The sequence below is a fragment of the Aulostomus chinensis genome, chromosome 3 (genome assembly GCF_037954235.1).
Source record: "Aulostomus chinensis isolate RoL2024-O1b breed Wild chromosome 3, RoL_Achi_v1.0, whole genome shotgun sequence".
Classification (NCBI taxonomy): Eukaryota; Metazoa; Chordata; class Actinopteri; order Syngnathiformes; family Aulostomidae; genus Aulostomus; species Aulostomus chinensis.
In genome coordinates, this window is record NC_141322.1 from 29,344,364 (window position 1) to 29,481,645 (window position 137,282).

Genomic DNA, 137,282 nt, shown 5'->3' on the forward strand with positions numbered 1-137,282 from the left:
CGCCCTGAGAACTGAAAAGAAAGCTCTCATGGATAAACTGCACCGCCTTGAGTCTGAGTTGAGCAGGTACACGCGCGCGCACACACACACACACACAAAGGCTCAAACACTCACACACGTAAGAAATCTTTCTCGTGATGTTGAGTTCTCTCCTGCAGCTATGGATTCCCCCCCCCCCCCCCCCCCACGGCAAAAAAGTCTTGATGTGAAAGAACCGTTCTAAATCTTTTTTTTTAACACACAATCTGAATGCTATCCGAGCAAGCTAGCGTTTCATATTTCGCTCCCTAAACCAAAAGGGGCCACGTATTGCCAGAATGTTGGGGTTTCCACTCTGATTGTTAGAAACAATGAAGTTTAGCATCAGCCCATGCTGCTATTTGCTGAAGGTCAATTTATGCTCTCTTTTAACAGCCACATGGTCTCGAGGTTGGTGATAAGATAGGAAACACAAAGAATGTCCCCTGTAGGGTAACTGGCCTGTGGGTGGCACAGGACAAGACTCACTCTGCAGCTCGAAACACACTCACTGACACTGGCAGCTGTGTGAGAAGCGGCACACAGGCAGTGTGTCAGGTGAACGCAGCTCTCAGGATCAGCTTTGCTATTCCCACTCATTAATCAGCATTCATAGGATGCGTGAAGGGGTGGCAGATCTGGTGGAAACAGCTCTTTGACTCGAAGAATCTCAGGTGGGTCTGACAGATGATTTGGACCACCCTGTCAACCCTGAGTGAAGGACGGCTGACACGTGCGTTGTCAAGTCCGCAGGTCCTGACAGGTTCAAATAATTAGATTCCACCTCTTAAGAAGGACAGGAGAAAACGGGGTTTCCAGCTGAGTCAGGCAGAAAAGGATGAGCAGGTGACGGCTGACCCAAGCAGACCGGGCAGTCAGCAGGTCCACTAACTGAAGCTCCATGGCTCATTCAGTTCTGACTGTTCTCCATGGAGAGAAAACATTTTTCGCATTTAATCGAAGCTGAGACCTCAGCAGGCTTTTATGTGCTGTGCCTGTTTCTTTTAGTTTCCAATAAACTGTATTGGAAACTATGCAGTACTTCTCATTAATATCGTTGAATGCACCACTTCAATAAAACTGCCGACGTCAGAAGGCTTGTCAACTGCAGTAAAAATGTCAGTCCAGCTATTTAAAATCAAGTTTTTCAAAAAGATGGTATCTTCAGTGAAACTACGTTGTTGTGTTACACAACTGCTTCCATGAGCAGATGATGTTTCAGAGCCCAGTGAGTAGGAATTTCCCCGTGAGGTCAGAGGGGAGGCTTTCTGGTCCAACATCATGTCCCATCGCATCACAATCTTTGCTGTCAATACATTAATCCTATTATTCAACACATGCGTTCCCAGATCAGCGTAAACGTTAAAGACAGATGAAGTTGGAGTCAGCAAACGGAGCAGGAAAAACCCCGTTACAGGAGCCGGAGGTTCTCCTCGTGTGCTCATGGTTGTCTCTCCTGACCTGTCCTCACAGCAGGGTTCATCTTCTAAGTTCTACATCTTATGAGTACGCTTGGACTCAAGTGTACACCTCCTTTTCAAGCATAAAGATGTGTGTTGCATCTGTGAGCATATTCTGTGTTTTATACAACATTTCCATGGCAAAGGTTATCATTAAGTTTTGGAGATATTTGGGTTTGTTAAACATGATCACTTGTCAGACTGGCACATAACCGGGGGCAGCCTGGTGGAGAGGACAGAATAAAGTTCAGTTGGAGGAGATGGAGGTGTGTTTTTGATTTGACTTGAGGTTCCAAGAGTTTGCTTGTTTTCTACTGAAAACTGCTGACTGATGGGTTCGATGAACATTTTCCCAATTTAATCCTTCTGTGGGAAATATTCGGATTTTTAAAGATGCTTTTGTTTTGTTTGTCATTGTAACATGCTGTTGTTGAATGTGTTTTGACTGGACATGTTTGTGGGTTTGTGCAGCACCAGGGAGCAGAGTCTGGTCCTCAGCAGCAGTCTGGAGTCACTGGAGAAGAGAGAGGAGGTTCTGCAAGACAAACTTGGTTCTATGGAGAACCAACACCTGCAGGACGCAAGCAGGCTGAAGAGCCAGCTGGACCAGGCCCAGGCCCGCACACATACACTGCAGAGAGAGGTAGAACACGACGTGACCGCTTGCAGTCATAATGCTACGCAGTTGTCTGATTTCCATTGACGTATTTTGAAATATTGAATTAGAAAAGGTTGTCAGAAACAACAAAATGTGGAAAAAATGAACTTACTTTTGAAAAAAACAACAACATTCCAACAAGTCTGTTTTATTGGGTCCAAAACAGTTGATGGAAATGCACCTAATGCACATTTCCCTTCTTGCAGCATGTCCACACTTCATTTTGATTTGCTTGAAAATTGAATGGAAACACGTGTGTGTTGTATGTGCAGTATGAAGACACGCAGTCCCAGCTGAGTGACCTCCGTCAACGCTATGAGAGAACGGAACAGGAGAAGCTAAATATTCACCAGGAGCTGGAGCAGTGCAGGAGCAGCCTGAAGCTGCTGCAGGACAAAACCAGCTCTGTGAGTACACACACACTCACACACACTCAAAGACTCGAGGTTACAAAATTCCACCGACACGGACTATTAGCTTTAACTAGCGCTGTAGCTTGCCAATCTTTAGGCCATGTTAGTATCTATGAGTCCTGACCTCCTGGGTGGAGGAATTCATTCATGCTATGGACTCCAACGCTCTCATTTGCAGCGATCATTGGATGAGAGCTTCAGCTCATAATCCCTCAGTTTTTGCTGCACTGAGTGTTGCTTTCCCTGTTTACCACCCAGAAATAAGTCGGCGTTGTTAAACATCTGGTTCCCTCACCTCAGCCCGTGGGTTTTTTTTCGTGGTGGTTCATGCTAGCACAAGAAACTATAACTTGTAGTTCTACACCATCTACGTCTGTAAATGCCAAACCCAAGGAATTCAAAGTTTTGAGCTGATTTCAAATCGGTGCTCACTAGCAAGTGGCCAGACCGGACTACGGAGATGGTTGCTGACATTCAACATCTTCACGCCAAGGCAGAAGCGATGGAGGTCGTAGTGGTGATGTGGAAGGGATGCATCTGAGGTGTGCTTTGCTCATAGCCTAGCATTAGCTTTGTACCCCCACTGATTGATTGTACGCTTCAAACATCATAAAACATTGTGTTCATAAGGGAAGAAGATCTTGGGAAACATGTAAGTCTCATAGTGTTGTTAGGCTTGTTGTATGACTGAGTTTATTTTCAGCGGTAATCCAAAATCCAACATTAAATCCCATCGGTTCTTGGCCGAGGGGACTCGTGACCATGCTTCCCTCTAATCAGGTCTTTTTCTTGCAGGTGAGTAGCTGTGCTCAACCAAATAGCTTCTGAACACTGTTGGATTTTCCACTTGCATAGTCAGTCCAGGTTGCACTTCCTTCGCTGCTGTAAATGTCGGCACCAGACCAGACTGGGCTGGTGAACCCTGAATGTGAAGACTTGCGTTGATATCAGGGACCAGGATCACTTGATCAGGACAGTCCTATGAAACGTTGCTCTGTGTTTGCTCACCTTTGAATCCAGAGGGTTTGTTTTCCTGATGTTACTCTGCTGTTTGGGTTTGCCTGTGAAATTTGAATGCAGTAGCAGACTTGTTTTGGCCGATGTGGACTGTAGCTGGAATCCACCCATCACTCCCAGTCCACTGCCTGCCTCCTCACTGCTTCCTTTCTAATGTGAACACAAAGCCGTGTCATTAACCAGTGCTGTTAGAATTTGATGAGGATCAGGCCTTCAGTCCCGCTGACTAACAAAGGACTGAAAACAACAACCTCTGAGGTCACAGAATCTCGTCGTCATGATAATAATCCATCACAACAGAATGATGACCGCCTTCGCTGAGGTGATTCCAGCGCATCGCAGTAGCATGACACGTTAATCATCGTAGAAACTGTTCTTTTTTTATTGAGCTGAACTGATCATCAAGACAAACATGTTTCTCATCTGAGGTGACATCATGTGACATCACTGCCTCTCCTGATTTTTGTCTCTGCTGCCGTGAAAAGTGAAAATTGGATGTCAACAGCGAGGCAGAGCAGCCTCCTCCCTCTCTTACCCCCCTCCTCCTCCTCCTCCTCCTCCTCCTTTTCTCTCGTATCTGCCTGTCTTCAGCACTTCCTCCTCCTCGGTACTTGAACGTCAGGTTTTGTTTACCCAGAATACTGATCCAGGGTCACAGGACTCGATTGAGCAACTTCATTTTAACAGACATGTTGTTCTCTTGGTTACTGTCGGACCAAAACGTTTCCGAATCTATAGAGCCAGAGGAACTGCCAAGTCCCTTTAGCACCTGTTTTACTTGTTTCCATCTTCAGAAGCCAATTCGTCTGATGGACTCAAAAAATGAGATTTGACAACACAACTTCAGTCGCTGGAAACAAACACAGAGTTTGTGATTAGATGTCAGAGAGTCTGATGGTCAACAGACAGTCTGCTGAGATGAGCTGGTGGCAGCTGTAGATCCTCTTTTTCACGTTCGTGTGGACTCCCGCCTCGCTCGTTCACACGCTCTTGTTGTCGCTCATCTTTTTAAACGAGTCATTATCCATCAAGAAAGCTGAACTGTGTTTGCGATACTCGTACTGACGCACCGAGCGCTGAGATGGGCACTCCAAACTGGGCCTGAACAGCAGGTCCTGTTGCCCTCGCACAGCTCCTCTTGGATATATGGTGACCTGGATCGCTGATCACCTTGAAGAGCAGGTTTACTGAAGTTCCTCAGGAGCTTCTTGGTCCCCTGAAGTCTGCAAATAAGACCCGAGTCTTCTGAGATGAGTCATTCTGTAATTTTGGCCTCACCAAGTTAATCGTGGGCATGCGGGAACAATGTGATCACAAAGAAGCGCAAGCGGATGACGGAACGGGCAGGAAACAAATCTGTTGGCAGGAGAGAATGATGTCCATCACAGTTGACGTCGAGTGCCCTCGCCTCTAAGTCCAGTGTTGTTGTCTTTTTGTGGTTGAACACCTGAAAGAAGGATGTGTTCTACAGCAGGAAATACGCCAGCAAATATCACACCTTAGATAAACAAGTGGCTCAACAAGGCCACAGAGTTCGCCGCAGACGTTTCACGCCGGCATGGCGGTTAAACAGAAGTGCAAAGCTAAATGTGGTGATATGAAAATCATGCAACAAATTGGCTTTGTACTTCCAACAAATCGTAGGTGTTTGTTGGTGAAGATTATGAACAAAACACGCAGATCTCAACTTTCGTCTGCAGAAAATCAGACAGTGAGTCAACCAAAATTACACAGCAAATTCCCATTGGCTTTTGTTTGAAGGAACCATGGCAACGCAAACTTCCTGGTTCTGCCGGATCCCTGCAGCGCTCTGTCAGCTCCTGCACGTTTTTCCTCTCGTTGGTGGACTTGGACCCCGTCAGGTGCCCTCAGTTTCAGTTTGACCTCCCAGTGCGGTGTTTTTGATTTGACTGTGTGCACCCCTGTGGGTGTGTCCTCTTAGTATCAAGCGAGTAGACGCCACAGTGATGACGTCATTTGTGTATTACAATGCAGTGTTGAACGACCGCAGCAGGGTTTTCTCCCTAAATCCTGTCGGTGTTTCTTGCTCGGTTGTATTGTGTTGTGATGCCACTGTTCTCCCAGAGTTCAGCAGTTAGCTTGGTGAGTACAAAATGGTCGTGACTGACAAACATAAGAGACCACATGGAAAAGAGCCATGTTGCAGTAACCTGGAATTGCTCTTTAAAGTCCGTTATTTCCTGCCGAAGTCCTGCCAGCAGTTGATGAGCTGGAATCCAACCGAACAGACTTGGTGTTGGAGCAAAGCCGGGTGCTGCTTGGCTGTTGTGGTGATTGTGAATGTGCCTGTTGAAGGTATGATGCTGTTGCTTTGGTGAAACGCTTGACACCATACTGGACACAAGCCTGTCTTCCTCTCTCTCTCTGTCTCTCTCTCTCTCTTCCTCTAGCTGTCTGTCTCTTTCCCCCCTCCCCTCGCTGTAGCTGCTCCATCCTCCATGTTGGTTTTGGTTGATTTGCCAGCTGATTTCTTCTTATTCCTCTCCCCCCCCCCCACCCCCCCTCTAGCCATCCATATTGCAGCCTGTCCAAGCCATATTCATGGGCCTTGTCCTGGCTCTGCTCTACTGGTGTTTCGGCCAGTTGTGGTAGAAAGGTACACACCGACATGACATCATCATGTCTCTCTTTTTCTGTGCGTCTCCGTCTGTCCATCAGCTGTGGAAGGAAAGATAAGAGAGGTGAAAACGTTGTCCTGGTCTGAGATGAATTCAGGGTTTTGGGAAGATCAGGACACTCTGATAGCAAACTCCATCAAGCCTGAGGAGCAACATTTGTCCTTGCTGAGATGAGTTTGTGACCTCTTCAAGAACACTTCTAGTTCTTAAAAACATTGGAGAGGTCCAACTTTACAAGCTGGCCGAAGTAAATTCTCAAGAGCGTGGGTCTCCGTGACGAGGACGTCCAGTAGTTCCATAGTGCAGTGTAGTAGTATAAGTAGTACTCTGTAACACCTTGGGACATCAAGCTGCCGCCGTCGGGAGCGATGTTAATCTTCCTTTGCATCGTTAGTGTGTACTTTGCTCCATGCCTGTAGAAAATACATTTTTAACAAATTAAAGATTAACTTTAGTGTCCCAAGTTTAATGGATCATGATGGCGCTGCTATTACACGCGTGTCAAACCCTGAATTCAGGCGAGCAGGACACTTGTGTCACCTCTACGACTTGTCTGGGTATTATCTTCGTCATCTTCCTCATCACAGTTTCCTGTCTGCTTCCTGGTTGAGCATCTCTAACCGCATGGCTGCCGTCACCTTCACTCTGCTTCTGCTCTGCTAACACGACAGTTCCCCACCCCCACCCCCACCCCCCAGTAACGACGAAGGACACTCCAGGATAGGACACCTCAAGGCCTGCTGTTAGTTTTCTTCACTCTTCCTGTTTTCTTTTATTTTCTAGTTGAGGCAGGTAAGTGCTTCCTCTCACTCAGGTGTTCATCTCGGTAGATTAAATGAAGTCACGGTTCTGTTCACACCAGGAGTGAACGCACGGCCAGAGGGATCCCATCACAAGTGCGCAGCTACCGATGGATGCTTTTGCTCTTAGAAATGCGCCTCAGCCTCCGTCTTGAGTGAAGGGGTCCCCCCCCCCCAGACGTAAACACGTGAATGCCGACGGGTGTTTGACTGTCACCAGCGTCTCTGTCACAGGAGTCCATTTGTGTGCACGCCACTCAAACGATGCAGAGATGAAATTATATCAGCTTTGTTTTTCGCTGCCGGTTGTGCCAAAAACCCATCCGAGCGTAACGATCACGTTCATTCTGATTGAGGTCTGAAATTGAAAACAGGAAATGAAGACGGTACCGAGTTTCAGATTCTTTGTTGGCTTGTTGGAGGCGAACCGCATCCTCCAGTTAGGCTCCGTGGGTTTATCAGGCATCGGGTCGTACTGAGCTGAGTAACGCAGAACGTCAGCCGAGGAGGCGGCCCGGTGGGGTCCAGACCACCTCTGAGGGATTGGATCTGGGTTCACACCCGAGCCGTTTCTCCTCGTGTGGTCCGTCTGGACTTGTGCGGAGTGGCAGCTCAGGTTCTGTTCCAGTTAAGTTTCCACCAAGTTGGTTAAATACCCGGATGGGAAGTGGACAAGTCTGAAGCTCGGGAGTTGAGAGCGGGTCCTGTCCTCAGAGCCGTCCACCTGTGATGGGATCCCTCAGGACCGGGCAGACCCGAACCGGGTCTCAGTCAGGTGAAGGAGATTTCTGACTGAGAGTTGAGAGAAGGTGACAGTGAGCCGGGTAGCCGAGAATAGAAGACCAGCGCCGGTCAGACAGGACTCGCCCCTCCAGCCTGCCTCCCTCACTCACCCCTGGCTCTCCCTCCCTCAGTCAGAGTTCGTCATGTTTCTGGGTCCATGCTGCGTCCAGTCTGCTGCCTGATCTCATTTTTGACTTGATTTGACCTGCTTACAGGTTTGGTGGCTTCTTTTTTTTTTTTGTTCTCCATCTTTGTTTCTGTTTTTTTTTTTTTTTTGTCTTGCCTCTACGTTTAAACTCCCACATCTTTGATTAAACCCATCCGTCCGCCCTGTGTGGTGCTCGCCGCTGGCTGCTGGCCTGTTTGTTTGAGCTCATCCCACCAGTGTTTCCAGTCATTCGCTGAGGGAAACCTGGGCTGAACGTTTGTGTTTCTCTACTCAGGTAACTGCCTCGGCCCGGCTCACTCTGCTGCATCTGCTTGTTTTTTATTTTGCCCTCTGTTTTTGTTTACCTCTACCTCTCTGGTACAGAGCTGTTGAAGTCTCAAAAGATTATATATTTATTTACTTTTATTATTCTGTTTTTTAAGTCATTATCTTGTGTGCAGGGCTTGTGGGGAACATGCTAATTGACCATAAACCCACATGCAGCGCACCGGCACGCGGCAACGTTACGTCGCTCAAACGGACTCGCTAACGACGCGCGTGCCAAAGAAAGAGAGAATAAATAAATAAATGAATCATCTTTTGAATCTTCATGAACTTTCTGTCCCTCGTATCTTCATCCTCTCTCTCCTCTTCATTCTCTCTGATTTCAATCTCGATCCAACTAAAATTAAAAAAAAAAAAAAAAAACTTAAACGTGATGCAGTTGACTAACTTGATTTTCTTTGTCGCTGTTTTTCTGTGTGGCTTCCGCGTGCGTGCGTGTTTGTACGTGTGTTTGTGTGTCGTGTCTCCGGAGCAGAGCGGCTGGAGCCCCTGGATGCCGGTCATCGCGGTGATGGTCGCTGTGACAGCAGCCGTCCTCTACCCCAACCTGTCTAAGAGCAGCTCCACCTAAGACGGACAGAGGAGGGAGGGAGGGAGGGGCGGCGCCGTGAGGAGAGCATCACTGCTTTACTTGTATAAAATCTAATTGTACATAATTGTAGAGGGAATATTAAGGTTGTGGTTTCTACAGAGATTTCAGATGCGTCTTGGTTTATTCTGTTTTTTTGTGGGGGGGGGGGTCTGTGGCGGAGTTCTGTTGTTTTTAAAATCTGCTCTCTCTCAGCTTTGGTGGGGGCTTTTCAGTTTTTTGTCTCTCTGCTGATTTCTGAGTAACAGTTCATTCTTGAGCCGGCCGAGCTTCCACACCAACGTTCCCACGGTGACGCTCTGTTTCCCGCCGCGAACGAGCGGCGCGAACGCGACACTTTCCAGCAGCTGCGGTCCAGCCTGGCGGAGGTCATGACCCACAGTGACACCTCAAAGAACTCATTTGATGGAGCGAATCGGTAAAAAACAAAACAACCTTTTCACCCGAAATTGAGCTTCTGAAAACAGCGGGTTGGGAAGCTGGAATGGTAGTTTTTCTGAAGCTAACGTGAGTCGAACCTGCAGCCTGGACAAATACCAGTGAAGAGACCAGGACCTGACGCACAGCCGCCCAGCGCAGAGTCGCTTTTATTGAAACGCGCTCAAAAAAAATGTCATCTGTGCAGTCGAGTTTCAGCAAGTGGGAACCTCCCTGATCTCAGTTACCCACTGGTGCGAGTACGCGGGAGGATCTGTCGTCCTGCCGATGTTCATTCAGATTCTGACTCACGCCACCAACGAGGCTTCGTGTTTCTGCTGTCTGGATTCTCCGGGGAGCGCTCACGTTGGTTCCGCTTTGGGAAGCGCGGCTCGGCTCTGTCCTGGTTTTAGTCTTCCATGTTGGATGTCTAACATGGTGTTTTGGTTCTGTTTCGTTTGTCCGTTGGTTTTTGAGGGACTGGGGAAGGGTTTAAAACTTGAAGCCAAATTATTAAAAAAAAAACAACACAGATTTATTTTCTGTTTATCTTTTTTTTTTTGTCATTTTGAGGGCACAGAAAATGGGGCTCAAAGTGCCTCCGATGTAATGAACACCACCGTTTGTGTATGTGTTCGTGCGCATACACACACTTCCACACACATGCACATGCTGTCTCTGAGAAATGCACACACACAAACACGCACACACACACACACACACGCTCAATGTATCCGCCTGTCGGGCGGCATGTCAGTGCCGGAGGCGGAGGGAGGCTCGTCTTCGCCAACCCCAGCACTTTTCCACTGCTTCTCTTGGCCGCCTTCAGTGAGCGACGTTAGCTCGAGCCCTCGACTGAAGCTAAATGCAGCGTTATCCTAACGACTCCTGTCAGCTGGGAGGGGGGGTATTAGCCACGCTAGCAGCTCTGAGGAAGAGGGGGGTGTGAGAGGCCACCTATTTGGTTCAGATTGAAAGGAATTCAGGTTCGTGGTCCCCTGAGGACGAACCGTCACCGTCTGACCTCTTGTGTTGTGCCTTTAGCAGGTCAATACGAGCTTCTCCAGTGAAAAAGATACCTGAGCGGTTAGCATTAGCATGACTGCTGGTCCCAAGAGTGACCCTTTAGGAAATTTGAAAAACTGAAACATGCATGTAAAAACACTTTGAGGAATAACTGGACACAAAAAAAAGAATGAAACTTTATTGAGAAACATCCCTCAGTCGAATGAACCATTAAAAGGGCTCTGAAGAAGACTGGAGGTTGCGCTAATTGTTAGCGTGAGTCAGCAGTATCTTGAGGTCGTAGCATTCTGTGCTAGGCGTGGAACCACACGGCGTCTCGGAGAACGCCTGCACATCGAGGCAGCAAGGCACAAAGTTTAACAAACCTTTTTTGGAACTCTTCTCACCACTCCAAAATGGCCGCCGTGACGACGTCACCTGCTCCGCAGGTCGGGCGTCAGGCTTCCGCCGAGTTGTTTTTAAGCAAACGTTAAATAACAATTTCAAGGTGTGTGCGTGTGTGTGTCGATTCACACTCTGGACTCCCGAGTAACGTTTGTCATCGTTTGTGTACTCTGTCTTGTCTCTGTGTTTAAAAAAAAAAAAGAAGTAAAAGACAACAAATATTCCTGATGTTTAAAGAGAAACACTACAGAGAGAGAATTGTAAAATAAAATGTACTGAATGATGTGCTACTAGACCTATTTTGTTAAAATTGTTTAGAGATATGAGAGGGAGCTGTGTAGAGGATAAGATGATGTATTGAATATGCAGAGCAATGTTTGGATTAAAGTTGTAGCAAGCTGACCCACCAAACCAGCATCCGCCATCTTTACTCGCCGTCACCTGACCTGCTGGCCGTCAGGGATACGCAGGCGCCCCCTAGCGCCGCCCCTGAGAGCGCCTCCGTCTGTCCCTGGCGTTCCTGTAGCGTCGCCAGCCTGCACTGTGTTTTTCCTGTGACGTGTTTTGAGTTTTAGGTTTTTTTCTTCTTCTTTCTGTTGTCTTCGTTACTGCGGGTCGATCGTTCGCGTCGTGTTCACCTGGCGTATTGCAAATTTGCAGCGCTCCTGTCGCGTGTCGCAAGGGGTCACCGCGTGCAGTTTCCTACCTCGGCGTGTGTGGAGCTCTCAGGGCCGCCGCTGCTGCTCTGAACACGCCAAGGCTTGGAAGGTCTCGGGCCATCAGGACGTGGTCAGTCAGAACTACTGGACTTGCTTTGAAACCGGTCGGTTGGCGAACGGTGGATTTAAACATCTGCCAACGTCTCCCTGCGTAAACGACAAAGATGGAGGATCCCCAGATCAACACACCGATGTGGTCACACACTGCGTGTTTGTTTGTGTGTGTGTGTGAGATTCAAGTCAAACACACCACACATGCAGAGCCAGCGCCTGCTCCGTCAGCCAGTCAGGCCCGGACCTGTGGGACTCTGGTAGCTGACGTCACGCGCCAGTCATCCACCTTTACGAGTCCATCGCCACACGCAGAAGGAATTACGAGCCGTCACGCAGCTCGCCACCTCTGGGCAGACCCACGTGAGAGGAGCGCGTTTGTTTCAGTGCTCCCAGTGCTTTTGAAGATCCACGGGTGGAGACACGGGCTGCCCAGGCAGACCAGGTTTAGAGCTGCGAGGCCCGGCGACGAGGCCTTGGCAGACCCGTAAGAAACAATACAAATTCCGCCACGGTTCATTAAAAAGTGTAGGAATGTAAAGAGGGGAGGTGTGCACTTTGCACCTGAGCAGTGTCACTGTGCTGCACGGGGCCACTCGTGCCTTTTAGCAGTGACAACAAATAAAAACAGACAGAAAATGACGATCAGGTACGGAGTCTCGGAGCTGCCAGGGAGAGAAGATGTATCAATTTAAGTGCAGTAATTTGAGGCAGCTCGAGTGTAGACGATAGTCTCATGGTCGGCAGGAGCTGTTTTCAGAGGTGATCGAGCACCGATGTGAGAACGTAAAGCCCCCCCCCCCCCAAAAAAAGTTCAATACATTCCGATTAAAAAGGTTTGAAAAACATCAGCCTGTCTGAATCATGAGTTGGGATGCCGATGTCTTACACGCAGGCCTCTTTGACCCAACTAAAGATGGCGGCCAGCAAAGGAGCGGCTTGGACTTCCTGCGTCCGTGTGACTGGGTTTGAACCTCAGATCTTGAAAGTGGAAAGTTCAGCTCTTTGTTGTTGAGACGTTTGCGGGTCAAAGTGGAAAGTTCTCTGGAAGGTAAACACTCAGGGCTGAGACACCTGACGGCTCACCTGCGGTGTTGACCTCCGTCCAGTGGCTCAACACAATGCCAGTGTTGACTCTTCGTTTGTTGTCAACGCTGTCAGTCACGTGTTCACAAGTGTGATGAAGCTGATCGCGTCAAACCCTATCGGTCCGTGGGTTAGGGTGTCGATAAACAGATCAATAATTCAATCACGGCGGTGCTGATTCACGCAGAAGCGCCATCATCCGCAGCGAGGACGGGATGCTCCACTCTGATCCTGATTCCACGAACCAAATTCCCGGAAGGATCCTGTGTCCGTCAGGTGCCGGACCGACGTTCCGTTGAGTTGTGTGTGGGTTTATGGAGTTACACACTTTCTTGTTTTGTTTTTGTTTTTCAGTCAGAACAGTCTTGTCACACTAATGCTGACTCTGAAGTGGATCACCATAACTTCATATCTGTAAATCCCTGAGATTTCCTTCACTTTTCACAGCTGAGGGTCCTTGTTTTATTTTTTTAGAGGGTATTTTTTGGAGTTCAGGCTCCAACTTTCAGTCACACCATCATTTATTTTTTATGGGGGGGGGGGTTGCAGAGAAATTAGATATTTATGTATATATTCCATCCTTTGGTGTCCTGAGCTGGGTTATAAATAATCCCGAATGAGCTCAAATGTCACCGGATCAAAATGTCCCCCACCATTGAAGTAGCAGCCAGGTGAGTTTGATCACACCTGAAAAGACTCAAAGACACTTTAAAACAGAAATGCGTTGTGGTGTTTCCGTCTGTTGTAAAGGTGCATCAACATTTGTTCTGGAAGACGTTTTGTTTTCACGCAGATTAAACCAAGAAGATTCCAGTTGGTTGAGTCCACCTGGTCCTGTTCTCTGGCCAGCGAGTCCACAGGTGACTCTCATCTCAGCCCATCAAGTCTCTCATCTTCAAAGCTGCAGCGTCCTGAATTTATGGCTCAGCTTGACTGCCAGCACACCGTCATCAAAGCATTCGATTACATTTCAAACTTAAAATAAACTTTACTTTTTTAAACACGTTCGACTCAAGTGTTTGTGACGGAAAAGAAAAAAATAAAACAGGAAACTTCAAGACAGCGTGGGTCGAGTTGTTTCGCACCTTCGGTAATAGACGATCTTTGGGAGCGAAACTCGGCGTCATCATGGAGTTGTGCTGCCTTCATGGTCTACCAAATAATGGGGAATTTGAAGGTCGTTCTTAGACGCAGCACTCGAAAAAGTACTTGTACTAAGGTTGTTGGTTTTAACTCCCTTTGAATTGTTTATATTCACTAAATTTGTCAGATGTATCAATAGTTCTTGTGCTGTAACACTTTGTATTAAAAGTTAGGAGTCTGGAAAATGTATGCAACAATACAAGAACTAGTCCATAACCAGCCACGAAGCTGCAGCCTGATGGTTAAACTCCTACACCGGATTTAACTAGAACTGAGTTTGACCATCAGCCAAAGATTGAGAGTTACATTCAATTGCCCCTGGGTTCAGCGGAGGAATTTGGACCGGCCCAGTCCAGCTGCTTCCAGGGTTTGAGCGGCGCTACGCTAACATGCTGCTGGCTCCATATTCACCAAAACACACCAGAGATGAGTGACGATCACGTTTACCAAAGCTGCTCTGAAACATACAGAAGAAAACAAGCCCCCCCGACCAGCAGAGACGTTCTCGCACATTTAATCTTAAACTATTAAAGCTGCTGGTTTCAGTGAGCGTCTGCGTAAAAGAAGTGGGCCGGGTTTGCGGGTCAACAGGCACCTGCACTCTCTCTCGAGCCCAACGGGGGGGGGGGGTCAAGTCCAGTTCCATAAACTGCAGACAGCGAAGGTCATAATGGCTGAACTCTGTTTTAAAAATGGTCGTCCTCAAAACAATGGGGGGACAATTTAGTTTTGGTATCTACTCTGTGTATAAATCAATAATTTTATTCCTATATATTCATATTTGTTCATATCTTTGCAGCTTTTTGACAAAATTTACGTCAAAATTTGACATTTTCGGCAAGTAGGTCGCTACTAGCATGCTAGCACAGAGTTTGTTTGGGGACTGCGACAAAGACAGGACCCGGAATGCTGAAACTTTTTTCTTCGTCTGGATGTCATTAAAATGGTAACTCACACCCTAGTGCTGTCAATCACATTTATGAAGAAGAAGAAGAAGAAGCTGTAGCCTCCAGGTTTTCAAAGAGGGCCTTGAACTTGTAGGTAGCTACCGGCATGCTAGCTTAGGTTCGCTTGTTTGTTTGAGAACTGCGACAAAGCCAAGACTTGAAAAGCGGAGGCTTTTTTCTTCGTCTAAATGTCAATAAAACGGAACATTTTTGGTGGTGACTGACACCTTAGCACTGGCAAGCACATTTAAGAAGAGGAAGAAGAAGAAGAGGCCATAAAGTCTGAGTTCGTTAAACGGGGCCTGAACTTGTAGGTAGCTACTAACAGGCTAGCTTATTTTTGCTTGTTTGTTTGGGGACTGTTACAAAGCCCGGACCTTGAAAGCTGATGCTTTTTCTTTGTATAAATGTCATTAAAATCGTTCGCTATGATTTTTGTAGTTGTTTTTTGGCGGTAACTGACACCTCGGCGCTGTCGAGCACCTTTGAGAAGAAGAAGAAGACGTAGAAGAAGAAGAAGTTATAAACTCCGACTTTTCAAAGCGGGCCCTGAATGCAGCAGCAGCCAGTGAGTGTCGGCGTCGACCCGAGAAAGTTTCAGACTAAAGTCAGCCTGCTCGGAGGAAGCACCCCGGCAAGATCAGCGCGCTCCCCGGTCCACTCTCCGCCACTCTTACCGCCCGAAACAGCACAAAGAACCGAACCAGGCGACCCGTGAAAGATGCCGGTCACAGAGAAGGACCTGGCGGAGGACGCTCCGTGGAAGAAGATCCAGCAGAACACCTTCACCCGCTGGATCAACGAGCACCTGAAGTGCGTCAACAAGCGGATCATGGACCTGCAGCTGGACCTGGGCGACGGCCTGAGGCTCATCGCCCTGCTGGAGGTCCTCAGCCACAAGAAGATGTTCAGAAAGTACCACCCGAGGCCGAATTTCAGGCAGATGAAGCTGGAGAACGTGTCGGTGGCGCTGGAGTTCCTGGACAAGGAGAACATTAAACTCGTCTCCATCGGTGAGTTCACGGCGGCTCCATTCATCCGCCCGCAAGGCTCCCCAAACTTCAACCGGTGGTTCCTACGTGAGCTCACCGGCTGGTGAGGGGTCCGCGGGCGACTGGGATGGACCCCGTGTTGGCTCATTTTCTCCCGAATAAAGTTTCCCTTCACTTTTTCCCTTCCCAGCCTCAGAATGCCGCTCTGTCGAGGGACGTGACGAACTCCCATACTTAACTTAGCCTTTCTATGTTTCATCACCTTCCCGCAAGCATACACACACCGGCGTTATTTAAAACGATATCTCTGGAATCAGATGGTCTTCCTCCTTAATTCGGCATACATGCAGTACACAAATAGTCCTTAATAAAGATGGAACCCAATTAGAATTGAGTCTCTAATTAACCTCATGCTTGCGGTGCCTTTCAACCGGGGTTTTTCCTCCTGAAATCAAAGCAGCTTTCCAATTCGTCGGTTGCAGCACGTCTCAGTTTTGTGTTAAACACTTAAATTTAAAACAAAAATATAGGGTCTGGCTCACTTTCTGTTTAAATGTGAAGCAAAGTTTTCCTCCTGGGTGGAAGTTTCATATTCGCGTTGACTTTGTCACAGTTCGGGGACTTTTCCTAACTTTTCTATGAGTCAGCCACATTCACTCTTGCTGCATGTTACATTTAAGTCCCTCTTTCAGTGATGGGTTTATTAATTCTTTTTTTTTTAACGATATAATCATTCAAAAATTAGTCTCACTTTGTCAGTCCCACTGTGGGCTGATGAAAGGTTTATCTTATCTTGTATCTTGGTGGTCCTCTGAAATGATCAAATTAATGAGCACCTCCCAGGTGTGGCTGTGTCGTCCCAGCACAGCCACACGCTGGTATTCAGGATGGAACTTGACCAGATTATTGAATTGGGTTTAAAAAATCTCTCTATTCATTTTTCCGCCTTGTTTTCTTGAGATAAGGAGATACCATGCGGAGGTTTGACACTGGAATGAGCTTCAAGTAATTTCTCAGCCGTCTCTCAGGTAAATTAACGTGACTGAAGTCATTTTAGGTTTACCTGAGAGAACCCCCACCCACCCCTCGCTATTTCCACCTGACATCCATCATGTTGTCAACGGCTGCACTAAATGGACAGATTTCTGAATGGAGTTTGGCATGGTGTGTGAGCGCGTGCATGGCCCTCCCTCAGAGAGGGGACACACCTTTTGGTAATGAGCTTCAGTTTGGGTTCTTAATGGAAATATTTCATCCCCCGTCCACTGATTGCTGGAGCCGATGAGGTCCAGAGAAGGAACTCTTCCATCCTGCTTCTTGGGAACCATCTTGACGAAGCTGCTGGTCAGGTTATAACCCTGCTTCCAGCGCGTAGAGTTCTGGCTTCGATGAAATCGGTTTAGATCTCGTGAACGACACTTATTTCCACATCTGTTTGAGGCGGATGGCCGAAGTACCTCCATCTTACGTGACTCAGGGGTTTAAGGTTTTGTCAGAGTGTCTGTGGTTCTGCTGATGCGCTGTGACGGAACGTCAGAGGAAGGATGCTTCATGTCTCCGTTCTCAGTTGAACTGGAAGACACAGGAAAACGAGTCGCTGTGGCCTCAGTTGGCGCGATCAGTATTTGATTTAAACCTGTTTTTGACATATTTTGGCCTTCAGCAAAAAAAAGTTGGTGTCTTTTTAATGGGGGCCTGACATTCCAGTGTCTTTTTCCTTCTGACGCTGATAAAACTTGATAAAAACATTTCCGACATCTGAAGATACCGTTGATCGCTGATATCTGGTGCCCCAGCGTCTTTTGAATCTTTTGAATTTATTGTTTCTGACTGAATGTAATGAGAGTTCGTCAGTTAAGAGGGGAAAAACTGCAGCAGTTCTGACAATTTGTTTATTTTCTTTTTAGTTTCAGTTCTTAAACGTTTGCTGGCTGGTTTTTTCTTTTGTTGTTCAGTTTTAGGCGTGTGTGTGTGTGTGTGTGTCGAGGTCAGGCTGGTCCACAGCTGCTCCTAGTGGGTCTTATCTCTCAGTCTGGTTTTCACAAATTCAGGTTTAGCCTCGGTTCAGGGCCCGTTCAGCCTGATAGAGGGGACAGCGGGGAAAACTGGTTTTTGATAAACCGTCAGGACCGACCGACGTTTCCTAACTGGTGAGATTTGAAAACCTAACAAGTGCAAAGTTATGAAACTCCAGTTTCCCCAGCTGCCGCGGCCGGCCTCTGTGACCCCCCCCCCCCCCGAGTGTAGTCCGCATGAACCAGGCTCCCGTTACAGCAGCAGCTTTCACACTTCATCAGACGATAAACTGGGACTCGGGACTAAAGGAACCGCCGGCCCGTGTGGAACGAGCGAGGCTGCCGACGGGAGTGAGCCGAGGTCGGAGTTCGTTGGGTGATGTAAAGCTGCCTGCAGAGGTTTGATTTTCCACAGTCAAGAGGAAATGACTGGGCGGGTGGGAGACGACGCGCGCACACACACACACACACGCGCGCGCGCGCGCTCAGAGTGAGGCAGCACTGGTTTTGTTTCAACAGTCAGAGTTCTAGAAAGAAAAAGGGAAAACACAGGCTCGTTCTCCGAGGTTCTGACTTTGTCCAACTCGGAGGGTTTTATTCGTCCCTCGGGGGCTAATTTGAGGCGACCGCGTCCACCGCAGGTCCATTCAGACATTTAAGAAGCTGAGACGTATTTAACGACACTGTAAAATAAATAAATAAAATTACACTGTTGTATTGCTGGTGACTGGAGCTCTGCATCCAGCACCACAACACAAGATGGCCGTAGTCACGTGACGCATCGTGGGCGAACCCGGAGTGCTTAACCCGTTAACGCGTCCTCGCAGGAGCATTTTTTGCATGCAGAAAAAATTTGAGGCGCGTGTAAAATGCAGCGTCAGTAAGGCCACGCCCCCCTCACCTGGCTGTTCTAGAAGAGACAAATGAGACACCTGGAGCTGAAAAAATGATTCACCTGTGTGACGTCAGAGGAGAGCAGCTCCTGCTGTGAAACATCAGGCCGGAACTCAGCAGTCAGACGTTTTCAATCAGGCTTCTGTCTGGAGGCGAACGAGCATCCGTGCAACCGCAGTGACTCACGACTCCTGGAGGGTTTAGACAGGAAGTAGTTTAGCTACACAGGTTAGCGTTGGTTCGCCAGATACCTCACCTGGACGAGAGGAAGAGGCAGAGATGGAGCCAGCGTGGGAAGGAGATGTTTGCTGTTGCATCTCAATATCTCTTCTTGTACTGTGTGTGTGTGTGTGTGTGTTAATGGTTAGCCGTGATGTGGGGCCCCTTGGGGAGGCCCCCGGCTTTTGTCTGGTCACAGCGAGGCAGGCTGAGGGAAACTGATGATGTCATGACCAAACCTGCGCTGAGGGGCAGCAGCAGTCACAGAGACTTGATCCTACTGAGATGGTGAGACTGTCTGTGTGTTCTGCACCTGGATGCTTGCCAGCGTGTGTGTGTGTGTGTGTGTGTGTGTGCGTGTGTGTGTATATAAAGGGTGGAGGTGTGTTGCATCATGGCTGAGGGATTTTAGCCAGATTGTGTGTGAGGATCAGTGTTAAACAATCAATCATTCACTCGTTTATTAAATGTTGTCAGAGCTCAGCGGCTGCGTGTTTACGCACCAGGAGTGAATCACATCCTCAGTCTTTTATTTGACTTCACATGGCTGTTTTTTTTTTTTTTTTTTTTTGCTTGTTATTCGTTAATTAGTGTATCAGTCATCATCCTGTGGCTCTTGTCGCCAGCACGCGCTGTAACGCCGTGTGATCGTGACGCACGGGTCCATAGCGACAGGAATCCCATGTGAAGGCTGCTCGATGAGCTTCAACGTGCCACAGGGTTGACCGCTTCTCCTCAGTTCCTGACCGGGAAATGTCGTGCGTTCTCTGGGGGTTGCTGATGTGAAGAAAGAAAGAACGCTAACGTGTGCGGCATCTTTTACCGCCGCGTGCGTTGGCTCACGCTGCCTACCAGGTCCATGAAATCAGATGTGAACCCCAAATGACTTCCAAAATACTGGATGGTTTTATTTTATTATTTTATCATTATTTTATCTGCAGCTGCTAGTCTCTGCCTCATCTCCTGTACCCCTAGCACACAGCCTAGCACGCAGCCTAGCACGCAGCCTAGCACGCAGCCTAGCACGCAGCCTAGCATGTAGCCTGCTGGTTACTCAGTTGAATGTCTTGCTCCTGGAAGTCGTAAAAACGTTACAAATTTGTTGTCCATCTGGGGCTAAAAAATATCAAGTTTAGAATTATTCAGCCGCCCTGCAGCGTGACGCTCATGAGGGGAGGCGCCACGCCCCAATCCTGCAATCCTGATAATTCCTCTGATACAATATTGATACGCTGACACCACATTATGATATTTCTATTAAATCAGGAGTTTCTAACTTTACTTTTAGCTGTGGTTTGGTAAACATCTGGCTCTGTAGCTGCTAATTGGTCCAATTACTTTTTACTACTTCCTGCCAGCAGGTAGTGAACAGAGTTCATTTATTGTTTAAAAAAAGAAGGATTTTGAATATAAATGGTAGCACAAATCTGTGCCATGGAGCTAAATTTAACTTTTCTAGCATCATTTACCAATAAATACGAGCGCTAGCGGCCTGAAGAGCCTGCGGTTCGACTCATCTGCTGGAGTGAGCAGCAGGCCGTCGGGGAGACACACCCAGCTGCAGCAGAAACCACAAGGCTGACGTTCAAAACGAGCCGAACGCTCCGACAGCCTTTTCACTCGTTTGTGAAATTAAATCCACATATTAGAATCCGTCAGGGAGACTTTTTAACTCCGCTGTGTTCCGCTGAGAGGAACGTCGCTGAGAACAGGCCCGACAGGATCTGTAGCTTTCAGTTGTGACCCTCATCAGACTGTGTGACCTCATTTTCCTCTCCTCCTTTCTCTCTCTCTCACACACACGCACGCACGCGCGCGCAGTCGGCCTTGATTGTCTCCAGGTTGTGGTTTTCAAGAGAAACAGTTTGCAGTAGAAATGGAAGATACCATTTTTGTTTTTTTGACGATTACTGCTGATGCTGCAGAAATCTGCCCTCTCACCTTCAGGAACGCGACTCCAGCTTAAGAGAGGCGGCTAGATTAGCACCCAGCTTTGGTTGTAAACTAGAGCCGTCAAAACGAGGGTGGGGCCGGCGGTCCGCACCGCCGTCACCCATCACCGCAGAGATCTCTACCACCGCGGCGGCGTCTTCTTCAACTGAGGACTTTTGTCCCCTCAGAGTTGCTGTAAATCAGGAGTTTTGTTCGCTTCTGACTTGTAGGAGAGAGAAATGACGTTTCGCCCGCCAGCCGGAGCGTCGGCGTCACGTCAGCGTAGCGTCAGCGTGTCCCGTTTTGTTACATTCTCATTAAACCTGCTCAGTTTGGTGAACGCGGGGCGCCTGGCAACACCGGCAGCCCAGTTTCTTTCCTGTTGTCGGTGTGTGAGTGTCAATCAAGCGGCTCTGGCCTCCCGCCAAGCTTCTCAGGTGGTTGTGACTTTGATCTGCACGCCCTTCAGCACGCAGAGCGGCGGGATACGGGACCAGCAAACGTCACTCCCTGATCTGGGACAGTTGCAGTCGATGGAAACCGAATCGTATCTGCAGACTGGCGCCTCTCAACATCGCTCGCTCTGACATTTTAACTCACCGACTGGCGGGCTGATCCTGGATGTGGAACCACGCACGCACACACACACGCACGCACGTAAGCACACACATTTTTCTTGTTTTTTCTCCCGCTCTCCTCCTTTGTCTCTCAGCCACTGGTTGCCATGGCGCTGTGTGTCAACAACAGTCTCTCACCGACTCCACTCATTGATCTCTGACAGCTGATGGAAGTTTGGTGTGTGTGTGTGTGTGCGTGTGTGTGTGTGTGTGTGTGTCAGTGGCAGGTTCCTGCTTACACCTTCAATATGTTTTGTTCTCTGCTGGTTTCTGTTTTAGATTTCGTCTCATGACATCACACGTTTTATGAGCTTCACCTGCGTCTGTTGGTCGGCTGTTTGTCTCCGTCTCTCTGCCGAACTACGTAAAATCTACCTGGCAGGTTTTCACCAAACCTGGTGGAGATGTGTGGCTCCGGCCGGGGACGAGGACTCTTGTCGATCTGTAACTAAAACCTGAATCTTCTTTTCTGTCAGGTGCAGCAGCGGCTGCTCTTTCGTTAACCTGCCTGTTTGTCACCAGGCTGTTTATCTGCTATCTGAGGAGGATTTTCTTTCTTACACAAACACGTTTAGCTGGTCCTCATGGCCGTCGATGTACTGTAAACAAATGATATCATCAGGGTGCTAACGAGTCGCTTGTAAAGCTGCGTTCAGAACTCATAAAGAGGAAAACGTCATTCTTTAATGCCAAGAACCTACAAATGCCTACAAACACCCAGCAGGCTTTGCCTCCCGCGTTCAGGCCCAAAGTCTTTGACAGCAGGAAAAGATGGTCAGTCAGGTGACAGAGAGATTTGCTACGTTTTGTATGCGACACTTCAGAATACGTTGATGGAAACGTGACTTGAGCGATGGATGGGAACACGTTTCTAGAGATTAGAACGGCGAGAACTCCCTTTAAAACAAACATGTTTCGTCTCTTGGGAGCCGTCAGGACTCGAAGGGCTGCCGCGTCTGGACGTCCTGGCTGGAGTGCTTGAACTGGCTCCTCCACTCCTGCAGGAAGAGGGTTGATGGCTTGGTTTCTGGTGGCCGATTGTCTCAGCGCTTCACTGCCTCGTATTTATGGCTCTGACCTTTGCTCTCCTGTTTCTACCACAGAACCAAAACCTCCGCTCTTCTTCATCTGCATCCAAGTGAAGTTTTTTTTGTTGTTGTTTTTTTTGTGCGCTTTACTGTTTGTGCGGGAATCATCAAGTGTGTTCAGCAGCGTACCGCCGCACGCGTGGCTCCGTCAGAACCGGAGCGGCTCGGTAAACGGGCAGACGAGCTCGAAAGGAGTTAAAGATGCGTGACGTCTGGTTGTTGGGACCAAAAGCAGACGACAAGAAGATGTTTTCAGGTTTCAAACTCTGCGGAGAGAAAACAGTGTCAGGACAGGAAATGCAGATGTTCACATCTGGACGGTGGGGGGGTGGGGGGTGATTTATGGATGTGTATTGTCTAGAAACAAACTGTTGGGCGTTGGATCCTTCACAGGGCCGGACTCTGCGTTTTGTCCCACTCAGGCCACCCGTGTAGTTGTCGGAGCTCATCTGGTGCTCACTCTGTTCACCTGGAAGAAACGAGAAGCTCCAGGGTTCAACGCACGGGGTGTCGCACAAGTTGAGGGAAGACGTTACCATGGCGACGTGGTATTTCACCATAAAAAGAACTGGACTCCACTCTGGATCATATCCGAAATGATCAAGTGATGAGATTCCATCTGAAGACATCTACAACCTCAATATTGGTTGTAGCGCCACCCGGTGGTTACAGGAAGTAACCCTGATGTAACACATTAGTTTACATCAGGGTTGAAGGGTCTTGCCCGTCCTGCTGGGGTGCTCTGGGTGGCTGCCCTGCTTCCCCCCACCTCAGCACGGCCTCCATCTGGAGCTAAAACATGAAGCCACCCTGCCAGATGCCTCGTTTAGGTGTGAGTGAGGATTCTGGAAGGTTCCCTGGTGACGCGGGAGGTTGGAGGAACATCCACCAACGTCCGAGGGCAGGTTGTCCGGCACAGCTCCTCTTGACTCTTGGATGATTCACAAATCAGAGATTCCTAACTGTACAAAACACACACACACACACCTGCTGCTGGCTGCTCCACCTATCTGCTGCCTGTCAGGATTATTGTGGTCTGTTGACCTTGTGTATGTCTGACACAGATTTGTGTTGCGCCTTTCCTCTTCCTGTCCCACACTCGAAGTTTTTATTCTGTTCACTCTGAACTCTGTACTGTAGATGAGAGTGTGTGTGTGTGTGTGTGTGTGTGAGAGAGAGACACAACACACAGAGCTTCTGTGTAGAAGCAGAAAAGGTAACATGAGAGCAGTCGGGATATAGACTTACCTCTCCTGTACGCTGAAAGCTCTTTTGTCTGTTTCGACTCTAAACGCAGCAGCTTTGTGCTGGTTGTTCAATCTGACAACTCAAAGAAAGGGGGGGAAAAAAAAAGTCTCCTTAGAAACTTTGAAATTATTAGAAGTGGAGTTTCTTCATGAGGAGAAACAACAGTGGCTATGGAAAGTTGTGTTTTCAAGTTTTCAAGTTGTGTTTTCAACATGTCAGGATCGGTGGCTTTTGCTTCAGCCTCTTCTTCTCCATACGATAAATGTGTGATTTAAAGAAGAAAACAATAAGCGACTTCCTCCAAAGCCACATTGTGGCCTCTGCACACTGTAAAGGGTCAGTTCACCCAAGTCCCCTCTAAATGACCACAGATGGAAGGGACTTCCACCGTGTCTGCTGCTAGAGTGTCTCTGTCTGTGTAACGCCAGCCGCCACTGGCGGTCACGACCTTCTCCTCCGTCTCAACCTTCCTCTCATGGCCCGTCTTGACTTAGAATCAGTTTTCTAGCTTCAGATACTGCCCCCCCCCCCCCCAGTCAACCCATCAGACTCATGTCGCTGCTGCATTATTTCTTGCATTCCCGAGGTTCTGAGGTGTCTGCTGGTGCTCAACCAGCACCATGAACCTGAGTGGAAATGAGTGGGGTTTTTTTTTCCCGGCGCCCTTAGAACACAAACCTGTCGTGTCACGGTCGACATTCCTGCCGTAATGAAGCTGAATTCTCTCTGGTCTTATCACCGCTGTCGCTGCTGAAGTGTGTTTGATGTGGAAAAGGTAATTTTAGAGTTTTTTTTTCTCTGCCCCGTTTGCTCAAAGAGGCAGCAGACATGACGCAGAGTTCCCCACCGTCACGGCTCGGCGAATGTTTGGGTAATGATGATGATCAGGTAGACGGCAGGGAGAGAGACAAGAGTCCAATAACAAATAAAATCTCATCTCTCTCTCTCTCCTGCGTGCGTGCGTGCGTGCGTGCGTGTGTGTGTCACTGATAATGATGCAGCAGCGTTGCACTTGGAACAAAATTCAACCCTGGCATTTTTTCTTTGAATGCCGATCGAGTCATTTTCACTCCTCGGTTCACGAGGGAGAGAAGCACCGCGGCCTCTCCTCCCCTTCGCGCTGCAGCAGCTAGCAGTGATTCTACATCTGTTTTCAAACACGGAATTATGAAATTCAAACATTTTTCCAGCATCGGACCAAGATTTCCTTTTCTTTATTTTCTTCCCTTTTTGAAAATTGTGGTTCTTTATTCAATAATAATTGAATAATCGCTCTCTCTCTCACTCACTCCCACTCATTCATTCATTTTAGCCAGAATGTAATGACACAATGCTCATGAAGCCTCATGCTAGCTAAGTGTAGCAGCCAGAAAATGAAGCAGGACAGACGCCAACCTAGATGCTAGCTAGCATTAGCCGTGTTGCTAACGGCCAGGGGCGGCCATGACATTGTTTCCCTTTGTTCATCAAAGCTTGAATTAATCAATAAACTGAGATTTTTACTCTGAATGTTTTCTTTTAGCTCCATCCAGACTTCAAGCCCTCTTGCAATTTGGGATGGGAATCGAAAGCCGGTTCTTGTTGAGAACCGGTTCCCTGTGTTTCGGTTCCTTGGAATCATTTGCCAATTTTGCAAACCATTCCCTCATCGATTCCAGCGGGCGTGAATGATGTCATCACGCAGATTGTGTTGCTTGCAGGAGACACAGCGCCCAAGCGGCACAAACACTCAAAAGTTTGGTTACATTTCACGAGAAAGGATGACAACAGGGCAACTTGTAATACTTGCAAAGTGGATACTTCATCGAAGGGAGGAAATACTACCAGTGTGTGGGAACATTTGTACACACAGCCTGTGATGACTTTGAATGAATGCTGGGTTTTCGATCTGCTCCAGAGCGAGCCTCAACCCAGCAGCAGCGGCAACGTTGGCACGTCCTCTGCTGTTAACACTGCAGGTAGCGAACCAGCTAACACGGCCTAGCATGTTAGCGCCATGTGCCTCATTGTAAAACCTGCTGTCGCTAACTGTTAACGCTAAGTGAATGCCTTCTCTTGTGTTACATTTAGACGACCACGACGGGAGACAGTCAGACTGTTAGGTTTTTGGTTTGTTTTTTCCAAATGAGAATCGATCAAGAACCGCATCGTCAAACAGAATCGTAAAAATCCTGTCGATTCCCATCCTGAGTTGCAACACTCATGAACTTTATTGCGCCACATAAATGAGGGCTGTTTCACTCTTCAGTCCTAGCATTGGTACGGCTAAACATTAGCACTCTTTCTCTATTGTATTCATCCATGTTGTCACCGGAGTGTTTCATATTATCCTCCCTCCTTTCTCCTCTTCATCCTCCTCCTCCTCACCACATGGCCAGTCTGGTTCTGATGACATCATTGCCTGGGAACCGGCAGGATGAGGTCATGCTAGGCTAAACGATGCAGTGTGTGTCACTTTGTGTCCTGTTTATGCATGCAGATGTCATGCCAGATGTGTGTGTGTGTGTGTGTGTGTGTGTGTGTGTGTGTGTAATGACAGGGCAGCGCTGTGCTGGTTGGTGGTTCTCATGTTTTCATGGTCGAACTCGTTTAAGCTTGACCATCACCCCAGTTTGTTTTAATTGTGTTTAAATTTATTGCGTCTTTCCTGAGACGATAACACAACTAAACTCTGCTGCTGCCTCACTTGTAGCCTCAGAGCTGCATCGTTTACACGCGTGTTTACGTGCGTGTGTACGTGCGTGTGTACGTGCGTGTGTACGTGCGTGTTTACGTGCGTGTTTACGCGCTCCGACTGTCTTTCCTGCATGTTTTTGATGACAGATCATTACAAATGGCTGCAATTAATGGGTAGAGCTGCAGAATGGTGTGAAACTGGTGGGAACTGTGGTCATGATGTCACCCGATTCCTTGTGTGCATGCATGTGTGCCCTCATTTGCATGATGACACAAACAAAGCAGAGTTCTAAGAACAAGAACACCACAGGGAACTCTTTCTTTCTTTCTTGTGATCGTGTTTTTTATTTGCAGCTTAACTGGAAAAATAACTGCCTTTTGTCCAGTGGGCGCTTTTGTTCTGTTGTTTTCCCACTTGACTTCAGCGCGTCCATCATTCTGTTGGATTCTGGATGGGTTTTGACGGTTCTGCTGGAGGCAAAACCAGAGCTGGTCCCCAGCTCCATCTGTGACCTCCTGACCCCTCGGGAGCCTGGTTCTCAGGTGGCCTGGGTGTTTCTAGACGAGGGTGAACTCAGCCTTCACCTCCTGTGCCACCAGCGTTGGACGGCACTTTCTAGCATTGGACATTTTTCTAATTGTTGGTTCCTGGTGACTGAATCTGAAAGGCATGGGACCGTGTTTTCCTTCGTCTTTGATCTCTCTGTCTCTCCGTCTCTGTCGCTTCTCATCTCTGCAGCTGTGCGGGTTCAACCAGTGACCAGATAAAGGAGCCAGCCAAACACAATGACACAGACTCGGTATCTTTCTCTCCCCTCATTAACCGACTCTCAGGCATTTAAAGCCTCTGGCCTCCTGCCTCTAATCGGGGTTTTAGTGGGCTCGCCCCCTCTGAGCTGCATGACTCATGTGACTCTAATTAAGCGGCGCCGTCATTACAGCAGGGCTTCATGTGGTGATGTCATCAGTGGGTGCCACAATTTGGGAGTGCCGACATAATGGGAAAGACTGGCTGACTAAATTTTCTGGAGGCTCTGACCTCGAGGGGGGAATTAAAAAAAAAAAAAAAACGTCAGTAACTCTGAAACAATTTCAGACTCACTGGAGGTCGTGAAGGGGGAGTTCATGCGATCATGAGAAACATATTTATGTCCCTCGCAGGTGAAAAAATCTGCCTCCATCCCCACAAACCTCTAATTTAAGCAACATTTCCTTCTGAATCCCAGCACAACCCGTAAACTTGCGAGCAGATGTGGGATGGAGGAAGCAGACCCATCAACTCCCCTCTCCTTTTTTTTTTTTTTTTTTTTTTTTTTTTTTCAGCAAGTTGATGAATATTCTTCAGGGTATAAAGAGCAGGAGGGGAACTTTGATTCAATTTTTGATTCAAGAACAAACAAAGAGTGAAGTTTTGGATCAAATACATCAAGAACAGTCTGCAGTCCAGCCTGACACAGAACCCATTTTACCTGATTTAGGTTGTGCATTTGCGGTGTTGCTGAGATGTTGGGTGCCTCAGGGGGGTGGACTGGCGTCGTGGGAGGGTTCCCGGCTGATCCCCCGTCACGCCCTCGAGCTGAAGTCTGGTTGAAGTCTGAAGTCTTCGGCGTTTACGGTTCCCAGCTGGAGATTCTGTTACACCGAAGTACCGTTTTCAGCTCTTCCACCTTATGTGTCCCATTAAATCACTACGCGCGGTACTTTTCATCTTCTAGCATGTTGCTATGACGTTTGCATGTAGAAAAGACTTCTTTGGCACCGTGATGCCTGAGCAGGTGTCCCCTGGCTTCTGTGCCCGTCAAACGTTGGCCGAACATCTGCTCGTTGATCCGTTTGTGCTCCTTCAGAGGTGAAGAGTGACGACGAGTGATGAGGGCCTCAAGTTTTAAAACTTTTAAATGTTCTTACAATATAGGGTTGTTTTTTGTTTTTTTTTCTGTGGTATCTAATTTCATTTTCCCATCCTATAATAAACGAGTGATGTCATGAACCCACAAGAGTGTGTGTGCGTGTGTGTGTGTGTGTGTGTGTGTGTGTGCGCGCGCGTGTGCGTGCATGTGTGTATTTCTTTTGCTGAGTGTGTTGAGTGAAAGATTAGTGACTGACCTGACATCAGTTTGAAGAGACTACTTACTGTGTGCGTGTGTGTGTGTGTGTGTGTGTGTGTGTCCAAATTAAGTGTCCGTTGAGTAATGTCAAGTGTAGAGAGAGACTGGGGTGTGTGTGGCCTTTGTGTCTTTGCCTCTGTCCCTTGGGTGAGTGTGTGTGATGTGTTGGGGGTGGGTGTGTGTGCATGATCTCACTGTTTTGGAATCTGTTGGTGTGCAGTGGGTCAAACCTGCCACACACACACACACACACACACACACACACACACTCTGGCAGCTCCACATCCTGTTTACCAATGTTACCAGGTAGCTGCCGTCCTCTGACTTTCACCACCCTCCTGTTTCTTCATGTCGGTTGTTGGTGAGCTGATCAGTGTGATGACGCTCTGTTGCAGCTGCTTGAGTAACAACCGCTCTGCTCTGCTCTAAATGTTCTCTTCTGTTCTGATCGTTCTGTTCTGATTGTTCTGCTCTGCTCTAAATGTTCTCTTCTGATTGTTCTGCTCTGCTCTGTTCAGTTCTGCTCCGTGTGAATTGTGTAAGATCATTATTTGAAGGACACTGAGGGCGCTTTTTTGTGTGCAGGAGAAACAAAACAAAAAAATTGCTCAAAATAACTTCTGCACGTTGCTCCTGCTCCTCTTTTCTCTCCTCCTCTCTGATATTGCAGCTAGTTAAGCGGGTGGTTAGTTAATGAGTTACTGGAACCCAGCTCCAAATCAGTTAGTAGGTGTGAATATTCACACTGTGGAGATCAGAGCCGCTCCTCTGCTGTCTGCCTCTCTTTGCAGATCCCTGCACTCCAGGGTGTGTTGTGCAGATAAGAGGGCGGCTTGGTTCCAGCTAAGTTCACCTTTGAACGAACACACACACACACACACACACACACACACACCCCCAAACTCCCACACTTTCCGTTTCACCTTGTACACATGCACTCTTTCTCTTTTCTCTCTCCCGATACACACGTAATCCCTCCCAGCCCCCAACTTCTCCATTAGCGTGTTGTTGCGTTTCCCTAGCAACAGGTCAACAAGTCAGCCGGTATCAGCAGGCGCCGTGGCTGCTGAGAGGCTGGGGCGGCGGTTATCTGGCTCCGATTCGGGCTGAATTAAACAGCAGCCTTTTGTGAATGAATTTGTGTGTCGATAAATCTTTCAGTGGACGCGGCGGCCGGTTATTATAGCTTGGAGGGAGCGGGCGGGCGAGCCAAGGCAAACACTTCATACGAGCTTCTGTTGGCTGTAGCGCGTTAACGCTGAGCGCGCTAACGGCTGTGAGGTCAGACGGAGGAGCGCGGCAGCTCCAACCGGGCCCACGATGCCTCGTACTCAACAATCACCCCCGTGCGCACTAACTGATATAATAATTAATACTTGCCTATGTTAATGTTACCTGTGCAAAAAGGAGTTCATTCAATGCTCAATCAGTACACATAAATTGGGAATTTTTAAAAAGCCAACTCTTTTCTTTATTTATTTTTTAAAAATAAAAATAAAAGAAACCTTAGGAAAAGCCTCAAAATGATGTATTTACCTCACTGATTCCTTGTAATAAATAACAGTTACGATTAAGCAAAGATGGAGAGTTCCCTGTTTCTCTTTGGGTATGAAAAGAAATCCCAATTCCCAACATTTAGGCAACAAAATAACTTGATTCTTGAACGTTTGCGTACGTAAACACAGTGGGGTTGGCGTGCGGTGGTCAGTGGACTCTTGTAGATGTGCTTCTGAGTCTTTCTCTCTTGGATTGTTCTGTAGCAAAAAACAATCCAATATATCGTAAAATATCCATCAATAATTAAATAAATCCAGTGTTCATCTGCCGTGGCTGCAGCAGCTGCCAGTGTGCCTGAGCGAACACATGCACGACTTCTGTTCAGGGCCGCTTCAGATCCCCAGAGAGCTGCGGCTTTTACCGCTCAAACCCTCAGTAACACACCTGCTTGGTCTCAGACACACTTTGAGTTGGAGGACTCGGAGTTCTCCTCCCCAGAATCATCCGTTCTTTCCTTGTTCTCTCTCTCCCTCCACCATCTTCACTCTGTCTGTTTATATCCCCGTCTCTCGCTCTCTCTGTGGGAACAATAGGCTACCATGGCGATAGCCTTGTTACTCGCAAAACTGTGTCGGCAAGGACACACAAAGGGGTAAAGTACAAATACTGAACCAACGCGCTGAAGGTAGCGGCCTGCAGGCTCTCGAGTAGGACGGGAGGGACGCCACCCCCCCACAGGGGGAATCGATGTGCCACCTAGAATGTTGTTCCAAGTGTTGAAGGAGAGGCCGAAGGTTCCCAGAGCTCCTTTTTTGTTTCTTTTGGTCGGGGTTGTGGGAGGTCGTCCTCCACAGCCAGGGTCTCGTCTGTGGTGCTCAGTGTTTCATACTGTAGCGTAAACACCTGCCAAAAGAGCTCAGTATCTGGGTAGTACTGCAGACCATGAAGTAACAAAGTGGTTACAAGTGACAGTCAAAAGCAACAAAAGTAAAACCCATCAAGGTGCTCCAGAGACCTGAAACGCCTCTGACATCATCATGGGGGTGGAGGGGTGGGGGGTAGACCACTACAGCTCTAGAGTAACGGGTCACAGGCCAGAGACGCTGGGCCCCACTAACCAGCAGAGGTGGACGTGTTGGGAGTCCCGCTATCAGATTAGCAGTCATGAAGAGTTAAACGCTGAGACGTCTCATGAACGCAGCATTTTGGTTCCTCTCCGTCTCTCTCTCTCGCTCCTGCGGTACCGAAACGACCACGACGGAACCCAAACCTTCAGTCTGTTCTTCACCTGGTTTCAATAATGAAAGTGAACCCTTTAGTGTGACTGATTTACTGTTAGCCTGAGTGAGCTCAAGTGTGTGTGTGTGTGTGTGTCTGTGTGCGCGCGCGCGCTGAGCTCACTTTAACTTGGCTCCGCCCGCTTCTAGTCGCCCATCCGCACCCTGAGTGGCCCAACTGATGTGCTGAGATTGCTGTGTGTGGGTGGCGCTGCACTGACCCTCCCTCAACCTGCAGTCCAGCGTGTTATGGTTTCCTTTATGAGGACTTGAGGCGGGTGTGTCAAGAGAGCTACCCCTCACCGCAGAACACACACACCCACACAACACACACACACACACACACACACACAGGTGTGGCAGGACAACCTTGGAGAAAGAAAGGAAAGAGAAAACACTGCAGGAGTGAAAAATGGAAACTCCTAGAGAGAGAAAGAGAGTTTAGAGAAATGAGATGTAAAACAAACAGATGGAGAGAGAGTGAAAGGCTTTGAGAGACGAGAGGGGGAAAAAAACAAGGGTAAAACAGACGATAACGGTGTGTGTTGACTTTGGCTCAAAGACAAAGATGTTGCAACCTCTCCTGTGTGTTTGCATGATAAATGAGCATGTATAGCAGTTAATGGGTCACCTGTGTGTGTGTGTCTGTGTGAGAGAGAGAGAGAGGTGTAGCAGCTCCGCCTTAACCTGAGCCGCCCAGACATGTCGGGATGGCAGCTGTGCTCCCGACATGAAGCTGAGCTGGAGGATGTCCTGCAAACACGTTTACGTAACGAAGACACAAACAGGTGCTAGCCGAAGGTGTCTGTCTCTCTCTCTCTCTCTCTCGCTCTCTGAGTGATGACATCATGACTCACAGGTGCTCCTCCGATCAGCCGGGCGCGTTCATCCCGGGGAGCGGCGGCGCCCCTCCTAGCCTCAGTGTCTCTGCTAACAGGAGACGACTTTCTGAGACGTTTCACACACGCAGCCTCAGCACGTCACGAGTGAGGTGGTCGTTTCAACAAAACCCCCCCCCCCCCCCCATCGAATATCTTTCACTCTGTGTTTTGTAACTTTAGGAATAATCAGGAAGAATGAAGTTCTGGGGTTTTTTTTGTAGAGTGTAATTTTGTCATCAGACCTTGACTTATGTCCCAAATATGTCGTTATTATGAGAGGCGGAGAGATTAAAAATGACTGGAATGTTTTCTTCGCTTGACTCTGAGCTCTGTGCTGCACATTAGCTGATAGTGGTGTGTGTGTGTGTGTGTGTGTGTGTGTGTGTGTGTGTGTGTGTGGCTGGTATGAGGTACCAGCTGGTACAGTCTGGTCTGGTGGTTAATGAGGCGCATTAGCAGCACTCAGTTCTATTAAATCAGGGGTTTATATCCACAGTCAAGCTGGGGGGGTCTGAGGGGGAACTGTGGGGTGTCCAGGGGGGGGGGGGCAGTTTTGTCATTGTGCATCAATTCTTCATTCCTGAATCTGAATAAAGCGTAACCTCTTCAGCAGGAAGCCGAGTGGGTTGATCAGTTTTTTTCTCCTCTCCTCCTCATGTGGTTGTGTCACTAACGTTGTCTTTATATATTAAACCCACATTATTTATATCATTAATTATTGTTTTGGCCTGATTCTTCATATCATAACTGCCAGGTCAGGGATGGAGGACAACGTCTTCCTGGCTTCTGGTTTATCAAGGGGAGCTTTGTGAACTTTTCTGTGTTGCGATGTCGTGGTTCCTGATTTATCGTCTGAGCTGCGAGCAGGAACCCCCTGATGGCGTTGAATAGGAGTCTCACCTCAGGCTTGTCTCTCCTTCAGACTCGAAAGCCATTGTGGATGGGAACCTGAAACTGATCCTGGGTCTAGTCTGGACTCTGATCCTGCATTACTCCATCTCCATGCCCGTGTGGGAGGGCGAGGACGAAGAGGTAACATCCGGTTAATGTTTCAGCGTCTCGGCCGTGTCGAGGACGAGCGCGGAGGCGACTGACGAGCCTGTGTTTTTCTGTCCAGACAGAGTCGAAGACACCTAAGCAGCGTTTGCTGGGCTGGATCCAGAACAAAGTCCCTGATCTGCCAATCACCAACTTCAACCAGGACTGGAGAACCGGCAAGGCACTGGGAGCTCTGGTGGACAGCTGTGCACCAGGTACGTGTGTGTGTGTGTGTGTGTGTGTGTGTGTGTGTTACACAGCTGCAGAGCTGACCTCGTGTGGGGCCACAGCTGAATACTCTCAGTATTTGCTCTCATCTGGAACCGTTTTAATCTGCAGTCTAAAAAAAGCACCAAAGCCCCGCAGAAGTGATATCTTGAATCAGAGTTTCAGAGTCTGAGATTGTGGGCCTCCTCTGAGTCCAGCCTTGGATTAAAGGCCCCCCCCACCCCTTTACTTATAAATTAGTGTCTGGGTGCCTATAAAAGATAATTCTTACTCTGAGATTCTACATTTTCCATTTTGTACTTTGTCAAACTGATGGAATCTTTCTGATCGGGAGTCGGTTTGGGTTCACGTGACATATTTTTTGTTTTTTAATGAAAGAAATTGTGTCACTTCTGTTCGAGGTGAGTCTCTTACGTGTGCGTGTGTGTGTGTGTGTGTGTGTGTGTGTGTGTGTTATTCCTGCCATTTACAGGTCTGTGTCCGGACTGGGAGACCTGGGATTCAGTGAAACCAGTAGATAACGCCACCGAAGCCATGCAGCTGGCGGATGACTGGCTCGGCATCCCGCAGGTTGGTGACAGTTGACCTTCACCTAACACTTTGCTACTTCCAGCGTCGTTCTGTTCAGAATATGTCATCGTTACTGCTGAAGGAAGAAGGGAGGTAACAGCGGAGTGATTCTTATTCACGGAGGCGTGTGGAAGGGCTTTAGAGGTTGATGAAGCTGGTTAACCTCTGGTCGCTCTCTCTCTGCCAGCACTCCTCATTCATTTGACCTTTAATGGGTTTCATAAAAAATATGAAACACGTGTTGCACACCGGATGGGTGTGTTGACCAACCTTGATTGAATCAGTTCAGCACAAAAGCTTGTGTGTGTGTGTGTGTGTGTGATGTCCTTGCAGCTGCCTCATGGTGAAAGTCATCCTGCTAGTTTGTGATGGGTTCAGGGGAAGGAAGCGTTCTGGGGGCTTTTATTGGAGCAGCTGCACAGTGCTGATGTGTACACGATGTTGTTGACCGGCTCATGAGCGCAAACACCCAGGCGACAGGATCCTCCGACAGCCAAGGAGGAGCCGTGAGCCGCCGCGGGCACGCGGGTCGAGGACGTTAACGCTGGCCATGAATCTGACAGGGCAGATGAAAAGCTAGCTCTTCACCTCTTTAAGCCTTTTATATATATATATATATATATTGACCCAAACTTGTTCAAGGGTTGTATTCTCTCATTTCCTGTTGGCTGCACCCACTCAAAGTTTGTTTCTGCAGAGAATTCACGCAGCTCCTCCATGTCAGTAACGTGACACACAAACGCTAACAATCGTGCAGCTTCTGGAGACGGTGAAGCTCGGTTTCTCTTCCCCCGCTAACGTGAACTGGAGACAGGAGTCTCTTAGGTGGCTGCTGCTCTGCCGGCGCTGCTGCCAGTTTTGCATAAAGTTTGACTCTGCTACACTTCATCTTCCCTCACTGCTGCTGTGGTGTCTGAAGCCCTTCGTCATCAGCTGTCATTGAAATTGAGTGTTTAAGCCTGAAACACACCGGCTCTGTCCATGTCGTGTCACGCCAGCGGCGGGGCAGCCATTTTGTTGAAGAATCTCTGAACAAACACAACCAGCGGGAGCTGACTGGTCATAAACCAGTCTCAGGAGTCAAACGACCTGTTCTGCCTGCTTACCCATCGTTTCAGGCATGTTTTCTAATCAGAATGTGATACGAGTGATTAGGGCCGTACTTTCAGAACAGACCTGCGATGAGGAAGCCGTCATGGAGCAGCTGACGGTGTCGACATCCCCACCCTTGAAGGCTGATGGTAGCCAGTCAGCTAAAACCGAAGGACCAGTTTGTAACTGGCGCTGAACATCTTACACCCAGACTCATTTTTACCCCTGCTGCTGCAAACTGGCTGCGCCGCGCCAGCCTCCGCTCTGCCGGCACGAGAGAGCGATGACGTGAGGCGGCGGCGCATTGCACCCTCGGGGCCCGATAATCACACGGTCGGGTGTGACGTGTCATTACCTTCACGTCTCGCTGTCTGAGTATGTTTGAGGTGAGACAGGGGAACGTTGTGTGCCATGCAACCAGGTGTTTAACAGTCGCCAGGATATTAACACACACCTTGTGTTTTCACCACCGCTCAATAAAGTTAAAATTCCCTTTGCTGGCTTTTTTTTTTTTTTCCCCTGCAGAGGTCAAAGGTCGCCAGCAGCATCTCTCACAAATGCTGTTTGGTTTCCTGATTGTTCACAGGAGAGGAAGAGCTCAGAAGTTGAGTTTGTTTTTACACCTTTGTTTGAGGGAGAGGACACAGACCTCTGTCAGATGTCACGGTTAGAGAAGTATTTATATCACTTTGAGTGGACAAAGAGGTTTAGGTTGGAGGTTGTTTTGACAAGACGCTCATGACTGTTCCTCTTCAGCGACTGGACTTTGAGAAAGAGCTCACACAATCACCTCCATCGCTGCAATGAGGAAACTTTCATTCTGAGTTCTGTGTTTCAGAACATCGGCGCTTCCTGTCAGTCAGCTGACACACACCAAATGAAACGGTTCTCCTTCAAAGAAGAAGGGGGAAAAAAAAAAAAAAAAAACGAATGTCATGATCACATCCATGGAGTTTATTCAGGGAATATTTGTGGCTGGAAAAGTAGTTAATTCCAGTTGAGTTTTGACATCATAAAGTTTGTTTGTAAAGCGTCCAACGACCGAGGCAGCAGGGCACCAGTGTGACACCGCTCCGTGTCCTGGACTGACCCCAGCCATTCCCCTTCAGCTCATTTCCTCCCTTAAATCCGTCGCTCCTCTTCCTCCGCGTGACATCACACCGCAGCTCTGGTCATCCTGGCCTGTTTTCAGCCGCCGCTGTCCGCATACTTGAGTGTGCTTTTCATCTGGGTTTGTTTTTCCTGGTTTGGGTCCTTTTAGTTCTGATGAAGGGAAATCTTTAGTGCTGCGGCAAACAATGATATTATCAATAGCCCGCTGCCAACTTTGTGGCAGCCGTCTGAGGGAAGGTTCTTTGTGCATTGTGTTCACGGAGCAAAGTTCATGACGAAATGTTTTCAGTCTTGTCAAATGCCTTCAGAGGAGAGCCTGTTGCTGATGGACTGGTGTGGCAGAGGAATTTTTCACAGGCCCTTTTTAAGGAAACCTTTTCTTCTGGCTGCGTGTGCGTGGTGATACTCGATATTCTGGCTGCAACGGTGACTCTCTTACTTGATCAGAATCAAAATATTCAGGCTGAAATCTACTATTTTCTAAGCAAAAGGATGACACACTTGCTGATTTTTAGACTCTCAAATATCAGAATTTATCACGTTTTATTTTTTTTATGGACATAAAAGCAATTTGAATATGTTACTCTGGGCTAAAGGAGTTTGAAGAGCATGTTTCTGACATTTTTCAAGTGAGAAGTACACTATTAGAGGTGCAGTCAAAGACCATGTTCACACTGGCAGGTTAAATCTGAGTGTGTGTGTGTGTGTGTGTGTGTGTGTGTGTGTGTCCAGGTGATCACTCCAGAGGAGATCATCAATCCCGCTGTGGATGAGCAGTCGGTGATGACCTACCTGTCCCAGTTCCCCAAAGCCAAACTGAAACCTGGGGCTCCACTGAAACCCAAACTCAACCCCAAGAAGGCGCGAGCGTACGGCCCAGGTACGCACCAGCTCCTGAATGAGCGGCATTCTTTCCAAAAGGCCATCTGGCTGTCAGTAACTCAGGAGCTACTGGAGTGAACGTGACCTTTCCTCTCTGTGTGTGCTGCTTAATGGGAACACTGGAAACACTGGTCTGTCTTACAATGACAGGAAATAAGCAGCTGTTAATGGGAACAATGGCCTGCACTCATGTCTGAGACACACACACACACACACACACACATACACTCGTCCTCCAACTTGGACTGTAACCCAGAGGAGGAAATACCTGGAAATGTGTTCAGACCGACAAAAGTGGCACACAGCAGCCTCATTCATTCAGAGCGAGCCCTGTCGGTGGGCTTCCTGACGCACAAATAGTTGCTGGTCAAAGGCGAGGCACTGATAGACACGTGGAAAACTTCCATTTCTGCTGTAAACAATATATAAATCCCTACTACAAACAATGCATACGAAGTAACGAAGAGGGGCGGACCTGCCGTCTGTCTGGGTGAATCAAAGTGTAGCCGAAAGGAAAAGTGGCTTCTTAACACTTTCTGACCGCGTCCTCGTTAAACATTATTCAAAATAATGCTGTATAAAGTGTTTCCTCGCTTGATTCAAGAGTCGAAGGACAGGAAGGCACAGATAGTAAGACTTCCTGAGGCCACATGACTTGTCCCTCTGCAGGTATCGAACCAACAGGCAACAGGGTTCTCCGTCCTGCTGTCTTCACTGTGGACACATTCAGCGCCGGTCAGGGTCAGGTCACCGTCTATCTGGACCAACCGGACGGTACCAGAGAGGAGGTAGGCAGCTCCTCCTCCTCCTCCAGGATTATCGTCAGCTCCATGACTCGTCCAAAATAATCCTCTTCCTGTGTTGTTCAGCTGAAGGTGGAACCCAACGAGGGCAAGAAGACCTACAGCGTCTCCTACGTTCCTCAAGTTATGGGTCCTCATAAGGTGAGCCTCTGGAAATGTTGCTCTCCATAGAAAATTAGATTTTATTCTGCGATGGGAGTGAACGGAAAGACTTTTAAGGACGGGATTTAAAAGCTGCACAACTTTGCTCTTGATTTGTCATTTTTCCTGAGCCAAAACGCCAAACCCTTCACTGTGGTGGAAGGGGGGGGGTCTTTGTTTTACTCTTTCTTGTAATACGTGAAAGGTTTGTTTGATAAAACACAGGAAAACAAAATAAAAGAATTAAGCAAATCAAATAATTATGTTAAATCCTATTATTTGGTATTTCTGATATTTATTTTGTTTCGTTCGGTTCCTTTATCGTGGGCTGTAATTGATTAATGATTAATCAGGGAGCGTTTTATCACCGATGTGTAACTGCTGCTTCCGTCTCCTAGGTGACGGTGTTGTTTGCAGGCCAGCAGATTCCCAAGAGTCCGTTTGAGGTGAGCGTGGACAAGGCGCTGGGCGACGCCTCCAAGGTGACAGTGAAAGGTCCAGGAATCGAAGCTGAAGGCAACATAGCCAACAGACCCACTTACTTTGACATCTACACTGCAGGTGAGAGAAGTGACGCAGTGTGGCGTCGAACTGGCGCACCGGTGATTGTTGTCCAGAACCTTTACGGGACTTAACGTCCTCTCTGTAGGAGCCGGAACAGGAGACGTGACAGCCATGATTAGAGACCCACAAGGCCATGACAACAGCGTGGACGTGATGATGGAGGATAAGGGCGACAGCCTGTATCGCTGCACCTACCGGCCTACCCAAGCCGGCCTGCACACGGTCACTGTCACCTTCGGAGGGGTTGGGATCCCCAAGAGCCCATTCGATGTCGATGTGGGGCCCGGTGAGTTGTTTTGTCCCTAGTAAGTTGTTTCCTCTGCAACATGGCTGCCATCTCCTAACGCTGTCACCACCCTTCCGCGTGCATTCTCTCTCACCCGCCCAGCCTGTGTCCCGGGGGCGTGCAGAGCGACGGGTCGCGGTCTCCAGCCGTCTGGTATGAGGGTGAAACAGGTCGGTGACTTCAAGGTGGACACCAGGTACGCTGGCAGCGGAGACCTGAAGGTGCTCGTCAAAGGACCCAGTGAGTACAGTTCACATGTGGGTGGAGGCTTTGATTCTGCGTTTTCGGGGGATGTTTACCTGCTAATAACAACCGCCAGGCTACGCTCCGGCTTTGTTGCGTCGCTGTGAGAATGAGTTGTGTACCGGCGAAGAGCAACACCTGTAGCGCCACCTCCCTCGACTCTCACAAGGCTCTCAGAAAATATGATGAGATTTATGTGGTTACTGTGTGTGTGTGTGTGTGTGTGTGTGTGTGTGTGTGTGTGTGTGTGCGCGCGTGCGCTCAGAAGGTGGTGAGGAGCCAGTGACGCAGAAATCCGGTCAGGACCATGTGTTCTTCTATGAGTATTATCCAAAAAGTCCTGGCAAATACACCGTGTCTATCACCTGGGGGGGTCAGCACATCTCTAAAAGGTGAGCGTGTGTGTGTGCGCGTGCGGGTCTGTGTGTGTGTTTGAGAGCTTCAAGACAATACCTGACTTACTAAACAGCAACAGAACCTGTTTTTTGCCGGTCATGTACTTCAGGCTGACTTTGGGACTTTGTAAAACTGTGATGAGGACATTTGTTATTAAGTGACTCTGAAGGTGTAGCTTCTTACCTGACTGAGGTTTCTGCCGGCTCTTGTCTTTCTTTTAGTCCATTTGAGGTGTCAGTGGGTCCAGAGGCCGGACCTCAGCAGATCAGAGCCTGGGGTCCTGGCCTGGAGGGAGGCCTAGTGGGTAAACCTGCTGCCTTCGTGGTGGAGTCCATTGGTGCTGATGTTGGCGTGCTGGGTGAGTCTCCGGGTTCCTTTTTTCTTTTGTCTCCATCGTCCTCCAAACCTTCTCCTCATCGGTGCCGTGTCATCTGACCTGCTGTGTCCTCAGGTTTTGCCATTGAGGGACCTTCCCAGGCTAAAATTGAGTGCGAGGACCAGAATGATGGGTCATGTGACGTCCGTTACTGGCCGACGGAGCCCGGCGAGTACGCCGTCCACGTGACCTGCGACGAAGAGGACATCGAGCACAGCCCCTTCATGGCCTACATTCTCCCTGAAAACCACGCCAACAACCTGGAGAAGGTCAGAGCTGTTTTGGTCCAAACCCACATTCAAATAGGGGTGTTTTTAAATTAAGTACAGAATAATCTGCTGATTCATTTCACGACTCATCAATTAACGGGCTTTAAATGTAAGAAAACGGCGATAAACATCTGACAGCATATCGTCAAGGACATGATATGCTGTCATATTTTGTCTTTATCCACTGCTGGTCGCCGGGTCTCTCAAATTTAAAAGTGATCCCACAAATCATTTTACATGGAGATGACGTGTTTTGAGAGGGTTAAGCCTGCCGTTGTCCCTCAGGTCGAGGCGTACGGGCCGGGGCTGGAGAAGACCGGCTGTCTGGTCAACCAACCGGCTGAGTTCACCATCAGCAGTAAGGACGCCGGGAACGGACCTCTGAAGATCATGGCTCAGGTACGACGCTGGATCATACACGCGCAGTACAAACACACACGCCTGTAACATGGCGAGTAACACGCGCGTGGGGATTATCTCTCTCTCTCTCTCTGTGTTCGGCTCGCTCTCACACAGTTGTAACCCGAGTTTTGTGGGCGTGGCTTCACATGTTTGAAGCCTGTTGGCTCGTGCTGAGTTGGCGGGCAGAGACTCTGAGCGTCTGTTGTTGTGTTTTTGTTGTTGTTGTTTTTTCCCCTGTGGTGCTTTTTTTTGTCTAAAGTGATGAACAAATGATGAACTGAGACAAATCCAAGGACAAAAAAGCAGATGAATGTGAGAAAACAGCTACGCTTTCTAACAGTTTTAGCGTTATTATGCTCTAAATCAGAAAAAAATAACCACATAAACATCCACTTTTGGAGACGAGCTCGAGTCTGGTTTTTTTTTCCACCCCAAAGTCCAGTCGTGCACAGTCGACAAGAGAGAGATGTTTTTTGAGGGATGGAAGATTAAATCAAGATCAGGTGTACATGCTGCATCGCTGCACAGCTAGCTGGCTAAAGGGGGGGGGGGGGGGGGGGACAAAACGTTGAAGTCAAACCCTTCTTCCTGTCTTCCTGTCAGGATGCAGAGGGACTTCCTGTGGAGGTGAAGATGAGGAGTCAAGGTGAGGGGCTGTACGCCTGCTCCTACACACCCACCACCCCCCTCAAACACACCGTGGCCATCGCCTGGGCAGGAGTCAGCATCCCAAACAGCCCCTTCAGGGTAAGCAGCCACCCTCTGCCTCTCACAACAAGAAATGAGGTCTCTCCCACGTCTGAGGATCCTGTCAAGGTAGAGAGAACCGACCGGGTCCATTCAAAACATTTAGCTGAGGTGGAAACCAACAAGGTTGTCGGCTCAAAGCCGCCTGGTCCAGACGAAAGAGTCGAGATGTCGGAGTGTAGACAGGCGAGAGGAAAGATGAAGAAGCCGCTCATAATCATCACGACATACGTAGAGGAGAGGTACAGCTTCTAGTGTAGGAGACAGAGGAGATCGGAAAACAGCTGCGCCTACAATTGTTACCAAAACGAGAGAGCTTCAGGAGCAACAACCACAGCTCGGCAGGAAGCAGCAGCAGAAGATGCCCTGATAGTTTCTGAATATTACACCTGCAAATATTCGCCATTTTTGCTTGAGAAAGTACCGAAACTGCTCAAGTTGTTGCAGCTGTTCTGGATTAAATGCTAATTGGGGACTCTGGTTTCAAACAGACATGCGATTGAAAAAAGACAAATCTGTTAATTTAACTATTTAATCTAAGTGGCTTATTTCCCAACATTTCATTAATTGAAGTATTAGCTCATAAACTAAAGAGCAGCCTTAGAAACTGACTGAAAAATGCCAGTAATAATAGGCTAACTATTTTTTTTTTACCAAAGACGACTGCATCTGCTCCAAAGAAGGGCCAGCAGTGTTTGCTGGGCAGCGACCGTAGCTAGCTCGTTAGCTGTAGCAACTGTAGCTAGCTAGCTAGCTAGCTAGCAAACTACAAATACAACCTAAAAACAAACATCTATGATGGAGTGACTGAGTGTTCTTCATATGAAGGAATAAAATAACTGGTGGGCAAGTCGTTGGCCTCCTAAAAGGGTGTCATGGAGCATCAGTTTCGTTTTGTTTGAAGAGAAATTTCTGCCAAACTAGCTTGAAATCTTATTAGTGAAGGTTGTTAGCACTGATGTGATTTTGTTTTGTTTGTTTGTTTGTTTGTTTGTTTGTTTAATTATTAAGTTCCCAAAACTGCAAATGTTTTCCATAATTTTCAATACTTGAATTCAAATCAATATTCTGTTTAAATCAACTCTTAACTAATTATTGACTGAAATCGCCTGACCACTCTATGATTTAAACAGAAAAGGGTAACCACGATTTGTGTTCATCGAATCTTAATGTATTTTCATTAAATGTGGAAGTTTATTCACCATATTAACCCTCTTTACACTGTATTAACAGCTCTGAAACAACAAATGTGGTTCATGTTTTACATGAGTTTGAAAAAGGCAAAGGTTAAGTGTAATGGTGCAATTAAAGTTTTGTTTATGATGATTTATTTAACCACCGCTTGCATGAATAAATCACTTCTGCACTGTGACCACTGACCAATGCACTGTAACTAACTTGACCTTTTGTACTTTTAACACGTTTCTCTCTGCTTAATTACGCTAGAACTTCACTTATCTGAACCTTTCTGATTGAGAAAAAAGGCATTTTTTTTCTTAGAATTAAAAAAAAAACAACAACAAACAATCTCTTGCAAACAAAATAAAAAACTCTGAATGAGGCAGTAGTCCGTAACATGAACAAGACGGACTCGGTTCTATATGTTCTATATTCTGATGTTTGACATCATTGTTCTGCTTTGATACCAGAGGGACAAAAACACAATCACAAGCAAAGTTATAACACGAAAAAAACATTTTCTCTACTTGGGCAACAAATGCAAAATTCCTTTTTAAAACAAAACTGCAGCTCAGCTGCAGACAATGACCAGATAACGGTTTATTGCTCCAGTGATGGAAAACGCTCAGGAAACATGGCCTCTGGAACGACTGAGTGAATGAGCAGTGGCGCTTTGGTTCCGTTCAATAAGAATGAAGGTTCTGGTGGGTTAAACCTTGCTTAAGAACCAGGAGAGGTTCAGAGAAGTGAAGCTAAATCGATATTTCACCCAAAAAACTATTTCAGTACTCACAAACTGCTAATAGCTCGCATAGATGTCTTTTTTTCTTCTTCTTCTTCTACTTTTTTTTTTATTGCCGCAAACTGCAGACTCTAGAATGCAATAAGAGCCAGCCACGGGTATTTCGCTTGAAGCTAACGGCAACCATAACCACCGACAACAAATTACAGCAAAACTGTTTGTTGCTAACCGAAGTAGCGACAAACTGGCAGTGTTGTGGTGTGTTTTTAATTCTTTTTTTTGTGGCTAACTGGTGGATACAGGACACCGTTAGCTTAAAGCTAAATACAAGAGGCTGCCTCTTACCGCATTCTTTCGCTGTAATGCAGTTGTGAAAAAATGTCTTTTAGTTCAAAAGTAATTTGTGAGTAGTTGAACAGCAAAATACACTTTTTGGGAGAAGTATGCTTTTAAAAACACGATGCGTGTGTACATTTTAATGAAGTATTTTTAGCCGCCTCATGATTTTATCTTTGGATCATCAGTTTATCAGCTGTCTTCCCTCTCAGCTCCTGATAGTTGCACCAACAGTGGAAACAAATCTCCCAGTGGTGTTTTAGTGCTGCCCGGGAATTTATTACGAGGTTGCGAGAGCTGGCAGCAGCGTTGCTTTTGCTGTTGGTGGGAGAGGCACCAACAGTGGCGGCTGGTGGTGAGCTTGACTGGATGGGCGAACAAATTACTTAGAGCCATAAGGCAAAGTAAAGGTAACATCCTCATTCAGTCTCTCTCAATGAACAACAGCACAAGAAGGCAGCACGGTGGAGCAGTGGTCCTCACTGTGGCCCCCCAGCAAGAAGGTTGTGGGTGGAGCCCCGGCTGCAGCACGGGGTCTTTCTGGGTGGAGTCTGCATGTTCTCCCTGTTCCTGCGTGGGTTCTCTCTGGTACTCCAGCTTCCTCCACAGTCCAAAGACATCAAGAGGGACCAGGTTAATCCAGACTCTAAATTGACCGTAGGCGTGGCTGGGAGAGCCAGTGGTTGTCTGTCTCTATGTGTTGGCCCTGCCATGGACTGGTGACCTGTCCAGGGGGAAGGCTGCTGGGATAGGCTCCACCCCCACCACCCTGAACAGGAGGAGAGGGAGAAGATGGATGGACTCTGTCCCTTGAACAGTTGGGACCGGTCTTATTTGAAAAGAAGCTCACACAAAACTTAAGATTTTGTCGTTTATCCATTTGAGTAATTTGAATAACATTTGGACGATGGGGGCCCAGTCTCTTAACGCCCAGTTTTTCCTCATCGGACACAGAAGAAAACTGATTATTAAGAAGACGAGCCACCTCATTCATGTTAGCACCTGCCGATGTCAGCCCAAAAGACAAGTAAATAAATCACGTGGGGCGTGAAATGACACCTGTCAATCATTGACCCTGCGTCAGCACACTGCTGATTGGTCAGAACAGACCGGCCCGTGGACTGAATGAAGTCAGCCCAAATGGACTGTAAAGGGTGAGGGCGGGACATGTTACCTGTCAATCATTCACACCCGCAAAATAAATAAGAGCAGATCCGGTGAGCGCGGGCTGAATAAAATGAGCCCCTTTGGAGGTGCTCTCTTTTCTTTTAACTATTTGGTGCTGTTGCCACTCAAGTTTTTCTAAAACTAAACTTTAAACTTTATAACAATCTTTTAATAATAAAAATGATCACGACAATAAAAACCATAACTCTCTCATCTTGATTGCATAAAGCAGCTCAGCCCATTGATACCAGCCGTCACTGGGTACAAAGTCCAGAACAGCCTGATGGTGTAGTTGCGGAGCAGTCACAGCTGAGTGACACATCTGCTAGCAGGCTGTTTGAGGTCTGCCTGCGCGCTCTCTTCCCTTCAGTTCAGGTAAGTTAGCACTTGTCCCAGACTCTCATGCAGCCTCGGAGTTGACGTCATTGTGATGATTCACCCGACTTGTTGGGATCTGCAGCGGCAGGCAGGCAGGCTGGCGATGACTGACGGCGCCTTTCCTGCAATTTTAATGTTAACACGCCCGATGGACGGAGAGTAAATAGTCACGCCCAGCTGTGGGCAACATGGGAACGCACAGACATGACACCTTTTTATCAAGATGGGAAATAAGAGAAGGCGGCGTGGAGGCTGGAGCCACCCGGCATGTCCTGAACTAATCGCCCACCCTGGGGAACTCTGCGTTCTCGTGTTTTTTGTGGCGATTAGAATGAAAACGTTTTATTTCCCCCTCACTGGGGATGGATTGGTACACTGTTATGTTACGCTGTGAGTGGAAGATTTAGTGAACGTGGTTCACCCGAGTTAAAACCTTCCAACCTTTGTGCCTGCAGTAAAGCTGACGTCAGGCTGTGCTGCTCGGTCACGGCGGCGATCGTCACAGCAAACCAGGGCTGCGGCGTGAGGAGGAATCTAAACGGATTAGATGTTTTGTGATGGATTCATCTCAACAGCATTTATCACTTCGCTCATTTTAAAATGTCAGTTCAGAAAGATTTGGGCAAACGCCTTCATAAACTTTGGAAGTCAAAATCCTTTTTTTTTCTGAGTTTTTTTGTAAAAAAGTATTATTATTATTTATTCAGATTACCAGCACTACGTTCTTGTGGTGTACCGTGTGGTTTATTGGTTCCAGCAGGACCTCCGTGTCCCCCGAGGTGCACGGCGATCTGCACCGTTGGCTCTGAGGGTCACGTGAGATTTGGCTCAAGTTTTTTTGACTGATAAAACTTTGTGGCCGCCTCCATTTTTTTCAAGTGTTGCAACGACGGCACAAAACCGACCTGGAAGACAGCTGATAGACGTGTTGAGGAGGAGGCCGGTGGAGAAAAGCTGAGTGTTGATGCAGCTTTGCACTCCCCAGACGAACACCGGGTTTGTTTGTCAGAAGTGGTGGGGGTCTCCTGTTGACCCCGGATGCGTGTAGCATGTTCTTTTATTCCTGGAATGGTTCTGCAAAACGCTGATTGAGTGAACAGCTGACTTTTGTACCTGCACTCATCATGTTGACTGAAACGCTCCTCAATCAGAGCTCAAGTTGGAAACAAAAATTGGCTTCAAAATAAATTCTGACATGATGTTTACATTTTTTACTGTGTTGTTTGGTTTATTTTGCCTTTCGCTTTGACTTTGGCTTTGTTTTACTCTTATTTGAATATTTAATTTTTTTATTTTATTTTTTTTGAAATGCGTGACAACTTCGTAGGACCAACCGGTTTTGTAATTGCAAATAATCTAGTTAGAATCATAAAGGTGAAATTATTTTGGTTTAGCTTGGTGACCATATGTCTGTTATTTAACAAAATAAGAGGATTTTAAAAGTTATCCTCTGTCTCAAGCTGTTTGCGGCTGTGCCATCGGTGTTTCAATGTTTCATTTTGTGTGCTCCTGTTCATTTGTATCCAGCTGTTGGTGTACAGTGAATAAACACTCCACCGGATTGTAGCGGTGATAAAACGGCAGCCCCCCTGCATGTCGGTCAGTACTTATTGGAACCACTTGGAGGCGCTCTTACAGACGTTTCCTAGAAATCCATCCTCTCATCACCAGTTGGATGGAGAAAAAAAAAAACACTTTCTGTCGCAGAACTTTTGAAGATTAGTGTACAGTCTTTATTGTGCTGACGTTATCCTTGTCAAGATTTCCTTCACAGTGTCGTAAAATGAAGATGATGAGATGTGCATTGAAAACCTTAATATTTAATGTGTCAAACGTTACATTCATTTATGTAGGTTTATATTCATACATGGAAATAGACAGCAGTGAAAATATTTCAGTGAGAGGCTGAACTGATGAGCCTTTTGGTCCGATATCTGGAAAACTTTCTTTCTAAAGAGGGCGGAGGCTGGTACCTGAATACAAACTCTTGTTTTTAATCATCTGTGACCTCATCCCCTCTGGGCTGCGTAGCTGCCATTGAAACAAAAACAAAACAACAGAACTAGTGCATCATTTCAATCAAAAACTCTGAAACAGCCCAGTATGGAGCCTTGCTGCACTCCGCTTTAACCGTCAGGACAAACTGTTGCTTTGTCGTGAACTGTTAACAAAAAAGATGACCAAAACAACCATTAACTGACCCGTTTGAAGAAACAAAGTGGGTGAACTTCGGTTGATGACATTTCTCTCCTGTTGATGGTTGCAGGTGAATGTGGGTAAAGGCAGCCACCCGGATATGGTGAAGGTGTTCGGTCCTGGAGTGGAGAGGACGGGACTGAAGGCCAATGAGCCCACACACTTCACCGTGGACTGTTCTGGAGCTGGAGATGGTAACACACACACACACACACACACACACACACACACTAGCCCCCTTACACTAACATTACCCATCACAACTGACTGCCTAACCCTTTCCTAACCCCAAACCCTAAAACAGCCATTTTGGCCCCACAAAGAATGTGAGACCCCACAAATGCAGTAAAATGAGGCCCCCCTCGCTCTCTCTCTCTCTGTCACTCTCTCTCTCTCTCTCTCTCACCCACACACGCACGCGCACACACACACACGCACGCACGCAGGGTAATAATTAAGACCGTAAATCTTCACCGACAGTTTCATTTGGTGTGACAGCCGTTTCCATCTCTGTCCAAACAACCCACACAAGGACTCCAACACTACACGCCACATCTCCCCGCCATGTACAGACAAACATTCACTATTGTGTTTTGATACTCGCTCTCTCTCCCACACACACACACACACACTTCCCCCTGGTATTTATTGGTGGTGATCTCAAAGCAGAAACATCCTAACAGGAAATTCATCACTGTGACTTTTCTGTGCAGACGGGTACAGGACAGCTTTGTCTAAGTTATTCTTTATCTCCCCACCTACACCACACCAACCCAGCACAACTCCAACTGCCTCTTCCCTGCTCCGCGTGTTTGAAAACACTCTCAAACCCAGACCCCCGCACTTCAACTGGGACTTTGTGGGACCTCCGTCTGATCCACGAGCATTGAGAACTGTTTGCAACGCCCCATACGCGATCCAGACTCAACATATGTGTGTTGAAGTCTCTCCAACACAATGCACTGGGACTGTGCGGTGGTTCAACGAGACAAAAAGGAGTTTTGTGTTCTTGAAGGTTCATTTTGCAGGCGCTCTCAACAAGCCGACCCTTCTCCTTTTTAACGACCTAAATCAATAGGGGGCAGCAAGTTACCTGAAATTTGGAAACAATCCAGTGCTAACTTCCTTAGCATGGATCTGTTTACTTGTTGCACAGGCTGGTAACAGCTGAGTTTGTGGATGTTGCTGGTGCAACAATGAAACGTCAACCACAGTTACTGTTTCATGTGTACGGTCATGAATGTTACAATGTCTCCACCAACTGCAGCAACAAACTGCTTTGGCAGTTCATTTACTTTGAAAATGAAGAAATATTCAATGCCGAGGTGTTTTTCGATTTGCTCTTCTCTCTCTCCAGAGGGCGAAACGATCAGACCAGTTTCTGTTTTCTGGCGTGGTTTCCTTTCTCATTCCTCCCATAATCTGAATTCCCCGGCTGTGATTGACAGCCAGGCTCTGCTGGAGGGAAGTCAGATTTTGCTGAGTGGTGATCTTATCGTTTATATTAGCGCCTGTGACAAGGAGGAGCCCCGGGTGGCAGGGTGTTTCTGACATGATTCAGTGCATGAAAAGCGCAAAACAAAGGCGGTCTAGCGCCTCTGTCTGGAGGCGAGTGTAGTTGGACAGAAACGAGTCACAGCTGACGCGTCACAAAAAGGTTACGACGGACCTGCGTTTTGCGTCCAGTCTCTAACAAAGCGCTTGTGTGTCTCTCTTCAGGTGACGTCAGCGTGGGCATCAAGTGTGACGCCAACATGGTCGGCGACAAAGAGGCCGACGTGGACTTTGACATCATCCCCAACGCCAACGACACGTTCACAGTCAAGTACATCCCCCCTGCTGCTGGGAGACTCACAGTTAAAGTGCTGTTCACTGACAAGGTGAGCGCTCACAGATTGAATGTGTGGTGGCATTTAAAGGTCGGCGCCGCTGAATCTCTGCGTGTTTATCACTCAGGAAGTTCCACAGAGCCCCTTCAGCGTCAAAGTTGACCCCTCCCACGATGCATCGAAGGTCAAAGCAGAGGGTCCTGGGCTAGCTCGCACTGGTAAGACGCATAGATACACAAAACAAACGCCTCAAAGATTATTTTTTTTTAAATGTTTTTCAAACTACCTGTTCACGTGTGTCCAGGTGTGGAATGCGGTAAACCCACTCATTTCAAAGTGTTGATGAAGGGAGCCGGAAAAGCACCACTGGATGTTTCCTTCTCCTCTCCAGTTAAAGACTTTGACATCATCGACAACTACGACTACTCCCACACTGTCAAATACACACCTGTACAGCAGGTAAAGCACACACGCACCAGGGCTGCAGCCTTTACCTGATCCAGAGGAAGCACACGCTGCCTTGTGCTCATGTTGTAATCAGTGCGGATGCTCTGCTTCATAGCAGCTGGAAAAAATGCTGCCCCTCCAAACAGCCCTCAAACACTCAAAGGACCCTCAGAATGTTGGTAACAGTAACAGAAGAAATTGTTAAAGTGTTGGATCTTTGTCTGAAGGGGGAAAACTCAATAGTGGTGAAGTTTGGAGGAGATCCCATCGCAAAGAGCCCCTTCACGGTGGGAGTCGCCGCCCCGCTGGACCTCAGTAAGGTCACTGTGGACGACCTGAATGGAAGTAAGAAATCAGGCTTTCTCTCTGACCTTTCATTCTCCCCGTGAGGTGACTCGTCCCTACTTGAGTTTGATTGTCTTTTCAGGAGTGGAGGTCGGTCAGGAGCAGCAGTTCACCGTGGACACCAAGGGAGCGGGAGGTCAAGGTCATTTGGAAGTCGCGGTGGTGAGTGCAGAGATGATAGATGTGTGAATATTGGCAGGCGTGTACTTCATGACATTATTCCCATTTTTTTTAATGTGTATGTATTTGTGTGTGTGTGTGTGTTCCTAGCTGAGTCCCAGCCAGAGGGCGGTACCCTGTAAAGTGGAGCCTGAACCTGGAAAAGCAGATGTCAGTCTGGTCCGCTTCACCCCGGTGGAGGAGGGGCTGCACGCTGTTAATGTGACCTATGATGGACACTCGGTCCCTGGGAGCCCCTTCCCCGTGGAGGGCCAGCTGCCACCAGACCCCAGCAAGGTAACATCAGCGTCTGAACCTGAAGTGTTGGGGCTGATTCACTTCTGCTCTGTTCTGTAAAGTTTTTGTTGTTTTATAAGAATGTCTTTAATGCCGATTCTCGGTCTGAGAAAAGATTAAGAAATAAAACGTAAGGCAAGAAAATACAGAAAATGTTAAAGTTGCAGCTGAAAGAGCAGCATGGAGGCTTCATGTCCTCTTCTGCTCTCCTTCCAGGTGAAGGCATTTGGTCCAGGCCTGAAGGGAGGTTTGGTTGGGAATCCGGCAGAGTTCACCATCGACACCAAAGGTGCCGGGACCGGAGGTTTAGGGCTGACGGTGGAGGGTCCCACAGAAGCCAAGATCGAGTGTTCGGACAACGGCGATGGGACCTGCTCTGTCTCCTATCTGCCAACTGAACCTGGAGACTACCTGGTTAACATTCTGTTTGAGGAGGTCCACATCCCGGGCTCGCCATTTAGAGCCGACGTCCAGATGCCCTTTGACCCCTCCAAGGTGGTGGCATCGGGGTCTGGCCTCAAGAGAGCCAAGGTTAGAGCTGTGGGATGACCATCAAAATTTGACCCGGAATTCAAATTCTATTTATGATTATTAAAGCAGGAAATCTTTATAGACATCGCTGCTGGGATAATGTTCCTAGTTTCTGAAGCTGCTCACCTCACCACCACTCCTGGAACCACGACATCTACCCTCTACTGTGCAGAAGTGTAGTCATTTTTTTCCCTGAGTTAAAATAAAAGTTGGTGTATCTTGCCACAGGTGGGAGAGACCAGTGTGGTGAACGTGGACTGTTCTCATGCTGGGCCCGGACAACTCAGCCTGGAGGCCGTTCCAGACTCGTCCTCATCCAGTCCCCAAGGTTCTGCACCAACCAGTACCACCAACATTTATATGCAGCAGTGTTCGAGGAGTAGGACCAGTTATTTTTACTGCACGTTCTGCCACTCATGTCACTCACTCATCCAGTGGAAGTTGCTTTGGAAACCATGTTGTCTCGTCTAGTTGCAGTAACATCGTAGACTCGACACATTGCAAGTTTAAACCAACGAATCTTTGGTCTAAACTGGCCTTAAAGACCAGCTCACTCAGTGTTCAGGTCTCTGGTCATCGTGTTAAACCCAGACCTTGTGTTCCAGGAGTGAAAGCTAAAACTGAGGTGGTGGACCACAAAGACGGGACCTACACCGTCACCTACGTCCCCCTGACCTCTGGCATGTACACTCTGCTGCTGAAGTACGGAGGCAAGGCTGTCCCGGGTTTCCCCACTAAGGTGATGGTAGACCCAGCCGTTGACACCTCCAAGGTCAAGGTGTTTGGACCTGGAGTGGCAGGACAAGGTGTGGTGTGGTCTCTCGGGCTCGGCGTGTGGCTCTAAAACATCCCCTTTGCCTAATTCCTTCATCTTTTCTCTTGTTTCAACCTTCTCTTCTCTCCAGGAGTTTTCAGAGAAGCCACCACTATGTTCACGGTGGATGCGCGACCTTTGACCCGGCAAGGAGGAGACCATGTGAAAGCGGAGGTCAGGAACCCATCTGGGGCACTGACAGACTGCCTGGTCACTGACAAAGCTGACGGGACGTACAGCGTGGAGTACACTCCTTTTGAGAACGGTAACGCAGCTGCACCTGTGTGTAAAAAGTCTATTAAGATGTACTTGAACCATCTCAAGTCAAGTGGAATTACCTCAGAACACTTTACACGCACCGCAGGTCTCAGCTGGAGTCTGGATCAGTTCTGATGTCCAGTAGCCAGAGTTTTTATTTTCCCCAGCAAATTTTATGTAAACAATTCTAAATGACCGCAGCATTCAGTGTGCTGCTAATTTCACATCCACTTAAAATGCTTTTCCTGATTTTCATGCCCCTCCCCATCAATCCCATGATGCACTGCGGTGCCAAAAGACTCACTTTCCACTTGAATTTCTTATATTTTGAAATGAGTGACTGTCCATAAAGTCCATAAAGCATTAGACAACCCTGGCAGAAGGACTTGTGATTAAGTTGGTCTGATAACATTTGGAAATATAAGGAGACGCACAGTTGAATTGCTCGTCCACATTCGTTAGCAGACAGCTAAGCAGAAGTAGTCCCTCGCCTCCCTTTCTTTACTGTGAATGTGTCAGGAATTCACCGCCTGCTGCCTTTCTTGCTGTGTGATTCAGGCATCCACAACGTCCACGTTCTGTTCGACGAAACAGAGGTTCCAAAGAGCCCGTTCAAGGTTTCTGTGTCGGAGGGATGTGACCCCAGCAGGGTGGTGGCTACCGGGCCGGGGCTCCAGCAAGGCCTGACCAATAAGACCAATCACTTCAACATCGTTACCAGGTAGAGGCAGAGGGCCGATACCGGAGGAAAAAGTCTCTAACCTCTGATCAAAGGATTGCTGATTTGGGGTGTTTTGACCTTTTTTCTTTTTTTTTTTTACCAGAGGGGCAGGCATGGGTGGTCTACGCATCACCGTTGAGGGTCCATCAGAGTCAAAGATGTCTTGCAAAGACAACAAAGATGGCAGCTGCAGCGTGGAGTACGTCTCCTTCACGCCCGGCCTCTACGACGTTAATATCACCTACGGAGGAGAGCACATCCCCGGTGAGACCAGATTTTTGTTGTTGTTGTTTTTTGTTACCTTGAGCACTTTTGTTACTTTTGTTCCCTCAATCATTTGTTGGCTTCGCTTCCATTTGAGTCTGTAAACAACAAGGTTAAAAGATGCTGTTAATGCTGATAAAAGGTTTCGGTGGCTGTTTTTCGGTTTGACCTCTTGAAGACGCGGTTGAAGATACTGGCTGAAGTTGAAAAGCAGCTCAGTTTCGTTGACTCTGTGGGTGGGGAAGCTCAACGTGTTTCCCTGTGGGACTCTTTGACTCACAGCGAAGGGAAAGTAGAACGCGTGATCCGATTAGAAACGATGGCTGGTGGAAGGCCATGGCTGTCAGCTCCAGGTGTGATGGAGGGATTATTAAGAATATTGTTTCATTTCTGCTGAGTGAGTTCTCTCAATGCTACACATTGGCCCTGGAAGAGATCTCCTCTGTTAAACCAGCACCCTCTCCCGTTCTCTAGGAAGTCCATTCAAGGTGCCGGTGAAGGACGTGGTGGACTCCAGTAAGGTCAAAGTCTCTGGTCCCGGTGTGGGGTCAGGGGTCAGGGCCCACATCCCGCAGTCGTTCATGGTGGATTGCAGAAAGGCGGGCGAGGCCCCGCTGGCGGTGTCTGTCAGCGCTCCCAAAGGAGTCGCTGAGCCGGTGGAGGTGACTGACAACGGTGACGGGACTCACACGGTGTCGTACACTCCGTCTGTGGAGGGGCCGTACGCGGTGGCTGTCAAGTATGCGGAGGAGGACGTCCCCCGCAGGTAGAGAGCAGCACTGCAGCACCAACACGGGGTCATACAGCAGAATCTCCATCTCTTTTCATTGTGATTCCTTCAATATTTACTAGTTCTGCTTCATTTGGGAACCACAGGAAGTGGCTCTCACGTCTCAAACATGGAAAACTCTGTTTGTCGCTTCAGCCCCTTCAAGGTTCAGGTTTTGCCCACCCATGATGCCAGTAAGGTACGAGTCAGTGGTCCCGGGCTGACCAGCGGGTTTCCCGCCAGCTTCCCAGTCGAGTTCAACATTGACACGAAGGACGCCGGCCAGGGCCAACTGAGCGTGCTCATCACTGTTCGTAACACACACACACACACACACGCAAAACCCTACACACATGAAAGGAAATGATCGCACTTACAGGATCTTCCTCCATGTCCTCCAGGACCAGGATGGCAAACCGAAGCTGCCCAGTATCCATGACAACGGTGACGGCACATACCAGGTGTCCTACATTCCCGATCGTGCGGGCCGCTACACAATTGTCATCAAGTACGGCGGTGATGACATCCCCGCCTCACCTTACAGGGTCCGTGCCACAGCTACAGGGGACGCCAGCAAGTGCACCGTCACCGGTCCGTCACCGCTCAAACGCTGTTACAAAGAAACAAACCTGAATATTATGAAGTAAATGGATGGATAAAACTTGGTTCAACAGGTCCAGGTGTTGGCCCGACGGTGGCCATCGGCGAGGAGCTGGGCCTGGTGGTGAACACTAAGGGTGCTGGGAAGGGGAAGGTGAGCTGCGTGGTGGTACAGCCCGACGGCAGCGAGGTGGAGGCTGAGGTCCTGGAGAATGAGGACGGCACATTTGACATTTTCTACACTGCTCTGGCGCCGGGGAACTACGTCATCTACGTCCGTTTCGGAGGAGAAAACATCCCACGCAGTCCCTTCAAAGTTATGGTGAGTGGACCTGGATTAGGGATTCAGGATGGGTTCACATGGGCAGAGGTGGACTTCTGTTGCAGTTTTGAAGGGAAAAAACCTCCCAAAGAGACCCAGCCTGATGGGAGGTCTGGTTGGATTTGGTCCCACCATAGTCTGATCCATACAAATCTGGTCATCCGGTGCAGTATGAGATGTCAGATATTCTTCTTCCATCTATTGACAATGTTTTCTTCCAGCACACCAGAAGATTTGAAGTGATCGTGACCCAGAGACCAGCATTCTGACTCAAACCCGCTAACATCTCCCATCAGCACATTTCATCATCATCTTTTCACGCTTTCTTCACATGTTATGATTTGCATTCTTCACAAAAAAACAATAACCAATACAATGAAATGTGTTTAACAACGGTCATTCCAACAGCTTAAACTCAAATTTGAATGCTTGGTGGATCACCTGCAATGCCTTCATGGGCCACCAGGGGGCCGCGTGTGAAAACCCCTGCAACCCAACAATCCAACATCTACAGAGTCGGTAGTTGTGTTGTTGCCCTCATCCTGCTGAAACCAAGATGGCTGACACCCTTGGGGAGTTGTGTAACATGTGTTCATGGTTGTGCACTGACCTGCTTCACTGTGTGTGTGTGTTCTATTTGTGTTTGTTGTGCACGGAATTGAAAACCAGGCCAGCGGACTCCTGAAACTACCTGGAGCTGGAAAATCAGTCGCTGGGACATGCTGCGTTTAAGTTCCTTTCGTGTGTGTGGTAATTGTGAATGACTGAGTTTGACCTCACGAGTCTCGTCCACACCTACGTGGCAAGAAGAGCGTTTAATTTAGACTGAAAGTGATGAAATAACATGTGACCTTGTTTAAGTTACAGAGCAGGATTTATCCTCCAGGCCACAGGAGTGTGTGTGTGTGTGTGTGTGTGTGTGTGTGTGTGTGTGATAAGTTAGACGTTAACCCTTACTGTTGTGTCTTCAGGCGACTGATGAGGTACCCATCATGCAGGAGCAGACGTCACTACAGCAACAGGCCGCTCCACCAGGAGCTGGCTTCCAACCCTGGGTACCAAACACATCTACTGTACACACACACACACACTATGTAAACCTCACCATGGCACACTTTTTATTATTTGTTCATTTTTTAACACACATCTAAACACAAAGCAGTAACCACACAACTTTCACACAAAAGTACATAACACACAAATAACACATGGAATCCATGTGCACACACACGCGCACACACACACACACACACACACACACGCACTCCCCTCTGTTGCAGGTGAATGGCTGCTGGTTAGACCTGACCCCTCATTCTCTCCCTCTCTCCATTCTAAAGTGTCCTTGCTCGGCCGCTTTGCTCCGTTATGTTAATGCCTTCCTCTCTGTCTCAGCCAATGGGATCGCAGCAAACATGTAACATAAAAGAACTCCTTGTGTTTGTGTGGCAGGAGGTGTTGCTATGGTTACGGGATAAGTCTCTCTCCCTCAGGGTGTTGTTGCGGTTAGCCCCTCTGTTTCTCCCTCCTCTCCCTCGGCGCACTCTTCATCGCTGTGGCTGCATCACAGATTCAACTCTCATCATCCTCTTTGCTTACTACACTTCCCAGGATGCCACTGTGTGGGCGGGGCTGGAATGCAGCAGCAGAAGCATGTTTCTAATGCAGGTGGTAGAGAAGCAGGGACACCGTTTCACTGTTGAGTGACACGTTTCTGTCTGTCGTCCCCTCCAGGTGACATCAGACAACTACGAGCCAGTCGGCAGCAGCGTGAACGGAAGCGGCTTCAGGCCCTTTGACATGGTGATACCTTTCTCCTTCAAGAAGGGAGAAATCACTGGTGAGGGACGGAGTGATCGAATGAATGAGAGCACAATCACTGTCACTCCTCCATCCTGGGAAAATACAAAACTTTTTCTCTTCACGGAGAGTAAAAAAACAGAAGCTAATTCCGTCTGTCTTTAGGGTTTCTCTTATAGTTGAAAAGCTTCATGTTTGGAATTTCACCTGGATTGCGTCTTTCCAGGCTGAAACTTAATCAGTAATCAAACTTGCGCGCGTGTCTCTGACTCTCAGGTGAGGTGCTGATGCCTTCAGGTAAATCGGCTCAGCCGCTGATCACGGACAACCAGGACGGGACGGTCACAGTGCAGTACTCGCCCACCGAGGCCGGCCTGCACGAGATGCACATCAAATACAACGGCACACACATCCCAGGTCAGAACACACACACAAACACACACACACACACACACATATTTAATGGAGACCTCACCACTGGGGGATACAAGGTGAAACATCTGGAGTCCAGAAGGCAGAAATCAACCTACTGTCTGATGTTGTAATGAAACACGGAGTTGTGTGTGTGTGTGTGTGTGTGTGTGTGTGTGAGGACACTCAAGCAAAACAGAAATCATCATTACTGAGCAGATAAACCAGATTTGGCAGCGGGCAGGAGGCTCGGCGGTGTCCCTCCGTCTGTTCCCGGCGCTCCAGGACTCTTCAGACAGCTTCTTTTTTTTTTTTTCTTTTTGAGACGGTTGGAAGGATTCATCCTGGTAACTGTTTTCCATGTGCTGCAGAGTCTCCCCTTCAGTTCTACGTGAACCACACCAGCAGCCCCAACGTCACAGCCTACGGCCCCGGTCTGAGTTACGGGGTCGCCAACAAGACCGCCACGTTCACCGTCTACACAGAGGATGCTTCTGAAGGTACGAGCTGAGGAGGAAGGGAGCTGGTCGTTATTCGGCATGTTGAGTTTTTGGAGAGATACTTTGCTGAAATAGTGTGTTTTGCTTTTCAAGAACTCACAAATGTCTTTGAGTTGGAAAAAAAGGTGCCTGACTGCCAAGTATAACCAAGAATGTAACTCCAAAAATACTGCGTCCTCATCTGTACAGGAGGTCTGGACCTGGCCATCGAGGGCCCGTCCAAGGCGGAGATCAGCTGTGTGGACAACAAGGACGGGACGTGCAGCGTCAACTACCTGCCCACTCTGCCTGGAGACTACAACATCCTGGTCAAGTACAACGACGAACACATCGCCGGCAGTCCCTTCACCGCTAGAATCACCGGTCAGACTGCTTACACACACACACACACACACACACACACACACACACACACACTTCCCAACACAGCTGCAAAGCGTCCTGTAACAGACGTCCTCAAAGCTTCCACATGCAACAAATTGTGAAAAGCCGATAAAGGTCATGATTTCCCTTCGGTCTGAGAAGGAAAACCCTAACGCGGCGTCGACGTTCCCGTTGTTGGGTTCTGTTTCTTCTGTTTCAGAGGACAAACAGCGCCGCTCTCAGGTCAAACTGGGCTCGGCAGCAGATTTCTCCCTGGACATCATGGAGACAGACCTGAGCGTGTTGACTGCCAGCATCATGTCACCCTCCGGCCGTGACGAGCCCTGCCTGCTGAAGAGGATGGCCAACAACCACATCGGTAACACCCACACAAGATCCTCCACCCCCTCCCTTCCCCCCCTCCTCCTCCCTCTTCCTTGGCTTTTGCCCCAGGGTCAAATGATCTGGCAGGACACAGGACCGTCTTGGCTCTGAGCGGCGATGATGTCAACACAGGTCCTGGTTGTTTGTTTATGACGTTGAACGTGATGCACCAGAAAAAAGAACCAAAGGCAACTGATCCTACTTGGGCTCTTACATGTTCCCCCCCATCCTCTGCTTCCCTCGCTCCATTTTCTCCTTCTCTCCATTTCTCCTAACTTCTCCTCTCTTGTCCCCCCCCCCCTTCACCCAGGTATCTCCTTCATCCCCCGGGAGGTGGGGGAACACCGGGTCAGCATCCTGAAGAACGGCCGACACGTCGCCAACAGTCCCATCACCATCATGGTTGTTCAGTCAGAGATCGGCGACGCCAGTCGGGTCAAAGCTCACGGCGACGGTCTGGTCCAGGGAACCACCTTCACTGATGCCAGCTTTGTGGTTGACACGCGGGAGGCTGGTCAGTGTGTGTGTGTGTGTGCCTTAAATAAAATGTATTATTATTATTAAAGGCGCCTTTCAGGACACTCAAGGTCGCCGTACAAGGTTAAAAACAGGGCAAACAGTGTGTGTGTGTTATTAACATGTTGGATTCAGGAACACACGCAACATTGTCAGTGGTGGATGTGTGCAGGTTATGGCGGGCTGGCTCTGTCCATCGAAGGTCCCAGTAAGGTGGACATACAGACAGAGGACATGGAGGACGGCACGTGTGGAGTCACCTACTGTCCCACTGAACCAGGAAACTACATCGTCTCAATACGCTTCTCTGAGGAACACATTCCGGGTCAGAACCACAAAGAGAAGATTTATCACAGGACTGATTTATCATGAAATAAATAATTTAAATTGTCTTTTTCTCTCTCTCTTTTTTTTTTTTGTCTCCAGGAAGTCCGTTCACGGTGCGGGTGACAGGGGAGGGACGTATCCGGGAGAGCATCACCCGACGACAGAGAGCGGCATCTGTGGCCAGCGTGGGCAGTGTTTGTGACCTCAGTCTGAAGATACCAGGTACACACACACATGCCCGCACACACACACACACACTTTGTCGGCTCACTAATTGGCAGCGGCGGTCAGAGTACCTCGTGTGAGGAGAACACATTTCTAGTGGTTTTTGTCTCATTTTTATCATTTTATCGTCTGGAGCAGTAGCATTGCTTCAGTCGTTAAAAACCCTGGAAGCAACATTGAACGCAACACCAGGGAATCCCAGCTGTCCCTCTCCTTCATTAAACTGGTTTCTCTGGTTTCGGTCTGTGGTTTCTCTCTGCTGCTCTCTACTGACTCTGGTCTGCTTCAGGTTTGTCGTTTCCTCTTTCTCATTCTCTTCCTATGTTTCTCTCCCTCCCCGTCCATCCTTCGCTCTTTTGCTTTGACCGCTCTGCCTCCCTCCTTCCCACTTCTCCACCATTTTTCCTCTTTCTCAGTTTCTCCTCATTTTCTCCCCCTCCTCGCTTCCTGCTCCTGTCAACAATCACCCCTCTCCTCCTCATCTTCCCCTCTCCTCTTCGTCATCCTCCCCTTCCTCCAGCGAGCTGGTTCCTCCTGGTCTTGTCTCGACAGTACCTCTCTTGCGCCTCCTCTCGCTCTCGCTGCTCCCTCTGGTGGTCTGGCAGACCCGGTGACAGTGGGGCTCCTTCCTCTGCTGCTCTGCAGGATCGGAGCGCCTCTCCTCAGCGCCTTCGCCTCATCTCCGGCCTGTCTGGTCTGGTGCTGGCGGCGGGACCGCGGCCGGCGAGGGCTGTTTGGGTGGCTGATGCCCACTGCTCGCTGGGCGGCTCCAGGGTGGAGGGTGTGTTGTGGAGTCTCTGGGTTGACTGCCCATGAGCAGCACGATCACGAGCTTCTGCTGTGACTCAAGCACTGAGGTTACAATTGAATCCTGTTAGAGTGAACTCTCAGACGGTGTCCTGTCACTCCCTGCAGCGATCGACGTGAAGGACGTCACTGCCGAGGTCACGTCTCCCTCTGGGGAAAGGCAGCCTGCTGAGCTGGTCGCCGTGGGCAACGACACCTACTGTGTGCGTTTTGTACCCACGGAGATGGGCGTGCACAGCGTGAGTGTGAGGTACAGGGGCGTCCACCTGCCCGGAAGCCCCTTCCAGTTCACCGTGGGCCCGCTGGGTGAGGGAGGGGCCGCCAAGGTGAAAGCTGGAGGTCCGGGACTGGAGGGAGCCCTGGCAGGAGAGCCAGGTACACACAAACACACACACACAAAAGTCACTATTCTTATGGGTTCCTCGAATCCATGTCTACATGCATTCTCCTGTACTTGCTGCATGAGTGACCCACTTGGACACGACCACTACCACGAGATGTGGAAGGATAGACATCACTACTGCTCTCTCTCTCTGCAGCTGAGTTCAGTATCTGGACGAGAGAAGCGGGGGCCGGCGGTCTGTCCATCGCCGTGGAGGGACCCAGCAGGGCCGAGATCTCCTTTGACGACCGCAAAGATGGATCCTGCGGCGTCTCTTACGTCGCTCAGGAGCCTGGTAGAGAACAAACCCTCACACGGAGAGAGAGCGAGGGCGGCCGTTGTTAACGTCTCTCTGTCTGAGTTACTGTCCCGTCTCCCCCTCCAGGTGACTATGAGATCGCTGTGAAGTTTAACGACCAGCACATTCCCGACAGCCCCTACCTGGTCCCCGTGGTCGCCCCCAAGAACGACGCTCGCCGCCTCACTGTTAGCGGCCTTCAGGTGAGGCATGAGGAGACACCTCCACACCCAGCACGCCTTGTTACAGGGCAACGAGGCACAGTTGCATAAGAACACCACAGCAAAGCCCTAGACTCCACCTCCTGAGCAGCCGATGGACTGGTTTGGGTCTCTCATGAAACACAGATGATCTGACGGCAGTCGTGTCTTGTTTTCTCTTCGCATTGGGATCAAAAAGCGCACGGAGGTTCTCCTAACTTACCAATGTGAATCCCCGAATCATCGCGTTCTGTTCATCTTTCTGATTGATTACAGTCTCGGCACATTTGCGCGTTTAAAAAAGTACCAATGGACGAGGATACAGAAGTGTTACTCACTTCAGGAAAATCACATTCTCCGTTTCTCCTGGATTGATGAGAGAAACTACAGTTTGCTGACATATTTTTATGTCATATTGTAACTTCCCATTCCTGTAACGTTACCCCCCCCCCCCCCCAGTTTATCCTCTCCCTGAAAACAAGCCGTTTTAGAGGAATTGTCTTTTTACTCTCTTTGACTTAATTAAAAATCACTTTTACATGGTCATCTGATCCTTGGCAATGAATAAATCTTCTAGAATTAACATCCTAATTTGTACCATTATGGAAACGACAGAATCGAGAGCTGTAGGTCCTGTGAAATGACCCGTCTCAGTCCGTCAGGTTGCAGTAGTTGAATCTTCTGTATGCAACTGGCCTCATGGGTGTGACCGCAGCCAGGCAAGACCAGCCTCTCCATCATGAAGAGGGAAATCTTTGAGACTTAGTTGTGATGGTGACGGGTGAAGAGTACGAACAGGAATCTGGCCAGGAGTTCTCTGGAGGGCTCTGGTCCCGACTCCGTCTGCCTGGCTCTGGTCACCCGCCTCCTCTTGTCAGGTGTGGAACTGCTGGTGTTTCTCTTGTGTTTCATTTAAAGGCTCTTAACAGCATCGTCATCATCTTCAACAGCAGTGGCGTCCGCTCCCTGGTTGCCTAGCAACAGCAGACAGACAGACGAGCCGCTCGCCTCCTAGAGACTGTAGTTTTTTTTCTGCTGGTAAAACTCTTGAGTTCAGTCTTGTAGTTCAGTCGTATTCTAATGCGTTGCTGTCTTGGCACTCATGTACTCTGTAACTGCTGCTGCAGGATGATATGCAGTACACGGCAACATAAATACCATAAATCTCCCCATGGTAGATTTTTCCCGCTGCATCCGACCAATAATCGGCGCCCTCACCACAGGTTACTGTCGTCTGCGTCATAATTACAGCCAGATTTTAAAGATCTTTATCATCTCGTATGAAAGTGAAGATCCAGCGGTGTCAGGATCAGACACGACTCTTGCTGTCCTGCAATACTGCGGTCTCAGGACTGTCGTGTAGAGTTATTTTGTACCTCCGCTTTACCACATGGTGGCGCTCTACTTCTGTCTGCTGAGGCGGCACCAGCCGGCGTTCAGGTAAGAGTAGACGTCAGTCACATGGTGTCAGGAGAGCAGAGATGATAGAGATGTAGTTTTTTGTTGTTGTTGTTTCCCATTGCTTCCTACACCTGGTGAAACGCCTCTGGTAGCCTGTGGCGCCCCCCAGAGCAGTGGAGGGGGCGGAGCAACGACCAGGATGGCTTGGTTGGGGGAATTCTTCATGTAGAATGAGGGAGAAAAATAAAGAATAAAAACTCTGTTCACCAGCGACTGGATTAAGTACTGTTTTAAACATCAGCCCCGTTTGATTGAACTCGGCCCAAAATTCTACAAATCCCTAGTGTGTCTGAGTAGTGTGTGTGTGTGTGTGTGTGTGTGTGTGTGTGTGTGTGTGTGTGTGTGTGTGTGTGTCCGTCCTCCCTTGGTAGGAGTCTGGTCTGAAGGTGAATCACCCAGCATCCTTTGCAGTGCGTCTGAATGGGGCCCAGGGCAAGATGGAGGCCAAAGTCCACAGCCCCTCGGGTTCTCTGGAGCAGTGTGTGGTGTCTGAGCTGGAAAAAGGTCTGTGTTTGTGGGCGGGACAACGCGCGGCAACCTAATGACTCCCTGATTGGCTGTTGCTAATGGCTGCCGAGGAGAGCGGGTTTAACGTTATTGGCTGTCCTGTCCCCCAGACAAGTACGCGATCCGGTTCATCCCCAGAGAGAACGGCACGCACTCCATCGACGTCAAGTTCAACGGCTCTCACATCCCCGGAAGTCCTTTCCAGGTCCGAGTTGGGGGACCGGGACAGATCGGAGAACCCGGTCTGGTCACAGCATACGGTGCTGGACTGGAGAGAGGCACAACAGGTGGGTTGTGCACAGCAGCTCGGACATGTAGCTGCTGTCTGAGGTTCTGCTCAGGAGGTTTTAACCAACACGTACAAAGAGACGCTTCCCTCTGACAAATGAATAGGAGGTCCTGGTTTGTGAACCCCAGTGGAAACAAAGCAGAGGAAAACCACGACCTTGGAGGTTCTGGAAAGTTCTTCTGATGGTGATGCTCTTCCATCACACCGTTGCTTTTACAGTCAGGAAAGTGGACAAAACAATCAATAAATAGGAAATACAGACAAAACACTGAGTGTGGAAAAAACAAAAACGTACACATCCAATAAAACTGACGATTCCAGGACCACAACTGCTGCCAGTCATGAAACTGCAGTTCTCCTTTGTGTCTGTTTTGTATGCAGGTTCCCAGTCAGAGTTCATCATCAACAACACCAAGGCGGGCCAGGGGAGCTTGGCTGTGACCATCGAGGGGCCCTCCAAAGTAAAGATGGACTGCCAGGAGGTTCCAGAGGGCTACAAAGTTCAGTACACGCCCATGGCACCTGGGAACTACCTGATCAGCATCAAATACGGAGGCCCAAACCACATCAGCGGCAGTCCCTTCAAGGCCAAAGTCACAGGTGACGGAGTGGAGGGCTGACCCGCTTTTTAGAGAAGTGAAATTCAGGACACGAGAGTGACGACAGATGCTGCTGTACTTTTACGCGAATGCAAAAAAACGTTAATTATCTCCGTGTAGAGGACAAAATAAAAATTTAAACTTTAAAAAAAAAAGGTGTTTTCTGTCTCTTAGGTCCTCGACTGGTGAGTGTGACCAACGCCAGTGAGGTTTCCACCCTGACCGTAGACCCGGCAGTCCAGGTGTCCAGCAGCAGCCTCACCCAGAGCGCGCTGCCCCGGCCCGTCGACTCTGATGCCAGCAAGGTGCTGAGCCGAGGCCCCGGCCTGAGCAAGGCCTTCGTGGGCCAGAAGAGCAGCTTCTCCGTCGACTGCAGCAAGGCTGGTGAGCCACATTTCACTGATAATCCAGAGGAGCAGTTAGCGATCAGCTCTTGAAATTGGCATCAAATGCTGATCAGATTGATTAACTTTTTTTCTTTCTTTTTTTTTGCTGACTGTATTATGTCATACTGTTACACAACTTTATCAGAATGGATGCAATATTTGGGAAGTCTGAGGGGGCAAAAGATTGAATTATTTAATGGTGTTTACGTCCAAGTTAGCAGGAGGCTAAGTGGGAGTAGCTAGCTCTGCCTTAGCCGTGTAATATCTGTAATTTCAGTGGCTGTAAAATGATGGATAAGTAGTTTGGAGCGGCTCATAACAATTGTTAAATGACTGGTTTTCTGTCACAGTTCAACCCCTGCGGTTTGCTAACTTTTGGAGAGTCTAAAGGGGAGCGTGGTTTATCCCCATTTGTTAGCAGGGAGCTCTTCAGCTTTGTGAATTTTCGGAAAATGTGCGTCCTCAGAATGCTGAAAATGATTATTATCTGACAGGAAGGAGTGTTGAAACTGTAGAAAGATGAAACGGATCGTGGTAATGGATTTGATTTCTGTATGGGTACGTGACTGTCCTGCTGTCCCCCCCTCTCCCCAGGTAGGGACATGCTCCTGGTGGGCGTCCACGGCCCTCAAGTTCCCTGTGAGGAGGTCCTGGTCAAACACCTGGGCAATCTGCAGTACAACGTCAGCTACGTGCTGAAGGAGCGGGGCAACTACATGCTGGTTGTCAAGTGGGGCGACGACCACATCCCAGGCTCCCCCTTCCACGTCACTGTCCCATGATGCACTGAGAAAACTGCTGTCACGCCTCCTGCGCCATTTTGAATCCCTTGTTTGTTTGTTTGTTTGTTTGTTTGTTTGTTTAAAAAAAAAAGGCCACAAATAACTGTCCAGTGAGCAGGTCGCTTTACAAAGCTTTGTTAAATTTAATCAAAGGGTCACAAGATTTTCTGCCGCTCGGAAAGAGAAAATAGGACTCTTGTGATCAAAAAGGGAAGGAAAGAGAAAAATAAACACGTCAGTCACGAGGATCCTGGCAGACGGAAACGTTCAGTCCTGCAAGGAGGCAGATGAGATGTGGCCTGCTGCTGTAAAGGTAATGGATGGAGACGTGAGCTGAAGTGAAACGATCGTTTGACAAATATTGCACTTGATGATGGCTAAAATACTTGATTGGGGAATCAACTGGTTTGTAGTTGGTGGGAGTGTCCCAACATCGAAATGCTAAACTGGAAATTATGGAAATTCGCAGTGAGACGAGATGTCAAACCTTTAAACTCTTAGAAAAAAAAAAGTAAGTGGCTCAGGTTCCCCTGTCACCAAGTAAAAGGTACATAGAACCTGTGAGCGTCAGTCAGGTTTGACAAGACGCGACAAGGAACTGGAGAACAAAACTATGCGGAACTTCCACCAGGAAACATCTCAATAAAATGTGTCTCTCCAAAGGTGCAGAGTATAAAACCCAAAACAAGCAGACGCCAGCCAACAGTGGCGGGCAGCACGGAGTTGAAAATCTTGAAAGGGGAATCACTAAATGTACCACTTGACTCTCGTGCCGTCCCTCTTGGGGTAGTGACTGATCGCTGGCGTCCATGTGCAGATCTGACACTGTGCTCACCAAAACAAGCTAAACACCGCCTTTAGCGCCTTGCTTTAGCTTCTAGTCCTGAATAATGTGGTTATCCCACATAAGTAAGTGTTGGGTGGGTGGATGGGGGGGGATCGGCCTCTCACACGGGCTAATCAGCGGGCGTTCCTGCGTCTGTGGTTAGTAAACGAAGTTAAGACACTAGACGTGCGAATGTGGAAAGGAGGCATGAAAGGAAGTTGCAGCTGCTGCTGCTGCTTCTTTGCCCCACAGTGACTCACTGCTGTCTCTTGAGGTACAGTTGGGTACTACAAGAAGACAAGGACCAATGCTAGCCTGTTAGCAAATTTACAAACTATCCCTTTAAAGTTTTTGGACGGACTGGACTCGCTACGACTGGAAACTACGACTACTGATGTTGATTTCTTGCTCTTGGACATGATCTCTCGCCGTCGCAGGAGGACGTCACGATGCCCCATCAGCGCTGCCTCCTCACTACTGTTTCCTGCTCTGTAGAACAGACAACTTGATCACTGTACCTTGTAGAGTTTGGGGTTCTTTGCTGCTCCGTTATTCTTCCTTCCTCCATCTTCACATTGGCAGATTCTACTTTTTTTTTAACGTTGTTGCTGATGTCTGATCTCTCTCTTCTGGTAGTGGAACGTCAAGGTTGGATTTGATGTCAATTATGAATGTTTGTGGTTTTTTTCTGTTTTGTTTGTTTTTTTTCTCACAGTATTTTTCGATCATCAATAAATTTGAATCCTACAATTAAACGGTCAGATGTGAGCTTCAAAACTAAAAAGCCAGATTCGGTGTGTAAATCCTGAAATTCCTCTCCTTACCTGGATTTTGTTGCCTCTTCTCCGCCGGTTTTGATACTGAAGGGATGAGGGGATTTTGTACGTGGTCACCTGTTTTGTTTTTGGGGAAACAGTGTTTTAATGTGAAAATCCAGCCTGAGATTATGTACATTTGATAATTAAATCAACTGGAACTATGACATAAGCTGCCGGCCTGTTTGTCTCTGGGTCTGATATCTCTCTGTTCTGTTAATTTCACCACCCGGACATTTAGATTTTGATCCCATAAATTAAAAAAACGAATAATCACTCACTCCTCACTCAGTACCTGTGCATTTTGCACGATATCTGGATTCATATTCAATAAATTGAATGTTTTTTTTAAGAGTGAACACATAAACCGTTTTACTCCCGTCCGGGTGTTCAGGACTGGAGGAACTCAGGTTGAAGGAACATCGACGTGTGTTTAAAGAAGTTCTCCGTCCGTCCAACAAATCCCTGGAATTGAAAGAAAGCGAGGATTCTCACAAAAACCAACAAGTTCTGGTTTCTCTTCAGTCTGGTTTGAGGAGGATTTTTTTAACCAATGAACAGGTTTGCGGCAAACACGCGCACGCACTCTTCAGCCTCAGTGGTCACCAACCAAAAAAACAGAACAGAGCTTTTTTCTGTCGTTGATACTTTTATTGAAAGAACCTGAAACGGTTGGAGGGGCTCAATCAAACGTGGCCGTGATTTGGTTTAAAACGTGTAAAAAGGTGCCAGGCAAACTTTATTCATTCTTGTGATCTGAAAGGAAACTCATTCATCTGATTGAACTCGGCGAGCTGCGGCTCAGGCTGAGGCTCTAGCTGGTGGGGAAGACCATGAAGCCGGTGAACACGTGGCTGGTGGTGCCGACGCTGGTCACGATGTTGTTGTGGGTGGTCGTCTGCAGGGATACTGTGTCCCCGACCTCCAGCTCCAGGATGGCCGATCCCGAGGTGACCAAGTAACCCTCGGACATGTCGCACATCGTCACGTGAGTCTCGTTTCCCTTCATCAGCCTCAGACACACCTGGATTATCACACAATCACAGGTCAGTGGCACAAAGTGTCGCATCCTCCGCAGACGTGTAGTCCACGCACTCACAGGTAGAGTTCTAGAACTCAAGTAGCTGCGCCCCCACAGGTGCACCAAACAGGAAGTTTCCAGCGACTGTTTTAAACTGGTGTCAAAGTGCTGGTGGATTTTTGAGTCTAAGATTATCCTCCTAACTCTGGAGTCTTTGAGGAGTAAAAATACATTTTAAAAAAAAGCTTTTTATGAGTTCAGGACATCCAGCTGTGAGGAGATCTACACTCGCGATAATGAGCGTCACTGGAGGTCAGTGGGGTCGCAGGTTTTTGAGTGGACTCGCGCAAACTCACCCTGCTCTTAACTGACATGTGGTAACTGAAGAAATAAACTCCCTTGATGAGGCACGAGAAGACTCCGTTTCTCAGAGAGTCCCCCTTGTAGCGGGCGTCCAGGTTTGGTAAAATTTCACTGTTGGATGAACGAAGACGGTTAAACACCTCTGCCGGTCTGCGATGCTCACGCCGACCTGTTGTCACCTGACCTGTTGAAGTCGATGTTGGTGTCGAGCTCCGTCGGCTCCGTCAGCGTCCGCTTGTAGGAGAAGAAAGATGCCTGCTGGTTGGAGGGGTTGAAAGCCCTTCCTTTCTCCCCTGGAGGACCTGGAGGGCCATTGGCTCCTGGATCGCCCACATCCCCCTTCAGCCCGGGACGTCCAGGGGGACCGCGCGGACCTTGCATCCCCTTTTCCCCAGTGAGGGGATACATTGTATCACCTGCTCACAAAGAAAAACAGAGAGAGTATTGGGGTGAAAGGGGGCCAAAGCTGTTCTTAATGGTGGTCTGGAGAGACAGAAGCAAACACTGCGGGACTCAGGCGAGAACCGTTCGTTCCTGAGTCACTCGCACGCGAGTCTTTGCTCTGTTCATCAGTGCTTTTCTATTTGGGATTGAACAAGCCTGAGGAGGATCTAGAGGCGAGAGACTGGCTGTGCAGACGTGGACCTGGACATCCAGAAAGAGCTCACCCAGGTCTCCCTTTTGTCCCTTGGGACCATCCAAACCATTTGTTCCATGTGGGCCTGGTATGCCAGGAATCCCTGGGGGTCCACCCTCACAGGACATCTGCATGATGACCGGAGTGGCCTGAACCAACAGCAGCAACACTGCAGTACTGCAGCTCCGCCACTGGGGGGCCAAACACACACAGATACCAAATATTTGTCACAACCACGTCCTGCAAATGTGTCGTTTAATTCAGATTAACAGAGAAATCCTGTGCCTTTCAACCACACATTGGCAGAGAATGAGGCCGCTGTGCTTCTACGGATCCGACCTCCTTCATAGGGTCGAGTAAATGAAAGTGTTGATCAAGTAAAGCGGCACAAACCAATGAAACAAGAACTAAATTCAAACTACCGGAAAGACACAGAGAAATTCTCAAGTTTCTCCTCAAACACTGATAAAAGCGGCAAACAAATGACCTCTTACTGCAGTGTACTGAATATTGTTGGAATCCACAAATCAGACACACACACACACACACACACACACCCCATAATACACTCTATTAAAGTGAAGAGAGTTTGGATTCACTTTTAAGACAAATAACTAAAAGTCTGCATTTGTGGATTCATATTTTGCCAAACTGCTCTTCCTCCTCTGCCTTGGAAAGACTCATCAGCTCAGACATGCAACTCTCACTGACAGAGGTTTAACGTAAACATACGATTTTGAAGAAACCCCAACCAGATACGATCCAGCTGTGCACTAAGTCTGTACCTGTCTGCTTTTTTTGAAATAAAAAAATGAAATTAGGAAGAAAACGTCTCACCATGTTAAGGCGGTGAAGTCACTCGTCCAGTGGTTAATGATGGGTTGATGGCAGCGGAGGTGAAGAGCCGTCCTGCTTCCTAGTGACCGTCAGAGAAAATGGAAGTGAAACCGTTCAAGAGATCCTGGCTGCTGGTTTTTCCCTGCTGATGTTTGTTTTCACCACAGAAAAAAGAACCGACAAAAGACTTTCCATACATTTACCCACCTACCTGTTTATCCAACCACTAACCTACCTGTTTATCCAAGTACTAACCTACCTGTTTATCCAAGTACTAACCTACCTGTTGATCCAAGTACTAACCTACCTGTTTATCCAACCACTAACCTACCTGTTTATCCAAGTACTAACCTACCTGTTTATCCAACAACTAACCTACTTGTTTATCCATCTACTAACCTACTTGTTTATCCATCTACTAACCTACTTGTTTATCCAACTACCAACCTACCTGTTTATCCAACTACTAACCTACCTGTTTATCAAACTACTAACCTACCTGTTTATCCAACTACGAACCTACTTGTTTACCTACCTACCTGCCTACCTACCTACTTGCCTAACTTATTATTGGCCTGGCTACCTACCTACCGACCGACCTACTTCATTATTGACCTACTTACCTGGAGGACCATCCAGGGTGTTTGCTATCTTACGATCTTATTTCTTACATATCAGTAACAAAGGTCAGTGCTGCTTCCTGCAAACTACACTTGTTGGTTTTGTTCCTGCTGAGTTGGAAGTATTTTCCTGAGAATCTGTATTTGTCTTTTTTTTTTAATTAACCTGACAAAGCACAACACCCATCAGAGGAAGTGAAACAGAAGTCAGGAAAACTGATGATGAAGCATCACTAAAAGTACCATTTTCAACAGAATCACTTCACCAGATCACCATTTTGTTCTGTTTTTTTTTTCTTGTAACTTCCTCCTTGTTTTTGCCAGAGAGACTGACTGGACTTTTTGGTTGTGAATTTCTGGAGTTCCTGACCCCAGCACGTGAATCGGTATCTGTTCCACTTTATGATGCATTTCCTTTCAAATCAACAGAAGTTTCTATTTTCGAGATTTCATTTTTTTACAACAACAAAAAATCCTATGATCATACTTTCTCAGATTCCTCTTTTCGTGTATTGTGTGACATGGATGTTGATTTTGGGAGACTCCAGGCTATTTAGGCCATCAGGTCTGAAGGGGAAAAAACTGTTCAAGTGCAGAAACACCTGGACTCACACACACAGCCAAGACAAATCTTATACAATAAAAGGAGGCAGAATTCATTATTATTATTATCCATCCATCCATTGTCTTCCGCTTATTCCTGTTAAGGGTTGCGGGGGGGGGGGGGGCTGGAGCCTATCCCAGCATCAACGGGCGAGAGGCGGGGTTCACCCTGGACAGGTCGCCAGTCCATGGCAGGGCCAACACATAGAGACAGACAACCATTGACTCTCCCAGCCACGCCTACGGTCAATTTAGAGTCTGGATTAACCTGGTCCCTCTTGATGTCTTTGGACTGTGGAGGAAGCTGGGATACCGGAGAGAACCCAGCAGGAACAGGGAGAACAAGCAGACTCACACAGAAAGATCCCGCGCCCGAGCTGGCACTCGAACCCTGAACCTTCTTGCTGTGAGGCGACAGTGCTGACCACTGCACCACCGTGCAGCCCCATTATTATTATTATTATTATTATTGTTGTTGTTGTTGTTGTTGTTGTTGTTGTTGTTGTTGTTGTTGTTGTTGTTGTTGTTGTTGTTGTTATTATTATTATTATTATTGTTATTATTATTATTATTATTATTATTATTATTATTATTGTTGTTATTATTATTATCATTATTACTACTATTATTATTATTAATTTACTTTCAAAGCACCTTTCAGGGCACTCAAGGTCGCCTCACAAACAATGGTTAAACAGGACACAACAACATAAATGCAATAAAATCAGAAATAAAACCAGAACCCAGAGGTGGAAGATGACCAATGAAAGTGAGCAGGCAAGCTTGAAATGGTGGGGTTTTTTCAGACGGGAGTTGAAGGTGGATGATGCGCTCATGTTCCTGATGTCAGGGCGAAGGGAGCGGCTGAAGGCTCTGGATGCTGTGGTGGGCAGACGGGGTTGAGGAGGATTTTGAGGTCCATGCGAAATTTGACAGGAAGCCAGTGGAGTTGTTGGAGAACAGGGTTGATGTGATTGATGGACTTCTGGAGACGAAATGGGCGGCTGAGTTCTTGACCAGCCACAAGTTATGAATGGACTTGAGGGGGAGGCCGAGGTGGAGGGAGTGACAGTCGTCTAGGACGTGACAAGAGTGTGGACCAGGACCACTTAAAAAACAACTTCCACCAACATTTTTTTTAAAGTATTTTTGCCAACCCCCGCCAGAAAATATCTGGTGACCCTCATTGGGTTTCCAACCCCGAGGTCGAGAGGTTGAGAACCACTGAACTCGATCGTCTCCGCCTCCTGAGTGATGCCAACATAGACATATCAGGTCCTAAGTGGGCCAGTTTGGTGCCAGGCAATACTCTGATATGAACCAGATGAAGGTGATATTCTGTGACTCTTCCATGTGAACAGCAGTTCCTTCACCCTCTAGCAGAATCAGGTCCCAGCTGGAGTCTGCAGTCATCGAACAAAACATGCGCAACACTGGGATCCAGATGGAAGTCAACTGGAGAAAGTTTCGTCCGTCATTTCTGTCACAGAGGCTGGAAACACTTTGAATGAATGCACAGACTTGAAATCTTCCCAGGTGATTTTATTGATTTGGTGTCACTTCTGCACAGTTACAATCGTCAAGGCAGGCGTGTATAGAAACGGTTCTTTATTCAGAAGTCCTGCACACTTTAGTCACTCATCGCGTCGCTGCTGTTGACAGCCTGGTGGTTCTGTGTATCATTCAATTGTGTGACGAGTGAGACATCATGAGGTGAAATTTGATGAAAGGTTGGGCCGTGATTTCCTCCCCGTGGCTCAGTGAGGACGCAGCAGGAAGCCGGAGAAGATGCTGTAGCCACTCGGTTTTCCTCTCATCCCTCTGTACTCTTTTGTCTCCAGCCAGACCTCCTGATCCCTGGACAGGTGCACCGCCAGCCCGCCGGACGTCACCTGGAGGGAATAAAGAGATGTGAGGGACTACGACAGAGTAGAGTCACCCATATTCTTTTGTCACGTGACCCGTTTGCTCACTGTTGTAGGCTGAGTAGATTATTTGTCTTTTTTATGATGACAATGATGAGGTAATAAAGTAAACCGGTTAAGCCCGTACCTGTCTTCTGGCATGGCGATAATCAGCGAATGACGTCAGTGGCGTGTCATCCAGCATCAGCACCACTTTGAGACGGTCCTCCAATGAGGCGTGGAACACAAAAAAGTACGTTCCTGGGACACGGCACCTGCAAGACATAGAAATGTAACTTTTCACATCTGCATTTTGTTTGCTGGTGTCTGAATCAGTTGACAAGGTCCTGAAGTTCACGCAGAGAGAAATCCTGTGACTACTTGGGCGTGGATCAGGTGTGACGACAGCGTGACTGTTCAAAACAACAATGGCGGCCCCTGAGGAAGTTGGTGTAGAGGCTAACACCGCATCGGCTCTGTCAGAGAGAATTTCAGGGACCAGAGAATGAATCAGACGTGCTGCTGCCTTCAGGTGCTGCAGGAGTCCAACAGACAACAGTTGTGAACTGAGATCCTTGGATCCTGTGATCCTTGGATCCTGTGATCCTTGGATCCTGTGATCCTTGGATCCTGTGATCCTTGGATCCTGTGATCCTTGGATCCTGTGATCCTTGGATCATGTGATCCTTGGATCCTGTGATCTTGCTACGCTGTGATCCTGTGATGTAGCAATGACATCACTCTTCCTGCTGTTGGTGTAAATGAACTCTATCAACAAACTACATCAACCAGGAACGGTTCAGATAAGCTGATCAAACCCATTCAGCATTGATTCTCCACAACTGCTCATCTGACGTGGATCTTTCTGACAACTCAGGAGTCCTGGTACGTTTTCTCACTCAGTCTGACTTTGACATGAAGGCGGCTTTCAGTGTCTTCACCCAAACACACGTGTAAATCGGTGTCTTTCATTCTCATGGACAGATGCAGCCGACAGAGGAAATCCAGGGGCTGGAGGACATCCTCATGGGTCTCCTCACGGACATGAAGAGGAAGGCGCAAATGTGGCAGCAGGAGAAGGAGAAGCTCCTGGAAGAGATGGAGCTGGAAAAAATTGGCTGGCAGCTGGAAAAGAAGCTGCTGCTGAAGGAGATGGAGCTGAGGGAGAACCTCAGCTCCCAGCAGGACACAAACAGCCTGCTGGATGATGTCATGGGGGCCAGCGGAGACATGCTGGCCCTGACTGAGTCCACAGAAGCCAGCAAAGACCAGCTGGAGGCCGAATGTTTTAAACTGTCCCAAAGGGTGGAGGAAAAGGAGAAAGAGATGGAGTCACAAAAGGAAGAGTGGGACAAAAAAATGGACTCCATGAAGGAGAAGGTGTCCCAGCTGGAGAGGGAGCTGGAGCTTCAAGTCCAGCGGAACCGGAGACTTTGGGTAAGCATGAAAGGATTCCTGATCATTTGGGCTTCAGTCTTAATCCGTTTGGTTTGTTTTCATCCGTCAGAGAACCGACTGAATGAATCTGTCTCTTTGCAGGACTTAGCCCAGAAAAGTGACTCGGAAAAGAAAAAACTCAGGAAGGCACAACGGAAGGAGAGAAAAAGGCAGAAAGCAAGGGAGGAGGAAGAGAAGAGGAGGAGAGACAAGGAGGAGAAGAAGCAGAGAAAGGAGGAGGAGAAGAAGCAGAAAGCAAAGGAGAAAGAAGAGAAGAGGCAGAAAGCCGAGGAAGAAAAGAGGCAGAAAAAGGAGGAAAAAATGAGGCAGCAGGCAAAGGCTGAGGAGGAAAAGAGGCAGAAAAAGGAGGAAAAAATGAGGCAGCAGGCAAAGGCTGAGGAGGAAAAGAGGCAGAAAAAGGAGGAAAAAATGAGGCAGCAGGCAAAGGCTGAGGAGGAAAAGAGGCAGAAAAAGGAGGAGGAGAAGAGACGGAAGAAGATGGAGGAGGAAGAAAAGAAGCGAAGGAAGGAGGAGGAAAAGAGCCAGAAGGCAAAAGAAGAGGAGGAAAAGAGGCAGAAAAAGGAGGAAGAGAAGAGACGAAAGAAAATGGAGGAGGAAGAAAAGAAGGAGGAGGAAAAGAGGCAGAAGGCAAAAGCCGAGTACGAAAAGAGGCAGAAAAAGGAGGAAGAGAAGAGACAGAAGGAAATGGAGGAGGAAGAAAAGAGGCAAAGGAAGGAGGAGGAAAAGAGCCAGAAAAATGAGGAAGAGAAGAGACGGATGGAAAAGGAGTCCCAAGAAAAGAGGCAGAATAAAATTGAGGAGGAAAAGAGCCAGAAAATGGAGGAAGAAAAGAGAAGGATGGGAAAGGAGTCCCAAGAAAAGAGGCAGAAGCCAGAAGCAAAGAGTCACACGACAAAGGAGGAGAGAAAGAGGCAGAAGGAGAAAAGTTTGCAGCACTCAAAGAAGGTGGGAGTGAGCCAGAAGGCAAAGGAGGAGGATGGAGACATCCAGAAAAAGGTGGAAAAAGAGGGGCAAAAGATGGAGAGACGGAGACGGAGGGCAAAGGAGGGAGGAGAAAAGTCTCAGGGTCCCAACCAGGATGAAAGGAGGCCAAAAATGAAGAGAGAAAAAGATGGAGAAGGAAAAACAAGAGCAAGGAAAAAGCCTGGACAGGCAACAAACAGTGTTGCTCACCTGTTCAGGGTTCAAGCGCGACCAGGTCAACTTTGAAACCTGGACAAGCAGCCGGACTCCCCAACACAAGACCCTGAAGACAGGAGCTGGCAGCTGCAGGTCCAAAGCTGTTCCTGTAGCACCTGGTAGGGGGGCAGGGGGGCAGGGGGGAGTCATCCCATGCTGGTCATGAACCCAGGAACACAGGGTCCCAAACACACTCCCTGGCCACAGCGCCACACAACCAGAGGACGTATTTAACCGAGGTGATGTCCATCCGTCAGGCTGTGGGGCTTCAAACTGACAGAGCGAAGGAGCGGAAACGTAAAAGGGAGGGAAGAGGGGAAGCAGGCCATGCAGGACACGATGACGACCGTTCAAGCCACTTTAGGTGAACGTGTGCAGGTGGAAACCCTCAACAAAGCTGGAATGGAGCCGAGGAAGAAGAGGCAGACCTCCTGGCAGCAAGACCAGGACACGTGTTGGAGCGGAGGATGTTCTTGAAGCTGAGATCGTCATGGAGATGCCCACTTCAACCTCTTGCTTAACCATGAATTTGAATAAACTGAAACAACAAAGTCACACATCTCTGCTTTCTGGATGACGATCTTGGTGTGTCGGTCCATAAACTGGACTGAAACATTGCAGCTGCTGATTGTTTTTCCTGTACTAAATGTTTTTATGAGCAAATTTCAGACTGAATGACTTTGTTTGTGTTTATTGATCACCAACATTTGTGTTGAATCATAATGTACTGGATATGACTGGACAGCAGGTGGTCTCCTCAGCTTATTGGAGGATTTCCAGTCAGGTTCCAGGTTCATCCTAGCACAGAAACAGCACTTGTCAAAGTTACCAGTGACCTCCTACTGGTACCAGATGAGGGACTGGTGTCTGTGCTGGTCTTATTAGATCTCAGTGCAGCTTTGATACTATTGACCACCATATCCTTCTATAGAGACTGGAACCTGTCAATGGCATTGAAGGAACCCCGCTAAACTGGTTTAGGTCATATTTACTAGGTCGATCTAATGATAACCCCTCTGGAACCACGACAGTCAGTTATGGTGTTCCACAAGGGTCTGTGCTTGGACCAGTCCTCTTCACCCGATACCTGCTTCCTCTAGGTCACATGTTAAGGACAACTTTCCTCTCAATGCTCCTGCATGTGTCATACATAAATCATACTCATGTGTCACTAACTCCTCTTCTTCTCCCCTCATCCCAGATCCCGGGTGCTGCTGGAGGAGGCTCCAGACCTGAAGAGGCTCAAGCTGCCCCCCGTAGCTGCACCTGCTCACGTCCCCGTCTGTCCATCAGTCTCTCCTCCTCTCTCTCTCTCTTTCTCTCTGTCCCTCTCTTTCCTTCTGTATCTCTGTCTTCCTCCATTATCTGTCTTTGTCTCTGCCCTGCTCTCTTTCGCCCCACTGGCCATCTCCACTGATCCTGGATCTGCTCAACGTTCCTGCCTGTTAAAAGGAAGGTTCTCGTTGCCTCTGTTGCAGGATGTGCAGCTGATGGAGAATTGTTGGGTGGAGGTTCATTGAAGGAGGGAGGTGCTGGACCTGCTCTGCTTGTAAAACGCCATGACAGAACCTTTGTTGTGATTTGGTGCCGTACAAATAAAACTGACTTGAGTTGACTTGACTCACCTGAAGCGCCCTGTTACGGTGTCGAAGTCGTCTTGGATGTTGGTGATGACTTGGGTGAAGCGGATGACGCTCCTCTTGTCCGGGTATTCGTTGCTTCCTCGGGCCACGCTGAAGGCTGCCAGCTGCTGGGCCCCGACAACCCTGCAGCCGCACAAAAACACATGACCAGACTCTCAAAGCAGGAATGTTGTCCACATCAGGACACCAGAGTCCCTCCTCTGGGTTGGTCTACCATACCCAGTGTCTCCTGGTTCTCCTGGAGGTCCTGGAACCCCATGGCTTCCTGGTTTTCCTGGTTCCCCATTCTGACCTCTTTTACCTTGTTCTCCCATCAGCCCCGGGTCTCCGTTCGTTCCCCTTTGTGGGCCATCGCTGTTGCGCAATGCCACCCCTGCAGGGAACAACATCCACCGGTTGCAGTACTTGCGCGAAACTTCTTAGAGCCGCTCCAAAGTTTAAACACCGAATTCTGGAACTCTTGTTCTTGGTATCTTTCTGTATGTCTGTGTGATGCGGTTAGCCTAGCTTAGCATAGGTACATGAAGCAGGGGTAAAAACAGCTAGCAAGTTCTTATTATAATGATTGAATTCACCTCTTCAGGTCACAAATGAACCTGTGTCTTGTTGGGGTATCGGTCGATCACTGGCCTCATTGTGACAGTTGGATTTATTCCAGTCCAAAGTACTGGATTTATGACGTTCCAGTCAGGGTGAAGTCACCGTTAACCATGTATATTAAGAGTTTACCGACATCAGTTACAAGTTAGTCATGAAATGTAATTATGACTGGGATTGGAAATTTTGTTAACAATGATTTATGGGGTCAGTAGTTCGATAGTGTGTGTGTGTGTGTGTGTGTGACCTTGCTCTCCCTTCTCTCCTTTCTCTCCTTCTCGCCCATCTTTGCCAGGCATCCCAGGAATACCTGAGGATCGACAGATCAACAATCAAACACAAACCCGTGCGGCCACAGGCGTGTACACAAAAACGATGTTGCTACCTGGTATCCCGGGCATCCCCGTCATTTGGCAGGTCTCCAAGGCAACCAGCAGGGGTACGGCCAAAGAGAGCAGGGCTCCGATCATGAAGCACCTCTGATGGAACATGATGGAGAGCCTGACAGCTGGAAGACGAGACGAGGAGAAATGAGAGTGAGGCAGAGAGGGAGAACTTGAAGGAAGAGCAAGCGGAGAAGCTGAGAGCTTCCTGGATCGACCCTTGACAAATAAATTTACCCCAAATTAATGCCGACAGACGTGATTTCTGAGTGAGTCCCAGCAGCAGGGAATGTCCGGCAAATATCCAAGTTCTCTTTCAGTTTAACGATACCGAAGCGTGGAAGAAGAGAGCAACACTGGCACGTTGACAGAAGCAGACTTTCCTCTTCACAAACTGGCAGATAAATGTTTGAAACTCACCTGAGAGAACAGACCGTGGAGGGAGATCCAACGCTGTGATCCAGCAAACGTAACTGAAGCTCTGAGACCTGCAACAGACGGAAGAGGAAGCTGAGATTCAGCAGCTTTACTGATCTTCAGCGCCTTCTGTCTGTAGTTCTGCATTTCCCAAGAAGAGGGAGAGAGAGAGCGAGAGGGAGAGAGAGGGAGAGAGAGAAAGAGGGAAGGAGTCAGTCGCCACCTTTACTGCATTCAGGGTTCAACTTTTTAGTGAAACGGTCAAATAAATCCTGCCAACGTGGGAAGAGACACTTTCCCTACCTAGTCAAAAGTATGTGGACACCTGACATCCAGGTGTTTCCGGGTAAAACCTGCTAACGAGCCACATTTTGGTTCCTGGCTGCAGGATTTGACGCCGTGCTGCCAGGTTCCTGATCCTGTCCACCCCGGCACGCTTCCATCCTCAACAACTAAGAAAAAAAAAAGCATTTCAGCCCCGGTCTGGGGTTACGTACAAGTTAAATCTATTCATTTTTATGGTGCCGAATTACAACAAAAGTTAATAGTTACATATCATAGATAATACTTTAAAGTGACAAAAAAAAACAGGCTCTCAGTGGGCGGCCTTCTGCCTCGTTGGGGTAAAAACGAGCCGAACCAGAGACAGAAAGGGAGAGACATTGATGGACAGACAGGTGGGGACAGAGGGACGAGGAGACTTAGACCCGAAACAAACACAATAGGGTCCTCGCCCCGGAGGAGACGAGGAGGAGGAGGAGGAGGAGGAGAGCGACAACAGAAGCTGCGAGTAGCAACAACGACCACGACGCCAGACTTGAGCACGACACGAGCGTGAAAGCGTCAACATCCGACTCTTCTCGCCGTGGTGAACGTTCATGGACGTTGTGCGCTTGAACAATAATCACGACATTCTTAGTTTCGGTTGTTTAGAAGAAATCCCCCCCCCAAGACTGAATTTGAATTTATCCTATTAAAAAGAAACTTGAGCACACGTCTGCAAACTGCGGTTTGGATGATGTCACCAGGTTGGGTTTTTTTTTCTTTCTTTTTTTTGATCAGTGGCATCTTTACCAGAAGCTTCTGCTTCTTTATTTGGATCCTCTTTATCCATCCATCCATCCATCCTGCAACACAGAGATCAACGCTGCCGTGGCCACGAGGCCGGCGTGACGAGCCCCTAGATCCAGGATCCACACCAGGCAGGGCGGCTGATCCGTCCCTTGGCTTCACCCAACGCTTCTACCGGTTGCACCCAATTTTGTGTGAGAACAAAAAACAACAACAACTTGACAAGCTTGGAATAAAATGACGCAGGCAGACAGAAACGCTAACGTGATTTTTATTGAAGGACTGGACAAATTCCACACATTTCACTTCCCGCTGAAAGAATGTCATTAACTTTGTGTATTTTGATCCAAATCAGAACCCTGGATCAACTTGGATTTTAACACTTTTTGTTGTTGTTGTTGTTCAAAATGACAGAATGCTGTGCATATTGGCATCACGACAGGACGGAAACACACCTGAACCACAGGTCGCCTGCAGGAAGCACCTCAGGTACTACAGCAGGTTGTGGTTTCTTCTCCATTTGCATCCACAATGTGGCATTAATACCAAGGTCCAGGTTTCCTCCCTCGTCATTATGTTATGATCTGTAAATTCTGAAATGATAGGTCTTGCTTTTACCGCGAGCTCACCGGTCACACTGGACACGGATCTCACACTTGGCCTTGATTGTGTTCACGAACAAACTCAGGGTTCAGGATGTCTACATGAGGAAGTAGGAAGGAAGGAAGCAGGTGAACAGATCCAGGTGCTCCCTCGCTTGGACAGCTTTGATGAAAGTGACCAGGAATCAGAGAGTTACACCGCGGGGAAATCATTGCGTGGGTTTTGTTATCAATTTGAAGCGATGAGGAAGCCGTTGAAGATGATCTGTTTGTCACGGATGTCCCTCGCGTCCTCAACTGTCTGCTGGTCCCTGAAGGACTCCAGCCAGACCCTCTGTCCGGCGTTCAGCTGCAGGACCACGCCCCCTGACAGCACCTGGAACACAGCATCGCGTTAAGGCCAAACACGATTGTGTGCGTATGAAACAGAAATCACTGGAGGATGTCAGGAGTGTCTAGAAGCACGTTTCAGGGTCCGAACTCGCTGCTCTTGAGGATGGAGACGTCAGCAGACCCTGGAGAATCGTAGCCTCCAGCCAGGAAACACGTGGCAATGAGACTGACCTGATCGTAGTTTCTGTTGTAGTCACAGAATCCCAGCTGGTTGGCCAGAGCTTCGCTGGCGATGCGCAGACACGTGCTGACCTGCAAACACACAAGCAGCGGCGCTCAACCCAGCTGATGTCAACAGATCATATCGCCGGCGGCTGGCGTTCCCTGCAGTCGCACAGTAGCGTTCTCCCCTCTTCTCTGGAGGAGAGAAGGAGTGCGGTGGATAAACACAGCAAGACGAATGATCCCGCGGGGACGCTTGCACCTGAATCCCTCTAAAACTGCTTTGGTGGTGTTGCGTCTGAATCTGCCTCAGCGGAGCTGCAAAGTCGCTTCAGTGCAGGTTGACTTTTACTCAAACTTTAACAAACCGTCAAGGGGAAAAAAGAAAAGAGCATTTATACTTGAGAGAGGCGTCAGCATTTTCCTCTCACGTGGAGAAGTGCAGCAGCGCAGCGGACGGCTTACCTTGGCCGTAGAGTGGAAGACGAAGTAGTACACACCAGGGACTCTGCAGGTGAAGTGGCCTGTAGCTATGTTAAAGTCTGCAGGCCGGTTGACCGCACTTGTCTGGTAGGTTACTATCTAAAACACACACACACACACACAAGTGATTGATGCGCTGGTGTCGTCTGAGCGTGACAAAATGATAGAAAGGTGACGGCGAATGAAAATTGTGGTGTAAAACCTGTGAAGGTGGAATAAGAAAATCTGCACGGAACAGAACGGATGGGAGGCGCCTGAGGTGGACTGACCCTTTACACGCCATCTTGTCTTCTTCCCCCGTTTAAATATTAAATTACTTTTCATCCCGCGTTTAATGCGAGATGTTTCTTGTGTCTGTGAGGTCCATTTCAGGACCACAGAATCTGAGTTCCAATGAGGAACTTTGTCACGACGCTCCACGCTGGAGCTCAAACACCGCCTCCACTCCTCTGAGGCAGGGGTTTCCTCTTTTTCTGCTCATAGAAATCAGAAATCTCCTTCTACCTTCTAAATATTTTGGAGCTTTGAGAACATTTGGAGATGAGGGAGTTGACAGTTGGACCTTGTTGTACTGAGGATAGCTGGCGTCGGTCCTGATGACGGAGAAGGCTGACATGGCCTGCTGGGAGAAGTCATCACCTGGGAGCGCACACACACACACACACACACACACACACACACACACACACACACACACACACACACACACACACACTAATTCAAGGTGTGGTTCCAGACCTGGCTCTATTTGAAAGGCATCATGACGTCACTCGCGCTGTGATTGGTGGTTCACGTTCCCAGATATCAGCCGCCACCGTTCTTTGCTCCCCCCTCCCCCTCAAAGCTGGCGGTGGTTTCACACGCGTGCGAGCCTTTTTAGTCGCTCTGACGAACAAACTTCAAGCTCGTGAACCCGGATTTGTCTGGATGACAGCGGGGGAATACGCCCTGTCTGGTGCACTGATTGCTGGGTGACACAGACGTGGTACCAGCACACAGTGGCGTTTTAGATCGAAGAGAGCGATGAAAACATGGCAGCAGAGGTCAGAAAATCAGCTGATTTCATGGCAGAAAGGAGATTTTTGTCATTACCGTGGATGACGCCCCTCCCGTCAGGCCCCGGGGTGCCAGATGGTCCAGGTAGACCTGCTGCTCCCACGTTTCCCCTGAATCCTTTGGGACCTATGGGCCCCGGCAGGCCTCGATCGCCCGTCTCCCCCTTCATCATCAGCGTGTTGGAGTCCATGGGATGGCGCCACATGAAAGCTGGAGACAAACACAGGAGAGGAGGTGGTGGCGTAACTCGAAAATGTGGAGAAAAACAACAACAACAACAACAACGAGAAAAAGAGTCCCCTTCCTCAAAACAAGCAAACAAAACGGAACAGATGACAATCGGTTACCTGACTCTCCTTTCTCTCCCTTCACTCCACTCAATCCACTTCTGCCAGGGATGCCTGGCTCTCCCGGGTGGCCATCTTTTCCTTTACAGTTCACGTCACACTGACCAGGAGACAGCAACATGGCCACGCCCACCACAACTGCCAGCCCATAATACTCTCCCATGATCTGAAACACTGGATTGGACAATCACTGGAGTTACTACCGAGCAAACTGTCCCGCTGCGTCCGGTCGCCGTGGTTGAGCTCCTTGATGCTTCTTCCTCTTTACCGCTCCTATCTCAGCACCTCGCTGGTCTCACGCCATTTCCCAACACCAAAATGTTGGCGTCCGTGAGACGAGATGGCCGCATCATCGCCCCCCCCCCCCCCCCCCACGAGAAGCGTTGCATGGTTTCTGAAAATTCAAAGCCTCTCTGGCAGAGACGATTTGAGCCGAACTTCAAATGGCGTCCATTTACGGCGAGAAACGCCTCTTAGCTGGAAAGTTAGTGGAGTCGATCTTTGACTTCATTTCTATGTTTTCTGGGGATCGACTGGGCTGATTTTCGATTCCTGTTTCTAAACAAAGAACAAAGACGACAACCAAGATCCTCCCCTCACCCAGGTGGAACTTTTAAAACAAAACACAAAAAAAGGATTAAAAACGCCTTCGTACTCTCTAGAGGTACAAATATTACAGTACTCGTAGGATAACTGCAGCAGGCACAGCATCACCTTCCTCCAGGGACAGCCAGGTCTTTAGCACCATCATCTTTGGGGTCCTGAGCTGAACACTTGGGAACCCCGATGCTAATCCTGACTTGGAGATCATATTTTTTGCCGTGGCCAGCGGTCAGGACGCCAGCGGTCAGGACGCCGGCAGGCGGCGTGATTGTGGGTCGCACGGGTTTGGTGAGGTGGGGTAGTGAAGAGCAGTCTGAAAGCCTAAGTTATCACAAGTGGCGAAACATTCTTTGCCTGTGAAAATAAACCGAGTACAGATTGCAGTTTTAATCTAAAGATGCAGGGTTGGATTAGGAAGACATAGAAGTGGAACCTCAAATAAACGCTCATCCGTGTCCCGTCTGAGTGTTGAGACCAGCCCAGCTCAAACACTGGTTTTGATGGGGACGAACACAAACATTTAGTTTCCATCGACCTCAGATACCTCGTCTGTTTTCTTAATGGGACAAAAAAAAATCTCACAAAATAAAGTTATGATTTTATGAGCTAAATACAAGTTGAAGGTGTGTGTGTGTGTTTTTAGAAAGGAAAGCATGAAGTAGATTAAAGTCGTTGTTGTACTCACCGGCTGAGTCTTCTGTGTCACCAGTGGAGATCTGAGCTGTGAGGACAAGACGAGATTTCCTCTTTTGGCGAAGAGATTTCTTATTAGACTCAAGGGAGACCTGCTGACACACACACACACACACACACACACACACACACACACACACACACACACACACACAGAAAATGAAACTCATGATCTGACAGAACAGCCAGCGATCCATAAAGCTGCTACTGGGCTTCCTCATAGTGAGTTTAACATGTTTAAGGACACAGAAAATCTTCTACAGCTTCCTTGTAATCACTGATGAAAACTTAACCATGAAACCAAAGAGAGAAAACGGAAATATAACCGCTGGACGCAAGCGGCGTGGAGTCTGACTGTGTTTTGATCTTGAGGTACCCAATAGGTTAGCAGGTGAGTGGGTTTATGTACCAAATATCACATTGCAACTAATTTTAATAAAGAAACTGCCACTAAAACTTCTAAAAAAGAGCAAAGCCACTGAACAATTAAGAGACATTGGGGCCCTCTTGTGGTGCTATCAGGCAATTGCAGCTTTTTCAAATGCCAGGGAACAACCTGGATCAAACAGGTCTGTTTTTCCCCCTCATTATCAACCTGATACTTGTGTGTGTTTTTGTCTCCACCAGGTTACATTTCTAAATAGTCTGCCTTGTTTTGTTACAAATATAATTAGATACATTTTTCATGAAAAAAATAAACACTACGCTCTCGTTTTCCTCCCCTGAAATACTGACACCCACTTTTTTATTCAATGTGAGTATTAGGTTCCTCAGGAATAAATAAAGCCAGCCATTTTGTCCTTTCGTGGAGCCAAAAACACAACAGGCCCATACAGGAAGTCAGTCCGTGTCTGACATGGTGGCCGTTACGAGTCCCATTTGTTACTTAAAGAATTCAGGAATGCCGTCGTGGTTCTGAGCAGTGAGCAGAGGAGGACAAACTGAGTTTCCGGAGTGGAGGATTTTGAGGAGGTGACACATACAAGAACGCCGATAACTCCCCCCTCTTTGCATCATTGTTACTACAATCCTCCATGAAAAGAAAGAAAACAAAACAAGACAAGTTGTGCCTTGTAGGTGGCAGGTGTCCTGACGCAAACGGAAAAAAAATACACAGGAAACCAAATTTTACAGTTATTTCCATGGTAGTTGTGTATATTTCATCATATCAAACTGCCGAAATGGAAAAACATGAAAACATGACAAAGCAGTAAAGGCCACTAAAACCCACACCAGACGTAACCAGCAGAACCAAAAACAGACGATTACAACAAAGAACGTATTAGTTATCAAATATATAAGGCATAGAACCCACTGGAACTACTCTTTGGAATTCCAAGAATATGTTTTGGATATATCTTGCTCAACCAACGAGGAAGAATGCCATCAGAACATGAGGAACAGCAGGGTTTTGCACAATGAAAAACAATTGAACGGGGAACCCTGGAGAACCAGCACAGATTTTACCGAAATTAAAGGAACACACTGGCCTTTTGAAGAATGAATTCATTCAACATCCTCCCTAGAGTTCGACAAGCAAAGGAAATGAAACAAAATTTTCTTCCAACACAGAGCCATGCTGGCACTTTCCACCCACTACCGTTCATTGTGCTAAGCTAACGGTCAGCTAGTCTCTGTGGATCTCAGCTTCCTAAAGCAGCACAGGGCAAAGAGGAGCGTCTAGCTTCTCAAAAATGATCAAACTCGGCAACTGGACTCACCTCTTGGAAGTGAAGACGTTTCGCCTCTCATCCAAGAAGCTTCTTCAGTTCTAAAATTCTGGTGGGAAGTATCAGGTATATACCCACCCAAGGGGGTGGTGGCAAAAACAAGTGGAATCTCGCTTCTAACCCCGGCTTTGGGGGATGACATACCAAAATATTTCTCCAAAAACTTCTGTTAAGTCCTTTTAAATTTAAAGGCAATTTCAGCTTTTTAAAACAGGTAACAGCCTGGATCAAACGTTTATTTCCCCTCATTCTCTACCTGATACCTCTGTGTGTTTTTGTCTCCACCAGGATACGCTGCGAAAAGGATCGCCCTGTTTTTTGTGTCAAATTATGAATGGACTTGAGGGGGAGGCCGAGGAGGAGGGAGTGACAGTCGTCTAGGACGTGACAAGAGTGCGGACCAGGACCACTTAAAAAACAACTTCCACCAACAGAAATCCTGTGACTACTTGGGCGTGGATCAGGTGTGACGACAGCGTGACTGTTCAAAACAACAATGGCGGCCCCTGAGGAAGTTGGTGTAGAGGCTAACACCGCATCGGCTCTGTCAGAGAGAATTTCAGGGACCAGAGAATGAATCAGACGTGCTGCTGCCTTCAGGTGCTGCAGGAGTCCAACAGACAACATTTGTGAACTGAGATTCTTGGATCCTTGGATCCTGTGATCCTTGGATCCTGTGATCCTTGGATGCTGTGATCCTTGGATCCTGTGATCCTTGGATCCTGTGATCTTGCTATGCTGTGATCCTGTGATGTAGCAATGACATCACTCTTCCTGCTGTCGGTGTAAATGAACTCTATCAACAAACTACATCAACCAGGAACGGTTCAGATAAGCTGATCAAACCCATTCAGCATTGATTCTCCACAACTGCTCATCTGACGTGGATCTTTCTGACAACTCAGGAGTCCTGGTACGTTTTCTCACTCAGTCTGACTTTGACATGAAGGCGGCTTTCAGTGTCTTCATATTTGTCACCCAAACACACGTGTAAATCGGTGTCTTTCATTCTCATGGACAGATGCAGCCGACAGAGGAAATCCAGGGGCTGGAGGACATCCTCATGGGTCTCCTCACGGACATGAAGAGGAAGGCGCAAATGTGGCAGCAGGAGAAGGAGAAGCTCCTGGAAGAGATGGAGCTGGAAAAAATTGGCTGGCAGCTGGAAAAGAAGCTGCTGCTGAAGGAGATGGAGCTGAGGGAGAACCTCAGCTCCCAGCAGGACACAAACAGCCTGCTGGATGATGTCATGGGGGCCAGCGGAGACATGCTGGCCCTGACTGAGTCCACAGAAGCCAGCAAAGACCAGCTGGAGGCCGAATGTTTTAAACTGTCCCAAAGGGTGGAGGAAAAGGAGAAAGAGATGGAGTCACAAAAGGAAGAGTGGGACAAAAAAATGGACTCCATGAAGGAGAAGGTGTCCCAGCTGGAGAGGGAGCTGGAGCTTCAAGTCCAGCGGAACCGGAGACTTTGGGTAAGCATGAAAGGATTCCTGATCATTTGGGCTTCAGTCTTAATCCGTTTGGTTTGTTTTCATCCGTCAGAGAACCGACTGAATGAATCTGTCTCTTTGCAGGACTTAGCCCAGAAAAGTGACTCGGAAAAGAAAAAACTCAGGAAGGCACAACGGAAGGAGAGAAAAAGGCAGAAAGCAAGGGAGGAGGAAGAGAAGAGGAGGAGAGACAAGGAGGAGAAGAAGCAGAGAAAGGAGGAAGAGAAGAAGCAGAAAGCAAAGGAGAAAGAAGAGAAGAGGCAGAAAGCCGAGGAAGAAAAGAGGCAGAAAAAGGAGGAAAAAATGAGGCAGCAGGCAAAGGCTGAGGAGGAAAAGAGGCAGAAAAAGGAGGAGGAGAAGAGACGGAAGAAGATGGAGGAGGAAGAAAAGAAGATAAGGAAGGAGGAGGAAAAGAGCCAGAAGGCAAAGGAAGAGGAGGAAAAGAGGCAGAAAAAGGAGGAAGAGAAGAGACGAAAGAAAATGGAGGAGGAAGAAAAGAAGGCGGAGGAAAAGAGGCAGAAGGCAAAAGCCGAGTACGAAAAGAGGCAGAAAAAGGAGGAAGAGAAGAGACAGAAGGAAATGGAGGAGGAAGAAAAGAGGCAAAGGAAGGAGGAGGAAAAGAGCCAGAAAAATGAGGAAGAGAAGAGACGGATGGAAAAGGAGTCCCAAGAAAAGAGGCAGAATAAAATTGAGGAGGAAAAGAGCCAGAAAATGGAGGAAGAAAAGAGAAGGATGGGAAAGGAGTCCCAAGAAAAGAGGCAGAAGCCAGAAGCAAAGAGTCACATGACAAAGGAGGAGAGAAAGAGGCAGAAGGAGAAAAGTTTGCAGCACTCAAAGAAGGTGGGAGTGAGCCAGAAGGCAAAGGAGGAGGATGGAGACATCCAGAAAAAGGTGGAAAATGAGGGGCAAAAGATGGAGAGACGGAGACGGAGGGCAAAGGAGGGAGGAGAAAAGTCTCAGGGGACAAACCAGGATGAAAGGAGGCCAAAAATGAAGAGAGAAAAAGATGGAGAAGGAAAAACAAGAGCAAGGAAAAAGCCTGGACAGGCAACAAACAGTGTTGCTCACCTGTTCAGGGTTCAAGCGCGACCAGGTCAACTTTGAAACCTGGACAAGCAGCCGGACTCCCCAACACAAGACCCTGAAGACAGGAGCTGGCAGCTGCAGGTCCAAAGCTGTTCCTGTAGCACCTGGTAGGGGGGCAGGGGGGCAGGGGGGAGTCATCCCATGCTGGTCATGAACCCAGGAACACAGGGTCCCAAACACACTCCCTGGCCACAGCGCCACACAACCAGAGGACGTATTTAACCGAGGTGATGTCCATCCGTCAGGCTGTGGGGCTTCAAACTGACAGAGCGAAGGAGCGGAAACGTAAAAGGGAGGGAAGAGGGGAAGCAGGCCATGCAGGACACGATGACGACCGTTCAAGCCACTTTAGGTGAACGTGTGCAGGTGGAAACCCTCAACAAAGCTGGAATGGAGCCGAGGAAGAAGAGGCAGACCTCCTGGCAGCAAGACCAGGACACGTGTTGGAGCGGAGGATGTTCTTGAAGCTGAGATCGTCATGGAGACGCCCACTTCAACCTCTTGCTTAACCATGAATTTGAATAAACTGAAACAACAAAGTCACACATCTCTGCTTTCTGGATGACGATCTTGGTGTGTCGGTCCATAAACTGGACTGAAACATTGCAGCTGCTGATTGTTTTTCCTGTACTAAATGTTTTTATGAGCAAATTTCAGACTGAATGACTTGTTTGTGTTTATTGATCACCAACATTTGTGTTGAATCATAATGTACTGGATATGACTGGACAGCAGGTGGTCTCCTCAGCTGAAGCGCCCTGTTACGGTGTTGCAGTCGTCTTGGATGTTGGTGATGACTTGGGTGAAGCGGATGACGCTCCTCTTGTCCGGGTATTGGTTGCTTCCTGGGGCCACGCTGAAGGCTGCCAGCTGCTGGGCCCCGACAACCCTGCAGCCGCACAAAAACACATGACCAGACTCTCAGAGCTGGAATGAAAAAAGATTAAACACCGAATTCTGGAACTCTTGTTCTTGGTATCTTTCTGTATGTCTGTGTGATGCGGTTAGCCTAGCTTAGCATAGGTACATGAAGCAGGGGTAAAAACAGCTAGCAAGTTCTTATTATAATGATTGAATTCACCTCTTCAGGTCACAAATGAACCTGTGTCTTGTTGGGGTATCGGTCGATCACTGGCCTCATTGTGACAGTTGGATTTATTCCAGTCCAAAGTACTGGATTTATGACGTTCCAGTCAGGGTGAAGTCACCGTTAACCATGTATATTAAGAGTTTACCGACATCAGTTACAAGTTAGTCATGAAATGTAATTATGACTGGGATTGGAAATTTTGTTTACAATGATTTATGGGGTCAATAGTTCGATAGTGTGTGTGTGTGTGTGTGTGTGTGTGTGTTTTAGAAAGGAAAGCATGAAGTAGATTAAAGTCGTTGTTGTACTCACCAGCTGAGTCTTCTGTGTCACCAGTGGAGATCTGAGCACGCACGCACACAGGTGAGTGTATAAATACCAAATATCAAAAATTGACACTAATTCAAATTAAGAAACTGCCACTAAAAGATCTAATCAACAAAAAAGCCACTGAACAATTAAGAGACACTGGGGCCCTCTTGTGGTGCTATCAGGCAATTGCAGCTTTTTCAAATGCCAGGGAACAACCTGGATCAAACAGGTCTGTTTTTCCCCCCCATTATCAACCTGATACTTGTGTGTGTTTTTGTCTCCACCAGGTTACATTTCTAAATAGTCTGCCCTGTTTTGTTACAAATATAATTAGATACATTTTTCATGAAAAAAATAAACACTACGCTCTCATTTTTCTCCCCTGAAATACTGACACCTACTTTTTTATTCAATGTGAGTATTAGGTTCCTCAGGAATAAATAAAGCCAGCCAATTTGTCCTTTCGTGGAGCCAAAAACACAACAGGCCCATACAGGAAGTCAGTCCGTGTCTGACATGGTGGCCGTTACGAGTCCCATTTGTTACTTAAAGAATTCAGGAATGCCGTCGTGGTTCTGAGCAGTGAGCAGAGGAGGACAAACTGAGTTTCCGGAGTGGAGGATTTTGAGGAGGTGACACATACAAGAACGCCAATAACTCCCCCCTCTTTGCATCATTGTTACTACAATCCTCCATGAAAAGAAAGAAAACAAAACAAGACAAGTTGTGCCTTGTAGGTGGCAGGTGTCCTGACGCAAACGGAAAAAAAATACACAGGAAACCAAATTTTACAGTTATTTCCATGGTAGTTGTGTATATTTCATCATATCAAACTGCCGAAATGGAAAAACATGAAAACATAACAAAGCAGTAAAGGCCACTAAAACCCACACCAGACGTAACCAGCAGAACCAAAAACAGACGATTACAACAAAGAACGTATTAGTTATCAAATATATAAGGCATAGAACCCACTGGAACTACTCTTTGGAATTCCAAGAATATGTTTTGGATATATCTTGCTCAACCAACGAGGAAGAATGCCATCAGAACATGAGGAACAGCAGGGTTTTGCACAATGAAAAACAATTGAACGGGGAACCCTGGAGAACCAGCACAGATTTTACCGAAATTAAAGGAACACACTGGCCTTTTGAAGAATGAATTCATTCAACATCCTCCCTAGAGTTCGACAAGCAAAGGAAATGAAACAAAATTTTCTTCCAACACAGAGCCATGCTGGCACTTTCCACCCACTACCGTTCATTGTGCTAAGCTAACGGTCAGCTAGTCTCTGTGGATCTCAGCTTCCTAAAGCAGCACAGGGCAAAGAGGAGCGTCTAGCTTCTCAAAAATGATCAAACTCGGCAACTGGACTCACCTCTTGGAAGTGAAGACGTTTCGCCTCTCATCCAAGAAGCTTCTTCAGTTCTAAAATTCTGGTGGGAAGTATCAGGTATATACCCACCCAAGGGGGTGGTGGCAAAAACAAGTGGAATCTAGCTTCTAACCCCGGCTTTGGGGGATGACATACCAAAATATTTCTCCAAAAACTTCTGTTAAGTCCTTTTAAATTTAAAGGCAATTTCAGCTTTTTAAAACAGGTAACAGCCTGGATCAAACGTTTATTTCCCCTCATTCTCTGCCTGATACCTCTGTGTGTTTTTGTCTCCACCAGGATACGCTTTGAAAAGGATCGCCCTGTTTTTTGTGTCAAATTATGAATGGACTTGAGGGGGAGGCCGAGGAGGAGGGAGTGACAGTCGTCTAGGACGTGACAAGAGTGTGGACCAGGACCACTTAAAAAACAACTTCCACCAACAGAAATCCTGTGACTACTTGGGCGTGGATCAGGTGTGACGACAGCGTGACTGTTCTAAACAACAATGGCGGCCCCTGAGGAAGTTGGTGTAGAGGCTAACACCGCATCGGCTCTGTCAGAGAGAATTTCAGGGACCAGAGAATGAATCAGACGTGCTGCTGCCTTCAGGTGCTGCAGGAGTCCAACAGACAACAGTTGTGAACTGAGATTCTTGGATCCTTGGATCCTGTGATCCTTGGATCCTGTGATCCTTGGATGCTGTGATCCTGTGATCCTTGGATCCTGTGATCCTTGGATCCTGTGATCTTGCTACGCTGTGATCCTGTGATGTAGCAATGACATCACTCTTCCTGCTGTCGGTGTAAATGAACTCTATCAACAAACTACATCAACCAGGAACGGTTCAGATAAGCTGATCAAACCCATTCAGCATTGATTCTCCACAACTGCTCATCTGACGTGGATCTTTCTGACAACTCAGGAGTCCTGGTACGTTTTCTCACTCAGTCTGACTTTGACATGAAGGCGGCTTTCAGTGTCTTCATATTTGTCACCCAAACACACGTGTAAATCGGTGTCTTTCATTCTCATGGACAGATGCAGCCGACAGAGGAAATCCAGGGGCTGGAGGACATCCTCATGGGTCTCCTCACGGACATGAAGAGGAAGGCGCAAATGTGGCAGCAGGAGAAGGAGAAGCTCCTGGAAGAGATGGAGCTGGAAAAAATTGGCTGGCAGCTGGAAAAGAAGCTGCTGCTGAAGGAGATGGAGCTGAGGGAGAACCTCAGCTCCCAGCAGGACACAAACAGCCTGCTGGATGATGTCATGGGGGCCAGCGGAGACATGCTGGCCCTGACTGAGTCCACAGAAGCCAGCAAAGACCAGCTAGAGGCCGAATGTTTTAAACTGTCCCAAAGAGTGGAGGAAAAGGAGAAAGAGATGGAGTCACAAAAGGAAGAGTGGGACAAAAAAATGGACTCCATGAAGGAGAAGGTGTCCCAGCTGGAGAGGGAGCTGGAGCTTCAAGTCCAGCGGAACCGGAGACTTTGGGTAAGCATGAAAGGATTCCTGATCATTTGGGCTTCAGTCTTAATCCGTTTGGTTTGTTTTCATCCGTCAGAGAACCGACTGAATGAATCTGTCTCTTTGCAGGACTTAGCCCAGAAAAGTGACTCGGAAAAGAAAAAACTCAGGAAGGCACAACGGAAGGAGAGAAAAAGGCAGAAAGCAAGGGAGGAGGAAGAGAAGAGGAGGAGAGACAAGGAGGAGAAGAAGCAGAGAAAGGAGGAAGAGAAGAAGCAGAAAGCAAAGGAGAAAGAAGAGAAGAGGCAGAAAGCCGAGGAAGAAAAGAGGCAGAAAAAGGAGGAAAAAATGAGGCAGCAGGCAAAGGCTGAGGAGGAAAAGAGGCAGAAAAAGGAGGAAAAAATGAGGCAGCAGGCAAAGGCTGAGGAGGAAAAGAGGCAGAAAAAGGAGGAGGAGAAGAGACGGAAGAAGATGGAGGAGGAAGAAAAGAAGATAAGGAAGGAGGAGGAAAAGAGCCAGAAGGCAAAGGAAGAGGAGGAAAAGAGGCAGAAAAAGGAGGAAGAGAAGAGACGAAAGAAAATGGAGGAGGAAGAAAAGAAGGCGGAGGAAAAGAGGCAGAAGGCAAAAGCCGAGTACGAAAAGAGGCAGAAAAAGGAGGAAGAGAAGAGACAGAAGGAAATGGAGGAGGAAGAAAAGAGGCAAAGGAAGGAGGAGGAAAAGAGCCAGAAAAATGAGGAAGAGAAGAGACGGATGGAAAAGGAGTCCCAAGAAAAGAGGCAGAATAAAATTGAGGAGGAAAAGAGAAGGATGGGAAAGGAGTCCCAAGAAAAGAGGCAGAAGCCAGAAGCAAAGAGTCACACGACAAAGGAGGAGAGAAAGAGGCAGAAGGAGAAAAGTTTGCAGCACTCAAAGAAGGTGGGAGTGAGCCAGAAGGCAAAGGAGGAGGATGGAGACATCCAGAAAAAGGTGGAAAATGAGGGGCAAAAGATGGAGAGACGGAGACGGAGGGCAAAGGAGGGAGGAGAAAAGTCTCAGGGGACAAACCAGGATGAAAGGAGGCCAAAAATGAAGAGAGAAAAAGATGGAGAAGGAAAAACAAGAGCAAGGAAAAAGCCTGGACAGGCAACAAACAGTGTTGCTCACCTGTTCAGGGTTCAAGCGCGACCAGGTCAACTTTGAAACCTGGACAAGCAGCCGGACTCCCCAACACAAGACCCTGAAGACAGGAGCTGGCAGCTGCAGGTCCAAAGCTGTTCCTGAAGCACCTGGTAGGGGGGCAGGGGGGCAGGGGGGAGTCATCCCATGCTGGTCATGAACCCAGGAACACAGGGTCCCAAACACACTCCCTGGCCACAGCGCCACACAACCAGAGGACGTATTTAACCGAGGTGATGTCCATCCGTCAGGCTGTGGGACTTCAACCTGACAGAGCGAAGGAGCGGAAACGTAAAAGGGAGGGAAGAGGGGAAGCAGGCCATGCAGGACACGATGACGACCGTTCAAGCCACTTTAGGTGAACGTGTGCAGGTGGAAACCCTCAACAAAGCTGGAATGGAGCCGAGGAAGAAGAGGCAGACCTCCTGGCAGCAAGACCAGGACACGTGTTGGAGCGGAGGATGTTCTTGAAGCTGAGATCGTCATGGAGACGCCCACTTCAACCTCTTGCTTAACCATGAATTTGAATAAACTGAAACAACAAAGTCACACATCTCTGCTTTCTGGATGACGATCTTGGTGTGTCGGTCCATAAACTGGACTGAAACATTGCAGCTGCTGATTGTTTTTCCTGTACTAAATGTTTTTATGAGCAAATTTCAGACTGAATGACTTTGTTTGTGTTTATTGATCACCAACATTTGTGTTGAATCATAATGTACTGGATATGACTGGACAGCAGGTGGTCTCCTCAGCTGAAGCGCCCTGTTACGGTGTTGCAGTCGTCTTGGATGTTGGTGATGACTTGGGTGAAGCGGATGACGCTCCTCTTGTCCGGGTATTGGTTGCTTCCTGGGGCCACGCTGAAGGCTGCCAGCTGCTGGGCCCCGACAACCCTGCAGCCGCACAAAAACACATGACCAGACTCTCAGAGCTGGAATGAAAAAAGATTAAACACCGAATTCTGGAACTCTTGTTCTTGGTATCTTTCTGTATGTCTGTGTGATGCGGTTAGCCTAGCTTAGCATAGGTACATGAAGCAGGGGTAAAAACAGCTAGCAAGTTCTTATTATAATGATTGAATTCACCTCTTCAGGTCACAAATGAACCTGTGTCTTGTTGGGGTATCGGTCGATCACTGGCCTCATTGTGACAGTTGGATTTATTCCAGTCCAAAGTACTGGATTTATGACGTTCCAGTCAGGGTGAAGTCACCGTTAACCATGTATATTAAGAGTTTACCGACATCAGTTACAAGTTAGTCATGAAATGTAATTATGACTGGGATTGGAAATTTTGTTTACAATGATTTATGGGGTCAATAGTTCGATAGTGTGTGTGTGTGTGTGTGTGTGTGTGTGTGTGTGTGTGTGTGTGTTTTAGAAAGGAAAGCATGAAGTAGATTAAAGTCGTTGTTGTACTCACCAGCTGAGTCTTCTGTGTCACCAGTGGAGATCTGAGCACGCACGCACACAGGTGAGTGTATAAATACCAAATATCAAAAATTGCAACTAATTCAAATTAAGAAACTGCCACTAAAAGATCTAATCAACAAAACAGGCACTGAACAATTAAGAGACACTGGGGCCCTCTTGTGGTGCTATCAGGCAATTGCAGCTTTTTCAAATGCCAGGGAACAACCTGGATCAAACAGGTCTGTTTTTCCCCCTCATTATCAACCTGATACTTGTGTGTGTTTTTGTCTCCACCAGGTTACATTTCTAAATAGTCTGCCTTGTTTTGTTACAAATATAATTAGATACATTTTTCATGAAAAAAATAAACACTACGCTCTCATTTTTCTCCCCTGAAATACTGACACCTACTTTTTTATTCAATGTGAGTATTAGGTTCCTCAGGAATAAATAAAGCCAGCCATTTTGTCCTTTCGTGGAGCCAAAAACACAACAGGCCCATACAGGAAGTCAGTCCGTGTCTGACATGGTGGCCGTTACGAGTCCCATTTGTTACTTAAAGAATTCAGGAATGCCGTCGTGGTTCTGAGCAGTGAGCAGAGGAGGACAAACTGAGTTTCCGGAGTGGAGGATTTTGAGGAGGTGACATACAAGAACGCCGATAACTCCCCCCTCTTTGCATCATTGTTACTACAATCCTCCATGAAAAGAAAGAAAACAAAACAAGACAAGTTGTGCCTTGTAGGTGGCAGGTGTCCTGACGCAAACGGAAAAAAAATACACAGGAAACCAAATTTTACAGTTATTTCCATGGTAGTTGTGTATATTTCATCATATCAAACTGCCGAAATGGAAAAACATGAAAACATAACAAAGCAGTAAAGGCCACTAAAACCCACACCAGACGTAACCAGCAGAACCAAAAACAGACGATTACAACAAAGAACGTATTAGTTATCAAATATATAAGGCATAGAACCCACTGGAACTACTCTTTGGAATTCCAAGAATATGTTTTGGATATATCTTGCTCAACCAACGAGGAAGAATGCCATCAGAACATGAGGAACAGCAGGGTTTTGCACAATGAAAAACAATTGAACGGGGAACCCTGGAGAACCAGCACAGATTTTACCGAAATTAAAGGAACACACTGGCCTTTTGAAGAATGAATTCATTCAACATCCTCCCTAGAGTTCGACAAGCAAAGGAAATGAAACAAAATTTTCTTCCAACACAGAGCCATGCTGGCACTTTCCACCCACTACCGTTCATTGTGCTAAGCTAACGGTCAGCTAGTCTCTGTGGATCTCAGCTTCCTAAAGCAGCACAGGGCAAAGAGGAGCGTCTAGCTTCTCAAAAATGATCAAACTCGGCAACTGGACTCACCTCTTGGAAGTGAAGACGTTTCGCCTCTCATCCAAGAAGCTTCTTCAGTTCTAAAATTCTGGTGGGAAGTATCAGGTATATACCCACCCAAGGGGGTGGTGGCAAAAACAAGTGGAATCTAGCTTCTAACCCCGGCTTTGGGGGATGACATACCAAAATATTTCTCCAAAAACTTCTGTTAAGTCCTTTTAAATTTAAAGGTAATTTCAGCTTTTTAAAACAGGTAACAGCCTGGATCAAACGTTTATTTCCCCTCATTCTCTACCTGATACCTCTGTGTGTTTTTGTCTCCACCAGGATACGCTTCAAAAAGGATCGCCCTGTTTTTTTGTGAATATAATTTGATACATTTTGAAAAGAAACACTACACTGTCATTTTTCACCCCTGAAATACTGACAACCCCCCCCCCCCTTTTTAAAAAAAAATGTAATTATGCATGTAAGTAGGTTCCTCAGGAATAAATAAACGTAAGCCATTTTGTCCTAGATTAGAGCCAAAAACACCACAGGCCCATAATGGAAGTCAGTCCGCTTTGCATTATTACTGATACAATCCTCCATTAAAATAAAGAAAACAAAAAAAGACAAGTTGTGCCTCGACTTGACATCCTATCTAGAGTGAGACAAGCAAAGGAAATGAAACAAAATTTTCTTCTAACACAGAGCCATGCTTGCACTTTCCACCCGCTACCGTTCATTGTGCTAAGCTAACGGTCAGCTAGTCTCTGTGGATCTCAGCTACCAAAAGCAGCACAGGGGAGAGAGGGACGTCTAGCTTCTAACCAGGTTTTGGGGGGTGACATACCAAAATACTAATCCAAAAACTTCTTTTAAATCCTTTAAATAACTTGGGGAAGCCTTTACTACACATATTTAAAATCTCTCTGTCTCAGCTTATTTCTCCTTCAAATACTTCAGATGTGGAACAATGTACCAAAACCAATTTTTAGAGTCTGCTAAAAATTATTAAGTGTAATAGTTTTATATCATTCTTTTCTATATATATTTGAATATTTTGACTCAATGATGGCCTTTTAACATAAAGACGAAAATTGGGTTTTAATTTACTCTGTCAGAAAAAAAAGACACTTTTGTTTGAAAATTGACACAAGGATTAAGCTCAGCATTAGCAAAGACAAGCCACATCCACGCGTTTCTTTGTCAGCGTCGGCTTTAAAGGATAAAGAATCTTAGATGTTTATTTTGGCTTTAACTCCTTGACATTGTTTTTCTCAGACACGCCTAAATTTTGTTTGGATCAAATCTGACGTATTTCTTGTTGAAACAAGAGGCTGGGACGGAACCTAAAAACATTCCAAAATGTTAGCTCATTCAAAGACGTAAGGACACATCAAATATTTGTACACAAGAGGAGAATTATTTTATGCTTGACTTCAGTTGTAGTAAACTGTCAGAAAAATCAGTCGAAGCTTTAAAATTCCTTTGTGACAGTAGAGCAGGAAACAAAAACATTTTTTTCTCTTTCCCAGAGGAGTTAAATAAATTGAATCACATCGATACTCAATAACTGTGTCACAAAACCTAACGAGCGAGATGCTAAGATTCGTAGCAAAATTCTCCACTTAAATACTTTCCAACATTACTTAACAATTCTACGCTGTTCTCACTGATCGCTTTGTTAAACCACAAACTTAGTTACTGCTTTTGTGGGTTGTTGCTTTGTTGTCTTTGTGTCACATGTTTGGATGAAACTGCAACACAAAGTCTGCCTGACTGACTGATAGTGTGTAAATGAGCTCCATTGTCCTGGGATAAAGGGCTCTTTATAATCTCATTTTTAAGCCTCATTAAACAAAAATCTAGACATGAAAGTTATCGTCAATCCAGCAGAGTTTGAATAGATTTGGATTTTTGATGTTGCTCTGATGCGCCGTACAAACAGGAATTCAATTTCCCCCATTAAAAAAAACAAAACGAAAAAATAAACATAAAAAATAAAAGCATTGCCGTGATAAATACTAACATTAACATTGTAAGACATAATTACTAAATAAAAAGTAAAAAAAGACTGTATTTCACAGATTTTTTTTTAACTCATCGTTTTGACATCTCGTAATTGTGGTCATTAGGTTTGATCTTTATATTTGTTTTACTTTGACATATGATAATATTTATGTTTTTATTGTTATCATGATCTACATTCCCCTTGTAGAGTCGGGCTTCTGTTGGACCCGGAATTAGTCTTCATGACTGTGTCTTAAACTGCAGCACTGCACTTTCCCTTCATGTGAAGTTTAGACTTTGCCATCACATTTTGAAGATAAAGTGAAAAATCCCAGCTGAGGCGAATTCACATGAACTTCAAGGACAAAAGAAAGATCAAAGGACAAAGAACAAAGCTGGTCCTACTTCGTGGGTGAAACACGAGCCCAGTGAGTTCTACAGGAGGGGTGAACACCAGTGGATGCCTCATGATGGTTCAGGTTTTCATTTGTCACCTTTTCCACATCGTGGCCCTCACAAAGTCTGGGACCAACCAGACATGTTTTGGCGGGTAAAAACTTCCCCGTGTCGTGTGTCTATGATGTGAGAGGTCATGTCTGATGTGAGGAGCTCATCGACTTCCTCACAAACACATTTTACTGCTCTCACGCCGGGCCTGCGGCTCTCAGCTCACAAACACACACACACACACACACACACACACACACACACACACACACACACACACACACTCTTGACACATCTAGCAGGAAGACACTCTTGGAAGGCGGGGTCCTCCCTGCTTCCTCTCGCTCCCCATTGGTCGGCTTCCAGCCAATCACACAGCTTGTGGTAAACCCTCTATAGAATGTGTTGCTCCTGGCGGACTGTTATAGTGAAGTCAGCCAGGGTCTCCGGCTCTCTCTCCACTCATCTGAGTTCCAGTCAGACTCGTCCCCTCCTGAGGGTGAGAAACGACTCCCTGGGTTCTCTGCTGTCCTTCACTTGTGCGTCTCGTACCTGAGGAGCTTCACATTTTTGTCTCCAGTCAATGAAACTCTCTCCCCTCTGAGGCAATCGACTGCAGGTGAGGTTTTAAATCTCCTGAAGCCAGGGCTGCGAGGGCTTTGCATAGCCGATTGTTTAAAGGTTACAGGGCACTCCTGAGCCCCTGAGGCCGGGGCCTGGGACACCTGCCCAGCTGAAACCCCCCGTGTCGGCGGCCATGATTGCAATTCCAGTTCAAATCTGTTTCCTAGGAAAATATGTTGTGTTTTCCATTCATTTCTAGGAAAACAAACCTAGATCAGCGGCATCACATGTGCTTCTGTTAGCCAACCTCTGATTAGCAGTTGTAGTCTAATTGTAGTCCTTTGGCGGGATTTTCTAAAGTCAGTAAAGTGAAAGAAAACAACAGCAAAAAAAAAAAAGGGCGGGAGGGGGGGGGGGTTGTGCCCGTGGCAAAAGAATGTAAAACTGAATTTGGTCACAGATTTGTTTGAGTTTTCTGCACCGTCATGCTTCAGGAGTACAAATACATGAAACGGAGAGGACCGAATGTGTTGTTCTACTTGTTTATTCATGTATTTGAAGCAGGGACAGGGCCTTGTAATGAACTTTGACCCGCTTGTAGCCAGAGGCTGGTTGAATGCTGCAGTGTTTCGAGGGACATGTGTGAATATTTTTATATATATATATACTGTATATATTTATGTAGATATACAGTATATAGAGATATGAGTTTGAGACTTAGGATACTTTTCCCTGAGCTCATCAGAGGTACGAGGCAGGATCGGTACACGAGTGTTTTGGCAGCTGATCTCGCTTGGATGGATTTCACAGCGATGCAGGAGCCCCCTCCCCAAAAAAAAATCAAACATTTGCAACATCTGGAGGAGAGCAGGTTGCGTTTTCAGGGGTGTGGATGTGGTAACTCCAGTTGTTTTCCTGCCCAAACGTCACTTGTATCTGTTGAGAGGGGTTTTTGTGCCTGGGGGTTCTCTGGTGATTCACACGGGAACCAAAGACTTGACAAGTGCGGTGGAGTTCCTTCTCTCTGGCTGCTGGGCTCTCGCCTGCAGCTTTGTGACACTTTTGCGTTTTGGCTAACAGGATGTGGTTTACTCAGAAGTCATTGACTTGTTCTCGTTTGCGGCTGAGGAGTTGAAAGCGCCGTGAGGAAACTCTCGGGGAGTTCAAATCAACGGAACCACAAAAAAAAAAAAAAAAAAAGCTCTGAAAATGAACTGAAAGCAAATAAATAAATTAAAACAAACAAAACTTTCTCTGAGAACATCTCTGTAGTAGGAAGAAGCAGGACGAGGGAGGAACAGAGCAGAGCGCTTCAGGGCGCCGCTGGTAACCCGGGATCTGCAACAACGCCATTCTGTCACCTGAGGAGAGGTAAAGCCTCCCCCGGCTCTGCTGCAGTATCGCGGTCACATGACCAGGCGAAACAGAGTGAATGAAAACTTGCAGAACGACTTTGACAGCACTCAGGCAAACATTGGGCTGCGGGGGGGGAGATTTCACGGTCTTCCGTCAGTCACCTGTACAAACGCCACCGCCGTGTAGGCTGGCAGGCTGGAACGCCGTCTGTTTGCTTCTCTGGATGCAGTTTACCGTCATTTACATGCACACAACAACACCATATATGGAAGTAATATTTTATTTAATGTTTCAGTCCAGGACTTTAAGGGTTTTCATTGAAATAATGATTAACATTTACCAAGACGAGGCTGACTTCCTATCAGCTGTTGCCTCAACGAACAAATCAGAATGTCTGGAAAGGTTTTTATCCCCCACTTGAGGAGGGAAGTTCTAAAAAAACTTCTCACTGAAAACACGAAGAGAACGTTGCTCCTGATGTTCCCGGGACGTTTTTTTCTGAGGAAGAGGAAGGAAAAATAATCCAGCAAGGAAGCACCTCAGTTCACTTGTTCTCCTCAACGGAACGCCGTTTAGTCACTTTTTTCTTGTGTGTGTGTGTGTGTGTGTGTGTGTGTGTGTGTGTGTGTGTGTGTGTGTGTGTGAGAGAGTCATGTCGGAGACAAACTAGCAGGACATTTGCTGCTGCAGGTGTGTTTGATCTGCATGAGAGGAGGTTTGTCCTCCATGTTTGACGGCAACCGTGACATCATCATCACTGTGAGCTGTAGTGTTGTGTCCTCTGGGCAGCTCGCCGCTTGATACTGCAGATACTACAGATACTGTAGATACTACAGAAACTGCAGATACTACAGATACTGTACATACTACAGATACTGTAGATACTACAGATACTGTACATACTACAGATACTGCGGATACTACAGAAACTGTAGAGTTGTAGGCAGATGTATAATTTTGGGGGGGGGAGTGTAAGAAAGTCAGAATTTGGCCAGCGTGATTGTGGAATTCCTGGTAACAAACACAGTGTGAGTGAGCAGGAGAGTCCAGTTTACCTGTCGGCGCCTGGACGGTGCAACTGGACTGGTTTGAGTTCCCTGGAGACGTTCATCCCTCAACCGACGGGCACGAGAGGTGAAAGAGGCTCAATAATGATCTCCCACAAAGACGGAGGGAAGCAAACCACGCAGTAAACCAGCGGAATTAGAAGTATTCTACGATGTTTTCACAGAGTAATAGATCTGCAGGAAGCAGTACCAAAACGGCACCGCTCGTGTACGGAGCGTCCGTCTGTGGGACTCATCAGGTTTTAGAGGCCGGCTTGAAGGAAACCTCCCGTTGTGTTTTGGTCCCTGGAGGGAATCCTCGTCTTCAGGTGCAGGAAAAACCTCATGAAAACTAAGAAGCTGAGACACAAACACGGGAGCTTTACTTTTCCCCCCTCAGGTTGGGATTAAAAACCAACACCTGGACAGGCGTCAGTTAGTCAGGGGATCAACGGATCAGCGCGTACAGTAAAGTACAGTGTTTACAGGGCGTCCCGCAGGTATGAAGGTGACGTCTGCTGCCTGGCAACAGCGGCGCAGGGGCCTCGATTTGGGAGGGGGGCGTCGACATGAAGCAGCCCAGACACCTAGACCTGTTAGAACAAGTCCTGAATGTTTGTCTCTGCGTGTGTGTGTGTGTGTGTGTGTAGAAGCAACAAACAGCTAATATTACCTGCAACCTCCGGTGACGGGCGGGGTAAACGTTCCGGTCCAGCACTGAAAGAACATTTTATGGGATGTTCTAAAATTCCGGTCGTCCTCCTGTAAGATGCCGTGTTTAAAACAGACGTTTATGTCTAATTTGTGTTAAAATTCGTTCCTTAACAAAATTTTAAATAATTGTTTCTGTACCTTTTACCTGTACCACAAACTAAGACTTTGCCGTAACATGGCACGTAATATTAAGTGAATTTAAGTGATTTTTTTCTTAAAAGGGGAAAAAAAAAATAGGCTCGCAGGGAAGCGGTTTGTTTGGTCTTTGTTCATTTCTATTTTTTCCTCGAGGGACATTGTGATTGACGACTGATTAAATCGTCCAAACTGATGAAACCTAATAAACGAGCTCAAATCTGCCAGGCTGTGGTGGGAATATGAACCTGTGTTGTACATCAAATTTGGCCTTCACGTTTTTCTACAATCATTTTGGAGGACACCTTTCATGTTGACCTTGTAGGGAGAAGTCCACGTGCCGAGGCGTGTTTGTAGCCTCTTCAGTTGTTGTTGTTTTGTCAAGTTTCCCATGAATATGGATATTTTCCCTGCCACTCACGCAGGTTTTGACATGTTTCTATCTCACAACCAAAGGAAGCGTCGGAGCTTTGTAGTGATTTGTTTTTATGTAAATTATGTCAAACGTCTTCGACTGCATTCTAATTGTTGTCATTTGTAGGAGAAGGGAGCCAACAGAACCGTGGACGAGAAGTCTGACTCCCCGAGAGACAAAGACGTCCCTACTACAAGTGTTTTATAGAGGCCTCGGGGGGGGAACTCCTCAGCTTCTAAATACAGACACAGAAAACATGCTTGTGCGCGCTCAGACAAGTATGATGATGATGATGATGATGATGATGAGGGTTTTCTCTCTCTCTCTCTCTCTCTCTCTCTCTCTCTCTCTCTCTGGGGTTCCTCTGTTCTCTGCAGCCACCATGAAAGTCGCTTCTTTTAACATCCAGAAGTTTGGGAAAAACAAAGTGTCAGACCCAGAGGTCGTCAGAATCCTGACTAAGGTAGCATTGACCACACACACACACACACACACACGCGCGCGCGCACACACGTGCGATACACATTTAATCAACAATGAATCATGAGAGGTATTGGGTTTAGTTCGGAGCAGTTTCATTGTACGGCAGTAAAACTTTAAATCTGATTTAATAGAAAGAAGAAAGCCACGCCGGGAACTTGAGCTAAAAAGATTTTTATTCTTGTTTAATATTAAATTACCAAAAATTATCAATGCAGCAGTGAAATGTACAGATAAGTAAAGTTACTTAAATAAAATAAAAAAAACAAATCAGAAATGAAATGAAAATATGACATCATGTCGGTGTCCATCAGCTGATTTCCAGACCTTCTTTTCAATTATATGGAAGTTCTGTTTGATCCTCCGTATCTCAGACTGTGTATGAGGCACTGATGTCTCCCCCTCCCCCTCTGCCTCCCCCTCCCCATCCCCCTGTCCCAGATCGTCTCTCGCTATGACATCATCGTGATCCTGGAGGTGGTGGACATCACCGGAGAGTCGGTAAAAACCTTCCTGGAGGCACTCAACACGTGAGCTTCCCTTCTGACTTCATTAACTGTTACTGTCATTCGTATTATTATCATGGGAAGCAGGATTTTTTTATTTTTTAGGGTCGCAATACAAAAAAGATAAATTAAAATTTAAGGCAAAATACCCAGAAGTGGTTTCTGCAGCCGTGCCAGCAGCGTTTGCGCACTGTGCTTGTTGCGTGCAGACACACTGCAACGCAAACGTGCTGGTTTGCGTGTTTGATCGGGCTGAGGTTTACTGCCTGCACAGATGAATGCATCAGGCAGTACAAAGTATTTCTGTAGCCTGGTGTCGTAATTAGGAGATGAAAATGACGCATTGGAGAGGTCCAGCCGGCTGAGCCTGCTGATCCCGATGTGTGACGTTGAACTCATGAAAGTGACGTTTGACGGCAGGTTAGCATCGGTAAATCCTCGTGTTAGCAGCATTAGAAACACGCGCTTTGTCAAGGGAACTTTCAGTGACGCGTGGCCACCCGTCCTGTCCTGTGTTTGCGGTCCAGGGCCACCAGGGAGCATCACTACTCCCTGAAGATCAGCTCTCGTCTGGGACGAACGCGCTACAAGGAGCAGTTCATGTTCCTGTACCGGTGAGTCCAACCTGCTGCCCGGCCTCAGGCAGTAAGAGAGTGTGTGTGTGTCCTTTTTATTTCCAGCAGACCAGGAACTAAAGTGTGTGTTTTGTTTAGGGACGACTTGGTCGACCTGGTGGGCACTTACCAGTTTGATGACCAGGTGACTGAAGGAGGAGACGTTTTCGCCAGAGATCCTTACATCCTGCGATTCCGGTGCCTCAACACAGGTACAAGATGTCTGTCGCGTTCTCCAAAAAAACAGCAACCCCAAAACAACTACTTGTTTTGATAGAACAGCAATAGAATGTATGTTTATAAAGATGCATAAAATTTAAAGGAAGTGTGTGTGTGTGTGTGTGTGTGTGTGTGCGTGCGTGCGCCTGCCCACTTCAGTGCTGAAGGACCTGGTGTTGATCCCTGTTCACACCCGACCACAGGACTCAGAAACCGAGCTGGATGAGCTCTACGATGTTTTCCAGGATGTCAAGAAGAAATGGAGGACGGATGTAAGAATATCTAACCGTCCAACTCAAACGTGATGACCCGTAACCTGAACGTCAGGTTGTGCTGTGATACGAGTCATCCTCCCCAGAGCCGCACGAGGAGCAAGGACCCGTCGCTCCTCTGTGCTGCCGATGGGAGCTGAGACATGCAGAGACCTGCTGACTGCCAGTTAGCTTAGCGCAATGAATGGTAGCGGATGGGAAGTGTTAGCTTGCCTCCGTACGGGGAGCTAAACGTGTCCTCTTGCCTTGCACTTGTGACCTCTGACCTCCAAAATCTTCGACCCAGTTGACTTCTGTGGGACCCCTGGTGTGCTGATTTGCTGTTTGGCCCCTGTTGCTGAGGTTCTCATGTTCTGCCTCCTCTGCGCTGTAGAACGTGATGATCCTTGGCGACTTCAACGCGGACGGCTCGTACGTCTCCCAGAAGGACATGATGACCATCCGCATCCGTAGCGACAAGAACTTCCACTGGCTGATCGGAGACAACGTCGACACCACTGCGAGCACCGGGAACGATCACACATACGACCGGTAAGCTGCACCAGCACGGCGTACGAACAGGCCAACCAGAGGAGGCTCGTAAAGATCAGCTGACTGTCCGCCACGTGTCTGTTCAGGATCGTGGTCTACGGAGACGACATGTTCCAGGCAGTTGTACCCAACTCTGCCAAACCTTTCAACTTCCAGAAGGCGTATGGGCTCAGCTACGAGCAGGTCAGGCCTCTCACGCTCACGGGGTGGCGGCGTCCCTTGAACTGCAGTTTTGTTTTGTTTCTGATTCTGGCATTGATGCAGACTGATGTGACGTTTAAACCTGCTGGGATTTGTTTGCCAGACGCTGAAAGTGAGCGACCATTACCCCGTGGAAGTGCAGCTCAAGTCTCTGACCCAGACAACACAGGACACGGAGGGTAAGCGCCTACACACTCCTTCGGCTGTACCTGCTGGGTTTTTTTTTTTCAATCCGTACAAAAACCTGCATTGTATTCGGATCTGCACGCTTTGCTGAGAGTAGAAACATCCTGGTGCGTCTGACAAAGTTGTCGTGAACTGTGGAAGTGCCGGGTCCCCTCCTCCTCTTTCCCACGTTGTTCACTCGCGCGTTTCAAAGTAGCCTCGCTCTCCCGCGCTGACGGGGGTCGCTTCACTCTGCAGATCCTGAGTCGGTGCCGATGGAAGATCTGTTGCAGCTGAAGAGGGGGAACCTGCTCCTGGAGAGGGAGAAACTCAACCTGGAGCTCCAGATCCTCCGCAGGAAGTTGGCCAAGATGGCCAGCGAAGATTGAGCCTGACGCAGAGAAGCCGAAACTACCTCGTGACCGCCCGACTGAGCCGCTCTGAGGCCTCGACCAGAGCAAAGCTACCTTTCACACAAGGCCCAGCTGTGGTGTGACTCCTACCTGGGCAGCTGCTCCCCCTCACCTGCATTAATTAACCCTTTCACTTTTGTTGTTTTTAGTCACTTTTGACTGAATTGAGCTATCAAGTGTTTGTTTTTCTTGTTGTTCATTAGACTCCTGCTCCGTTCACCTCCTCACGTGTGCACAAACCTAAGGATGCAGGAGGGTTACTGCTTACAGCCATACTTCACCCCCCACCCCCCCCCCCCCCCCCACAAAAAGTGTATTTTGTTTTTCCAAGTACTTACAAATATTCTCACCTTCTCTTTGACTTCAGTTAAATCAAGCTGTAATGTTTGTGCCAATATCAACTGGGTGAACTGTTTTCAGGGTACAAATTCTTCCCAGTACGAAAGTACTGCGATTACGCAGTAAACGCTTTAACACTACCATCATCATTACAAGTTACAATATTTAAAGAAATGAAAATAAGTGGATTTGTTTTTTGTTCTCGGTGGAGTAGAGCCTCCTCTCTGTGTGTCCATCATTCCACAAACTACTTTGAACTTCGTGATTTAAGACTTGGATTGTTTTAATCACGCCCACACAGGAGTGGAGACCAGGAGACGTACACCACAAAGTACCGCCGCTCGACTTCTTCTGGTGTTTGTCAGGCTGGCGGCCGCCTGCTAGGACGAACGAAGTCAACGTGGCATCGGACACCGCGATCATAAAGGAGAGCCTGCGGTCGCGCGCAGCTTCTTCAATACTTTGAAGCTCGAGGGTCACAGACTTGAGCTGAATCAACGCCGAGTCATGTGAACTGGCGTCATTGCAACCCTTAAATGCAGAACAATAATTCATAACCAGATCCAGCGCAACCCGCGGCGTTCCAAGACGTCTTGGGGGAAAAAAAAAAAGGGTTTAAATCTGCACTCGAGCCGGTGGATCTTCAGACTCGTGCAGCCGCCAGCTCACCACTCCTGATATTCTGGTGTCGGTCTGAGCGTCAAACAGGCCTCAGACAGCAGTCGTGGTGGGAAGCTGCACCATGGCTGGACAATATTCCCACGGCGCACAAACTGAAACACACGCGTAAGCATGGTCTTTTTTCTAGAACATTTACTCATGAGTCACATTTACTACATGAACAGAGGACCAACATCTGCCTGTACCCTCCTGCCCCCCTGACCCAGGACCTGGAGCCACTCGGGCTTTTACCTGCTTACCCTTAATTATCTTTTCATTTCGTTTAATACCTGTGTTGATATTTAATTTCATAGAAGTGGTAATGAACATCAGAAAGCACTGCATGCTGAGGCGTTTGTGCCTGGAGGAGCAAGACGCCTCCACTTAGGACTGAAAGGAGCTCTGACCTGGAACATCAAGACTGTAAGAAGGTTGGACACCAAATCTGTCACCAATCAAAGTGAGCAGGGGGACATCAGACATGCTGGTCATGTGTTTTAAAAATAAAGAGGCTGTTGTAGAGGATTGAACCTACATGGAGCTCCAAGTCTTGCCGCTCACGCTAAGGAAGTTCGCGTTTCCCCGTTTCTTGCAATGCTTCCTGGTAATTAGACCCCCCCCCCAAATGAAGTGTTGAGTTTGATTCACCAACTTCTTTCCACCCCAACAAATCCCACTTAAACCCAATACTTCAACTTCCTGATTGGTTGCTTTTCCACCAAACGAGCAATTGGATAACAAGGTGTAATTACAAAAAAAATTTATTGACATATCTCCCTCTTTACAACGAAACAAGAATCCAAAAAGAATCTGAATATGGGGGGGGGGGGCTCAGGGGCGATTTGCGTTTGTGTTATTTAAAGATTCAAAGGGACAAACCAAAGAACCGTACGGGGTAGAGATCCAGATTACTTCGACTCTGTTTCTACAGGAGGATCGCGTTACAGCTGATGTTTAAGATGGCGGTCAGTGTGCATGACTTAGTGACTCTGCAAGTATCGCAGTGTGAAACCTCGGATTACGAGCCCAGATGCGTGTCGACGGGGGACGAGAGGCCAACGATATTCCCGTGTCTGGAATCCTGGTTTATGTAGTTAACATTCACAGGAACTTGTGTGACAGTTTGATGGGGTTCATGTTAAAAGGAGCAAAACAAACTGGAGTCTCTCAGCGAGCGTACGGACACTGCAGACACAGGAAGCGAGCCGGGAGCAAACACATCCTCCTGGCAGTTTACTTCTTGCCTGATTTCTTGATGCCACTGCCACCTAGAGGACAGAGACAGACATTAAAAACAACAGAAAAGCTACAATCTACAACTGCCAAGAAGTGAAGTATACACACCAAAGCTTTAGCACAGAGGAGGTCCGTTCATATCCACTTCTACCAATATACTTTAATTCTTCCCTGGTGGTTTGACAGACGCAAAACTAACCAAAGGAGATGTTTCTCAGTTGATCACAACTCGGGATGGGAATCGATACGATTTTTACGATTCCGATTCCATTTCTGATTCTGCTTAACCATTTGGTTCTTTATCGATTCTCAGTTTCTCTTTTTCTTCCTGAATAACAGTGACTGTCTCCCGTCGTGGTCGTCTAAACATAACGCACGAGAAGGCATTCACTTAGCGTTAACAGTTAGCAACAGCAGGTTTTAAAATGAGGCACATGGCACTAACATGCTAGGCCGTGCTCAAAAAGAACCGGTTTTCAATTCCCATCCCGAATCGAGTAAACCACACAATCTCACATGCAGGCATTTGAGAGGGACATTTCTAAGACGTCTTCCAAATTGTTTCATCGTTTCAAAAGCTTTTCCCGACTTGGACGTTATCATTTTCTAATTCTTTTCCTCTTCCAGGGCTTTCATGATTCTATAATCCCTGCACAAAAACCTGAGTCACACTCCCGTTAAGCCCCGTGTCAGTGAGCCTACAGCGGAGCACTGAATGGAGATAAATGGGAATAAACCTCTCATGTCATATTTCACCTGCTTTCCTTCCTCTTACCTAGAGGTCCTTTTCCAGAAGCTTTGGCCTTCAGTGCGTCCATAGCCTTCTGTTCCTCTCTTTGCTTCTGCTTGAAGGCCATGTCCTCCTACAAACACACAGATTATTATCCCTCGACTAAATACTTTCCATCAAATCACTCGATGTCTTGTTGCCCAATGTCATTTTTTCTGATTTGTCCCACAGGCCCATGACTCAAGTTAGGAAGTCTTTGTTTTGTTAAGCTAACCAACCGATGGCTAGGATTTCAGTGGAGATTCTGTAAACTTCCCGACTGACTGACACCAGCCACACATCTCACTGCGGCCTTCTATAACATCTCAATCATCAGGATGACACGCTTCTGGCCCCGATGCTGTAATATTTTCTGGTCTGAAAAACACCAACCATCCCAAAAATGCACTCTTAGATAGATGACATGACGAATACTTGAAATATTAGTGTTTACAACAGGTAACTAGCAATTACGACTGAAATTACTGCCATTTTATCCACACAGGTTTGTTGCGGCCCCAGAGGAAGCTAAAGCTTACACATTTTATTTTAATTCGAGGGGAAGGAAGGACACTTACATCATCCATCTCCTTGGACTGTTTCTTGGGGGCCTTCAGTGGTTTCTTTTTACCTCCTGGGAACAACAAATGATGGGTTGTCACAGCTGAATGCAAGGATACCTTCACTTTGATGGTTGGAAGAGGTTCACTATGCTACTGTAAGTGACTGAAACACTGCACAGTCACAGTGTAGCGTGTCTTTAGCAGGAGAAGGAACGTTCCATCGCCATATCAGTGTCACCAGCACATTTGTGTAAAGGCCAGATATAGTCGATGCGCGCAGTTCTTCTCACGTAGTCTTCATGGCATGTCTTACTTGTACACTTGTTTGACCGAATGGTTAAATAAAAATTACCGCTCTGAATGTAGCCGTGGCTAGCTAGCTAACCCACACAGACACGTTACGTTTAGCTTTGTAACGCTGTCGGGGGGGAAAAAAAAGGCATAATCTCGCGAGATATTTCCAACAAAATAGCAGGTAAAGTGACGTCTCACCTTCTCTGCCAGACATTGTTGCGGGATGTGACTGCGGTGAGACGGGGGGAAAAAGTTAAATAGATCTCGCTGAAAATACTCAACCGGTCGTCTGTCTAATGCGCACGGCGAGGACCCCGAAAGAACTCTGAACCGGAAGTAGTGTTACCGCTACATGCCTGACAGAAAAAGCTCCCGGCTGTTATCGGTTTCATTTGACACAAAAAATGGTAACTGTTTACCCCTTGCGAGAGGAAAATCGGAGTGGCACGTATTGACAACATCGGCGGGAACAGGTACATCTCTTTTGACAAAAATATAATAAATATTTAGAGCAAAAGACATCCAAACACCGTTGATACTTCCCCGGTAGTTTACCAACGTGAGCGGACTGTGGAGACAGCAGCGCGCTAACCTTGGAGATAACGGTGTGTTTTACTGTACATTAAGCTGACTATCACTCCATGTTAGCGCTTATGGATACGACTTATTGATCCCTTTAGCGAGGTTACGCTCCAGTGAGAGTTTATCAATGAGTCAGTGACGGACAGGTCGCTGTGTGTACCGTGTGTATCGAGTATCGATCAAGTTTTACAACATTTCGTAACAGGAAGAACGTGGACTTCGAGTTGAGGGACCTCTTGGAGCTGCCGGGTCCCTAAAGCACTTGTTGACGTTGGTTTTATCATTTATGATCTTCCTCATAGGCCAACTTTGTAACTGAGGTCCCGACTGCTGTTCTTGTCAATGAGGTAGGTCCGTAAACCTGGTCTGAAGTTTTGCTCGTCCAGTTACAAGGTTGGTGTTGAGAATGAATTGGTTTTTGTTTTGTTTTGTTTTGTTTTTGCTGATCCAGGTTCCCAGGAGCTCAGATCTGTGTCTGGGCTCATGGCACCTGCTGTTGGTCCCGACTTCTCCTGCCTGGGCCTCGATATGGCGGGATTCCTCCGATCAGAGCATATGGTACTCCTCCTCAGGCTGGCGCCCCCTCTCCGACTCCCCCCGACCCTCCTGAGGGGAAGGGTGGAACTGAGGTGGTGAAGGAGCGCGCCCTGGCTGCCTTGCAGGTACAGACCCCCATCATCACCTGATAGAAATACCATTAAACAAAGAATAAGACCAGAACATGTGAGGAATAATATTTCTCCCTTTTCTTCCTCTTTGTCCTTTAGCAAGCAGGTGAGTTGGGGCGGCAGTGGGGTCAAAGGTCAGCTCAGCTGGCCACTGCCACAGTCAACAATTGGTGGGAGAGGTACGAGGAATTTGTTGGTCTCAATGAGGTCCGCGATGCCCAGGCCAAGGTCACTGAGGTCAGCAGACAGTAAGAAGCACCTCAGCGTGCAACCACCAACTCTAGTCGGCTGTCGGCTAGAAAACTGGAGCTAGACAAGATACGGAAAACATTTCTTGGTAAAACCAAACATAGTAAAACAGCACTACGGCGTCCAATAGAGCCTCCAAAATAACGTAACCTCCTAATATACTTTAAAATGCAACTGATGCAGCTTTCATCAGGTCGACCGATGAGACAGAAATGGCAGAGAAAGATCATCAAATGCACGAACACAGCAAGTGAAGCGGATCCTGTGTGACGCAGTGATGCTCCAACCCAGAGTCTGTGCTGTATGTTTGACCCAGGCTGAGTCAGCGTTCATGGTGGCCAGAGGGATGGTGCGGGAGGCTCATGCCAGCCTGGAGGTTCTGCAGGGCAGACTGAAGGAGGTCAGAGACCGTCTGGACCGCGTCTCCAGGGAGGAGGCTCACTACCTGGAGCTGGCAACACTAGAGCACAAACTGCTGCAGGTGAGTGGGATCCGTCTGACGTTTGAGGTAAAACGCCTCTGTTGTTTGAGTCCAATGTTGAATTAACCACCTGAAGTGATCGCCCCCACCACTGTAGGAAGAACGGCGTCTCCGGACAGCCTACGAGAGCGCCGAGGGAGCGGAGAGGGAGAAGTTTGCCTTGTTTTCAGCAGGCGTCAGGGAGAGCCACGAGAAGGAGCGGACAAGAGCCGAGCGCACCAAGAACTGGTCCATCATCGGCTCAGTGCTGGGAGCCCTGATCGGGGTCCTGGGATCAACGTACGTCAACCGCGTTCGCCTGCAGGTGAGAGAGAGCCGTTCTGGGGTTTGTGGTGTAGCGCAGCGTGATGGTGTAATGTTTGAGTGTGTTACAGCTCATTTAATTTGTCCTGGAAAAAAAAAATGGAAAAATAATTCGGGGATTGGGGCTGAAACTGTGTAAGACGAGAGACAGACGAGTACGGGAAGGCAGAGCGGTGCATTTGTGCGGTGGTGATGATGGTGATGCACAATAAGCTTGTAGACCTCAGCTGAACTCCCGTTGTCGTCCTTTATTCTAGTTTTCATGAGCTTCAGACATTCTTTGACTCTCACACTCAATAAAGTCCTCGCCAGGACGCCTGATATCACTTCCACAGGTTAAAACGTGGTGAAGAGTTTATTTTATGTATTTACATTTGGAAACTCCGGAACTGCCGCGCCCCCCCCCCGTCATTTGCCAGCCAAGCAGACGCCAGCCTGTCACTGACAGATTATCTTTACCTCCTCGATGTGTAGGAGCTGAAGAATCTGCTGCTGGAGGCCCAGAAGGGTCCGGAGAGCCTGCAGGAGGCCCTCAAAGTCCAGGCTGGAAACCATCGCTCCCAGCAGGAGGAGCTGCGAACACTCATTGACAACCTCAGGCTCACCCTGGAGGACGGCTTCCCGCAGAAGGGCGCTGTCCTTCAGGACCTCGGCCTGGCGCCAGCTTCCCCCGTCGTGCCTGTGTCAGCCTTCAAAGACCTTCATGTTGACATCCAAAGGACCGAGTCCCATCTGAAATCACTCGTGCCACAGGTGGGTCAACTGGAGCAGGGACTCGGTAGGATTGAGAGCGAACTGTTGGCGCTGAGGAAGCTGCTGGAGACCGGAGCTAAGAGGGAAGCGCAGGCTGTTCAGGAGAAGCCTGAGAGGCCAGCCCGACCCGAGAGAGGGGACCAGCGGGAGTCAGAGGTGGTGGTTCGGAGGCTGGAGGAGACCCAGAGGACGCTGGGAGAACGGATCAGGCAGAACACTGTTTATAACGCCGTGATAACTTGCACCGCCACGGTCATCACCGTCTCCGCCTTCTACCTGCTGGTCAGAGGAACTGGTTAGATGAGATGAGTCGTACTCACTGGGACTGGACCCGCCACTGGGAGCCTTCATCCGTTCGTGGACCTCCTCAGAGATCTGCTCCTGTTACCATCCTGACTTCTCCTGAACCATCAAATCAGATAAGATTTCCAAACCGACACAATAATTTGTGTCTAAAATGTGATTAGTAATAAACCAGCTGCCATGCTAAAGTCAAACAAACAGAAAACCCTTCATCTGCTGCGCGTCACGGCTTTAGAACTTTGTCTTGAAGAAAAAAACAATGAGTTCATTTGCCAAAAAAAAGATTTCTTAAAAAGGATAAAAAACTAAATATTAATCTAACATTTATAAGTACTGAAAATAACTGTATTCTGTTAATGCGTTTTTAAGTCATCATTCATCCTGTCTGAGAATGCGGTATATCTTTTTTTTTTTTTTTTTTAAACGACAACTTTATTGATAGCGAAACTCACTGGCACCTGACAAATTCAACTGAAGGTTTAATTTGTGCGCTGGATATAAGAAAAAAAAAAAATTCAAACATGACAACCTTGATATCTGTTCCCCTCCCCCCAGGATCTCTGTGGTAGAAATGAACCTGACCAGAATCGCGGCAAAAAAGTTTTGCCAGCAGCGAGATTCTTTTGAATCTCTTGACTACTTGAACCTGTGACTTCACGTCCATCTCTGAGCGCTGAGCAGATCCATGATAACTTTATTAAAACTGAACTGCTGAACCTGGTTTTATTGCTTGGAAAAACCCAGCTCGACACACTCAAGAGATTTTGTGTACTTTTTCTTTTTTTAAAGTGGCGTCAGTTCCACCAGCCTCCAGTAGAGGGCAGCAGCTGAGCACCACAGCCCCGCCATGAATCCCACGTCTCTAGATGTATATGTCAGGAGGGGGGGTGGCTGGGGGCCTTATTCCAGGCTCCGTCTATCTTAAGGTTGACCACTGGAGATTTTTTGTTTTTTTTAAACCCTGCACTTTAAAACCAAGCCAATGAAACGTGTGCTCCCCTTCAGAAGATTTTCCACACTTAAGACCATGCCATTGAGCCTCTTCATTCAAATTTTTAAACGCAGTCCGTCCCTCCACGGGTTTGTCTTATAGTTTGCTCATCGGTTCCAACAAGATAGGGTGCAGAAATGATCTTTGCGTCGTTCAAACGAGAACTTACTGTTGTCAATTATGACTTACACAACTGAGACGGAACCGCCGACCCTACATTTGATCTGGAACACGCAACACACATTTATGTAAGTCAGACCTGGCATACATTCATGTCCTGGAGGCTTAACACGGTCACAACTTGCCAAACCATAATTTAAACCACCGACCTCTAAATCTGTGTTTTATCAACTAGGAATACGTACAGTTGTTGTCCCAGTTGCACAAGCCGTCCCCAATTAACTGGGTTTAAGCCAGGCTTATGTCCCGAAAGTGGTTTAAGACTCTCTCTCTCTCTCACACACACACACACACACACACAAGGCGGATTGTGACGTTGGTAATCTGGAAAACAAACTTTATTATTTTATTAAAACTCTTTAAGCCCTGTTGCTTGTGCTGAATAACAGAATAACAGAATAATAAATTAAAGCTGCAAGCAGTGTTGTTAAGGCCTGAGCCCCCCATTGACGCCGGCCTGAATCCAACGGTGTAATTGGCAAATCCCTGGGCCTTGTAGTTTAGGAGATAGAGGCCTGAGTCTGGTGCAGAGAGAGAGCAGAGCTGAGAGCCGGCCCTTTAAGAACCCCTCCCCCGCTGCTCTGTGCTGTCTGTGTCAGAGTGGAGAGAGTGGAGGATGCTGACATTTGGAGTGTGTCCAAATCAAGTAGCTCTGCATGTGTTGGGCAAAAGTGCAACATAGTACCATATTTTTGTAGGTTTTTTTTTTGTCAGGAATACAGTGGTGTGTATTTTGAGGCTGTGGGAGTTTTAGTTTACATGTGAGAAGCGAGTGTTTGAGAGTATGTACCATGAGAGCAGACAGGTGCCCCATTGGTTTCCATTGTAAGGTGAAAAGTGTAAAAAGTGTCTCCCCCACTTTGAGGGCTTGTAAAACCCCAAAACCCCTGTCCAAATTGTGGACGTCCTGTTGGAGTTAGGTCAGGGGTGTCATGGTATGATTTTCCGTCTTGATGAGACGATTAAAACGGTGTTGGTCCCATGTCTTTTGGACATTCTGACAGGCCGTGGCGTGGTTTTATGTGTATGTAGGTGGCGCTATTGAGTAGAGCGTTTTTTTTTTTTTTTTTTAATTATCGAATTTTTCGCCGCACCCGATGTGTGTACCAAATTTGGTGAGTTTTTGAGTGTGTTTAGGGGGTCAAATTAACTTTTGAAGTGGCGAGTCTGGCGAGCCAACATCATAGGGTCTTCGCCCCAGAGGACCTCTGGGCTCAGGACCTCCGGGCTCAGGACCTCCGGGCTCAGGCCCTCACAGGGAAGAATTTCGTGGCAGAACAACTTCACTTCCCCAGAAAGTTTCCAACCCAGCGCCTTGTAACAGCCGTGCTGTGACCCTGAGCTGGTTTGTCTCGCTGTGTCATCACTGCCAGTGGGCAGACAGGCCCTCTTCACATTCCCTGCGTCTGTGTTTATTATTCCGGCGGATGAATGTTTGTCATTTGCTGTGGTATTAAAGTGTAGGAGCAGCTGGCAAAAATCCGAGGCTAAATGAACAGGCAGAGCCACATAGCATTCAGTTATTCTCTTGTGTCTCTCAGCTCAGGCGCATGCAGCAGGTCAGCCGGGAAATCAAGTTAGCGAACCGCACGCCGCCGAGCTCGATTAGCCCTCTCAGACCAGTGTGGAGGATCTAGGGACATCCAGTGGCGAATCTGCGTGCTGCAGCTCCTGTGGCCGGGGAGGTTATCCACCCTCCAAAAGTAGAATGGACAGTAGCAATAAAACTGTGCTCATCTTCTTGCAAAGGAGGTCGGAACGAATGTGTGGCTCTACATTCCAGCAGGATCGTCGGGAGCGTGACACCACCACAAGCACTGAAGGCTGGCTTGGGATTCTAAGACTGGAGAAGACAATCTTTCCCTTGAGTTGCAGTTCAGTCCTTCGATACAGAGTTTCAGTGACTTCACACACACACACACACAACTCTTATGTTCCTGTTCTTTTCCTTGACAAACTGAAAGGCCTGTAACGCCGTTAAAGCAGAGTCCAACGCCGCCATGGCAACACTGTCAGCCACCGCCGCGGCAACAGGAAGTACTCTCTGGTATCTTTTCCAGGGCTCCAGCGGTGTGATGGAATCAAAAATGCAACCTTTTGCTGCTTGATCTTGATCTATCACTCAAGTTATGCAACTGTAAAAAACCCCCACAAAACTATGACTGGAATTAGCATGTTGCAGCCAGTAGCAGCACATTGCTTTTGCAGTATGTTACGTCTGACGCGGGTTATTATACCCTGGATACAAGTTTCAGTACTCTGTCTCCTCTGATCTGAGCTGCCGCTGGAGTGAGAACAAAGTCTGCAGCACACACACACACACTGAATGACCTGAATACCAATGTTATGTGACGCCCCCCGCATCGCCGATCTTTGTACAGGTGTTTTCCAAACCTCCAGGTGAAACACAGTAAAACACAGCGTTGTCTTTTTTTGTCCACGTGTTCAGCTCCATCACTGAAACGCCCAGGGAGACAACTGACTGTACGGACTGTATTTAATTAACCGCCGCACCAAATAAGTCCTGTGGAGTTACAGAATGAGCGATTTATGATGTCAGCTGACAGGTCAGCTCGCACGAAACGCTGATTCTGCTCAGCGTTTTCACCGTTCACACGTTCCCTCTGAGCCGTTGCACACAGCAGGTTTGATCCCCCTGAAACCGTACAAAGACACCGCCACACCCACTAGCGGCTTGGCAGGGATTTGCAGAGCAACGCGTTCCCTCGACGCAGAACTTCGAATGCTCAATGATGGCGTAGGGTCTACGCCGTCGCCGCGACGCAGAAGCATAAACCAAGCTTTAGAGTCATGGATTCCGTATTAGAAGATCCATCAAGCAACAAAACGCGCACCACTTAGGAAATGAGAGGCGTTACACAAGCTAGCTGTTATCAAAGCAAGAACAAGAGTTCCTCAGCTCTGCTGTCACCCCTCAGAGAAAACCAGACAGTGAGCTCTTTGGTTCTTTGTTGTGCTCACGGCACCCCACAGGGCTTTGTGCTGAGCCCCATGATAATTCAATTTTAGGATGACTCAATCGTGTCTGTGCTCCTCTCAGGCTCTCAAGAGCGAGAACTAACTCTCTCTGTTTGAACGGAGGTAAATAGACAGATTGATATCGTTCCATTTAAAACACTTCTGTTCCTCCTCTTCCCGTGTGTGTGTGTGTGTGTGTGTGTCTAGAAGTGGTTCTGACGATGGATGATGATGTATATTTTTATTTTCATTGTACAAATACAACAAAATTACGAGGTTCAGTTTGATCCGGACGGAGACTTCGTTGTCTGAGAAAGACTTCTACTGCGTTGAAAGCGTCAGCAGTTTGGCAGCACGTTACTTTTGCTGAAGTGACCGAGTGATCCAGAGGTTTCCCGTCAGGCGGAGGCCGCCTTCGTTAATGCCAGTATGGCTTGGCCCAAACAAGGCAGGTGGAAAACACCCTGAGATACAGGCGTCTACAGTCATTGACATACACGGGAGGTTTAAAGTTTCTCTGTGTCAATCATTTAAAACCACTGACAATCCTAACCCAGCAGAGGCTCCTCCCTCAAGAAGCTGAAATGTGCCCTGACATGGGGAACCAGGTCACCACACAAAGCTTGCAGACCAACGGCATCACTGTGTCTTCTGCTATGGCGGCTGCTGCTGCTGCTGCGCGGCTGTTGAGCAAAAGCGCTTGCATCACGTGGTGAAGGAAGTTCAACATGTTGTTTTGATCAAGTTAGCAAAGCTGAGGAAGAGGGCTAGCAGCGTTCTCATGCTGATGCCTCACATAGCAGCCGCTCCCTCGCTTGGAATGCTGCCATCTGACAAACGTTCCAGGACAATAACGCCACGCTCCACGGCGCTGGAGATAGGTTCTTTCCCAGACCCGTGGCCTCCATCACAACCCGCCCTGCCCAAATCCAGAGAGATCAAATCAAAGGGATGGTTCGACCAAAAGTGAAAATACTGTCATGAGCTGCCCCCCTTCTGACTGGTGGAGGGTCAGGAAGTCCACAGAAACACCGCCGGAGTCTCACGGGGAAAGGAGCTGCACGAATCTCCCGAATCAAAGTGAATGATGACCAATTAACAAAATACGACTTCAAAAAAACAAAACAACAACATAAACTACTTCCTGCTAGCTTGTTTTAAAGTGGAAGCAGGGCATTATTGATGTTTATCAGACCAACTTGGCCTGACGAGGCCTCAGGACTCCTGGGTTGCTTCAGACGAGCAATACAGAGGCGTTTGTTTTTTTTTAGTTTTAGTTTTATTTTATCATCATATATTCTAAACATTTGAAAAATTGGTCACTATCCCTATCCGATGTTTGGGGCGTTCATATACAACCTGAGTGACGGTCACAACGGAGTTCTCCCTGGTGGGAATGTAAGCAAAGCCACTCCCAGCTGCAGCATTTTGGCCGACCGGATCCTGCAAGAATAGAAGGCTCGTGGTTTTCAGACGCCATAAGCACACAAAGGCTACACACACACACAAACACACACACACACACACACACACACACACACACACATACATACATATAGCATAGCAGAGTGTAGTGGAGTGGGTGACCTGGATACCATTGTCATGTGAGGCGATGTGCTAACCGCTGCTCTCTTCACCCCCCTTTGAAGCCCCGTCACTTTGATTCACTACATCTCCTCTCCTCTCCACCTCTCCTGTCTTTCTCTGTCTCCCTTTGACTTTTTTTAAATAAAAAAAAAAGAAAAGTTGTCAACATACAAAAATATAACACAGGGTTAAACACAAACACACTCCTGTAATTCCTCCTCCAAAAAAAACCAACAACTTTGTGTTTCAAAAGGCTCTGCCAGGTTGTGTTATTCATGCTTCTCCTAGCTGTGTTGTCAGTTTGCGTGTAACAATCAGGTGGTTCAAAAGACCTGCGGCGTTGTCTCAGGGACGCCGTGGCGCTGTCACGACACAGAGCCTCCGACAGAATGATGATCATCCTACACCGCCGCGCTCAGGTGCACTGTTTAGCAAGAATTATAACGATAAGATAGATACAAAGGAAACGGATGGATGTGTAAGTCTTAGTGGGGAGGTTTCGCAGCCGCAGGTGTAAAAAGCGCCTGATCAGAAACCTGCATTGGTTTGTTATCTTTGTAAACTTCCAGACACGCCCCCCCCACGGGAAAAGTTCCATGTTCACTATTTGTACATAAATGCACCACATGGCGGTGACAGTTGGGACGCAGCGACCGAATCGTGAAAATCATTCACCGGCTAGGTCAGCCATTTTTATGACCCTAAACTTTATTTATTAACCGGGATGTTCCACTGAGATTAAAACAAACTTTCCACCTGTGGCGTTTCAGGTTCTAAATAAAGGATTGTAGGCGGTAAGAACCAGAAGGGGAGCAGATTCAGAGGAGGTGAAGCAGAACTGAACGATGGAGAGCAAGAAAATGAAGGAATCGTGTCTGGATTTCTTGCTTTAACTCAAACTCGGCTTGTCTGATGGTGCTGGCGAATCCAGCCGCCGGAAGGAGAGTTTGGCTCCGTTTCATGACATTTGTGGGGTCCGCCGCACTTTTGGGTTTACCTTTGCTTCCCTTCCCACATGTTGGAAAAGCTCCTGAGGGTTGAGACTCCGGCAGTGTGAGGTTCAGGGTTGGAATTTAATTCTGTAATTTTTCTGGACCCATGGGTGGGGGGGGGGGGGGGGGGGCAGTAGGGCTGTAAGGGGCTTGCTAATGCTTTAAGTCCATGAGGGGTCCCCATAATTATAGTACCACCTGCCCTGAGTGTGTGTGTGTGTGTGTTATTGTATGTTTGACCTGCGGAGGTCTGCTTATTGACACGGGGTCACAGGGTCACAGGGTCAGTCATGTGATGGGAGTGTGTCTAGACATGTCCATGTGTGCTGAAAAGCTGTGTGTGTGTGTGTGTATGTGTGTGTGTGTGTGTGTGTGTGTGTGTGTGTGTTGTGTACCTCCAACTTTGTGAGGAACTGTTTTGATGGTTTATACGTGGAAACTGAGGACGTTCTGTCTGGTTCTCACAGCTGTGTCCAGTCATCACAGCGTGTGTGTGTGTGTGTGTATGTGTGTGTGTGTGTGTGTGTGTGTGTGTGGGGGGGGGGGCCTCAATGCATGGTGTTGTAGCAAAACAACACAAGGTGGTCTGGTTAAAAAAAAACCCTAGATTTTCTTGCATTGCATGATGACATCATCCATCATGAAGCTGTAAAGTTCAATCGAAACGATAAAAACATATGGTATATTTCACGTAGAGCCTTGGAGGTGTAGGTAATCTGTCGCTTGGCAACAGTGTTGATGCTGGGTTTGGTGCAAGCAAATGCCAGCAGGAGACGAGACAGAGGGGAAGCTGGCAGGTTACCAAGTGACGCACCATCAACTCTGTAGGCCAACAGATTTTCACCAGAGAAAATTCAAAGACCCGACATTTGCCCTGGTAATCTGCTTCGGTTAGTCACCGCAGGGTAGGGCGGCGGCGTCCACCTGCCTTTGTGCTTTCCACATTTCTGCAGTTGTTATGTAACATAAGCTAGGAAACTGCTTGGCTCTGTTGAGTGAGGCTTCTGTCACACTCATCATGTTGTCAGACACTAAAAGAATGAACCTCCACTGGAAAGAACGGCACACCGTACTGTGACACACGCGCTGGCCTGACCGCAGCCGCGCCGAGGTCTCTGATCCTCTCCGACTATTTTGTTCCTGTTAATCATTAAGACCCGAACACATGGAGCAGGTCTGGCAGCACTGGAGTCCTCCTGTAAGTGTTGGTCCGTCATGACCATGAAAGAAATACGCCGAACCCTTAAGGAAATACGCTTGCGAGACCCAGAGACCAGCTAATTAGCTTAGCACAATGAATGGTAGCGGATGGGAAGTGTTAGCATATCTCAGAAGTCATCAAATAACACACTGTGAAGAATGTTGCTCGGGAGGTTCGCGACACGGCCGTGCGACTGGAACTCCATGAGGTGAATAATCACCTCAAGTCATATTTATATTGATTTTTTTGTTTTTTAAAGAGGGGGAAAGGTTTCTTCTCACCAGCAGGTTGTAAGCAGTTTAATCTCCTTGTGAGAGAAAGAGAGAGAGAAAAAAAACCCAACAAAGACAATTCATTAATGATTACAGACAAACTATTTCAGGAAAAACACAAACTGGTCGTAAAAACGAGTTAACCTGCGAGACCCACAGAGGCAGAACGTAGCAGAGATTAGAGGTGAAGGACGACGACAGAAACGTGAAGAAAATGTTAAAGACGGGTTGAGTTATAAAACAGATGTTAAAGTTAATTTATAACTTTTTTTTTTCTCCTCCTCCTCCTCGCGTCTTTGCAATGCGAGCACCGATGACCCAGCAGGCCAAGGCCTCGTTCTTCTGTCCGTGACCTCGGCTCAGAACCCAAAAGCGCTGACCCGGTTTGTTTCCTCATTCCGACGGGTTCTGCTCGGGTGGCCAGAAGTGTGTCCTGCACTTTTGAGTTCGTCAAAGTTGCAAAATTCATTTTTCGAGGGGTGTGGAATTACACTGCCTAACAGGCCGCCGCTCTCCTTGATAACGCAGCTATCGCGCCTGTTGCTAAATGTTTCCTGGTGACTTCATGACTTCAGCCGTGCCTCTGAATTCATTGCTTCAGCTACTCAAAGTACACATCCCAGTGCAAAATTACACCATCAATGTGGTTTTCAGTTTAAATGTAAAAAAAAGAAAAAGAAAAAGACAATCATTCTAATATTGAGAGTATTAAGAAAACTGCAAAATAATCACATTGAGACTTTTTTTTCCCAAATCTTTCAGCCCTGAATGTGGAAAGTTCTGGCCTCCAGTTCCGTTACAGTGTAACATTCTCAGTTGTTCCAAAATTGGAAACTTGTGCTGAAGTCGTCTTCAGCAGCCATTGTGGGGCAGGAGCCGGCTGCTGCACCCTCCCTCCGGTCTTAAAAGGTGCGTGTAATTTTTTTGTTGCTGTTGATTTTTCATTAAAAATAAATAAATAAATGCATGCTTCCGAAATGGTCAAACAATCCCAGCATATCAGACTCAGAGGGATCATTTTTACATCACCACCAGCCAGTCCACCGCTCCATACAATGGCTGTTACGTAATCTGATTTATGTAATATTCTAATCCAATTGTAAACAAACCCGCCAATCCGTAAGAAGGCGCAAACCAGATTGAGACCGAGCTGCAGAACGCAGGGAGGAGAGCCACAGTGGGTGAGGGGTCAGGTCCCCCGTGCTCATGAATCTGTTGGTGGTAGCATAACGTTAGCAGAGACAGCACTGAATTTTTACATATATATATATATGTATACACACACACACATATATGTGCTTGTGTATAGTTTGGTTTGGTGCTGAAGTGATCCACCACAACAGTTACTGTTTGTTTTTTTTTCTCCAATAAAAGTATTTGTGGATTACTGAGTGTACAGCTGGATAAAGACGATGCGGATTACACCGGATTACGTTCTTGAGAGTTTGTAATCGGACGTTTTTGGACAGTTCTGCAGTCGCCCGTCTTGTTCACCGGCCTTTGAAGCCCATTCAGTTTCCCCCTGACATGCATGTGCGTTTGTGTGTTTCGCCGTCTCTGCTTTGTGGTTTGTTTTTCCACATCCTTGGTTACAAGTTCAACTTGTTCTCTATAAATAAACTGAACTTTATGATCATGAAAAAAAAAAAAAATTCTGCTTCTGAAAATTAGAAACAAACACTTTTTTTTGGTTGAGATTATTTGCGGTTCTATGATTAAAATCAAAAACTTTTCCAAAGTTATTTTCCAAAAGTATTGATAGAGAAAAACAAACTAAAGCGTTCACATCAAGTAGAATAAGTTCTCGAGTTCAGTTTTAAAGTGATTGTCAAAGTTGATTTGTTCATTAAATTACTGTACATCAGTTCCATGTCTGACATTCACTCTGTTCAAATTTCTCTTCAGTTCCAGGAAGAAAAAAAAAGAAAAGAGGAAGAGTTGGAATGTTTTGTGTACTTTTAACCCTTGGCGGGCTCTTTTGTCTGCCTGGGATCTTCTCATCCTTCGCTGTGATCTCTGCTGTTGAAAGCAGATCCCGGTGACGTCGGCGCTCGGACGCTCAAACACAAACAAAGGGCAGCTTGCTGAGTGAGATTAAAGTGCGACTCACGGGCCGGTGTTGGGTTTCCCAAAGGCATCTTTGGCCTGATGTCTTTCACGCTGAGAGCCATCACAGTGGTTTCTTTGTAACCTGAAACATTCTTTCAGGTTTATGTAACAACTCTGAATTCAGATGATCTATACCCTGTTTCCTCACATTCCCCAGAGAGAACGAGTGGGAAGTATTTCGCTTCATCTAGCCGGTTACAAGTCCTCCAGCTCACTCTTAGTTAGCAAGCAAGGTTTCTGTTGAATGGAAGACTAAAATTCAGAGAGCCGACTAAAGGGGAAACTGACCGCTCCTTAAACCGAGGCAGAGACAAATCTGACCTCCCTGTGCGTTCAGAAACACACGAGCCTGATATTCTGATTATACTCAGTTTAAAAGCCCACACTGAAAAAAAAAATCCCTCCTATAAAGACCTCATTGAGAATTAAAAGTCCAATCAAAAATAAATATCGCGTCATGTAGACAACGGAGCTGACTGTTCCCTGGCTGTCCACATGTCCTCCAACTAGAGTGTGGCGATGCGCGTTTGTCAAAATGGTGGCCTCGACGCTCAACCAGAAGCTTGTGTTTTACTCAGACTGAAAGAGACGTAAATATTATTGGATGTCTATACAGAAGCCACGTAATTCATAGGGAAGTCCCCCCCCCCCCCCCCAAAAAAAAAATTCCCCACAACCTCCACAAGAAGTTGGGACTGAATGCCTGGAAAACTCGTCGCAAGTGGATCCCCAGCACCGGATCTTTTTCTCTTATTCATGGACAAAGTAACCGGGGACGATCACACCCAAGCGTTGCTGAGTAGGCGTGTGATTAATCATGTGATTGAGAGAATCCTGTCCTCGGGTCATGTTGAAGCTACCGTTTGATTGCATTAGCTGACGTTGGTTTACATTAGCACACGTTAGCTTACGTTAGCTTACATTGTCTATATTTCTTCGCAACTTCGTAGTTTGGAAAGATGTTCTGTAGTATTAAAGGCAGAATAATTCCTAATAGGCCATTCTGATAACTTTATTTTCTGTTGTCTTGCTGAATATGTTAAAAAAAAAAAAACTTGAAACACCACATGAAAAATGTTGACGTCCCCATGAGTCTTAAGGGTTACGCCTCATTCAAAAGGAAAAGAAACCCAGCAAGTTTAGCCTGTAAAATACCTTTGAACTCCTGGAATTTGTTGCATAAAATAGCAGAATAAAAATGCTTTTTTTTGTCTTCGAGGAAAGAAAATGCCATTAGCTTTTCGAAAAAAATGCCATTAGCTTTTAGCATTTCTACACAGGCTTAAAGCTGGAGTGCATCATATTTTTTTTTACATAAGTAGCTTTACTTTTTTAGATGTTAAAAAAAGGTTTTTGATATTTATATCTTAATTTTTCACTTTAATGGCACCCAGTGCAACAAATGGAGATTTCAGATATGATTTATTTTCATAAAGATATGCAGAAAATACCAAAAAATATTCACAAATTACATACTGTCAGGAGCTGAAGGACTTGATTATCAACCTCTTTTACAATTGTTTCACCTGTACAGGTGCCTCTAATAACATCTCTGCATACTTCGCCTTTTCTGATACTTTTCCACTCATCGAGTTTTAAAGGCTTACCTTTTGAGGCGTCTGAGTATTTTGCCAAAGGCATCAACACAGGAGCAGAGCTAGATGCTATTTGTGTCCAGCTGATTTGAAAATTACATCTGGTGACACTGTGACTTTGCTTAAATGCTTTTCCAATTCTTACTCACAACTTTAAGGCAAAATACTGTATATGTTATTCTTGAAAAAAAAAAAAAGACATGTTCCTGGTTTTTGTTGTTGTTGTTGTTTTTGAGTCATAGTACGTCACTAGACGGAAAAAAATACACAATTTATTAAAATAAAGGAATAAATACCCTGATAAAGTAGTAATCTAATGACAGTAAATAACTAGATAAACATATATATAAAAAAAAGCATTCAAGCTGTGCTGCCCTGGATTTGAATTTGAAAGTGCATCATCATGTTTTCTACACCGAAGAGTCATAACTTCAAAGTAATTTAGATAAATAGAGTGGAGTTAAAAAAAAAAATTAATAGTACAAAATTGTCTTTAAAAACGTAGTGGAGTAAAAAGTACCACGTCTGCTCAGACCTAAAATACTCAAGTAAAAATAAAAAATAAAAAAACCTTTTAAATTACTTTTACCATTATTATTTTGCATTACTTAGGTACTTCACTTGAGTAAAACTACTTCCCCCAGTGGTGTTTTATCAATATAAAGGTGTGGAGTTTGGTAACAAACGCGATAAATTATGTCCCCCCCCCCCCCCCCCCCCCGCCGTCGCGTTTGGGGGGGGGACGACGACGACGACGACACATAATTTATCGCGTTTGTTACCAAACTCCACACCTCGCCTCACACGCGCCTCTCCCTCCTCCTCCTCCTCTTTTGGTGATCTACGCATGCGCACACCGAAGGTGGGCGGGGGGAGCCAGCCGCGAGGTGGCCTCTGATTGGCCGGCAAGCCGACAGCCCGTAACGGTATATAATCTGTGAATGTACGGCGCTGCGAGCTGCCACCGCACCTCGGGAGCACAACGTGTGCCGGAGGCCCCGCACACAAAGAGGAGGGCGAATGAATGACTGAGGAGGCGGAGGAGAAGGAGCCAGACCAGCGGAGGAAGACCGGCTCAGGGAAAAAGCTCCGCTGCCCGCGGTACTCGGAGACTCTCATCAGCCCTGGGGGGGAGGCACGTCGGTGAGTCGCCCTTCATCTGTGTCGAACGGCAGGTCCGACGCGAATAAAGCTGCGCATGCGTGGTGCTGGCTTGGAGTCAACTCGTTCTCCCGTTACGTAGCTTGATATCAGGGTAGCGGGGACGGGGAGTGCAAATGTGACTCACTCAGTCCACCGGCGGCCGGGGGGAGGCTGCAGCACACCCACTGACCGGTTACATGAACGGTCACACGCCGGGAGCCCCCCCCCCCCCGGGTTTTATAATAAAACTATTGCATTTAATGAAATGAAGCTTTAAACTGAATGATTAATTTAACCTTACATTACATTAAAAAGTTAAATAATTGTACATTATTTATATATATATTTTTAAAGGCGAGTAGACAGTAGCCGTGATGATAAACACAAACAAACAAACCTACTGTTGAGGGGGGGGGGGCTTACTATTTGGAATAATACACAAAGTGTAAATAGTTGTGGTTGATATTGAAAATGTAATTATGAGTTCCATCATTCAGAGTTATGGGAAAGCCTGGAATGGTGGTCGGGGAATGTGGGAATTCCAAGCTTGGGAGTAATAAACCCAGTTAAACAGGAGCTGGTAAGTTTTGTCGCTGGTTTCCGTGTTTATTTTTGTGGGAACCTGAGGTTTCAGAGGATGTTAGCTCATGAAAACTTTGCTCAATGGTGTAGAAAAAAAGCCATGGGAAAGTCAGAGGGATTTTTTTCCCCCATTCTTCTGACATTGGTCACATTTTGATTTAATTTTTTTGACAAAAAAAAAGAGAGAGAGAGAGCTGACGATGCTGCTGCTCTGGGGATGTTGCAGCCGTGTTTCCCCCTCCAGCTCCTCCCTCCTGAGTCCTGAGGCTCTGAGTGAGCTGCACATCCACCCGTGCTGCACCCACGTCTCAGACTCATTTGCATCCCTTTGCATGTGGAAAGGTGGAACTCAGCTGCAATGCAGCAGCAGCAGCAGAGCGTTCTTCGTATCAGCCGTCAGCACCAACACTTTGACACGCTAAAACAAGCCGGTATCCACCTGCAGCCTCTTTGCGGTTTATGGCTAATCGTGAGTGATTAAACTCTTTGACATCGTACTTGCAGAACGGAGCGACTAAACATCCTGAATCTTGAATTCACTCGTTTACGCGGCAGCTGTTTATTCTTCCCTAGGACATGCGGAGCAGCTGATGATGTCTGTGGGGAGTAGCGGTGGCGTGAACAGTGGGGGAGCACTGATGCCCTGATTAGGATTTTCTTAGGAGAAAACGGCGTGCAGCTCAGACGGAACTGGTGTAGCAGGTTCCACACAAACCCCCCTCTCCTGGGGTTACGAGTGGTGGGCGGCTCCGGTCCGTTTTTATGGGCTGTAAATACTTCAGAAGTGGCTGAAGTAAGAAGCAGGAGCCCATTCAAATTAGGGGGCGGGTCTGTTGAGTTTGGAAGACTAAAGTTATTTCCTCACGCCGGGTTGGTCTGAGGAGGAGACACGGCTCTCCCACTGCCCTTTCTGGGTTGCTAATAAGGAAACTGCTTGAGTCCTGGACGATGTCCCCCTCCAGCAGCTGCTCAGCGCGCAGATAATTAAAATCTCATTAGCATTAGCATTATCAGGCCGACCCAGACAGCAGGCGACCAATCAGCTGTGGGATGATCTCGGGAGAACGTCGGCATGGCGCCATATGGAGCGTTGAGACGCGGGCTCGCCGCGGTGCTGCCTGAGGTCAGAGATGACAAACGGATGCGGTGGAAACTCAGGGGAAGCCTGCTGATTGACGGGTCGTCCCGGTCATTCACTCGTCTCATCACAAGTTTTTAAAATTACCCGCGCAAGTAGAAGGTTGGTGCCGTTTGTTCACCAACTCCTGCAGCTTCACCGCCGACTCACACCAACAGAGCACTGAAATACGAAGCGACGCCGGTTAATTCAGCCGAAAACTTTTAAGTGGAAAAACAGGATTGGCAACTCCCCTCAGAAAAATTCAAACAGCAGAACTTGCAGGATTCAAGAATTTGAGCCAAAGAGAGAGAGGGAGTTTACGCAATTCCGTTATCAAGGACGGAGTCGATGGTGAGGAACCCACGATGTGCCTTTGATTGTTAACCTGAGAGTTAACGACAGTTGTGGGGGGGGGGGGGGGTGAAGTAAATACGGGAAGAAATTCAACGCAGTCAAACGGAAACTTGACTAATATCCTGTTTTGGTGGTTTGGTTTTCATGAACTTGTTTTACGTGTTTCATTAAGTTCACAAGATATTTCTTTTTTGGAAACGTGCTTATTTAATTCTTAAGATGTTTTCACTTTGGTTTTGACCGTGTGAAGTATTTAATATCCAGTCATAAAAAGTTGATGCTAACACCTCAGCCTGTTAACAGAAGGGAGACTGAACTCCATCCATCCATCCATTTTCTAGTGCTTATTCCTGTTAAGGGTGGTGGGGGTGGAGCCTGTCCTAGCAGCCCTCAGGTGAGAGGCGGGGTTCACCCTGGACAGGTCACCAGTCCATGGCAGGGCCAACACATAGAGACAGACAACCATTGGCTCTCCCAGCCACGCCTACGGTCAATTTAGAGTCTGGATTAACCTGGTCCCCTCTTGATGTCTTTGGACTGTGGAGGAAGCTGGAGTACCAGAGAGAACCCAGCAGGAACAGGGAGAACATGGAGACTCACCCAGAAAGACCCCGTGCTCCAGCCAGGGCTCCACCCACAACCTTGCTGGGGGCCACAGTGAGGACCACTGCTCCCCCGTGCCGCCCCAGATGAACGCCATGTTTCCAAACAGTGATTCCGACTTTTTACTGTAATGTAGCAGCTCTGGTCCAACCGTCTATGCGTCTGATACACGAGATGTTCTGATCTTTGCGACAAAAGGAGTGCGTTTTCTTGTTTTGTTCTTGAATCTGGCCCGATCTCTCCGTGCAACAAAAACCCGTTTCCCATGGTCAGATGACCGCTTTCATGCCCGGGGAGGTTTGATGGAACATTCGAGCCCCGGCTGCTGTTCTGGATTTGGCAGTGGCGTTCAGACAGGCTCTCGAGTTGCTCCCGAGTTTCCAAGAAGTTCGGAACGAAAGAAGGACACGAACCAAGGTCAGGAGGAATGATGTGACCACTGCAGGTGCAGTTACGTTACCGTTACCAGTGTCTTGGGTTCTGCCACCACCTGTTTGCTTTGTAATAAAGGGCTAAATTGCGACGTGTTTCACTAGAATAAAGCTATGAGACAGAGAGCCTCCCTGACAGTAAGTCGCATTCCGGTGTCGGGGATGGTTACCTCCTCTTGGCAGCTGCACTGCCCCCCCCCCCCCCCAAAAAAAAACAAAAGAGAGAAAGCCAATTATGATTTCAAGTTCCAGGAAGAAATCTGGGTCATTTGCGCTGCGTGTAGTCGTGTGTGTGTGTGTGTGTGTGTGTGTGTATACATCTGTGCTCCAGCAGAACCTTTAGCTATGTAACATGCCGGGCCGGCCCCTTGGCTCACCACCAAATTCTACACAACTGTTGCATAACCGTCTTCATCAGGGTCTCTTTTTCCCCTCTGGCTCATTTTTGTCCTTTTTTTCTGTGTTTTTTTTCCCCGCTGGTGTTTCTCCTGGTATCAGCCCCGCTGTCTCTTGACTTTCCGTTTCACTTATTCCCCCTCCTGTCTCCTGTGCGTCCTCTCCTCAACTCTCTCTCTCTCCCCCTCTCTCTGTCTGTCTGTGTAAGCATGACTCAGCAGATAGTTGGAAGCATAGGACACTGGCTGTTGCGCGTCACTGCCCCCCCCCCCACCCCCACCCCCACCCCGCCCATCCCTACTTCTACGAATGACACCACAATGGTCTCACTGTATCTGCAGGTAGACAGTAAATTCTTCCTACGTTTCCCAGCATTCAGCTGGATTCAGTCAGGAGGAGTGTAGACGGAGAAACTCTCAATGTGGTGGGGAAATAAAATCCTCTCTGCGTTTTTCATCTGCAGGTTTAATTGCTTCCAGTCAGGCTGGCTGTTACAGCACGATAGGTACAATATAGTTCACTTTTATGGCACCAGTCGCAATATCCTTAAACAGTTGTCGTTGCAAAATGTAGCCTCCGGTCAGGTTTGTCTCGTTTAAGGGCTCATTTAAAGGTGCTGTATGTAAGTCCTGATGTTTTGGATCTTGCATTGACTGAGGCTGTCTACCAGCTTCTGGTCTCTTGTCACCGAACATGAAGGGTCCGTTAGCTTTGGCGTGCTGGATGAGACGAAGCTGTTTGAACATGTCACTGCGGCCAAATCACATTTTCCCAACCTTTTTCTGACATTTGTTAATAAATCAGCGGGGGGGGGGCTCATTTATATTTGATGATAAAAATACTTCTTAGCAGCATCGCTAATTTGCTACGTGTTTTGAATGTGTTTTTCAGTGTCAGACGCTAACAGCAGGAGTCAGCCGGTGTTTGTTTGTGTCGGTAATCACAGCGACTCGCAGAGGCTCGTAGAGGCCAGCGCATTTTAAATTTTTTTTTTTTTTAAGGTTCGAAATGTTAAATTTGCCTTACCTTATGTATGTTGTTGTGTTGTTGTTGTGTAACCAACTGTACCGCTCCCTGCTCCCTTAATTGCCTCTCCCCATGGGGATAAATAAAGTTTTCTGAATCTGAATAAATGAAAAAAATTGTTTAAATGCTTCCTCCTGTGTTAAAGCACTTAAGAGTTCCTGTGTTTACTTTGGAAAGTAAATCATCCAAACCGTTTAGACTTGGTTACCTGTCCCTGCGGGCGCTCTCGTTGCGCGCCAGTTTTAGAGTGTTTGTTTGTGTGTGTGAGAGAGGGAGTGTGTGTGAGAGAGGGAGTGTGTGTGAGAGTGTGTGTGCCTGGACCTTCCTTATCTGAGATCATGTTGCTATGTTAAACTGTGAGGTCAGTCAGAGGAAGTGTGTGTGTATTGTATGTCAGATGTTAGTGGAAATATACTGAGTGAACACTGGCTGGTGGCAGAAGTTGGTAATTATTAACTAAGCCACCCTCGCTCAGTCTGAGATAGCGAGCGATTCTATCAGCGATGGCGACCGTAACTATGATTCTAACGCAACTGTTTTTCTCTCCTCAGCCAAAATGGCGCTTCACGATAAAGAAATCGTCCCCGGAGAGATTCTGCCTGTGGTGATAATCGGTAAGATCCAGTTGCCTCAGCGAGGACGGTCCTTTATTGACACGGCGTGCTTCCGGCGCTCCTTCTCTAACCGTGACAACCAATGGCAGGAGCAAGACAAGTAGATAAACGGAAGTCAGTTCTGAGAGGTGAAGATAAGCGGCGCTGCAGCATTTTAACAGCAGCTGTAGGTTTCTTCTGACTTTTTTTTTTTTAGGGGAAATGGAAAAACGGCTAATGATAAAAGCACAAATTAGCATTAGAAAAAATTATAACCGGGCAACATTTCCAAGGAAGGAAAAGAAAGGATGTTTTAATAGGGTTTGAAATGACTCCAGCTTTGGCTTGGGGGGTTGTCACAGCGGCAGTTTGAACTGTTTTCACTGTTTATTTAAGAATAAAGAGACAGGTGGCGCTCAAGAGTCCTCCGACATTCCACTTCAGCGTTCTGTAGTCTGAGCTGACTCTGCTCACTCCTTGTGGTTTGCTGCTTTCAGGTACTACTGTCTGCTCAGAATTCCCAGGGCTGAACATGAAAGAACATTTACTGAAGACGCACTGCTGGTCAGCGAGGGTCACGCTAGCCGTGCTAGCTTAGTGCAGCACTCTGGCAATTCTCATATCACTAGATTGGAATGAGGCAGCGTCCTGATGCTACGCAGTGCTGCCTCACTCACGCGGCTGACGCTGGCACAACCAGGACTTTTTGTTTTGATGCCTCGCATCAGATTAACAGATTAACTCTTGTTGCGCAGCAGCATGCAATAAATATTCACGTCTCAGTGGTGCATGAGATGGAGTTGGACAGTTTGGAGGATTGATTCCATCTGTGTGGATTAATAGTCCCCACACACACACACACACACACACCCTGCAAGTCTGAACTATTGCACTGCTAGTATGCCTTGCTGAGTTGTTTAAAGTAAACACAGGCTGACAGTTCTGCAGTTGAGCTGGCAGCAGAAGCTGCAGGGGCAGTTCTGGTGGCTGAACCGCATTTGTGTAGAAGCGTCTGGCAGAGCGGTATGGCATCATCGCGCCAAGCCAAGATTTTGCTGACATATCATGTCACGATGACGGGCAGGCTGGTGAAAACAACTTAACTTCTGTGTAATCAAACAAAAGTTTCTCAAGAGCAGGTTTTGTAAGACGTGAACTCTGCTGTGCCGCTTCAAGCGGTTTGTGTGGTGACTGGGAGTTGGTTTGGATGGCTGACGGTGTGTTGTTGCGCAACGAGGTAAGAGAAAGGAAGAACCAAAAAAATGAATGCCACGAGATAAAACTCGACAAGCCGTCACCCGGTCACGTGTAGGAATTATTGACTGCAGCAGCCGCCGCTGATGTCATGCATCGCATGGTTTCTGGGTTGTTTCGACTGTCGCTGCCCGTATCATAGCACAGCAGAGCGGCGTAGGTGCCGTTACGCCAATAACGACTACAGCACCGAGTGTTGGACGTCGTGTTGCGCGCTTTAGAAAAATACATGTCAACATCCACTGTGTTACGGCTTAATGATGCTCTTCATCACGAGTGTTTGTTTACGGTCCCTCTGACTTTTTACACGGCAATAAATCTGTGGGGAGACTATTGTAACCACAGAAGAAGAGTTGAAGCGCGTGAGGATCAGTTATTCGCGGTGAGCCTGCGATACACGCGTCCACATTTGCATCGTTGTGTGTGCTGAGTCATGGGCTCGGTGCACGAGTTCGTATGAACCCTTCCAACGTGCAGACTCGGTCCCTGGTTATTCGTTGACCCAGACTGTTGGTAGTTTTACTGTCCTGTTTTAGAATTATTTCACCTCCTGCTGGATTTGGCGTTCCAAGCAGGTGGTGGCGTGGTTGTCGCGCGTGTTCTTGCTGCGTTTACTCAGTCCAGAATTAAAGCAGCCGGTAAAAGGAGGCCTTCCTTGACAAACAGACGCAAGAACACGTCCAGCAGTGCGGTTGGCAAACAGTTGCACCTCTGGGCTGCACCAAGGTCACGTGTGCGCCCGCCTCCGCCAGCTTTCCGGAAACTCAACACTCTCGTTCTCCTTGTGTTTCCCAGGCAACGGCCCGTCAGGGATCTGTCTGTCCTACCTGTTGTCGGGTTACACTCCCTACGTGTCACGCGAGGCGTCACACCCCAACCCTTTGCTGCATGGCAAGCTGGTGGAGCAGCCTCACCTCTCGCTGCTGGAGCAGGTAACGCACGGGATTCCAATAATTGAAGGGCTTTTGATTTGAAAGGTTGGAGTTTTATTCGTCCACCGCGCTTCATGGAGCTTCCTGTCCTCCAGGATCTGGAGTACCTGTGTGAGGGGTTAGAGGGACGCTCGTCGAATCCTGTGGCCGTGCTCTTTGATTCGCTGCTGCTCCCTGACAGCGACTTTGGATTGGACTACACCTCGCCATTGGCGTGGAGATATGAGCCAGAGCGTGCCATCCCACACCTGGTGCTGGGGAAAGGGCCCCCTGGGGGAGCCTGGCATGTACGTAGCTGGGGTTGATAATCACCTACACGTTACTGATCATTGTTTCTTAGTGTGTTTAGTGAAGATGCAGTGGTGGTGCACAGCACATTCACAAGCTCCAGCCCCCCGTCAGCAGATCAAAACAGAATAAAAGCAAATGGACACAATGAATTCAAGCAATTAACATGCAAATAATACATAAAATAGAGTCAAAATATCATTAAATAAAATCATGTCTAATGATAAAGAGGGTGTGACGCTGTGATATGGCCGCACCAAGCACAGACACACATAGAATGGTTTTGACTCTTTCAAAGTTTCATTGTTGTCATTAGCAGCCCTTTCAGGCACAGATAACGTTAGCTGCCCTCGATGGGCTTCCGGGAGCTGGCTAATCAGAAGGAAGTGCATTTTTATGGAGGGCGGACGGGAGGTGAATGAAACTTGTTTCACATAGAGGAGGAAGTGATGCGATCAGTAATCCCGCAATAAAACCGTAGAGTTTTGAGAAAATTAGTGGAAGTGCACAGTTCCTGTCCTCAAGTAGTAGTAGAAACACCCAGATGGTCAAGGTAAAAGTATCCCTTCAGTATTCTGCTTCAAGTAAAATTAGAATAATAGATAATGAGTTGATTTAAATATCAAAATTAAAATTCTGGGTGTTTCTTGTGTGCCGGAGCGTTCAATCCTCCAACAACTGGTTGTTGTTTTTTTTTTACATTTGACTCAGTACTTGCCTAAGAATCCAAGAATTGCATCGTTGGACATTTGTACTTTATTTAATCAATATTACGCAAAGCCACTCCTTGCGGGATGGGTATCAGTGGCAGCAACGGGGGTCAGTCTGACGTCTGTCTAGCATTTTTGCTTCTATTTAAACAAATTTACTGAGCAGACGTTGTGAAAATGAGTGTAAACATGCTTAGTTTTCCCATCCCGTGTGCTCATTACCTCGCATGACGAAGTAAAAATGTCACGGACGGCGCCGAGCTGTGAAACGCCTCCAGGTCGTTGCAGATGCTAACGCTCGGGATCTTGTGCCGTTTCCAGGCTATGGAGGGCTCCATGCTAACGCTGAGCTTAGCCAACTGGATGGAGCTTCCTGGACTCAAACTCAAGGACTGGATGAGGGAAAAACGCAGGTCAGTTTGTGAGGAAAGCACCACAGTGAACGTGGACCCGCACGCCTGCTGTTTGTGCAGGTTACACATACAGTAGCCAAGGACCTGGAGTATTGAAACAAGACCAGTTTTCTTTGATGGGAGGTTATTAGCATGTACTGTAAAAGTCAAATAGAAATATTGCTGTTGGACTCCACTCCTAGATAGCGACTTCTCCTTCAAGGTGAAATGTCACACGCTTGTTTGTCAGTTAATAATTTGCCTCATGACGACACTCATGTGTCATTCATTCCAGAAATGTTCGAAACGACCGCGCCACACCGGCAGAAATAGCCTCCTACTACCAGCACTACGTTTCCCAGATGTCCCTGGAGCAGAGTTTTGCTTGTGGCACTACCGTCACCTCAGTAACCAGGCAGCCTGGCAACCAGGAGGGGTCGCCTCCCTGTTGGAGAGTGAATGGTCAGCAGCGGCGAGAGGGGGATGAACTAGGAGGTAGAGTGAATGGAAACACTCCCCACTCATGATGGAGTGTGTTGTCAAAGTACCACAGGCTTCACCTGTCCCTCCTCCTGCTAGATGGCTCGTCGGTGTCCGAGGAGGTGCCTTTCTCCCTCTTGGCCCACAATGTGGTGCTGGCAACTGGGACCCACGACATCCCGGCCCGGCTCGGGGCGGAGGGCGAGTCCCTGCCCTTCGTCTGCCACTCCTTCTGGGAGCTGGAGGCCGCCATCTCTTGTGGAGAGCTCGACCAGTCTTCGGACCCCGTGCTGGTCGTAGGGGCGGGTCTTACAGCCGCTGACGCCGTCTTGGCCGCCCACCATCTCAACACGCCCGTCTACCATGTTTTCCGACGTTCTGTCACCGACCCGGGCCTCATCTTTAACCAGCTGCCCAAAATGCTCTACCCAGAGTACCACAAGGTGAGGAGTGCTGGATAGCCGAGGACATGGATGTTTGCAGTATTTAACAGAGAGTGAGAGTAATAATCGGTATGAATTTATAATCTTACTAATATCTAAACTCTTGAAAGACAAGACAAGTAAAGTTTTATCATGGTGGTCGCCACCACTTCATCGAAGAATCACCTCGGACTCCTTAGATCTCAGGACACACGTAGCCCGGTTCTGCTCGCTTACTTTGACCTCCTGGTGGAACACAGGCCATCGATGTGCAGGTTCCCGTTCTCCGCTGAGGGAAACGTTAGCATACGCTCCAAATCCACACACTCACCATTGCTCCAAGAATCCTTCGGACCCTGTGGGGAGAAAGCGCACAAAGCCAGCATCGTGAACTCGTTCCTAAACCAAAAAGGTCTCTTTATACCTGTAAATACAGACTTAAATCATGTAGCTGAGACTTGGCGGAGCTTTTGAATGCGCCAAGTCAACTGAAGGGGAAATGATCAACATGCAAGCGAAGACCAAGTATGTGAGGAGCAGTGAGGCTAACTAGCTGGAGGGCTAACTCAGGATTTATGAGGGCTTTCAGGTTTTAAGGTTTTAGTTTCATCTAACCTGAAGTCTCCTTCCCGTCGGCCTCCAGGTTCACCAGATGATGACTCAGCAGCAGCACCGGCCGGTTCCAACTCCACCAGACCGTGCTCAGAACCTGCATCACCACTTCACCCCTTCCTCTCCTCCTTTCCTCCCTCCATCTTCATCCTCTTCCTCTTACCCCGGTTACCTCAGCTTCCCTCGCCACCGAGTTGTTGCATTCCGACCTGACCGGAAGTGTGTCCTGCAGTCAGACTCTGGCCAACACACAGTGGTCCAGGTTTCCAAGGCGCTGGTTCTGATCGGGGCTCACCCAAACCTTTCCTTTCTGGATGACAACGGGCGTCTACTTGGCATCAACCCCAAGGAGCCAATCACCTGCCGGAGGAACCCCATTGAAGTGGACCCGTTTACGAACAAGGTGGTGGCTGCAGACGGGCCGGGCATGTACGCCATGGGTCCGCTAGTGGGGGAGAACTTTGTGAGGTTCCTGAAAGGAGGAGCGCTTGCTATCGCTAGTGACCTCGCCAAGAGACAGAGAGAGGGAGGAGGCGGCGAGGAGGGGGACCTGACCGCAGACAGGTTGATGGACAAATGGGTGGACAGACGAGCTACAACAACAGAAGCAGATGTTTGTGTTCTGAGTTCGTAGCACGTTTGCTGGGACGGGACGTGGACTAAAGCCAGCTGACCTGTCGAGACGTGACGGCACCTGAGCTCAGCTTTGACCGTTTGACACTGAAACCGCTGAAAAAATCCCA

General features: G+C 47.6%; 12 protein-coding genes and 1 long non-coding RNA gene across 29 annotated transcripts in view; 8 read left to right on the top strand and 5 right to left on the bottom strand.

The window, feature by feature from the left end:
• Positions 1–11,123, top strand: part of slmapa (sarcolemma associated protein a) — a 49,826-nt gene extending 38,703 nt beyond the window's left edge. For 6 of the 12 annotated variants that reach the window (XM_086200234.1, XM_086200238.1, XM_086200243.1 and 3 more), the window contains 4 exons: positions 1–66; positions 1,950–2,121; positions 2,409–2,543; positions 8,757–11,122. The exon at positions 1–66 is cut by the window's left edge and continues 52 nt beyond it. In XM_086200234.1, coding sequence (XP_086056360.1) covers positions 1–66; positions 1,950–2,121; positions 2,409–2,543; positions 8,757–8,852 — 469 coding nt within the window. In that variant the 3' untranslated portion in view covers positions 8,853–11,122. Of the gene's footprint in view, positions 67–1,949; positions 2,122–2,408; positions 2,544–6,095; positions 6,184–8,756 lie in introns of those variants that run through there. The other 6 variants (XM_086200239.1, XM_086200245.1, XM_086200241.1 and 3 more) reach the window with 3 other exon arrangements.
• A 4,037-nt stretch (positions 11,124–15,160) lies between these two features.
• flnba (filamin B a) lies at positions 15,161–66,638 on the top strand. 3 transcript variants are annotated; one of them, XM_086200248.1, is made up of 49 exons: positions 15,161–15,656; positions 33,010–33,119; positions 33,205–33,340; positions 33,826–33,923; positions 36,861–37,008; positions 37,680–37,798; positions 37,880–37,954; positions 38,353–38,515; positions 38,604–38,804; positions 38,907–39,044; positions 39,316–39,439; positions 39,665–39,801; positions 39,895–40,088; positions 40,374–40,487; positions 41,094–41,237; positions 47,306–47,429; positions 48,955–49,115; positions 49,192–49,282; positions 49,369–49,523; positions 49,739–49,856; positions 49,939–50,018; positions 50,127–50,312; positions 50,529–50,843; positions 51,072–51,171; positions 51,449–51,649; positions 51,749–51,922; positions 52,474–52,636; positions 52,740–52,900; positions 53,375–53,666; positions 53,826–53,979; positions 54,071–54,260; positions 54,344–54,591; positions 55,563–55,646; positions 56,323–56,428; positions 56,665–56,805; positions 57,171–57,299; positions 57,489–57,662; positions 57,883–58,041; positions 58,357–58,560; positions 58,735–58,887; positions 58,989–59,111; positions 60,030–60,296; positions 60,461–60,598; positions 60,689–60,804; positions 62,634–62,766; positions 62,880–63,056; positions 63,440–63,658; positions 63,832–64,041; positions 64,638–66,638. In XM_086200248.1, the coding sequence occupies exons 1-49, from the start codon at positions 15,365–15,367 to the stop codon at positions 64,823–64,825; spliced, it is 7,827 nt and encodes a 2,608-aa protein (XP_086056374.1). In that variant the 5' UTR covers positions 15,161–15,364; the 3' UTR covers positions 64,826–66,638. The 3 variants fall into 3 exon arrangements, with proteins under 3 accessions (XP_086056374.1, XP_086056373.1, XP_086056375.1); XM_086200247.1 differs by having other exon boundaries at positions 15,162–15,656; positions 39,313–39,439; XM_086200249.1 differs by lacking the exon at positions 55,563–55,646 and having other exon boundaries at positions 15,164–15,656; positions 39,313–39,439.
• Positions 66,639–67,101: 463 nt separating this feature from the next.
• Positions 67,102–70,019, bottom strand: c1qb (complement component 1, q subcomponent, B chain). Its single transcript, XM_086200892.1, has 6 exons — positions 69,948–70,019; positions 69,325–69,403; positions 68,519–68,678; positions 68,035–68,266; positions 67,844–67,961; positions 67,102–67,490 (listed from the first exon to the last, which is right to left on the bottom strand). The coding sequence occupies exons 2-6, from the start codon at positions 69,325–69,327 to the stop codon at positions 67,281–67,283; spliced, it is 723 nt and encodes a 240-aa protein (XP_086057018.1). The 5' UTR covers positions 69,328–69,403; positions 69,948–70,019; the 3' UTR covers positions 67,102–67,280.
• A 2,132-nt stretch (positions 70,020–72,151) lies between these two features.
• LOC147268563 (complement C1q subcomponent subunit C-like) lies at positions 72,152–78,284 on the bottom strand. The gene is made up of 7 exons (XM_086200256.1): positions 78,132–78,284; positions 77,714–77,836; positions 77,576–77,638; positions 76,951–77,104; positions 76,714–76,854; positions 72,600–72,726; positions 72,152–72,439 (listed from the first exon to the last, which is right to left on the bottom strand). Exons 2-7 carry the CDS (start codon positions 77,817–77,819, stop codon positions 72,305–72,307), a joined length of 726 nt encoding a protein of 241 aa, XP_086056382.1. The 5' UTR covers positions 77,820–77,836; positions 78,132–78,284; the 3' UTR covers positions 72,152–72,304.
• Positions 73,174–76,268, top strand: LOC147268564 (uncharacterized). The gene is made up of 3 exons (XM_086200250.1): positions 73,174–73,336; positions 73,436–73,888; positions 73,991–76,268. The coding sequence occupies exons 2-3, from the start codon at positions 73,436–73,438 to the stop codon at positions 75,116–75,118; spliced, it is 1,581 nt and encodes a 526-aa protein (XP_086056376.1). The 5' UTR covers positions 73,174–73,336; the 3' UTR covers positions 75,119–76,268.
• Positions 78,285–79,450: 1,166 nt separating the features above from the next.
• On the bottom strand, positions 79,451–89,403 carry LOC147268565 (complement C1q subcomponent subunit C-like). Of its 3 annotated transcripts, XM_086200253.1 has the most exons (9): positions 89,249–89,403; positions 88,539–88,735; positions 83,531–83,630; positions 82,243–82,416; positions 81,932–82,105; positions 81,402–81,478; positions 80,822–80,938; positions 80,366–80,446; positions 79,451–80,177 (listed from the first exon to the last, which is right to left on the bottom strand). In XM_086200253.1, the coding sequence occupies exons 4-9, from the start codon at positions 82,403–82,405 to the stop codon at positions 80,031–80,033; spliced, it is 759 nt and encodes a 252-aa protein (XP_086056379.1). In that variant the 5' UTR covers positions 82,406–82,416; positions 83,531–83,630; positions 88,539–88,735; positions 89,249–89,403; the 3' UTR covers positions 79,451–80,030. The 3 variants fall into 3 exon arrangements, with proteins under 3 accessions (XP_086056379.1, XP_086056380.1, XP_086056381.1); XM_086200254.1 differs by lacking the exons at positions 88,539–88,735; positions 89,249–89,403 and adding an exon at positions 85,260–85,313; XM_086200255.1 differs by lacking the exons at positions 88,539–88,735; positions 89,249–89,403 and having other exon boundaries at positions 83,531–83,633.
• LOC147268566 (uncharacterized) lies at positions 86,063–88,786 on the top strand. Its single transcript, XM_086200251.1, has 3 exons — positions 86,063–86,181; positions 86,290–86,742; positions 86,845–88,786. Exons 2-3 carry the CDS (start codon positions 86,290–86,292, stop codon positions 87,862–87,864), a joined length of 1,473 nt encoding a protein of 490 aa, XP_086056377.1. The 5' UTR covers positions 86,063–86,181; the 3' UTR covers positions 87,865–88,786.
• A 2,014-nt stretch (positions 89,404–91,417) lies between the features above and the next one.
• LOC147268567 (uncharacterized) lies at positions 91,418–94,220 on the top strand. The gene is made up of 3 exons (XM_086200257.1): positions 91,418–91,559; positions 91,668–92,120; positions 92,223–94,220. The coding sequence occupies exons 2-3, from the start codon at positions 91,668–91,670 to the stop codon at positions 93,270–93,272; spliced, it is 1,503 nt and encodes a 500-aa protein (XP_086056383.1). The 5' UTR covers positions 91,418–91,559; the 3' UTR covers positions 93,273–94,220.
• Positions 93,924–95,544, bottom strand: LOC147268568 (uncharacterized). Its single transcript, XR_015112187.1, has 3 exons — positions 95,075–95,544; positions 94,674–94,704; positions 93,924–94,144 (listed from the first exon to the last, which is right to left on the bottom strand). It is a non-coding gene; the product is annotated as an uncharacterized LOC147268568 (long non-coding RNA).
• A 3,325-nt stretch (positions 95,545–98,869) lies between these two features.
• Positions 98,870–107,605, top strand: dnase1l4.1 (deoxyribonuclease 1 like 4, tandem duplicate 1). The gene is made up of 10 exons (XM_086200261.1): positions 98,870–99,083; positions 103,072–103,157; positions 103,616–103,704; positions 104,208–104,294; positions 104,394–104,506; positions 104,673–104,785; positions 105,159–105,316; positions 105,403–105,499; positions 105,621–105,696; positions 105,941–107,605. Exons 2-10 carry the CDS (start codon positions 103,077–103,079, stop codon positions 106,069–106,071), a joined length of 945 nt encoding a protein of 314 aa, XP_086056387.1. The 5' UTR covers positions 98,870–99,083; positions 103,072–103,076; the 3' UTR covers positions 106,072–107,605.
• Positions 107,275–110,304, bottom strand: tma7 (translation machinery associated 7 homolog). Its single transcript, XM_086200262.1, has 4 exons — positions 110,155–110,304; positions 109,678–109,733; positions 109,106–109,193; positions 107,275–108,362 (listed from the first exon to the last, which is right to left on the bottom strand). Exons 1-4 carry the CDS (start codon positions 110,168–110,170, stop codon positions 108,328–108,330), a joined length of 195 nt encoding a protein of 64 aa, XP_086056388.1. The 5' UTR covers positions 110,171–110,304; the 3' UTR covers positions 107,275–108,327.
• Positions 110,134–120,123, top strand: ccdc51 (coiled-coil domain containing 51). Of its 2 annotated transcripts, none has more exons than XM_086200259.1 (7): positions 110,134–110,429; positions 110,744–110,885; positions 110,990–111,200; positions 111,306–111,443; positions 111,772–111,936; positions 112,034–112,240; positions 112,714–120,123. In XM_086200259.1, the coding sequence occupies exons 2-7, from the start codon at positions 110,881–110,883 to the stop codon at positions 113,290–113,292; spliced, it is 1,305 nt and encodes a 434-aa protein (XP_086056385.1). In that variant the 5' UTR covers positions 110,134–110,429; positions 110,744–110,880; the 3' UTR covers positions 113,293–120,123. The 2 variants fall into 2 exon arrangements, with proteins under 2 accessions (XP_086056385.1, XP_086056384.1); XM_086200258.1 differs by having other exon boundaries at positions 110,135–110,429; positions 110,841–110,885.
• Positions 120,124–126,129: 6,006 nt separating this feature from the next.
• osgn1 (oxidative stress induced growth inhibitor 1) overlaps positions 126,130–137,282 on the top strand; it is a 13,592-nt gene continuing 2,439 nt past the window's right edge. Inside the window, exons 1-8 of the mRNA XM_086200263.1 lie at positions 126,130–126,344; positions 131,408–131,470; positions 133,499–133,635; positions 133,731–133,922; positions 134,955–135,046; positions 135,321–135,520; positions 135,605–135,948; positions 136,571–137,282. The exon at positions 136,571–137,282 is cut by the window's right edge and continues 2,439 nt beyond it. Coding sequence (XP_086056389.1) covers positions 131,413–131,470; positions 133,499–133,635; positions 133,731–133,922; positions 134,955–135,046; positions 135,321–135,520; positions 135,605–135,948; positions 136,571–137,173 — 1,626 coding nt within the window. The 5' untranslated portion in view covers positions 126,130–126,344; positions 131,408–131,412 and the 3' untranslated portion in view covers positions 137,174–137,282. The remainder of the gene's footprint in view (positions 126,345–131,407; positions 131,471–133,498; positions 133,636–133,730; positions 133,923–134,954; positions 135,047–135,320; positions 135,521–135,604; positions 135,949–136,570) is intronic.

Bases quoted from the DNA above. Each gene is read 5' to 3' on its own strand.
- flnba (XM_086200247.1), top strand. From the start codon at position 15,365: ATGCCGGTCACAGAGAAGGACCTGGCGGAGGACGCTCCGTGGAAGAAG. The intron at 37,799-37,879 runs GTAGGCAGCTCC...TGTGTTGTTCAG, and splicing joins CGGACGGTACCAGAGAGGAG to CTGAAGGTGGAACCCAACGA. The intron at 52,637-52,739 runs GTAGAGGCAGAG...TTTTTTTACCAG, and splicing joins CACTTCAACATCGTTACCAG to AGGGGCAGGCATGGGTGGTC.
- c1qb (XM_086200892.1), bottom strand. The intron at 68,267-68,518 runs GTGAGCTCTTTC...CTTTGTGAGCAG, and splicing joins GGGACAAAAGGGAGACCTGG to GTGATACAATGTATCCCCTC. The intron at 67,962-68,034 runs GTCAGGTGACAA...TTCATCCAACAG, and splicing joins ACCAACATCGACTTCAACAG to TGAAATTTTACCAAACCTGG.
- LOC147268564 (XM_086200250.1), top strand. From the start codon at position 73,436: ATGCAGCCGACAGAGGAAATCCAGGGGCTGGAGGACATCCTCATGGGT. The intron at 73,889-73,990 runs GTAAGCATGAAA...GTCTCTTTGCAG, and splicing joins AGCGGAACCGGAGACTTTGG to GACTTAGCCCAGAAAAGTGA.
- LOC147268563 (XM_086200256.1), bottom strand. From the start codon at position 77,819: ATGTTCCATCAGAGGTGCTTCATGATCGGAGCCCTGCTCTCTTTGGCC. The intron at 77,105-77,575 runs GTCACACACACA...TGTTCCCTGCAG, and splicing joins AGGAGAGAAGGGAGAGCAAG to GGGTGGCATTGCGCAACAGC. The intron at 72,727-76,713 runs GTGAGTCAAGTC...TATGTCTTGCAG, and splicing joins ACCGTAACAGGGCGCTTCAG to GTGCCGTGTCCCAGGAACGT.
- LOC147268565 (XM_086200253.1), bottom strand. From the start codon at position 82,405: ATGGGAGAGTATTATGGGCTGGCAGTTGTGGTGGGCGTGGCCATGTTG. The intron at 81,479-81,931 runs GTAATGACAAAA...GTGCGCTCCCAG, and splicing joins CGGGAGGGGCGTCATCCACG to GTGATGACTTCTCCCAGCAG. The intron at 80,178-80,365 runs GTCAGTCTCATT...GCTGTGTTCCAG, and splicing joins ACAACAGAAACTACGATCAG to GTGCTGTCAGGGGGCGTGGT.
- LOC147268566 (XM_086200251.1), top strand. From the start codon at position 86,290: ATGCAGCCGACAGAGGAAATCCAGGGGCTGGAGGACATCCTCATGGGT. The intron at 86,743-86,844 runs GTAAGCATGAAA...GTCTCTTTGCAG, and splicing joins AGCGGAACCGGAGACTTTGG to GACTTAGCCCAGAAAAGTGA.
- LOC147268567 (XM_086200257.1), top strand. From the start codon at position 91,668: ATGCAGCCGACAGAGGAAATCCAGGGGCTGGAGGACATCCTCATGGGT. The intron at 92,121-92,222 runs GTAAGCATGAAA...GTCTCTTTGCAG, and splicing joins AGCGGAACCGGAGACTTTGG to GACTTAGCCCAGAAAAGTGA.
- dnase1l4.1 (XM_086200261.1), top strand. From the start codon at position 103,077: ATGAAAGTCGCTTCTTTTAACATCCAGAAGTTTGGGAAAAACAAAGTG. The intron at 105,317-105,402 runs GTAAGCTGCACC...GTGTCTGTTCAG, and splicing joins AACGATCACACATACGACCG to GATCGTGGTCTACGGAGACG. The intron at 105,697-105,940 runs GTAAGCGCCTAC...TTCACTCTGCAG, and splicing joins GACAACACAGGACACGGAGG to ATCCTGAGTCGGTGCCGATG.
- tma7 (XM_086200262.1), bottom strand. The intron at 109,194-109,677 runs GTAAGTGTCCTT...GTGTGTTTGTAG, and splicing joins AGTCCAAGGAGATGGATGAT to GAGGACATGGCCTTCAAGCA. The intron at 108,363-109,105 runs GTAAGAGGAAGG...TCTGTCCTCTAG, and splicing joins TTCTGGAAAAGGACCTCTAG to GTGGCAGTGGCATCAAGAAA.
- ccdc51 (XM_086200259.1), top strand. The intron at 111,444-111,771 runs GTCAGCAGACAG...TGTTTGACCCAG, and splicing joins CCCAGGCCAAGGTCACTGAG to GCTGAGTCAGCGTTCATGGT. The intron at 111,937-112,033 runs GTGAGTGGGATC...CCACCACTGTAG, and splicing joins TAGAGCACAAACTGCTGCAG to GAAGAACGGCGTCTCCGGAC.